This window comes from Populus alba, chromosome 13 (assembly GCF_005239225.2).
Source record: "Populus alba chromosome 13, ASM523922v2, whole genome shotgun sequence".
In the NCBI taxonomy this organism is placed as follows: domain Eukaryota; kingdom Viridiplantae; phylum Streptophyta; class Magnoliopsida; order Malpighiales; family Salicaceae; genus Populus; species Populus alba.
Genome location: NC_133296.1, coordinates 3,744,323 through 3,883,389, shown reverse-complemented (window position 1 = coordinate 3,883,389; position 139,067 = coordinate 3,744,323). Strand labels below are relative to the sequence as shown.

Below are 139,067 nucleotides of genomic sequence, written 5' to 3'. Positions count from 1 at the left end.
CATTATTAATAATAAAAATAAATGATCCCACAATCGGCTTTACATGAGACTAGAATGATTTAAAATTCAAGTCACAACAAGTCTAAGTTATGAGTTGAGAGGATCATTAAGAGGATTGACTTGAGCTGATTTTATTGTATTTTATTTTTAAAAGTTCAAAACTACATTATTTTGACTAATTTTTTAAAAAATATTAATGGATTTTGATCAGGTTTTATAGCAGGTCAAACTCAAGGATTTGATCATGTCAAATCAAGTTAATCCTTTATTTTTTTTTTAACTTGAACCGGTCTAAACCATGGGTTGGTTAGGTCCTGAATTAACTCATTACAACTAGAGTTATTATACTATCATTAATTTCAACACTTAATATAAATTAAAGTAAAAATATCTAATTATTTTTAAAATATTTAAGTTTGGCAATAATATATATTAATAGTAAAATATTTTTTTTCTATTTTATTATATCTTATTCATTATTGATGTATAAATAATCACTCAAATTTATACACAACTATTAAATATATTTTATTTTCATTTTGTCAATCTTTTTTTATCGTCACTGTGCTTCTCTTTTGTCTTGAAACAATAAGAAACTCGTATCCAGACAACGTTAAAAGGTTGCCTTTATTAGGGTAACATCAAGAGAGGGGGAAAATGGGCCAAAGCCTCTGGGAATATAGGTATAAGTGTATAAATAATGGGCCAGATGGTGGGCCTGGGCTCAAAAAACCTTTTTAAGCCCTCTCTGCCTACCCTGCGCCAGCTGCAATGCCCTTGTTTGTCACCCTAGCTAGATTCTTTTGCCCCTCGAATCGTCTTCAAGGTTTTATAGCTCGTAATGTTAGATGGAGAATGACAGATACTCTGTACCTTTTCAGATGTAATTATGCTTAGTTTGGCTGATAAATACATACCTTTTATATTACATTCAAATTTTAAAAAGATGATAATACAATATTTTTTTATGAATGTACTGATAAAAACTTTGAGTCTACTTAAATTCTAATGGCAAAAAAATTAGTTTGAATGCGTAAAAACAGGTGTGAAGATATCTATTATGCACACCGAAATAGATAAAGTTTTACATGTATGAAAATGTCTCGTTTTATATAGGGCTTGGATTCTTAGTGAATACTAGGCATACGCTTGTGCTAGGGTTTGTATTTTTTTTATTGTAATAACATAATATTTAGGTGATGTAAACACGATTTAAAGAATAAGAGCAATTAATAATTCACGTTATAACACCATTGAGATTAATAATATTGTTTTACTTTAATTAAATAATAAAAGAAACTACAATGATATTAAGTAGAATTTTTTTTATATATAAAAAAGATCATGATATCTTGTAAAACAAAAAACAATGGGACCATGAAATTGAATAAAAAAAGGATAAAAATTAGGTTGAGTCAACAAACATTGAAGAACATAAAAAACTATACAAAAGGATCTAAAATAATAAAAAAATTATAATTAAAAATAATGAGGGTGAAAATTGAAATAAAAAATAAATTTGAGGGAAACTATTTTTTTTGTAGGGTTAAATTAAGAAGAAAAATAACTAAAACAAGAGGGGGAAAAATAAAATAATGATAATTTTTTTAAAAAAAATAACACAAACATAGACTTGGTTTGAAAAGTGAGATTAAAAACCAATAAATATTTTTATAAGAGAGTTAAGGGAAAACAAAAATCCAGAGAATAACAATCAAATAAAAAAAAAGAAATATATGAAAAATTAAAATTGAAATACTAAATAAAAAACAAAGAGCACTTATACAAAAGGGAAAACGATGGGAAAAAAACTAAAATAAAAAAGGATACAAATTTTTATTTGGAGGGTTAAATTCAAGAGAAAAATAACTCCAAAAAAAAATAAGGACCAAATTGAAAACACTAACACAAAATAAACCTGGATTGAAAGTGAAATTGAAAAAAAAACTTATATAAAAGGGTCAAGTAAAAAAATTAAAAAAATAAGGATCAAATTGAAAAGCATAATATGTTACAAATTGGAATCGAAGAACTAAATTGAAAAGAAACAAAACTCTTATTAAAGAGCCAATGACAAAAATTAAAAAAAAAATAAAAAAAAAGGGATCAAATTACAAATACCAAAAAACCAAAGAAGAGCAATCAACAATTTATAAGGGAGAGAAAAAAAGAAGAAGAAAAAAAAGAGAAAGGTACATTAGCAACAAACCACCCACCATTAATAACACTCGTCACACTAGCTAAAAGAGGATGCATTGGTACATTTAATTACATGGTAGATGTTTAGATTTAATCATGTGAAGGTGTCGCAAGCGTCGTCTAAAGTGTGCGAGTGCTGATGACAAGTACAACGTATATGCCAATAATTTTTTAAAAATATAACATTATTTTATTATGGTAAAATACAATAATATCCTAGATAAAAAATTAAAAAATAACAAAATAATCACTATGAAAAGATATAAACCTTTAATTGTTTTGATTTAAAGGGCATTTTAGTTATTTGACTGTAATTTAAAATAGAAAAAAACTAAAAATACCACTGGACTAAAGTCATATAATTATTTTTTTTACTCTAAAGGCAATTTGATATTTTTATGATTTATATAAAATAAAAGACCCTAATAACTTTATAAGAAAGGCCATTTGTGATTTGGATTAGGAGAAAATTAGTAATTTTATTATTATAATCTACTAAAATGTTTTTAGGGCTACAATAAAAACACGGTGGAAACCTTTTTACTATTTTAGTGTATTTGTTATATATCCGTATAAACTACACACTGTTTTTTTTAACGATTAAAATATTTTTTACTATGTTTTATTTTATTTAACTTTAGGCCAAGAATATTCACTCATTTCTTAATTTTCTAAATTAAAATATGAATATAATCAACAATTAAAAACATTTATTAAATTTATTTTAATATAGCAGATGATGTAAGAGATGTTTTTTTTTTTAATATTGGAATAAAAGAATGGTTCCTAATTGACAAGTAATTTCTTTTAAAAATACATCTTATTATTAAATAATAAAAAAAGATTTTATTCAAGTTTTAAACTTATCATATGCACCTGTAAAGTTATATTTATTTTTGAAAAAAAATCCATTTAAAATTTGAGCCATAATTTTGGAAAGAAACTTAAAACCAATAAATAATAAGATCAAAACATTGAGAATCCAATGATATCTCATGAAGATATTTCTTGGTCAACGAGGCAATGGCCATCGAAAGAACAAAAGGCACCCTTCGATGCAAGCAAAAACCCATTGCATCCAACGGGCGAGACCTGATCCACGTGTCAAGAGGAAAAGCGAAGGAGGAAGATCGAGATACGAAGCAAAGGGTCATTGTTATTTGTTAGAAACATGTAGTACAGAAGTCCACGTGGAGGACGAGTGTGTGGGGACCACGAAGAAGTGGACGTGTCAGCTGTTTAGTGAACCGTGGATTACGGGATATTTTTGTGTACGGACAAGCATGGGAGGGAAGCTTTTGTATGAGTGACAAAAGACAAGATATATTTGGTGGAAGTGGGCTCCGCCAATCACATCTTAGTGGTCGGTTGGTCAGGTTATGTCTCCTCCAGTGACACAAGCCAGGGACTTTTTTTTTTTAATAATTGATTTCGGTCCACACAAGAAAATTGAGAAATCTAGCTAAAAAGTATAAAATTTAAAAAAAATGTTATTTTTTTATCTTTTAAGTATAAAATTATTTTTTTTCTAAAATAAATAAATAAAATAATTTCTAGCAATAAATAAATAAAAAAAACTGAAAATAAATTTTAATAACATTTTTAAAATTTTTTGAAACTAATAGAAAACTAACACATATGCCGCTCTTTTTTAAATTTAAAGTTTTGTAGAGTGTTTGAAAGATATATTTATACACCAAATCAATATATTCCGGTTTAAAAAGATTCTGAATATGTCAAATAAACTTTATAATATAAAAAAACATAAATTTTAATTTAATTATTGAATAAAGTTGAAATTTTATAAGCACAATTTATATTACCTCCTGTCACTATTTATATTTTATGTAAGGAAAACATGTTTTAGACAAAAATGATTTTGCACATAAGAATAATTTGTGATTAAAACTAATAAAAATTAAAATATGCAATTAATAAACCTCCCTGTTTAAAGATAGTACTACTATCATTGTTGGGTTTTAGGTTTTTTAAAATACATGAATGATTATGATATTTTAAAAAACCTTCAAAGTCTTATTAATCTAATTAAACAACATACGGTTGTTTAGGGTTTTTTACAAAGATTACTTGGAGATTAATTCTTCTTTCTAGGGTTTGATCAACTCTTTAAAGTTAGATTATTATAAATTACAAGTCGTCTAATTATTCAATCTTTAACAGTAAAGCACACGAATTACCATATAAAAAATCTCTTCAACTCTTTTAAAAGAGAGGATTGTTATGCTTTTAAGTGCTAACTTCCTTTGTTTTTTTTTCATTGCCATTAGATTACTTTATTAATAAAATATTATTTATTGAAATACCACTATGCGTTTTTTTTTTATCAATTTCACCCTTTAATAATTCAATTTTTTTCTTTATTTTTTTTTTAATTTTATTTTTTAATATTAGGTTGTTTAGGGAATTGTGCTTCATTATTTTTTTTTTTGGGTCATATATTTGTCTAATGAATTTAGTTTTTTCCCCTCCATTTTAACCTTTAAAATTATATTAGTCAGAAGTGTAATTTTATAATTTGTTTTTTACTTTCTTTCTATGGATTTATCTTAATCTTATAACCCAGGTTATGAGTTTAACAAGTTAATCTAAATTAACTTAGGTTGGTTTTTTGGGTCATTTTTTTCTAATTGATTTTTTTTTTTCAATTTCATCCTTTAAAATTGAGTTGGTTGGAAATTAGGTTTTGTAATATTTTTTATTTGGATTCTATGGTATTATCCTGATCTCATGAACCGGGTCACGAGTTTGGTAGGTTAATCTGAGTTGATTTTGTTTTGTTTTTAATGGTTTTTTTAATTGAATATTTTTAATTGGACATCATAATTGTTTTCAATTTTTTTTCTATGAGGTTATCATAATATCATGATCTGAATCACAGGTTTGGAAGATTAACTTAGGTTAACTTAGTTCAATTTTTTATTCTTTTTTAATTGAATATTTATTTTTTTTCAATTTCTCCATCAAACAAATTAATTTTTTTAAAAATTTTATCCTTCAATATTAAGTTTTTTAAGAATTGAGCTTCATAATGTTTTTCAATTTGTTTTTTGTAGAGTTATCTTAGTCTCATAAAGTGACATCAATCTTATGACCCAAATCACAAGTTTAATAGGTTAGTCGAGGTTGACTTCAGTTATTTTTTTGTCCCTTTTCTAACTAATTTTTTTTTTATTTCATCATTCAAAAATATTGAGTTAGTTGAAAATTGAACTTCATAATATTTTTCAATTGTATTTCTATAAGGTTATCCCAATCTCATGACTTGGATTGCAGGTTTGACAGGTTAACTTGAGTTGACACATATAGTTTTTTTTTTCTTTTTCTAATTTTATGATCTAGGTAAAAATTTTAAATTTAGAAGATGGAATTTAAAAAAAAGAAAAAAAAAAGGGGTTTGACCTAGTGGGTCAACCTTGAAACCTTTCGACCTAGCCATTTTAAATTAACTTGTATAGGAGTTGCTCCGATGTGACCCCATTGATTTGACGTGTCCAAAGATAATCCAAATGACCGCTAAAAAATGTAATTTTATTTTAATTTTTTTAAGATGATATTTTTTTTTTAATATTAAGATGATGACATATTGAATCAATTCAGCTTCATTGTTTAACCTGCTAAACCCGTGATTTAGATCATTAACTCTACTGGGTTTAACAATTTTTTTTAAACTATTTTCTATTTGATAACACGATAACAAAACTATATGCTAATAAAATTAAGTATTAACCAAATATCAGAATATTTGTTTGAGATGCAGTAATCTCATATAAAGCAACCAAAATAAACTATAAAAATCAATTCAAAATTAATATAATATTAAATGATGTAATTAAAAGAAACTTTTAAAAAAACTCAATTAAAAAATAATTAAAAGATAAAATTTTTTTTTGAAAAAAATGGAGGCAGCTCATTCAATGGTCATACATATGAACAACATGTATATCATTTCTCATTTTGATACCCATACTCATCAAATTTTCTTAGGTTGATCTTTACTCTTTTTTTCTCAAAACAGGATGTCCACTTTTATTTTTTTGTAATGTTTCTCTTATATTTTCATCTCAAGTCGCCATGCATGAGATAATATTCAGAAAAATTGTTTAAAAGCTTAAAAAATAAAAAATAATTCAAAAAGGGCATATAATTAGTTTTCGTGAATTACTTACCGGTCATCAATTAGTGGGCAAGTTAAAGTTTACTTAGAGACTTTTGGAATGATATTGATACATTTTAGACTATGGGACTAGAATTGAAAGTTACTGAATTATATTACACTTTAGTTCTTAACTTATAAAATTTATTTACAATCAAGTTATACTTGGTTAATTATCTTTATTTAATTTATTACTAATTATTCTTCACGCGTGTGATTTATTAGATTTCTAATATATTTTTCCAAATATAAATTAATATCCTTATTAAAGATGATTAAATAAATTGAATATTTAACTTGTTATTGATTCAATAAATTGATTAATTTATATTTAAATATTAAGTGTAGCATCTATCTATGTGTCAAGATCTTTTAAATATTTTAAAAATCATATGTAGTTTGATTTAGTCTTTCAATAAGTGGTTTCTTAATGTAAATATTATACTTTTATTTAGAATGTTTCGAGTATGATATTTGAACATGGAGTGTGTTTGCACTTGTCAATTCATATTTGTTTTTAATACCATAGTCATTGATGTTTTAAATAAAATTTGAAAGTTTTTTAATATCTAATTCTACATTGCATAAGAATTTCATATCAATATTATTTGAGAACATAAAAAAATATATTTTTTAATTCATTTAAAGAGATAAATTCTTTCTTAATCACTCAAATACTTTCATATTATTTATATTATACTAAATATCTTTTATTTGTTACTTTTGTAATGTATAGTCAAGATCAAAATATAATTTTTTTATATAAAATAATTTAGTTACTTCAAGTCTAAATATCTCTTAAATAATAGCCATTTAAATCTTTTTATAGATAAAAACAACTTCTTTATATTGAATCCTCATTCATGGCCAATGATATACAGGGTTTAAAGGATATTTAATAAGCTGCATGGATAAATATTTTTGCTCACCTAGATGTTACGCTAGCGTTTTCTCATCATAGTTTTTTAGGATAAATTAATAGGAGTCTTTCAGACCATTGCGTTTAACAAGGAATGTAGGAATTTGGGTATGAGACCTTTTTTGATTTATAGATTGTTGGTTTTTGCACAAATATTTCTACACTGACCTGGAGATGTTGTGGGCATCAATCTATTTAAATATGCCAAATAAATTTACTCTAATAAAAAAAGGCTTAGCCTATTGAGAAGGAAGTTACGGGAATGGAATACCAGATTTTTTCATCTCATGGCTTCTCATTTTTGATAGGAAAAAATACATTGATTATATAGTTGTCATTGACACTAAGTTCTTGGACTCATTGGGTATTGAATCCAAGGCAGCAAACCTTCACAGCAACCTGTTCAACAGTAACTTCAGGCCAAGGCCATACATGGAGGTGTAGGGTTTAAGGCTATTAATAATGTTTTTTTTTTTTTTTTGTTAGAGATGGAAGTGACATCGGAGGAAATCCAATGGTTACGTGGAGTTGTAAAGGATCCAACGCTACTGGGCCAGATGGATTTGATTTAATTTATATAAAAAGGCATGGCCGATTATTGGAGACGAAATGTTTTGACTAGTTTTATAATTTTTTAAAGAGAGCAAGATGCCAAAAGATACTAACAATGCGTACATTACTTTAATCCTGAAGGTTAAAGGGGCTTGTAAGTTCACAGACTTTAGACCTATTAGACTTGTAAACGAGATATAAAATCATTGCCAAGATCTTGGCATTGAGAATTATGCATTTTATTGATCAGGGGATTAGTGATTGTCAATCTGTTTTTATTTTAGGAAGACAAATTCTTGACAATTGATTTTCAAAAAGATCTTGACTCAGCTTCTTGGGATTTTACACGTGAAGCTATGGGTTTTATGGGTTTTGGAGGCAGATGGATTTCCTGGATTAGAGAACACATATCAAGGGGATCTTTTATCTCCATTTCTATTTAATATAGTCGTTGAAGGTTTAACAGTTTCTATGCGGAGTTCAGATTTCTTCTCACCAATCAATACTACGTACTTCCATATGTGAATGATACGATGATTTTTTGTCCAAGTGATGTTGGAGCTCTTAAGAATGTTAAGGTAATCCTTAACTGGTTCTGATTATGCTTAGGTTTGAAAGATAACTTTCACCAAAAGTCTTTTGATTAGTGTAAATATTGGTTTATATTTTTTTTAATTAATATAAATGTGTGCTCACCTCGATTAATTTCACGGGTCCTAAAATTAAGGGCCATAAAAACCTCCAGTGACCATCATATTAGCAACCTCATATGACTCTAACTTGAAACTACATGGGTAACAAAACCTCTTGATCCCAAAATCTTACTACTAGTCCACCTACTAAATGATTTATTGTTATTGTTATTATTTGCAAATATCCAACAAAATCATGTTTTATTTTATAAAATTAATTGATAGTTGATTTTAATATAAAAAAGTCTTTTTTTCTCGACAGTAGCCTTTTGATATCGATGAGCAAACCATATTGATATATGATATTTTCTAAATAATTGTCAATCAGTGCACTGTGCATATATCTTAATTCAAGTGAATGAAGTATGAAATGGTTGATATTCTCATAACACTATAATCATTTTCCCTTCGTGGGTGTGTGTGTGTAGCAAAACATACCAAGTTAAAATTAAAGGTTGGTTATGAAAGAGAAGTGTATTAACTAAGCTCTACAGATCTTTATATAGACCCATGCATAGACATAAATCATGCATTTAAAATCAGGATTTTAGGATCCAAAAATAATTAAAAAAAAAAAGATTTAAGGAAATTTTCAAAGTCTTTTTTTATCAAGGAACAAAATCTATCTACATGTTCAAATCAATGATCTCCCCGCTATCGTTTATCCCTACGCAAAAGTTCACAGCTCATTACACATTGAAGGAGTGCAGCTTATCGAAGAAGATACAAAATTTACAGTGAAACAGAAATGGGAAAAAAAAAAAAAAATAGAGAGAACTGCTAAAACCTTAATTATTTACATATATAAGAACACAGCAAATGTGCAAGCAAGAAAAAAGATTAATATATCTCTATTTTTTTTTATTTTTTATTTTATGAATTGATGATAAAGGAAAGACTCTAACATGAGATCTCATCCTTGTAGCTCATTCAAGAATACAATTCCGAGCTACAAACTCGTTCCCTATCTCTTTCTTTAGTCTGCCTGAAGACCTAATTACAGTATATTTATGGACTAGCTAAACTGATGCAAGATCGATGATATTTTACTTACAAATATCAGCCATGTATTCAATTTAGAAACCCTTTTCCACCCCCAGACAGATAGAGGTAGAGAGATTAGAAAACGAAGGGGAAGCAATCCAACCAAAGAAATTGCTTAAGATCATACGAGTGGTGGATCGGCAATTAATTGACTCGAGGGAAATGCTCATACATTGAATCCCTAACAATGTGATGGATAGTGAACTATATCATGCAAACAAATTAATCAAGTTCTATGGCACCCTGGCTAGCAGAATTGATAGCATATAATCTTACCTAACATTTCTCAAAAAACAAAAAAACAAAAGAAGCTTACCTAACTCGATGATATATGATTATACATAAACTTTGACATTATCCTATAGTTTGTGGAGTAGTAATTAATGCATGCTACTCCACAAAATCTTTAACTACTCGAGAAGAAACATGATCTAGAGACGTCGGCCGCAAAACAGTAGAATGATCAGTGGTTTCTACACAAGAAATGCAAACAACTCCCCTTTAAATTACGAGAACATTGCCCCCTGCCTGCATTTATTAATGATGGAGCAATCCTGCAAAGCTGTGATCCTAAATATAGTACTCCCAAGAAGACAATTTTTAAATGTATAAACACTCGTATATTGTTAATCAAGTTCCAATGCATGTCGGCCCAGGTGGATTCCGAAATAGCCACTCAAGATTTAAATTCCACCATTTCTTCATGTGGGCTTATGTATTGAATTACTTAGTAGATTATTGCAGCATGTGTGCTTTTAGCTGCCACCAGCATTACAAAAGATGAATCCAAGGTTTTGTCTTTTTGCTTAAATATAGATCCGTTTAGATTTTCTTTAAATGGATACATACCATTTTATCCAGCTAGTTGATCATTTTACTGTTCGCAGTACATGCTCGTGAACTCCTACACCTCTCTAAAATATGTTCTGTCCTCTGCACTAACAATTTCTATTAAAACTAAAGGAAATATTTCGTCTTTGTTTGAGATATATAGAAAATACATCAAACAATATTGTCTTCTACTTCAAGTTGGCAATGCCTCTCCTTCAATATTCATCACCAGATGTCATTAAAATCTTAGGTTTCTTATTAATTAAGTTGTCTAGCGGGGGAGTGGAAAATATTTATATGCATATGATACTTGGATAGGGATAGAAAAGGTAGAGAAAAATCCCAACTCCCTCCAAAGATTAGGGGTGAAATTGTAAGTTAAAGAAGAGACTTGAGAGCAATTTTAATTAACAAGTACTTAGATTGCTTGTTTAGGTACATGTGAATTTTTGAACACAGGTATAACAACACTTGCTTCCATGATTTCGGCTAGCTGCTAGTCTAGTGGGAGTATCAGTATATGATTTATTACCACTACTGCCGCTGCTGATACTACAAGGTCATTACCATGCAGCTGTCCCTTAAAGAGCAAAGCAACTGGTACCCACAAATCTCAACATATCCTCTTAGAAATATAAGCAAAGTTCATTTTATAACTGATCTTCTCTTTATAGTAAAAAGAAGGAGCAGAAAATATACCCCATATAGCTAAAAGCTGCTGGTGAATGAACCCACACATATACAGCCTCAATATCGATCCAAGCTTCAACTCCAGGTCCATTGATTCTTTAATTTTGACCACTAACCTGCACTGGAACCAGCTGCTGCTGCTTCTGCGGCAGCTGCTGATTGTGGTGTTGCTGTGACCTTTGGTTTGGGCCTTTTTCTCTTCTTCTCATAGCTAACTCCTCTTGCTTTAGCTTGAAAATCCCTAACCTCCCTTAAGTAAATCCTCACTGCTTTTGCACCAAATGGGTTTCCTTCGGGCCTCCCTCCATGCTCCTCGTAGGCAGCTCTGAGCCTTCCAATGAGTGCATCAAGGCTTCCCCATGCTTGCCGGAGGGGGCAAGGGCATGGTGCGGGCGGATTAGGGAGGCCAAAGAAAGGACAGGTTTGGTTATGGACTTTGGTTTTGCCAAATTGGTCTAGGTACCTTAAAAATTCAAGAACATGGGCTCCGCTGCACATAGGGAGTGATAAAGGAGGCCTGTGGTTTCTAAGGTACTGGCAGAAAGTGTTCCAGTCCCTTCTCTTTTGGTTCTCATAGCGACTTGGAGTGGAAGATGGGGAAGTGGTTGTGGCCAAAGTTGTGGTGGTGGTGGTGGGGGTGGTGGGGGTGGTGATTACAGGGCTTGAATAGGTGGGGTTTGTTGATGGGGAAGCTAAATCCATGTAGATGAAGATCTAGATTAGGGTTTTATTGCTTTCTTTATCGGGATCTTGAAAGGAGCTGATTTTGAAGACACTGTAGGTTGTCCTGCTTCTAGCAGTTTTCCTTCCTCTTGTTTTGCCTCTCTTCGTTGCTTGCTTGTACGGGAAGGTGAGTGAACCCTATTGGAGAGAAGGAGACACAGAGAGTGAAATCACTTCCTTATTTTAGGTGAAAACTGGGCGATACTGTTTCCATTCTTCTAGATGAAAAAAAGGGTGGAAGAAGCTTTGGTTTATGCTCTTTGCAGCTATAAGATTAACTTCTCAAGGTGTTGGTGATGCGAGAATTAAACGAAGCTCGAAAGGGATGAGCCAAGAATCTGCATGGTTTTTATGAGAGGGGGGGAGAGGTGAGGCATTTTCTGTTTTGAATAATCTGAAGGCGAGAATTAAGAAACTGTAGTAAACAACTGGAAGGGGAAAAAAAAATTGAAAGATTCTGGTTGCAGAGAGAGTGAGTGCAGTCAGCAAGAAAGGTTGAAAGACTGCAGTTATTGGGTACAGAGAAAACTTCTGAGTTATGCTTAAAAGAGAGGAGAAGATCAGATCAACAGATTTTCTATCAAGGAAAAGGGCAAGCAACTCAAGTTAAACTGTAGATAAAGTTAGAAAAAGAGGAAAGAAAGAGAGAGTCAAACAATTTCATTGGCTCAGATGAAGACTGCCCTGCCCTCCCCCCTAGCTGGTAATTAAAAGCAAGGGACATGACAAGAGAGAGAGAGAGAGAGAGAGAGAGAGGGTCTTCGCTTGCTTTGCCATAACAGGACAGGTTTGGCAGTGAGCAGTGGCGGATGGTGACAACCATAGAGTCAGTACACAAAAATATGCTATTACTATTAACATCAATGCGTCACTGTCTTCTCCAAGCGCGTGCCATACAAAACCAGTCCTCTTCCCTTGTATAAAGATTGATGATAGCAGCAGAAAAAAGTTCATGGAGGAAGACGAGGAATCTTCACAGCAATTGCTCAGCCACTCACGTCCAAATTCATCCTCTGCTACCTCAAATCTCCATGAAATCATGCTGTTCTTGCAGATGGCTCCTCTCTTCGTTCCTGGACACAACATTCTAGTCGTTAATTGGTTGTCAACAGTTCGATCGTGTGTTGGTGTATCCTCTTTTCAAAGGGGAAAAGGAATAATAATAAAAAAAAGTGTGTCGTTGCGAGTGTATGGCAATTTGGAGTAGGGATCAAGTGTTGTGAGATCATTATGTTGGATGGCTCTAATTCTTTTTTCTTTTATATATATATATATATATATATATATATAATGGGTCTTATTCTTTGCTTTCGTATGTTTGTGTCAATGCGTGTGGAGTATGTCTAATAAACTAAAAGATGGAGGAAAACATGATAGCATTTTCACTGTAGGGTGCGTGAACTATCCACTCACACGTTTATTTTTTTATTTTTTCTTTTCTATTCAGAACTTGAATTTTTGTCATACTTTAATTACTGTACTTTATTTCTTTGTAATTTTATTTTCAAGAGTTTATTAGCGTGTTTTTATATATTTTTTTTGCATGAACTTGCCCATGTGAAGTATCCCCAAATATTCCAACATTAAATTAAAAACATATATATAAGAAAAAAAAAATCAATACAATTTCATTTATAAGAAAAAAAATCAAATGCTATCAAAATTAACCTCTAAAATATACAAAGTAAAACTTATAAAACTAAAAGTATAGTACAAGTAGAATATTTGCATTTGCTTATCGTTAGGAAAATAAATGTTCCATTTTAATATTTAATTAGTATTTATAATTTTTTTTGCCATTCCTCAGTAACTTTTTTTATAATATATAATACTAGCTTTTTTTTTTTCTCAAACATTAAAAATTAACGTGGAATCCTCCGGACCCAGGTAATAACTATCATTGTCATGTATATACATCATATATATCTTAAATATTTTTTTAATATTATAACAATGATTGTTTTTTAAAATAATTTTTGTTCATAAATATATTTAAATAATATTTAAAAAATTATTTGTAATATTAATATATTAAAATAAATTAAAAATATAAATAATTAATTTTTTTAAAAAATTAATTTTCTTAAACCCTACGGCGAGCCGCGGAAGCGACTTGTAAAGAGTCTAAAGACAAGGAAGATATGTCGGCAAAATTTTAACGGAAGAACACGTGTTATTAGGCTAGAAAAAACCGAAATTTGGGGGCACTTTTGGCTATTAAAGGACTGTAAATTAATGGGTGTTACTGGGCAAGAAATATTAGAAACAAACACGTTGTTTATTTTATTTTTATTTAAAAAAAAAAAACAATAGAGGTAAATGATATATTGTCTCTCCAATTAAAAAAGAAAAGAAATAAAGTCAAGTGTGCAGGCCATCTTTCTAGGACCATGGATACCTAGGCATTTTCTTTTAGGCTAGGTATGCCTGATTTTGTTTTTTTTTTTTTTAATAGCTCTTAGTATTTTTATTTCTTTTAGTTTTTTAATATTACAATAAAATTTTCTTTAAATAAATTTATTAAAATGATGTTTAAAGAAGCTGTAGTTTTGAAGAAGGTTAAGAGTTTTTATGGTAATATCAATAATTATTTATTAATAATTACGTGTTATTTTAACAAGCATAAGTTTTTTTTTAAAATACAATTAAAAAGCAAGGCCTCAAATAAAAAAAATCTTTTTCAAAATAAAAAAAAATAAACGAATAAGAAAATGACTTTCTTAATTAAGAAGATATATCTCCCCTCACTTATTCAAATCATTAGGATTTTCATGAGCATATTATTTTTTATTTAATAAGTCATTTTCTAATAAAAAAAAACATGTTGTTCTTAAAATAAGAAATATATATAAATAAGAGAAGACACTTTTCACCAAAAGAACTACATCTTTCTTCATTATTTCTTAATTCTTATGAATATCTACCACAAAACTTTTATATAATTAAACAAGAACAGGTTTCGAAAAACAACAAGTGACAGCTTGCGAACCTTTTCACTGGTTGGAAACTAAAAGGGTGACAGGCACCTGGGCGTATGGCTGGTGGGGTAAGCTCAAATTGTAGCTACTTGCTAGCTAGGTAGCTAGGTATGGTAGTATTTTCCTAATCCTAGATATCTTTTCGGTGTCTGGCTTCCTGTAAGAGATCTTCACAGGCACTTAGACCTAGCTTTCTTTTATCATGGGTATTTTGACGAGGATGTGTAAAGATGATGTGCCTTCACACACATTGTCTTCTTCCCTTTTCTTTTCATATGCAAATTATTGGAGGAGGAACAGCTATACGTGAGTAAATCTGCAATAACAAAGATTCCAACGCTGCAACAGGCGCTAAGATGCTGGGGGCACGACTGTTACCTCAATCATTAACAATCTTCAAGCTGTTCCTCCCCCCACCCAGGCCATGGAGATGTAATTCATAAGAGATATGATACTGTTTCTTTTTGTACTTTTAGATTATTGTTTTTTTATGTTTTTATATTGTTTTGAGAGGTGAATAATAAGAATAAAATGTGTTTTTAAATAAAAAACTATTATCACAATACCCCGAACTGCACGCCGCCTCGTGAACAACCGGCAAACAATATCTGTGGGTAAATACATGGTGTACACATTACACCTGATTGGGGGATGATCACGGACATGGATGATATGGGGCATGTCTGCTGCAGGTTCATTTCCCTCCTTTACTTTAGCTTTTGGACTGATGCAGCTTGAAATTCTACAGGAGAAGCTGAATCATGCATAAATGTAGTAGCATGCCGTGAGATAACATGATCCAGATTTCGAGGAATCTGCTCAATGATGTATTGATAGTTGTCAATTGAAGACTAAATACACTGATATAATATTTAACTTCGTTTAGTAAACTGTCTATATTCAAGGAAAAAAAACCAATATTATTAAAGATATAAAAAAAAAATTACAACACACATGAAGAAGGAGAATCATTTTACTCAAACCCAACTCTCATTGCTCTCATACACTATTGCATATGACAGTAGGGCTGGTGTCCTTGACAGCCACTTTTCTTTCTCGCTCTCTCTCATTCTTAATTACTTTGCTCTCAAATAATATCTCTATTTGTAAGTATTAATAGTAAGGCAAGATATCATAAATTATGGCACAAATAATAACAACATGTAGGTTGTACTATTTTTATTAATGATTGGTGCAATTATCAATATAATCTTTTAACAATGATAATCCTCTTATAATCCTCTTATAAAATAGAAAAGCAAATAATGTTGTTCATATTAAATGACAACATCCCAACACCAGATTCATCAAATTGGCCACAGCTACTAGTGAGAAAGAAAAAGGTGAAGATAATCAACAATTAGAGGCACCTTGTGATTAGAACCTTCTTTGCATCTATAATTCTTCGTTCCACATCTTGAAGAAGGTTTGTCATTTTTTGAACTTCAGACGCATTATTTGACCCTGGGAGTGTTGCAGCCATTCACCAGAATCTGGGGTGCGTGCTCAGTAAACATTCTACTATCAAATTGCAAAACAATTAGCACAAGAGCAATTACATTCTACTTAAAGTTTTATAATAACTATTGTTTCTAAAAATATGTTCTTTTTAGACCTTATATTTTAAAAATATAGAAATTCAATTTAAAATTATTTCAGTGATATTTTTATATTTATTTTTATTTTTTAATCAAATATATTTTTTATTTCAGGACATTAAACAAACACAAGATAAAAAAACAACCCAACAATTACATAATTAAGAGTTCCATTAAGTGGTCTTACGTTCAAATATCTAAAAAGGCTGAAATAAGATCTATTAAAAGGAAATTCATTGTGTAACTGATCAAGACTCGTTGGTTCTTGGATACCAAAAAAAAAAATAATAATAATAATAATAACGCCAAGATATTATTTTACATTTAAGTAAAATTATTTAGTAACAATATATATTTGGGTACATTATCAAAATAATTACAATAAGTAGGGTTGGTTTAAGTGTTGTGTGTATTTGAGATAGCTTTTATGGTTGTGAATTGAAAAAATTAAGTTTAAAAAAAGTGTGGTTAGCTGAGGTTAATTAAATTTAGATATGTGTTTGGTAAAAATTATGGTTAAAGTTTATGTGCAATAAAAAACATGTATAACATGTTTGGTAGTTGTGTGATTGCAGTTGCTTTTCAAAGTTTTTTTTATTTGAAAATGCATTAGAATAATGAATTTTTATTTTTAAAAAGCTATTTTAAATATCAGAGCATTAAAATGATCCAAAAACCCATTTTTTTTTTTTTTTTAAATTTGAAGCAAATAAAAAAATAAATTTTTTTTTTTTTTTTTTCAAAAGCGTTTTTGAAACGCAAAAATAAACAGTGTTTTACGAAACTCAATTAAAAAAAAACATGTAAAAACTGCTTCATGAAAGCTGCTGTTTCAAACTTAATTTTTTGGTAAATTTCACAATATAAAACACAGTTTTTACGGTTAGTTTTTTTTTATAACAGGTCCATGACTTTTTGTTATTGACCCTTTTTTTTTAATTTTATTAGTTAATATTAAATTTTTATTAATTTTTATCATATAATATTGAGTTTATTGTGAATTAATTTTTATATTTTTATCATATGATAAAATAAATAAATAAACAATTCAATTTAGTGGAGTCCATAACTAGCATCATTATTATTGCTACTAAACATACAATCTTATTGCTACTAAACTTAAATTATCTGTATAAAATTCTCAAAATCAAAGTTTACTAACCCTAAAGGTATAAAATTACATTAAGTTTGAAATTAAACTTATAAAACCAAATTCATGCGTGGCGATGGTTGGCATCTCCATCCGGGGGCGTTTGGCATTGCGGTTTAAAAAGTGCTTTTTAAAAAAATTAAAAATTTTTTTTTGCTTTAAAAATAATATGTTTTTGATGTTTTCAAATCATTTTTGATGTGCTGATCTCAAAAATAATTTTTAAAAAATAAAATAACATTATTGACATGCTTTTTTTGAGTATGAAAAACACTTTAAAAAATAACATCAACCACACTTCCTAAATACGCTCACAACTATGATCTCTAGCCGCAAATTAATACTGTAAGAGGCCTGGCTTTTAAAAGTTTTGAGCAGCATTTACTGAAGGGTGTTTCATCATTATAATTAGGCCATTGCATCATTTGCTGGTTTTGCTAGCTCCAAGCCTCGGAAACTTCTAATAAAATGGGCCAAGATTGCGCAATTTTTACTGGGTGTGGTTCATCATAACCTAAAGGATAAATTATTTTTCTAGCTCCTATATATTCAACTAGTTTATTAGGTGCTACTTTATGGGTTAAATTAAATTTTTTTTGGATGTGATAAAAATATTTAGGCTATAAAAAAATATTTGGTATTTTATTATTATTATTATTATTATTAAACTTAATCTAATGGGTCAACTTAAAACCTTTCGACCTAACAATTTGATAATTTAGGTTTAAAATTAATTGGTGTGAGAGTTTTTTAATGTGATCTAATCAATTTAATGAGTCAAAAAATAACTTAGATAATTAGGTAAAAAATATGATTTGGTTTGAAGAAACTCAAGGTGACATCATTAATTTTATCTTAATATTAAGACATTAACATATTGAATTGTATCGGGCTTGTGGATTAACCCCCATAAACCCATAACCCGGATTATGGACTCCATAGGTTTAACAATTTTATTTTTTAAAATTATTTTTTACTTAATAATAAAATAATAAAAATAAAAACTTGTAAAATCAAGTACTAATCAATTACTGAGATATTTGTTTGAGACTGCGATAATCTCATAAAAAGTAAACCAAAATAAAATTATAAAGATTAATTCAAAATCAACCAAATACTGAAGGATGAAATTGAAAAAAAAAAAAGGATTCAATCAAAAGAGAGAGAAAAAATTAGAAGATAGAATTTTTTTTTTAAAAAAAAAAAGAAAAGGAAAAAAACAAGGGCTTGACTTGGCGAGTCAACCTTGAAACCTTTCGACCCAGCAATTTAAAATTAACTCGTGTAGAAATTGCTCCTCGAAGTGACCCCGTTGATTTGACAGATCCAAGATAACTCAGATGACTGGTAAAAAATATAGTTTGTTTTCAATTTTTTTAAGATGATAATTTTTTTTTAATATTAAAATGATGACATATTGAATCGACTCAACTTCATTGTCTAACCTATCAAACTCGTGATCTTAGATTATTGACTCTATTAGGTTTAACAATTTTTCTTTAATATTTTCTGCTTGATGATATGATAACAAAAATATATGCTCATCAAATTGAGCACCAATTAAATATTAATATATTTGTTTGAGATGTCATAACCTCCTCATATAAACCAACCAAAATAAATTATAAAAATTAATTCAAAATAAATATAATATTAAAAGATTTAATTAAAAGAAATTAAAAAAAAAAACTGGAAGTAATTTTTTTTTTTTTGAGAAAAAATGGAGGCAGCTCATTCATTGTTCATACATATGAACAGTATGTATATAATTTCTCATTTCGATTCCCATACTCATGAAATTTTCTTAGGTTAATCTTTACTGTTTTTCCCAAAACAGAATGTCATTTTTTTTTTTTTTTAATGTTCCTCTTCTATTTTCATCTCAAGTCGCCATGCATGAGGTAATATTCAGCAAAATTGTTTAAAAGCTTAAAAAAATAATTCAAAAAAAGGGCATATAATTAGTTTTCGTGAATTATTTAGGAATGATATTGATACATTTTAGACTACGGGACTGAAATTGAAAGTTACTTAATTTAGAAGGGTGAGTATGAAGTTTACCCTGAAATTATTAATCTGGCTTTTATCGTGCATATGTTAATGGAAGACACAGCTGTAAAAGGGTAGCCTATAACCTTCAACTTCGAGCAAGGAACTAATCTGATTCATTTGGGGTGATAATTATTTTTTTTAACGTTTTTTTTTTAATATATTAAAATAATATTTTTTTTTATTTGAAAAAAAAATATTTTTAACATATAACATTAAAAAACATATAAAAAATAATTGAAGAAAGATTTTGTATTAAAATAGAACTCTTCTCTTTTACTGTGACTGTACACAAAACAAAGACTACAGCCATTTATATTGTTATTATTGCATCAGAATCCTATAATTAAAGCTTGATTTGCTCACAAGCAAGGAAACAAATAACAACCAAATCAATCTACATTAATTGACAGTGGCAGCAACTTTATTCTGCAGATTCTTGTCCTTGATTTTCTTGGTTCCCTGAACCGGCTTGATTTTCTTGGATTAGCTTTCCTTTCACAATAAACAATATTTATTTATTTTTTAAATTTTTTTTTTTAAAAAAAACACTATTTACAACATAATTTCAAACTGGAATATAAAACCTAGCTAGAAGTAGATTCGAGCCAATAAATAAATAAGCTTGATCATTAATTACTATTAACTTAGCAGCTAAGAAGAGTGCAGTACTGTTGTTAAAAAAAGCGTAATACCAAAGTATTAACTCATTTTTTAAGAGTTATTTAATAAATTAAATATTTGAATTGAGGTAATTTTTTTTTTATTAATGTGGGTATTTAAGCTAATTTATGTGCGTATTTTAACTAATTTTATAGATTTTAAAAGTAATAACTATATAAATTTTTAATAGCTTTGAAGGTACTCTAACCTGTAATTATTTGAAAAATAAAACTCAAAATCTGATTAATGAATTCTCATTAGGATTTTAATTGAAGTAATTCTTTTATATATATATATATATATATATATATGAGTAATGATTTTGGTGTGCAATTTCTTTTAATTTTTTTTAATCCAGTAGCTATCTAACTTATAATACAATTTTTTAAACTTAATGGACGTGATGTGAGTTTTTGTTTCAATGATTCAAAGTTATTTTGGTGTGATGGTTCGAGTAGACAGCTTTGATATCTCTTTCCTTTTTAGAAGACCTGTCGTTTACTCTTTGTAATTTTCTCGCCATCCCTTACCTACGGTTCCTGGCATTTTGAATATTTTTTTATCTTTATTTTATATATAAAAAATAAAATTGCGATCTGACAAAAAGAAGATCGTGTCTCTTTATTTTTATTATATTATTGTTGTTGTTGTTACGTGTAAAGCAGTTTCTATTATTTAGCTTAATTAATAAAGTGATATAGTTTTTTTTCTCCAAGATGACATGACATGCACTATACATAATTAATAAACTGCCATTTTATCAATAACATTAGCTCTTAGCATTACTCATAATTAAGCAATTAGAAGTTAAGACTTAATTAAGAATTCATTTTTTTACAAATGCTAAGATTGAATTTGTTTACAAGAATATTTGAGGATGTAGTTGGCAATTACTTTTCATTTTAAAATATATTAAAATAATTTTTTTTTATTTTTTAAAAATTTATTTTTAATATTAATACTTCAAAATAATATGAAAATATCAAAAACATATTAATTTTTTAAAAAATAATTTTTTTTAAAATACTTTTCATCCACAACTCCAAACACTACTGCAGATCACATGTTAGAGGCAGTCGAAGTGTGTCTGATATCATTGTTGTTGTGATAATTAGATTAATTCCATGTTCAATAGGTATTTAGCTCAATTCCTCATTTTTTTAATATTAACAATTAAGAATTAATGTATATCGACTTTAAAAAAAAAACCAAAAAAATTAGGATTTGGGATTGCCGATATATAATTTAAAGTAGGTTGTTAGGAAGAGTGTGGTGGGATTTCAGGGGAGAGCTATATATTTCATGTTAAATAACTATTTTAATCTAAAATTAAGTTGTTAAGTGAGGTTTTAAAATATAATTTATATAATTATTTAATATACCTCATTAAGTGAAAGTATTTTGAGTTTCAAACTTGTATGAACCCATATTATCTTATGCTTTATTTTTATCAATTAAAATAGAGGTGTTGGAATTCAAACTCATGATCGATTGTTCTACAAGGCTCAGATACCATTTTAAACAACCATCTCAACCCAATAGCTTAAGTTGCTAGGTGAGGCTCTAAGATATGATTTATATTATTCTCTAACATACCTCTTCAAGTTAAAACCATTTTCAACTTAAAACTTGCATTGTTAGGTGAGGCCCCAATTATTTTCTAACACACATTTTCAAGAAAAAGCTCTTTGGGTTTGAAATTTATACGTATTTACATTACCTTGTGCTTATGCTTAATTTTTATCAAATGAAATGAAAATAATGAAATTCAAACTCATGACTGCTCGATTAATAAGATTCTAATACCATATAAAAGAATTATCTCAACAAAAAACTTAAACGGTTAGATGAGATTCTAATATATAATTTATACAATTCTCTAACATCTTATTTGTCCAGCTAAAAACTTATTAAACCTTTTAAAAAATTAGAAAATAATGGGAGGTTACAATTAGAGAGATTATTAGATATTTTTGATATAATATTCTCTCACTAACGTACAAGTGAAATCCATAGATAGTTAGTATAATAAATCTTATATTTATTTGTGTGCTCTATCGAGCCTCTTGTTGAACTAAAAAATAAAAAAGATATGCTTTCATAAAAGATTATTAAGTATTTCCGATATAGTGATCCCCTATTCATATAAAAATAAAACTCATAAACAATTATTATGGTGAATCATACATCTATATGAATGAAAGATTAATGTATAAAAAATACCTTATAATTTATCTATGTTAATTTTATAATCATAAACAGTTATTAAGGTGAATCATATATTTATGTGAATAATTACCATATAGTTTTTCTATGTTAATTGTGTTGGCTGTAGATATCTGAAATTCTTGGCAGCAATGCTCGACGAGAAGTACTATATCGTCCAAGAAAGATGTGATGCTACCTTTTAAAATATGTCTTGCACAATTAAATTTTAAGTTTTTAAACCCGTTTAATTTTTAAAATATTTTTTATTTGAAAAAATTTTATTAAAATAATATATATTTTTATTTTTTAAAATTAGCATATTAAATAAAAAAAATTAAAAACATAATAAATAAATAAATTAAATCTTTTAAAATATATTTTTAAAATGTAAAAACAAATATACTATTTATCTCAACCTTTTGCAAACATATGGTATCATAATTGTTTATGCAACCAAATCCTAATAATTGAAAAAAGATTTATTTTTGTTAGAGAATAATATAAATTATATCCTGGAATTTCACCTAAAAGCTTAAGACATTGGGTTAAGATGATTCTTTGATATAGTATCAGAGCCTAGATGATCAAGTAGTCACGAGTTCGAATCTCACAATCTCTATTTATTTGATAAAAAAATTAAGTATAAGATAATGTAAGTCCATACAAGTTTCAAGTTTAATAAACTTTCACTTGAATCTCAACCCATTAATTATAAGATTTAAATCTGATAGAAAACTCTAAATCTCAAGGTAATATAGACCCATGTAAGTTTTAAATTCAAAAGACATTCATTTAAGGGGTATGTTAGAAAATATTATAAATTATATTTTAAAACTCCATCTAAAAACTTAAATTATTAAGTTAAGATGATTTTTTAACCATGCAAAAATAAAAACTCATGATCTTGATAAGAATTATAAGAATGTAAACTTCTTGTCACTTGATTTTGAATTACACAATATAGAAACCAAATCCTTCAATCTCAATCCATTGATTATAAGATTTAAACCTGATAGAAAATTCTAAATCTTAAACCGTTAGACTATTACAAAAAGGGATGGAAAATAATATTAATTAAGACCTTTTTTTGTGTGTATAAATATCTAACTGGGCTCGATTATAATCGCTGTGGCTAAATAAATAAATAAATAAAAAGAATAATATATCCCTTCCCAGATAAAAGAGCATACTCTTACCATACAAAAAGGCAAGCGTATATACTTCCATTTCGAGTAACAAACACATCTCCTGCATCGGAATCTACAGGCTACAAAGAGGATTGCATGGCTGCTATGGAGGTGACACATTATTGGCTCCCTTTGCTAGCTACTGGAATCGAGAACACATGAAAACGTAACTCATGCACATGACAGATTAAATAATTGCTAGATGTTTTGCATTGAATTGTTCCATTATATATGTAATGTTTTTTTTTTCTTTTTCTAATATTTTTATCGATAGGTTCAATAATTAGAAATTAGAAATCCCATGTGTTTTTTATTAGAGAACCATCTCAACCTAAAAACTTAAACTATTAGGTAATGTTTTATTATATGATTTATATTATTTTTTAATATATCTCCTCAAGTTAAAATCTTTTGAACCTGAAACTTGCACACACCAATATTACCTTATACTTGATTTTTATCAAAAAAAAAAAATAATAAAATTTAAACTTGTGATCACTTAATTATCTAGGCTCTGATACATATCAAAGAACCATCTTAATTTGAAAACTTAAGTTATTAGATAAGATCGCATGATATGTTATATATTATTATCTAATATTTTTATCATAATAACTCTAAAAAAAAATCCTGTAAGACTTTTCTATATTTTTCTTATAATCATGGTTAAACATTTAAACATTATTCTTCATAATCATAGTTATATGGACTATAGAATATACTGGAAAGTTATAAAATGAATTCTCAAGAAATAAATTATTACTTGCCGAGTGAATTGAGAGAAAACTACCGAAACTTTCAAAAAGCTACAAAATAAATCGAACGCATTGTTACTATGTGGATATTTATTGAAAGTTATTTGTAGAGATGTTTAAGATTTCAAAAGTATTTCCCTTTCATTATTTTCTCCACATGACACATACTCAAATATTTTTTTTTCTTTCTCGATTTTGCTACTAATGTTTTAATACTTTGCTCTTCTTTGCTAAAATCAATTTAATTTCCCTTCCATTTCACCCTTTATTCGTCAAAATATCAATACTAAAATAAGAGAGAGTTTTTTTTTTTTTTTTTTTTTAAAGTTACATATTTATATATATTTCTAATTGAGAAATGGTATACCTACAAGCAAATTACAAAAATATCCCTTACTTACCACTTGATATGTCTATTTATATAGATTTTTTTACGATTTGTTTGCAAACGTAACATTTTCCTTACATATTTTTTAATCTAAAATCTTCATCAAGTAATTGTTTGGTCAATTTTGATTATTTTTTTACTCAAAATGAAAGATAAAATTGTAAATTACGTAACTTAACCTCTCTAAACACAATGTCTGTGTACTGTCAAATTAATTATGACTTTTTAACAACCTCAAACACCAAAGTTAAAGTACTGGCTCTAGATTTCTTCAATTGTATAATAAACAAAAGAAACAAACCTAGGCTCTTTTTAGGCTTTCTAATTCGAAAAATTGGCTTGGTTAATTCAATTTGGCTTTCGAAATATGAAACGAACCAATTTTTTTTTTTTAAATTTCGAAATAGTTAAATATTTTTTCGGTTTGATATCCCAGATTAATTTTTTCAATTAATTTTATAGTTAATTCGGTTATTTTACTCACCACCTGTATTTTAGCTAGCAACCTCAGATGATTGTAAGATAACATAGATATGCTCTTAGAAAGCACAAGCTGTAGGCAGAGATCGCTTTTGGACTTGATAAATTCATAAGTTTATTACACACTATTTAACCACAAAAAGACTCGATTCAAAGACAAATATTTAACTATTCAGCCCCATGAACATCTTCACTGAACAACAACCTGTGGCAAGCAATTTCCTCCACTAGATGCCATTATCCTCTTGCACCTCCCCTGTCAAAGCTTGCTGCAATATTAAAACGAGCAGAGCTTGCAATTTTCAGCTTTTGAATAACCATTAAGCAATAGAAATGGAGAGCAGTGTGACATCGAGAGTACCTTAAAGCATGAGAGAGTGTACTGCACATCACTTGCTGAAATCTGGTGGTGAAGGGCAACCCTAATGCTGAAAGTGGTAAAAAATATGAGAGAACAACTCAACATTAGATTCATGGACCATAACCATAAATTTTTTTTTTCCTTTTGGATTCGAGGAAACCCACCCCAAAGAAAGCGCATTTTGTGAGCCAGATAGCGAATAAAACCCCGGCTGTCCTTTTACAAAAAGATACACTTCCTGACTCGAACTTGAGACCTTAAAATTTGCTATGGCTGCTGGTATAAATAACGGCTGTGAATTTGTGCGATGCAACACTAAATGAAAAGTGTGGTCTTTGTTCTATTTTGTTCTTTTGCTAGATTCATGGATATATTTAGGGTTCAAACGCACCTGATTGGACTCTCTTGCATTATAAGTATACCATGCTGTTCCAAGTTCTTGCACAGCTTTTCTGCTGCGCCCTCTACTACGTCGAAATATACCTGGTCAAACAAAATTATAAATGTACACTGTAAATGTACCAGAGGTGTTCTCATATTCGTGCAAAATCTTGTTGAAACTTTGAAAAAAATACTCGATAAAACAAAGGGAAGCCATAGAAAGAAACAACTTTCCAATCCAAGCTGAAGTGAAGAACTGTGGCTTGCACATTTGAGAACTTTTGCAATAAGGTACTTACAATATTGGTTTCCACAGCAGCAACATTCACTCTTAGTCCTTTAATTCGATTCAGCCCCTCTAATGAAGTTAAGTTAAAAAGACATTCAGTAACTCTATATTGCAACGCAATGGAAGGGAAAGGTCAGAAACAATGGCATTTACCTGCTAGCATCTTAGCTTTCTTGTGATCATCCTCGAGCTTTGAAACATTCTCTTGTACAGCAACTAAAGCAGCAGCACAAAGGACACCGACCTGTCTCATTCCACCTCCCAGGGTTTTTCTGAGGATTCTAGCCTAAAGAGAACACATGCAAATAAAAGAGTTTGAGACGATTTCTGCCAGAAAACAGAGTAGCTGGTGTTTTTCCTCAGTGTAGATCTCCATCCCTACCTTGGCAACAAAGCTTTTGGAACCGACAATAACAGAGCCAACTGGTGCACCTAAACCTTTTGACAGACACACCTGGTTCAAAATTTTGAGATTAATGGAGCAGAATTCTTTAATTGAACATGTATCATTTGAGAAAGAAAGTGACTCTTAGTTTCTTGGCCACATAATCATACCGAAACTGAATCTGCATCCTGTACAAGCCTACTAACAGGAACTCCAAGTGCCTGAGATATCAATATTTTAGAATCAGATACTGAAAACTTTAGCTTGCATATGCTCTTGCCTAGCATGAAGAAAACAATGGAGCATTTGCTTTATCTCAATCAACAGATGGATGATAGAGCCATGCGTGGTCCAACTTACTACAGTATTCATAAATGAGCATATTGAAAATTCTTTGACTCACAACTGAAGCATTAAAAATGCGAGCCCCGTCAATGTGAAGCTTCAAACCATGCTTTTTAGCCAATGCTCCTACTCTGTCAGTATATTCTACAGACAAGCATCTACCACCGCAGCTGCATTGATTAGAAAGCATCCCATAAAACATAACAGTTGAACTAAATAAGTCGAAGGTGCCAAAAAAAAAACGATAAATCACTTTCCAATGATACCGATATTTCGGAAAATTAGATAATAAGAAAGAAGACAATCCATATATACAATTGAATCATCTTCTATGTAATAGTAATATGTTGTAGAGGTAAATTATCCTTGCAAATCATCCAAGACAACTCTGAATTCCTAGGTGCAGAATCATTATGAGCATAAAACAGAACATGACAAGTTATTGTAATTATCATACATATTCACACTTCTGAGAGGGTTGCAAGATGATATAATATTCACTGTTAATGAATTAACATTTACGAAAGAAGCATGTATATGTATCATAACCTTGATACATAGAATTGTCAAGAGTAAAATCATCTTCCTGCTTAAAAAAGAAAAGGATGATAAATATCTCAGCAGTGGATATGCTAGCCAGTATCAACTCAGTTGAACAAAAATTCCAAATCTGAGTCAATATAGAAGCAACAACAGAGAACATGAATTCACCAGGACAATCCTGATGCTCCATTAAGTTTCATAGTCACATAATTATTTTTTACTGTCCTTTAAAATTTCCTTCAAATCCAATTCTAGATGAGTAATTCTCTGTTAAAATTCAAAGTCCACCCAGTTGCACTATATGAAACATTTATTGTTTAACATTCGTAGAGGTTACCAACATCAGTTGCAGATGGCAAACCTACTTGTCAGAAGCATCCCACCTCGCCTAAGACTAACAAAGCAAAAGGAAAGTGAAAAAATAAAATAAAAAAACTTTATCAAACCAAATCTATCAACTGTCCCTCCCAGAAAATTACAGGAAGGTGAAGTTCACTCCATTTTTTAATTCAAAATTAGGAGATGTGCATCTTCTATCTGCAATGAAACTATCACTGAGCTCCTTAACAATGGCAGACAACCAAGGGAGAAATCAAAGTGGCCCTCACATGCAAGGTGATAACAATAAAATACATTCAAGGAACATGCCAACATTAAAATATGAACTCAGCTTCCCAAGCCACAAAAGATTAGTATAATAGAATAACCAGGCCCTCTGAAACAAGTAGGATAAACCATTGTGCAACATAAAAAATACTCACCTGGTGTGTGAATTCTCCAAACAGATGAGTCTAGTAGTTGGATATACAATCTCCCCTCTTGGATCTCTGATTGCAGCTTCAATTAAATCAATATCCATCGTTCCATCCTCATTATTCTTCACAGTTCGAGGATGAACACCTCCAATTGTTGAGATGCCTCCATTCTCATAAATATGGATATGAGACTTATTTCCAAGTATCACCTCGCTTCCCCTAATGCTACAATGCACAAGCACACTAATAAGGTTACTCATGGTGCCTGATGGAACAAATAGAGCCGCCTCCTTGCCCATGATTTTCGCCATTTCTGTCTCTAACCGCAACGCACTCGGGTCGTGACCGAAAACATCATCATCAACCTCAGCATTTGCCATGGCAGCTCTCATTGCTTCAGTTGGTTTGGTGACACTGTCAGACCGGAGATCCACCGTTCTTGTCACCATTCTTGCTAAGAAGTACAATGTTAGATAAAAAAATATATCAGTCTATGCTACGAGATTCATATCTTCACATACATCTACAAAAATGTGAATTCATGACTTCAAATGAATAATTCCAGACAGATTAATTCTCACAGTGTCGACTAACCATTTTGGTTGATCCACGAAAATATCCTTGTAATCGTTAACAAAGTTTGAAAATATAGAGCAATGCTTGAAATTATCTATTGTGAAGGAAAGTTAAAATAACCACAAGACTGCTGGGTTTTAACCCCCTCGTAACCAAAAATAAGGTAACCACAAAACTCACAAGTCATGACAACTTTTACCCCAACAGTCATTTTTACAAGTAACAACGTAGAAATTTATTTAATACAGAACCGAAGTTAAAGATCTCGTCAGAAACCAAATTCAACTAAACTTGATCCTTAATTGAAGTTGGATTTGTCCTAGTCACTGGTAATATTGTTGAGACGCCCTGGTCAAAGCAAAAACTGTGAGGGCTCAGCACAGCGAGTCCAAAGCATCTTGAACCAGTCTTGAGGGAAACTGGAGAAATGTTTTAGCTAAAACCGACGAAAGAATTTTTTTTTATTATTAATATAAGTTACGTGCTAGTTTATATGTATTTCGATTAATTTTACAGACCCTAAATTAACGATTATATAAGTTTTTAAAAACCATTAGACTTGTAGAATTTAAACCAATAATTTTTAAAAAATATATCTAAAATCTAACTAATTTAGCTACATTTCTTCAGAGTTAACGGGAAAGAATTTGATAAAGGCAAAGGGAGAGAGAGATGGACTACCCGTGCAACTTCCTATTCTTTTCTGTTCTTAACCTCTACAAATTTTGAACCTTTAAACTTGATATCAAGAAAGTTTCTCAATTGGACTGACTACCCCCTTCCTTAAATTCTGCACAGATGCATGAAACATGAGAATTTCAACAGAAAGTAGTTGTATTATACAGTCTAAGCAGTATATTTGCATATATAAATTCAGAGAAGCCAACTCTAAGCTGCATGTCAACATGAACAGACCAAAAGCTACAGCAAAAGGCACTTAATTACCAGCAAATCAACCCGATGATCTTTCAGCTATCACACTCTGCAGCACAAAAGTTGAGCCCAAAAGGAACACTTTCATTTAGCCCACAATCCGTGACGTTTTATAGCTCCAAGAAACCATCAAAAGTCGTGTAAGTCATCTTTAAATATATATATATATATATGTAATTCAACAAGATTCCAAGAAACCCACCTCATCCGCCGGCCACTTTCAGCCTGTTTGTTTGTTAATGTTGTGAAGTCTTTTTTTTAATTTTTTTTTTTTTGTTAGTGATACATTATAAATATTATTTTATTTTTTAAAAAAATATTTTTAACATCAACACATCAAAATAATCTAAAAATATAAAATAATAATTTAAAACAAATAAAAAAATTATTTTTTATAATCAAATTTTTAAAAATTCAATGCTCTAATATTAAATAAATCCTCCACTTTCTTATACTTGGATAAATTGTGTAATTAATATAGAAAAAAAATAAATGGTAAAGTAACACATGATAATTTTTTTTAATGAAATAACACGGTTTAAGGATGCCACCATTTATAAGCATGACATTTCAATAATATCATGTTTTAAATCGCAATATTAATTATAATTTTATCATAGTTCTGAAATGCGTAATATTATTATAATATCGCGTTTCAAAACCACAACATATAATTAAATATTACAAGGTTTTGAATAACAATATTTATTAACAAACTAATTTTTCATTTGACTAAGGCGTCCACATGACCTATATAATATGAGTTTTTAAATATTAAAAACAATAATTTGATGAAGTATAATGGTTTTTATTAAACAAATGATTAAAAAAATATCATGATAACATGTTGTCTATCTAATTCGCTTCAATAAAATGACATCATATATGTTGGATTATTTTCAAATACTCTACTAGCACACCACCTAACATTAAATGATATCAATTTAATTGCATTTTTTAAAGTTAAAGTTACACAATATAAATAAATATAATTGCAAAAGAACATCGCAATACTTGTATCCGAATGGTAGATAAAGTGTAACTTTCATAATCTAGATGGTCATAAATGACAATCGAGGTAACTAGGGTCTGCCCTCATAAAGATGTTCCCATGACCGTAACTGTTATTCAATAAAAAAAACCTTTTAAATCATTTGTGTTAACACCAAACATTTAAAGTCTAGATAGTATTTCTCACTTCATACATGTAGAAGTAGTAAATATCCCCCAACTTGTTTGATCCCCATCATGCATGCAAGACATAGATGTTTGTACAAATATACCAAGATAACATATCCCCAACTATATGTGGGGATGATGTCAAAATCCTTCAGGAGTGTCAGGTGAATTAAAGGCGTATATCTCTTTGTTAGTCATTGAATAACATACTATCAAACAAATAAAGTACATATGCTCTGGAATACCTTTATAACACATTAAAATTATCACAATAATTCACACAAACTTAATAAATAGTCAACATATTAGATTTATAATTTATTTCACACCTCTGTAAAACCTCCTTGTTAGCATCAGCTGGTGGTGTCACAAACATCCCTTCAATCCACTTAAGACGTATGCTACTCCTTCAATTTAGAAGATGGTGTCAATTCAAATGATCGCTCATATAACACAATCCTATTATGAACACCAAAAGATGTGATAGTTCGTCCATCAATAGGCAGTCTAAGCAAAACCACCAAGTCCTATAACGTTGGTGTCATATCTTAATGCCAAAAATGAAAAATGTATGTCTCACAGCTCTAATTAGAATTACTTTTTTCATCAACAATTACAAAAGCTAAAAGGAATAGCCTATTATTTACATAAAAAAACAATTATAATCAATAACTTCTTATCATATCACCGATACAAATTTATACTATCAATATTGATGAGTGGTTTATAGTATTTGTAACTTTCAATATAAGATTCAAATAATCAAAATACAAGTACAAAAATTACTATACTATTATCAATATTTTCTTTGTATGCCCAATAATTAATTGTTTCAGGATATGATATTTTTTTTACCAACAATAACTAAGGTAATTTTTCATAAGATTCTTATGTGAATCAAAAAGATATTTCAAGACCTTTTGTTTTGTAACCCATGCTTTGTCATATGAAATTTTATATTTGTAATGCAATTCTATTTCATCTTGTATGCTTAAAACTATCATTAAAAGCATATTCATTACAAGGATTAATATAGCATTAAAAATAAAATTTACATTGAAGCTAATGATGCTAATTTTGCAACAAAAAAAAAACAATACTCTTTAAATATATATAATGTAATTCAACAAAATTCCAAGAAACCCACCCAACCCGCCAGCCACTATATATGAAACAAACCCTCCACTTTCCTCAGAGATGATCATATAATTAAAAAAAGAATAGATCACCTTGAAAGTCTTTTACAAATTGCAAAAATCTAGATCACCTTGAAAGTCTTTTAAAAATTGCAAAAATCCCGAACAAGAATCCAAAAAACAAACCTAACCCAATAGAAAAGACAAGAAATCTTTTATCCAGTAGAGAATGCCAGGATACCAGCATAGACAGGGACATGCATGGTTGAACAAATATAAAATAAATTTATTTCTAACATAATTGTAGAATAAATTTATATGATTCTCCCTTCTGACAGTAACATGATGATACTTTTAACTGGTGGAATGCATGCATATAATCCAGCAAAACGACAGTTAATTAAGGTAGCTTCTTGTGTGTTTCTTCTTGTAAATTGCGTTTGATTTTGCCTTGAATAGTTTAAATAATCATATCACACAACCTAATCCTTTTATCTAGAATTATCATATGAACTGGATTCATATATATTAGTAACTTCTTGACTGGTTGATGTAACAGAAGTTGCATCCTCGTCGAACTAATTTATGTATAATAATTCTAATGGTTAAAGTATTAAAAAATCAATTTAATTTGATAACTATTATTCTAGTATATTCTTTTAAATAAAAGTTATTAGGGCTTGAAACTTATATAAACTCATATTACTTATGTTTAATTTTTATCAAATAAATAAAAATGGTAAGATTTGAACTCGTAACCGCTTGGTCATCAAGACTCTGATACCATATTAAAGAACTATCTCAACCTAATAACTTAAACTATTATATAAAATCTCAAGATATAATTTATATTATTCTCTAATATAAATAAACATGCTTTCTAATTCATTCAGTTTTTACTTTTATTTTTCAAGTCAGAATAAATCTCTCTTGTATTCTTTAGACTTAATATAGATAATATGTCTTTCACTAAACTGAAAGAAATTTTAAAAAATTATTAAATTTAATTTGGAAGTTGAATCCGTACAAGTTAGGTAAATCAATCCAAAATTTAATTTAATTTAAAAGGTTATCATGACATTGTTTTTTTTTTTAAAAAAAAAAAACTTAGTTTTAACTAAATCGGACGTTTTTTTAGAACTAACCACTACAACGAGGGTCGGTACTCAAATCATGTTTAATATAAGTGGTTTCTATCGATGTAAAAAATTAATTTAGAAATTAACATAATAAAATAAAAATGTAAATGTTAATTAGTGGGCCAATTTTAATTTGGGACTTAGTAATTGACAATCTCCCTTAAGAAGATCTGGGCCTGTTGTTACTATTGAGCTATAATTAGTGTATAACCCCGTTTAGGATAAACCTGTTTTTTAAAAAAAAAAATTAAAAAATTTAAATGATTTTATTTTAAGTTGTTTGGATGTGTTGATATAAAAAATAAATTTTAAAAAATAAAAAATATAAAATATATTTTTAAATAAAATTTTTTAAAAAATAACATCTACTATACTTAAAAAAAAAAAAAAAAAAACCACAATAATTTACTTAACCGTCGTCGTCGTCATCTTTTCAAATGTTGGAATTATGATTTTAATTAGCGACAATCGGACCCGAGCTCATAACTTCATTTTCTTACATGGGATTGCGATGTAATTGGCCCATCTAGATATCATCAAGCCAGGCTTTAAAGGTAAGAAAGCTTAGCCCAAAGTATGTATATTTAAGACCACGATTGAAACTGTTTTTTTTTTTTTTAAAAAAAAAAAATTAGATTTTTTTTAAAAAAATTAATTGTTTAAATATTTTAATTTTCCAATGTCAAGATAATTTTTTTAAAATAAAAATATATATTATTTTAATATATTTTCAAATAAAAAAATACATAGAAAAACAACAATTATTATAATTAATCACACCCTCATGGTACAATACAAAAAGATTTTGAATGCCAAATGTTGTGTTTGGGATTGTGGTTTAAAGTGCTTTTTATATAGAAATGTATTAAAATAAAATTATTTTTGATATTAGTACATTAAAATAATTTGAAAATATAATTTTATTTATTTATTTTTTTAAAAAAATAAATAAAATTTAAAGACAAAATTTACACCGCGTTCTCATTTCTCCAACACACCCGAAAAGTGATTGCTCCTTGTCACGAAAAAAGCAGCCAAGACATGGGATTTATACTTTGAAGAGATTCGAGGTTTAAATCATAATAAATAAATGATAGAAAGGAATTAAAGACAACGAGAGAGGCTACCCATTATCTAAAAACAAAAACAAATTGACATAGATCCCCCAAAAAAGGAACATGAGATCCAAGAATAGTTTGGATTCTATTACTTTTTAAGGCCCAAAAGAGATCCAAGAGTCTGGAAAAGTGATACCCCACCAACATCATCAAACGCACTCAAGAACAGTGTACATATAAAAAAAATAAACATCATTTTATAGTTATCCTGTCAGTATTTTTAATTAACTGTTCTATTTTTTTATAAAAAATCGTTTATCCTCCAGCAGGAAGAGAGGTTCAATTTACACTTCCTTGACATATAAAAAAGGTGGCCAAAAATTGGATATGCCAAAGCCCAAAAGTGCATTGGATGAGCGGATATGGAAGCTACTGAAACGAGCCGAGTAACGTTGGATTGCTGGTCTTCAAGGTGTAATGCTCTTGGAAATAAATAAAAATATTATATTTTTTAAAATTTATTTTTTTATATTAATGACTCAAAAACACATAAAATAATAATAATAATAATAATAATTTGAAGCTAAAATATAAAGACTCCTGACACCAATCCAAACACCACCTGACCCATTGATTAGTTTTCATTATGATAGAAGAGGCCATTTACTAATATGGCTAAATGCATCAAAATAAAAGAGAGAAGTCCTTTCCGTGCGAGTGGAATTTGTTTGGAACAAAAACACTTTTAAATATCAAATCCAACATTCTTAAAACTTTTTGATAATGCATGGACCTTCAATATTTAGAAATCCCAAATGGTAAAATTCAAAAATTCTTGAAGCAAAGCTGATGACATAAGAAACAACTGTAATAAGACGTAGCTCCAGGCCACCATTGTTGAAGCTTGTCACATATTACAGCCGAAGTATCTGCCTTTACGTGGAAACTCGTCCCTCACCAACTTCTAAATTGTGGCAAGAACATTTAGAAGAAATCTCAACCAATGGGACACAAGTACACAAGTATGATAAGCTCAAGCCAATGGCGCACAAAACCTATCTGACAAACTCGAACAGACCAGGGTCCATGGCCCTCAGCTACTATTTCTTGATTCATTACAAAATCTCTCATCCATTAATTGAATACTCAACACAGGAGAAGTGAGCACAGCATATATCCTTCATTAAAATAAAGGGTTCCTCAGCCTAATAATAGCTACACCGAACAGAAAATGCAATCAGATTAGTTCTTTACCTGTTCTTTTGGTCATTCAAAACAGAACGAAATGATGGCTTCCATCTCCAGTTCTGGTAAAAAACACGAAAGACAGGAAACTCCCCAACATCCCTGATTAACCACTACAACAATAATCATATCATTATCAGGCAGCAACATGAGAGATTAACCTTGGAACCATGCTTCATTCATTCACAGAAATTATTGAAGAATAGAGGAGTATTTTCATGGGTTCTTCAGTAGTTTCTCTCCCTTGATGAACAATTAGGACACTTTCCCCATCTAATTCTGAACTCGCCTATTCAGAGCTAGTAAGATCCACAACAATGACAGGCAATTTTCCTTCACCCTTCATTTGATTTACTTTATCATCTCCGCCACTGGAAACCTGCATCACATCAGCAGTGGCAAAGCCATCAACTCTTTCTTGTATACTCTCTCCTTCAATGGCAGCTGAGCTGTCCTTCATAACTTCTGTAATCATAACAGCATCACCAGCATCCACGCCAACAGAATCATCATTCACCTTATTCTCCACTGCAACGCCAACTTTAGATATAATATCTCCTCTGTTTATTGAGTCCCCTGTTGGAACTGGAACTCCATTTTGGTTATTTATATCTGAACCAGAGGGACAAGCACCTGAAGCTGCTTCATGGCCGCTACCTTGTACAAGTGTTGTCTGCACCTCATCAGAAGGCACATTGTTGGTAAAGCTTGTATCTGTGGCCCGTGTACAGTGCACCTTCTCTGAATCAACATCCATTTGCTGATCTGAAACTTTTTCATCAGATGAACCAACTGGCAAAGAACTTCCAAGTTCATCTGAAGGCATAGGCTCAGAAGGCACATTGTTGGTCAAGCTTGTATCTGTGGCCCGTGCACTGTGCACCTTCTCTGAATCAATATCCATTTGCTGATCTGAAACTTTTTCATCAGATGAACCTACTGGCAAAGAACTTCCAAGTTCATCGGAAGGCATAGGCTCAGACGGTTCAGTGTTCAGTATAGCAGCTTGCTTTGCTGTGGCTTGGGCCAACTCAAGGGCACGATTCTTTGCAGCAATTTCTTCTTGTTGTATGGCTAGTGCTCTGTAATTAATTATGAGCTGTTGTATCCTTTCTAGCTCAGCAACAAGATCTCCATATCTCCTTTGCAAAGTTTGCTCTAGCTCCTTTTGCTTCTGAACTTCCTCCCAAAGACCATTGATCCTGTGTGATGCTGCTAATTGCTCTTGCCTCTGCAAAGCTTGAAAGCACTCCAGTTCTGTTCCAGCAGTGTCCATCTGCTTTAAGGTCACCTCAATTGGAGGCAAAAGTTGCCTTTCTGCCCGTATCTGATCATTCAAAAATCAGCAATTTAGTAACCTAAGAATTGTGATCTTGACAAGCTCTACAGGTGAATGGGAAAAACATAAGATCATACTAGAGATCAGTATTCTTGGGTTCTAAAGTCAGTAAATCTACAGATCTCACTACAAAGTTGCCTGGGATTGGCTTTCAGCCTTTCCTGTGCAGCTTAGGTGAAAGGTGGAAAAGGCCCCTACCTCCTTTTGTCTCACTAATTGTATAACATAGCATTAGAGAGCCATGCCCATATTTTGTGCTCACAGCTAACAGACAATTCTCCTTTAATAGGTTTCAATCGCTAACATTTAATTACTTGTATACAGAAAAAACATAGGAAAAAATACCAAAAACTGAGAAGAAAAAAAGCATGATATTGCAGGAAGTTATATTGCATTGGATATCTTAATACAGTAAGCATTAGAGAGCCATGGCCACATTTTGTGCTTAAAGCTAACAAACGAATCTCCTTCAATTGGTTCTAATAGCTATTATTTTATTTCTTATATCCAGAATAGAAAGAGAATAATATGAAAAACAGAAAAATGAAAGCACGATATCACAGGAAGATATATTGCATAGAGATCTTAATTCAGAGATTGGTGCTTCTGAATTTGATGGAGTTGATTATAAAGCAACTGCCAAATAAATTCTTTTGAACCTTTGGACCTCCAACAAAATAATCAAATAATCTCGCAGCAATTTATGTGGCACCATCAAAGGGCTATAGCTATATTCTACAACAAAGATAAAATGCACCACTCTTTTAATGTGCTCTTTGAGATCACCAAATCCAGTGACCATAAATTCATTAAACATCAATTTGGACAATAGAAACCATGCGGATACTGAGAACTGAAAAAAGGTTGTGAAAACTCAAACAAACAGAAACAAATACTAATTAACACAGTAATTTACTAATTAAATGGGAAAAAACGTTCATATAATTTGCCACGAGTGAGAAAATCAATGACAAGTTGCATGTCAAAAGGAAAGAAAATAACAGCCAAAGGAGTGGCAGTAACATAAAGCACGCCTACAGTCCAAACAAAGAGCCAGTTGTTGTACCAAATCATACCTGATAACCTTGAGTGAGAACATTGACCTTCTTCTCAAGCCGTAATGCCTTCTCCCTTTCAGCCTCTAACCTTGTTTTCACAATCTCAAATTCATTCTGCAATGCCATGAGTTTCTCCATGTTTCCAGCAACACTGGAGAGACCATAAGCATTGCGAGTAGGGAAGTACATGAGGTCATTTATGCATGTTTTGTGTGCTTCAATAAATTCATCAAGGGATTCATCTTCATGTCCCATAGCTACACGTATGTACTGAGCTTCCACTTTTATCAAATTATCAGCCTGCATAGAAGAATGTGATCGTCAGTCAGTGAGCAAATGGACAATCACTCTTCACTACAAATGCTTGTAAGGTCCTCAATGACAATACATTTTTCAATATCACAAATACAAGAGCAAAGGAACATCCAGAAAACTAGCCAATATGCATTTATTGAATACATATCCAACACAAATTGTAAATTATTGCCTTGTATGCTGTATCTCAAGATGGAAAAAAAATGACTACCAAGATAAAAACAATGAGAGAACATAAATTAAAATCAGGAAATATATGGGTTTAAAGATACATGGCAAATCCATCTGCATTGACAAGCAAGTAGAAATGCCCGTCCATTCACTCATGGTAAATGACATGCAAGTAGAATGCCCATGCATTCACTCATGGTAAATAGGTTGTAACATGTATGCCCATGCATTCACCCGTGGTAAGTAGGTTGTGGCCACATAGGTGTTACAAAACTCATGAGAGTGAATTGTTAACATTTTCTGGCACATTGTCTCCAAGGAAGGAATAATGATATCACAAAAGATAGAAGTGTAAACTATGATGTACACAGCATAAAGTGAGTTCAAAAAATACTTATGCAAAAACAATTTGATAGCTGAGTTTTTACCCTAAATCTTTAAATCGGGAAGAACATGTTCAGAATTCGGTGAAGTTAGAATAGAAATTAAATTAAGAGGTAGAAGGTGCAAAATAAAGCTTCTATGTTCCTAATGTACATATCTTCCATCAGACTTCAAAATTATAGGAACCACCATGTTGGGGAATCATGAGAAATGCAACGTTGAAATAATGGAAGATGCATGAAAAAATTTGAATGCAATGGGAGAACCACAATATATCATCCAAGAAGGTAATTAATTTGAAAGGTGAGTCATCCTGTAACATGATGGCCAGCTGCAATACCCATTCCCAAGGTGAATAGCAAAACAACTACATCACAGGGATTAGTATAAAGTTGGAATCAAAATAAATGCACAGATACAAGGTAACAGCACGTATTTAGAATTGTATCTTCTCATCAATCATCTGCCACAAGGTCACTCATTTCCTAATCTTCAGCTTCTGTTGAGCGTCTATGTCACTCAAGGTCAAATAATAGAAAATGAGACAAGATCTTCCACAATTTAGTATGTCAAAAAGGCATGGCTTCTTGGCAGACAAAATTTGAAAGGAAAAACGATATGATTTCAGTTAAGAATGTAGTTCAAAATGAGGCTTTCCATTACTGCAATATAGGGAAGAAAAAATAGCCACGTACTGACATTGACTACGACTGAATGTTACCCATGCTTGTAACATTTATAAATTAGTCAAATCCTGCTAAGTTGAAATTCTGATACTTATTAATGAATTTAAAATGTGTGTGTGTGTGTGTGTGTGGGTGGGTGGGTGGGTGTAGAAAGTGTAATCCTTACGCTAAACAAAGGGAGAAACTGCCATGGACACCAAAAGTAACTTGGAAGGTTTTCCTTGATATAATTATCTTCAAAGAGTCAAAAGGTATAGGAAATATGAATTCGGAACATTAAAATGTGGTATTCATGCAGCTACATACAAGACAGACACAACACGTGCTGAACAAAAGTAAATGTTTGACAAGGAGCTAAGTCCATAATCAACTACATTAAGCACAAGCACATAAGGTCATATGCACACAAACAAACAAAAATAAAGACATTCGAAGCATGACCACAGAAAGAATAATAAAATTATGAAAAGGAAGAATATGTAATTTAGCAATGACACAATAAACATATACTTGTTTCAGCTCATCTTCTTCAAAGTCCTCTATCATAGGGATAGAAGCAGCAGATCTTTTTGAAGCGTGCTTGGAGCCTTTCTTTTTCTCCTTGCTTGGCTTCTCTTCAAGTGGATACTTTGCATTATCATGTTCTAGTAAGGCTAAAAGCTCCTTTCTTATCATTTCGTCAGCCTGTTCAATTGATGTAGGAGGAACAAAGGAACTCTTATCCCCATCAGCTCTCAGCAAAGAATCTCTAATTAATTCCAATGATGCCAGAGGAGGCCGAGGGAGTTCCCTTTGCAGTACTTTTGATCTCTTCCTAAGTAATGCCTGCAGCCGGGCTTCTTCCGCAGCTTTTTCCCTCGCTATTCTATCAGACATATCCTCTTCAATCTTCTCCTCTGGTTCTTCATTGTCTTCTGGAGGTGGTTGGATGACTATCTGGTATTCATTCTTGGGCTGTGGAAGATTACCAAGACCAGAACGCAGATTCCTTCTCAGATCAGCCTGTCTTCGTTGCTCAAGTTTTTCACTATCATGTATATCCATATCTTCATTTATATGGAGTTCATCCCTAATGGGGGTTCCTTTTGGGGTGATCCCAAAAGAATCCCTTGATGGTGTCATACCAATTCTGGGAGTCAGACCAACACCGCCAGGAGTTGCAGAAGGAGTCAGCATTGGGTTTGGTGTCTGAATCTCCCGTTTCTTAGGGGTAACTCCAGAAAAATCTGAAGGGTGCAAATCAGGATTCTCTCCTCCTAATAATGGTGTTTGTGACTCCCTCAACCGTGCTAGGTTTTCAGCTTCCATCATTATAGCATCACCTTTACCAGCAGGAGTTCTTTGAGGGGTCCGTAGAGGTGTCATTCCTTGCCGTGGTGTTTGGGCATAGTTTGCTAAAAGAGCACGTGTTGCACCGCTCCCTTCCATGAGTTCCTCGCTTCCTGCAAGAAGATCACTAGCATACCCCATCTTCGCAATGTCCTCCAATTCATGATCTGAAATCTGTGGTGCAGGAAGCATCAATTTTGACCTCTTCCTAACCGTTTCTGGATCATTCAGCTTGTTTGCTTGTAGAATAGCTGATGGGGCATCTTGCCTTTCAGCAATTTTATTCTTTGCAGCATCCTGCTTTCTTAACTGTGCTTCAATATCCATCCTTTTTTTCCCTTCAATTTCTTCAATAGTGGTCGGGAACTTAGGCTGTTCCACAGGTCTATCTTCATCAGCAACATCATAAAATCCAGGAGGAGGTTTCTTCTCAAAGGGAATTTCAGAATTATAGTCTATCCCCTTCCTTTTCCTTCTCCGATGCCTATTATCAATACCAGCAGCCTTCAGTTCCCTCCTTTTCTGCAAGGAAGCAAGCCGCCTCGCTTCTTCAAGCTGTTTCTCCCTAGCCTTTCTTTTAGCCTTTTTACCTTTAGTATTTGCTAACCTAGCTCGTGCTTCCGAAAGCATCTCCTTCTCATCCTCATCCATATCAACAGGATCCGGACGTGCAGGCTTAGATTCTGGGTTCGGATCAATCTCACCAGGACGCAATTTCCGTGGATCATCACCAGGATCATAGTTGTCATCCTTAACACAAGCTGCATCAAGCAGCTTCTCGTAACGCTCAAGGCATTGTGAAGGAGTACGTCCAACAATCGGGGCAATCGTCCTCCACTGCGTGGGCATGAGCTTAGCAAGATGAAGCAATTTCTCATCCTCTTCTCTAGTCCACTCGGTCTGCAAAAATCCCAACATAAAAAAAAAGATAAAAAATTCACTGTCTTGCATTTATCAATAAAACCACTACAGTTTTCATAATCCATAAATCACTGCAACAGGTAAAAATGTGTTTTTTTCCTAATTTTCTCACAAAACCAATCAAAATTCTAGAGACCCACTCAAACATTTATCAAAAAAAGGACTAGACTATCATTGTCCAAAAAATTAAAAAAAAAAAAAACGATCTTTTACTAAATAATCACTCAAAAAACCCTAAAAAATAAATCCTAGTTAACCATTTATTAATAAAAACACTTACACTGTCACTATCCATCCAAAAAATAAAACGATAATTTATCTTAAAAAAAAAAATCAAACCCAGGTACCAAAATCCAAGAAGGGTAAAAATAAATAAAGAAAAGGTAAAGTAGGACAAATACATACCTTTTTAATGGAAGGATCAAGCCACTCATACCAACGAGCTTTACATTGCTTAGCAGATTTACGAACAAGAAGAGAAGAAATACGAGCCCATTGGTTTTTTCCATATTTCATAACAGCCGCTTTTAGAATTTCATCCTCCGTGTTCTTCCATACTCCACCTTTTATCATGATCCTCATCTTGCTTGCCTTTTCTTTTGAATCCCACTAAGCTCTCTTTTAAAATTTCTATAAAAAAGAAGCGGAAGCAGAAGATTTAGGGTCTCTGTGTTTCTCTTTCTGGTCACTCTGGCAAGCAAGCTAGCAAAGCATGAGATATGAGACTTTGCGCAGAAATCTTTTTTTTTTTTTCCTGATTGATAATGAATGAATCTGAGCTGAAGAAGTTTATAATTTATTGGGCCATCCAATTTCGTAGCTTGTTGTATCGGACTTTGAGCGTTTTCTGCTGTACCTTTGGGCTTGCCCATTTTCTTAGATATTTCGATACGTATGATAATAATACCCACAGGCAAAGGCACTCGGTTATGCCCAGCAAGTCAAATGCGTCTAACAGATTGACCTGTCAACACGCAGCGATTTTAAAAAGTTTTTCTTAAAAAATACTATTATTTTGATTTTGTTTGATATAAATTAAGCTGTCGATTCTATAATAACCCTATATAAAAAAAAGGTTTCTTATAAGATACATTTATACATCAATAATGCGGAATCCGTAGGACATGTTTGGTATTGGAGTCAAAACACTATTTGTTTAAAATTTAAAAAAAAAAAAAAAAAATTAATTTTTGAAGTGTTTTTTAATCTAATATGAAAAATAAATTATAAAAAATTATTTTAATATATTTTTTAATAAAAAACACTTGAAACGCAAAACTGTTTTGCCCGTAAACTAAGCTAAATCTGAGTTGTGTGGATTCTATGGAATTTCGGTTTGTAAATGCGGTCCACTAAGAGCACATTTTGGTGGAGCTGTTTCTGCACTAACCACACTTGTAAATAAAAACCGAATCAAATACATAACCACGCTATTTTAACCAAAAATTTATTTCTGTATTGCTCTTCCATTTTTACAAGGTTCCTCATTTCGTTTGACAACTGAATAAACTGGGAAAAAACAAGATACAGGATTAAGGATTTCTGCATGCCCCTTCAACCTCTTGACCGATTCTTTACCGATAATATGATGCCAGGATGTAGAGAATGACTGATGTGGCAGTGGTGATTAGCAGTTCCTACAGGTGAAAACATATTATTATATTGGAGCAGACATCATAGCGTTCAACAGATAGAAATATAGACAGAGAAACACCATCGGAACCAGTTGAGCATGTGTCCAAGAACTAAATAATAATTGCCTGTTTCACACATGAAGCAGGTAAAGCAGTGTTGTTATTCTATCCAGCACACAGGCCAAAGAAAAACTGCAATGAGATCACTTTATCAACACAGTAGTGCATGCTGAAATCTAGGGGATTTTGCAAAATCAAATAGCAAATGCAAATAAACTAGGTTTGCTAGCACATATGCACACATGTGAGAACTAATTGCCATTCCCAGTTTACAAAAGAACCTTAAGAAACTGATCCCCAGATATATTTTTGCCACAAAAAATATCCATACGAAGAACCCTGTTATTCAGGACAATATGTCAAGGTCGCTACCTGATTATTGTAAAGAAAAACAGGTATGTAACTGCCAGCCATCTCAATCAAATTCAAAATACCAGTGTAAGCCTGCAAGGTATCAGCCAATGGTTATCAATGAACAATAATCTAAAAACCAAACTACGATTCTAATGTAGAGAAATCAGAGAGGCAAACATAATCCTGTCCAATGGTTTGCAGAAGTCCTTTCCTAAAGATCTTAAGGGAAAAGGAACAGGAAGTAAACTAAGCATGATTTAACTGGTGATGGTCGAGCCATGAACATTTTCAAAAATTGATTGGACAGAAGCAAGGATTTAGAGGAGGGACAAATATAAAAGGTCTTCTTTAATGGTTTTACAGAATCTTCATCAAATACTTTGAAGCATATAACCCCCTCCCCCCACTATTAGTATTATATACATACCAGGGGACTTATGGATTTAGTATTATTAAGTGAGAGCCTTGCACTATTGAGGGACAGAAAAGTTTTGGAACATTTCTCTTTTCAATCATAAGAAACTCAGGATTGACTACTTTTATTTGAATGTGTGTTGCATAGCATCCCAATTAGTTCTCCAAGAACTTAGCTCAGGGAACATTTGCATATTAAAGCCACAGACATGTGAACTTATTGACAACCTTTCCAAAACCACGCCAAAAAGTAGGGAAGAGTATAATACCAAGGAAGCAAAAGCAACAGAGCCAAACACTAGTGCGAGGGAACGAAGAATCCGTTTTCCCAAGCGCAGTGTTCGTCCCTCGTCTTCACCTTCTTCCTGCAGCCAAAAACATCTCAGGTGTTGGAAAAACTTATTCAGGCATGTCAAAATTATTGAAAGTGCCTCCACATCTAATGTCCCACGAGACGGAAGGATGCTACTATTATAAATTTCACTCACTGTATATGTTTGTGAAACAGGAGGTTCAAAGGCTTTCAACTTCTCAAAAATTCGATATACAAATGCAAAAGCCAAAAACTGAAGAGGTTTATATTCAGCACTGCGTTTGATAAGAATCCAAGCTGTCTGCAGAAAGACAAGCACAACTTGAGAATGGAATCCAACAAAGAACAAAGAAAGCATCCTTGTTATTAAAGACCTAAAAAGTATTCATATACGACAAGCTAACACCTACAACACAACAATTCTTCCTGATGGATTGATCAGAATTTCTAGTGCAAACATTAGCCACTTAACTAGGCCCTCTGTTATTGACATTTTTGGTACACCCAAGACCCAGCATTAGCATGATAAATTTTCATGGACATTTTCTACTCATATATAAAGAGAAAAAGGAACAAAGAAAAGAGCATGTCTCTGAGGGTTGCAGAAAAAACCTGAGAGTAACATGAGTTCATTTATATTGCAGAAGGGGTTCAAAGAGCTATAAACCCTCAACATCATGAAAACTTAAATTGACTGAATCAATCACACCAAAAACAAATGTCATTATATGAATTGCAAGTTCATAAAACTAAGCTCGGAGATAAAACAAATAGACAGTAGAATCAACAACCTATAAGTTATGACAGTGCCCACCAACTTCCAAATTGCTGGCATGGATAAATGAAACTAATGACTTCCTTGCCCAAGCATATCACAGGCACTCACAAAATGCAGAGAATTTTCACAAAAGAACATCAATTAATTACTTACAAATGCAACAGATATTGCCAGGTTGATGCGCATGTCATTTTCACTGGACTTGGAAAACCTGAAACATATCGAAGTCTTAAAAGTACTGCTGAAGGAGCGAATATAACATGCATGGAAAAAGAAAAAGGAACTATTCTGAGATATCTACATAATTCATCAAAGCAAAGTAAATCAGTCCGCATCCTCAGTGGAAATTGCAAAGAAAAACTAAAAGATAAAAACAAATGGCACATAACTTCTATAAAATATACAAAATGCCATCCCAATAAGTTTATGTGTATTGCTGAGCAAGGCATTTCCCATTATCTGACAGAGAAGCAGTCCTTACACCTTCACTTTTGAAAGATCTCACCTCTCCAGGCAGCCATAGTATAACTATGATATAGGTAACTTATTATATCATTTTCTCCCTAAGGTTTATCTATGGGTGCTAGCAGAATCATAAACAACAAATAAAGGCAATACAGGACATAAAGATTTAAAGTACACAGCACCACATAAGTCAATTCTGCACCAGATTCTATTTAAAATACTGATATGGAGCAATCACAAGACCTTGGTCCCCATGGTACAATCGGCTGCTTATCAGCATATTTTATGTCCTTTGAGACCTGCATTTTAAAAATATATACAAGGATACTAGGATAATCAATATGATAACAAAATGGATCCTAGAAATGAACATCAGAACATCAATGAAACATCTTTAAAATAAAGGTATCTAAAAAATATCTATGAAATTTTCAAAAATGTTTTGCACAAAGGCATGTAATCAAGAATACAGCTTTGCTACTTGATCTTGTTAGTCCTGATATTCTAATTATGAATTCTATACACCCTTGTGGACGCCAATATGGGTGGGAATAGGTGAAGACAGCCACCAGAAGTTGCAAAGCAAAATGTTGCACTACACAAGGTTCTTGATATATCCCAAGTTAGTTATGTGGTTAAGAAGAGATTGCCAAACCATTTCAAAGCTGACATGGTAACTGATAAACTTTTCACTCAGTAAAAAGAAAAGCAATCATGAACTTTAGTGTAAGAAACGCCTCTTTTGGGTTTCTTCCATGAATGTGTAGATTAAACTAGATAGCTTGTGTACTTATTAGGAGCATATTAAGTTCTTCTCGTTGTTTTTTACATGGTCATTAAAGCTGATAATTTTTTTATACTCGGTTACTTATATTATATCAAGTCATTAGAAAAATTAAGTGTATATATATCTAGAAACCCACACACAATAAATTTCATTCAATTTTCCCTGGACAGAAGAACAAGGAAACCACCACAAATATCATATAATATTTCATGTTTAATTGATCAATTCAAAAAGGTTCTAAAAGAATATCAAATCATGAACCATACCTTGAATGAACCATAAGTCACACCCTTCTTCCGATTACTTAACTGAGCCATCATCAATTTATCATATGCCTTCTCTAGCTGAAAGTCATGTATGGTAAAACCACAAGACAAGAACCCCAACATAAGACAAATTCCTCATTATAAAGACATATGCTAGTACAAAACAGTTATCAACAGAATATTTTTTCTTTAGAGTGAGATAAAGTAGTAGCATACCTGAGCAGCAGCTACTTCATCACCCTCTATGTGGGCCTCTTTGCGCTTTTTTGCATACGCTGCCTTGACCATATCAAACCCCTCGATGGGATTCACACCAAGAACCTGAAACACCCAAACCCAAAAATAATTCAAACAAAAAGCACCACACCACCATACACAACAATTTCATAACATCAAATCCTTACTGCAAAACCGAGAATTATCAAAGATTACCTCATATGGGTTTAAGTCATTATCTGACCTAGAGCCTCCTGCTGCGGACGCAGAAGCATAAATAAAACATTTATGTTGCCTTTCAACTCTAGGAAATCTGATAAAATTAAAACACAATGCTACCATTATTATATACCCCAATGCAATTAAACCAATAAGCAAAAACAAAGATGGCATGCATATACTTATACACAACTGAATTTATTAATTTTCATTTAAGACTGGGTCTTAAAATAAGAAAACCAATTAAACTCAAACTTTGGTATAGTTTCTTTTTGTAAAATTTTCTCAGCAACCAAACAGTTCATGAACCTCTGTACCCATTAAGAATCACTGCATAAACTAAGCTCCAAGCAAAAGGTTTAGCTCCTTTATATAAAACATACTAATATTTGTGACATTTCAATAAGAATCTCTGTTTGGTTACTGAGATTATGCAAAGATCGGGATTTTAACGATAATTCATAGTTACCTGAGAAAAGAAGGGAGGGCTTTTAAAACTGAGCTTTTGAGAGTGTAATTCCTCTTGGAAATTTGGCGTTTTGGGAAGTTAAGGACATTTGAGACCGCCAAAGCCATTGATTTCAATGTGGAAGGGAATTGTGGAATTTGAGTTTTAGGGTTTTTTCAAGGGTTTTTGAATTGGAGTGTAGTAGTTTTACAGGTTTATCCGTTAGTGCCTGTTTGTTGGTGTCCAATAGGGGAATTCAATTTCAATTCCTGGGAATCCCTTTTCTAATTTCTTTCCCCTTCTTTTGAGTAATTTACAAATCTCTCCCATGAGGCTTTGGAAGACTCCAAGGCTGTAGTTGTTTTTACGGTTTGCTGTGCGTTTTTAAAAGTTATGAAAATAAATTTTAAATTAAATTTTTTATATATTTTTTAATTATTTTAATATACTGATATTTAAAAAATATTATTTTAATATTTTTAAATAAAAAATAATTTTAAAATTAATTATTACTACAATATGAAATATTACCTTAAATCTCAACACACACGTATTCTCGAGCTTTTTAATAAGCTCTATGAATTTTTTTTTTATAGCTTTTATGCATTTTTCTTAATTTTGATGTTGATACAAAGGGTTTTTTGAGTTGGTAATATCAATTTACAAATCGGTTTTAGTTTTAATTGAAAAATCAAATTGTTGCATAAGTATTATTCTTAAATGAAGTTAGTATAAATTCGTTACTATTGAAGATATTCAACTAATAAAATCAATGTTCAAATATATAAATTAAAAAAAAAAAAACTATAGGAATGCAAGAGTAATTGACTAGTTTACTCTTGAACCGAATACTTTTCTTATTAACTTTTTCAATAAATAATAGTGCAATTGATGTTAGTGTCTGTTTTCTCCATGATAAGTGTGATTCAAATCTCTAATTTGCAACAAACAAAATTAAAATTTCATGTTTTTTCCGGTTATAATTATATATATAAGATAAGGTGTTAGTAGTACATTAAATAACCTCAAAGGATTAGATAGTTCAAAAGATTTGATTTTTTATTATTTTTTGGATTCAAACTTTGAGGTTGGCATAACAGAAGTTTGTTTTGTTTTTGTGTGTGAAAATATTTTTTAAAAAAATATAATTTTTATTTGCTTTAAATTAATTTTTTAAATATTTTTATATCATTCTGATACTGATATTCAAAATACATTTTTAAAAATAAAAAAATATATATTATTTTAATACATTTCAAAACAAAAAACATCTTAGAAAGCAATCAATATCACAATGTTAAACAAACTCTTAATATACCAGGTTATGTAGGAAGTATACTTTTAAAATTGTTTATAAAAGAATTTAGTCTTGCTTAACAAATAAATTGATTAGAAATTAATTTTATTATATACTTTTTTATAAAAAAAAAAAAAAAAAAAAAAGCATACTACATGGATTGTTAGGACTGTTAAATTTCTTTATAAAATAAACATGGCAATTAAATTGTTACCATAATTTATAATAGGTGATGGTGGGTATCTGAAATAACACGAGTGGGCTAGCAAGCATTAGGTACTTGTTTGTTGATTAGTGATGCAACATTTTTTATTTTAAAAATAATTATTTATTTAGAACATTCTAATAGCTAACCATTCTAGTTATAGATTAAAAATGACTAGAGTTTTATCTTTTCTTTTTTATTTCTTTCTTTCTCCCCTTTTCTTCATTCTTACCAAGCCTCTTTCTTCTTTTTCCTTACCAAACCAAGACATCTCTGGCATTTTACATGATTGCAATTTTCATTAGCATGATTGCAACACACATAATTCCTCAGTAAGCACTAATATGTGCACAAACAAATTTTTATATGCATGCAAACAACATATTCCTATGACAATTGCAACACTACTCTCCATGACTGCAATGTCTCATAACCCTACCCTTCATGCTTATAATGGCTAGCCACCATTATCATTGATGAAATGACAAAACATTACGGTAAAAAAAACAAACATATCCATCAATAACATGTATAACACAATAAACTTTCTAAAAAACTATGATTATTAGCATCTTTATCAATGCTTAACATGGCATACAAACTCACACCAATACTATATGAAAACATTTTCCTTTATCATGAGGTAAGTTTAGAGATTGGATGTATAAATACACCCGATCATCAGGTAAGAAAGCAAGTGATATCTAGTCCATACAAGTTATAGGCTCTAAATTTTGGAAACATGGGCTAAAACAATCTCTTTCATGCTATAATTTTTCCTTTATACATTTCTCCATTCACATGCACACTCATATGCTTGCTAGCTTATCTATTAAAGGGTATTTCAACAAGAGACTTGTTTTATGGGATGGGTCATGAATTCATGGTCAAACCTAGTCACCCTGTCGATCCATGACATAACCATGAAAAACCTCATTCATGCCTTAAATTATTAATGTTAGCCCATCCTGTGAATATTTGTAATAACTATAAAAAAAATTTAACACAACCTAATATAACTAACCCACTCAGGTCTAAAAAAATTGAATGGATCGGGATTTATAATTTATGACATATTAAAAGTTAGGTTGGATACAATTATGAGTATAAACTCGACCTATTTATATCCATAAACACTCTTACTCAAGAAAATTTTATTATTTTTTATTTGGATGTTTATGAATATAGTTGGGTCAGTTAGGGGTTTGGATTTAGGGTGATATATAATGTAATACAGCACCCCTTAAAATAACAATAATATATGATTTTTATTTTTTTACACAATGTAATATATAATGTAGCATGCAATGATATTGTAGTGTCGATATATCATTTTTTTTATATACACGGGGTCTCTTAAAGTTTGCTCTTTTTTTTTGTATTGCCTCTAATTTTTTTTAAAAAAATTATATTTTACATTATGAAATTTACAAGTTCATAGTATTTTATATCATCATGTTGACATGCCAAAAACATCAACAAAAAATATTGAATTTTTTTTATAGGATTGTTATTTTATTCATTTAATGACTAAAACCTTGCAATATTAATATTACAACTTGTCATCAAATATATAATTACTACTTTTTCATCAAACTTATATTAGAATTTTGCCAAAAAATTTTTTTAAAAAAAAAAAAAGCCAAAATTTCATTATAGTATTTTGTCGAACACTTATCTCTTACATAACCCTACCAAATTAAACCCCATAATTCTCACCATGTTCTGCCCAATCTTGACTATAAAAAGTTAGTTCTTCGGCTTGGTATGACCCAAAGTCTAGATAACACCATACTAGTGCAGTTTCTTGTCCTCGATCATAGACCCATATGTCCATTTTAAATCTCTCGTTAGCTTGCAGACACACAATCATTGATTTCAAACTAAATCACCTTAAACCTAGTATTTTGAATTAGTTTGAAAAATGAACCAATTTACCTAAGAAAGAAGCCATGTTCTGCAGTTAATCTCAGTCTCTCACACTTAGAGAACCATTCAGCAATTGTCTTACAACTTCAAACACTAACAAGGAAAACCATATTGTTCTTATCTCTACATAATTTGTTTATGATGTTACTGGACTTTGAGGATGGGCTTTTATCTATTGGTAAACTATTTAGGCATGGAAAAAAATAAAAAAGTTGGCTTATAAGCGTGAAAACATTGTTTTTAAGGTATTTATTTGTATCACGGATAAACAATATTTTTATGATAAAACTAAGGCCTCTAAACTTCTAAAAAAATATAAGAAAGAAAAGGAAATGAAATATGTTTTTTGTATATTTTTTTCTTTGTGTAGTAACATGTTTATATAAACTTTGAAATATTATAATGAATCATTAAATTCGCTAATACAAGTATATAACTGTTAATAAAAATAATTATATTTTGGATTAAACTGAATAACTGCTATTCAGTTTTATCCTAACAGTTATAAATGTCAAATCTAATTATAAAAATTAAAAGAAATAAACTAAAAAAAATTAATATCAAGTGTCATCTTTTTTTATATTATAAATATTCATATTATTAAAAAGCCTACTAAAAAGCCCATCCATCATGACTTTCACTCAATTTACCACATAATAAAAACTCTTACTTACAAATACTTAGAAGAGAGTGTTTCTTTATAATATAGAACATAAATATTTTTTTTTATATTCATTTACAAACTACATCAACATTATCAAGTAAATCTTGTGGCATTAGTAAAAACCATCATAAAATGAAGTTAGCTTTCTACCTTTGTTATTTAAAAAAAAAAAATTAAGATCTTATAGTTGAGTTTTCTCAGTGGTATGGTGAAATTTTCTAGGTTAGAAAAAATTACAAGAAAATTTTTTTGGTATGGAATTTGATCTTTTGTGTGTTACAATTTAAGGCTTTTGATTGAAAAAAAAAAATATATATATATATAATGAAGAGAGTGAATGGAATGGCATGAAGGAAAGAATATTGAAAAGGAGAGAGAATGTCGTCTTTGATTTGAGGAGAGAGTATGCAATCTCTTATATGTGCGAAATTATGATATATTATAAGTGTAATTTAGTGATTTAATTTTGATTTGAAAATTTTTATTGATTATCAAATAGTAAAATTTATATTAGTAAAACTGTTAAATTTTATAATAATTGATTGTGGTGTAAAATGCAATTTTAAAAAAATAAAAATAAACAAACAATAGAACAACCAATGTAATAAACCATTTTTGTTTTAACAATAAAGTATTATCTCATGCCAGCTTTCTAGAGCAGAAGTTAATTAATCAACCTCTCTAGTTCAATTATAAACAAGTTATTTTTTTCATTTTTTTCAGTTAACATTAAGTCAGTCATTCATATTTTTAATTTATTTTATTATCTTTTATCAGGTAATCTCATTTTTATGAGCAAGTCGTAAGATTTGGTTAACTTGCTTAAATTTACTTTGATTATTTTTTTTTTTCTCTTTTTTTGTTAATTGTTTTTTTCCCCTGTATCATCTTTTTTCATTGGAGTTAGTTCAGAACTGAGCCTCATAATTTATTTATTTATCTTTTATAGAGTTATTCTGACTTTATAACCCCAGAATATGGTTTGGTTAGTTGATCCAAGTTGGCTTAAATTGTTTTTTTATTTTTTTTTTTTTTAAATTGATTTGGCTTGGAATTGGGCTCCAAAAATTTTTTTTGTTACGTTTATATGGGATTATCTCATTCTTATAACTCGCGTTGTAGGTTTGATAATTTTTTCAACTTGAGTTTTCTTTTTAAATTCTTTTTTTTTTAAATGGAGTCCTTTTTTAATTCCCGTTAGTAAATATTTTTTTAGTTGAAATTGTTTTTTCATTCTTAGATAAGCTGGAAAATGTATTTTAGATATCATTTTAATAAATTCAATTTAATAAAACACACTGTTAAGAGGTTAGATCCTAGAAAACTTTTGAAAGGAATCTTTTCAAAAGATTGTCAAAAGTTTTTTTGTGCATGCCAATTTTTTTTTTTTAATTTGTTTGATTTATTGTGGTTGCATACTTTTTATATTATAAATGAATAAAGCTTTGCTTATTAAATTCAGTGGGGTCATAGATCTTAATTACCTTTTTTAAGGTCTGAGGGTATTATGATTAAGACAATTACATCCATACGATGCCATAATAGCAGTGGTGAAGGGAGGGGTTATAAAAATTAAATACGATATTAATAAGGTACCCAATAAAATCACACCCCGTGACTTGTGTTCCTAATTATTTATATTTTCTATATAATTAAAACATATAGTCAGCCCTCTTCATTATCAAAATATAAAGCTGATGTGAGCGATATTATAATAAGATCATGCAAAATTATTAAACTTCGAGACCTCGGATCACAAACAGCAGACCATGACAGGTAACATCCACGTTAAGATGATTATATTTTTATTTTTATTTTAATTGTGATTGTCCAGATTAGCTTATATGTATCTCAACTAATTCTCTGAGGCCCTAAAGTTAACGATCAGTTAAATTTCTAATAATCCTGAAGTTTGTGGCATCCAAATTTATGATTTTTAAAAAACAAATCTAAAATCTAATATATATGTAGGTATTTGGATCAACTTGTTTGGATATACTTCAACTAATATTATGAACTCTGAAATTAAATGATTATATATTTTTTTTTTATACGTAGGTGTCCGGGCTTTGCACGCACCACGACTAATCCTACGGCTCACTGAACATCCTGCAAACCCAGTAAACATGTAAGGCACCGCAGGGGTGACAGGCGTGCACGATAAGGTTTGAACCCAGGATGCAGAGGAAGAGAACAAGTCCTTTCAACCACTGAACCAAGAATTCAAGTGCGAAATGATTATATTTTTAATTGTTCTCCTCATGTGATGTGCTAACTTAGTACACAAAACCACCTGGTATCTTGGTCGCCCATCGTTTAAAATTTTTATTTTAGTGGACACAAAGCAAGAACTAAGCACTTGTTTAGAATTAAACCATGGCAGTTCTGTGATATTCTTAAATTTAATTGGAACAAATAAAACAATGCAACGATGGGTTAGCAGACGATATTAAATTAGCCCCATGGGGAATCTACTTCAATCAGGTTTGTCCATCGTGCAGCATGATGTCATGTTGTTGTATATGCTATACAATTTAATTTTTTTATTTTTTTTTGGAGATAATGTATAATTTTTATAGCAATTATTGTTTATGTAAGGCTATAAATTATTTTTATATTAGTACATCAAAACAATTTAAAAACATAAAAAAAATTAAATAAAAAAATTTTAAATTTTAAAAAAATATAGTTTCAATGATGTTCCCTGATTATTCCACAAAATGTCCACGTTGTACATAGTTCACAAGATGACAATTAACTAATAAACAACACACACTCACGTATCATAGTACCTTCTAAAAAATAATCCTTAAAAAATTCATACTAATTAATCCACAAATTGTCCACATCGTACATAGTTCACAGTATTAGCTTTCTAACTTATTATATAATTTTATTGTTTTTGGAAACTAATTATAATTGGAATGAATAAAAAAAATGCATAAACAGAAATTTTATGAATGTTTTTTTTTAATATTATAACTATTAAATAAAGAAAAAATATGATAAATCATAATTTAATTTTTATTTTTGATTACTTATGTTTAATAATATAGTCAAAAACTCTTTAAAAGACTCTAAACAAATTGAAAAAAAATAGATATTATTCTCTTTTTTTCTTCTCATATTAGTAGAACAAATATATAAACTAATAACTAACTTTCTAATAAAAATATGTAATAAAATTCCTATTATAGCTATAAAGTTAATGAAAAGTATAATTTAGCTAAATCAAATGTTTCAACAATATATATATATATATATATATATATATTATAAATGAATAATTATAAAAATATATATTATTTTGATGTATTTCTAAATAAAAATAATTTTTACTACATTCTTAAATAAAATATAAATTTTAATAGAGGATGAGATTTAAAAATGAATCCGAATTATTTAATTGTGTAGTTCAAGATCTATCAAGTCTTTAGAGTTTAGATGACTAAAAAAAATTAAAATAAATATTTATTAATTTAATTTTAATACCTATGACTTGTAAATTTTGATTATATTAAGAGCTTTATAAACCCTAGGTGGCATATTATTAAACACTTGTTTGGTATTGTGGTGGTAGTTATATTTTAAAATATTTTTTTAATTGAAAATATATTAAAATAATATATTTTTTATTTTTAAAAAAATTATTTTTAAACATTAATATTTTAAAATAATATGAAAAAAAATAAAAAAGAATTTAAAATAAAAAAAAATTTTAAAATACAAAAATATACATATGTAAATCTGCACACAAAGAGACTCCATCACGTCAAGGATGTCATAGTTTCATATATAAATAAAGAAGCGTGATGAATCATGATTCTAGAGGCATGCGCCAGCTGTGCTAATTAACTACAGGAAGGCGTGGTCGTGGATCCTAACTAAACTGGAGGCATGATCGATGCAAAGAAGATATTTCATTTGCAGGTTATAATTCATGATGCAAGAAAGAAAAAAAAAACACCTCTAAATATTAAAGTAAAAATGGTGCAAGTTTGCTCTAATTATGTAAGCAATGACGTGTGTAGGCCGGCTCGGTGGTTAAAATGTTTTTTTTGTTTTTTTTTTTTTTTAAAAAAAAAATTAGCATTATTGGTTAAATTTTTTAGTGAAATAGAGCAATTTTAAAAAAATATATAGTAAAATGACACAGTTTTAATATATCTCAATTCTAAAATAACTAGAAACCTAGTTTCCTTTCTTCTCCTCCCAGTAAAAAAAGACCCCCCCCTCTCTCTCTAAAACCAATGGCCAGCCCCCCTTCTCACTCTAAAAAAAACCTGTCTATAAAAATTGGTTTTCTCCATAAAATAACTAGAAACCGCATCTAAAATCACCACCCTAGCTGCCACCACTACTTCCCCACCACCACGCCGTCTCTATTTTCAGTTAGAAGAAGCAAGATAAATATCTTATATTGCTAATAATTTTAAGGGTTTTATATTTAAATTGTGATTAATATAGTTGTGATTAAATTATTATTTAGGTTTAGTTTGAAATTAGGGTTTATTGATTTTTTGATAAACTAGTTATGAATGAAGTCAATTAAGGTTAATTTCATGCAATTGAGTATGAAAATAATAGGAATTAAGTTGGATTTTAATTAAATTTGCATTGCATTGAATGTTTGGATAAGTTATCAAATTTAGAGATTTTGTAAAAAAAAAAAAAAAATTAAAAAGGTGATTATGAAGACCTATATAGGAAAAAAGATCAACCTTAATGGATAGACTTGTCACCAAGTCCTTGAATTCACTCTAAAAACCGCGAGACACATATAAGTTGAGATCTTTTGGTGAAATATGTCATCCATCTGCTACTGATTCATCAAATAAAGATTTGCTTTCTGCAAATAGATAGTGAAAGAATCATCACCCTGGCGAAGGTCTTGGAAGAAACCATGAAGTTATATAATTCTAGAGTTTGACAAAGAGGCAAATGCTTGTTCAAAAGTGTGCCAAACACAGTATAAAGTCTGACAATCAACAACAAGATACAACATCTCCATGGAAAGGGAAGAGAGGAGTGCACTTAAAATAAGTTGATCTTTTTGTTTCCAAAAAAAAGTTAACCTAAATAAAAGAACCTTCAACATTAGCTACTTGAGGCGAAGGACATGAAAAAGAGCCACCAACAAAGTGGAAATCACCTTGACCGAGAAGATATAGTTTCGTATGCATTCGTCAATAAAGATAATTAGTGTTTGTGAGTTTCAAGAAAATTACTTGTTGAGTGTAGGAAAGAGGTGTGATAGCTGCAAAACAATGATTGGTGGGAACATCAATAACAGTATAGGGAATGAGAGAATCATTGGTTAGTGTAGAAGAGAAGAAAAAAGACAACACTGATGCATAAGCCATGGATAAGGAAAAGATATTTGTGGTAAGGCCTATGTTGATTGAATTCATAAGGAAAAGAAGAAAGAGTATTAATATGTTTAAGCTTTGATATCGAATTGAAATAGTAATAGAGTTAAATCAATTAGTTTGTCGTCCTTTTCTATATATATTTGTAAGGCAATATAATATAGTAAGGTTAGATAGTACAACACAAGATTAAATCTATACACTATACATGGTAAGTATAATTGCTATAATATGCACTCTATAATTCGACTTTTCCTATAATACATTGTAACTTTTTAATGAACCTAAAAGGAAAAACCTTTAAAAGCTAGCTGAATGGGTATTTGTTTCATATAAATCAATTTCATCTTCTCCTCCCATGGGTAATATATTGCAACTTTTATAAGTGTTTTCAAACATGTTAAAGATTGTCAACTAATTTCAACAAAAGAAATAAATCAATAAGAAATAAGAAAATAAACATTTATAAAATGCAATAATGCATGTGTAATTAGTCTAAATCTAATCAGCTTTGGGAAATTTTTATGTTGCTCTGAAAGTGATCTATTTTTTTCTTTTAATTTAAGCCTTCTAAGAAAATAGAATGATTAAGATCTTGATAGCTAACATTTACTTAATTAAATATTAAAACTTAGTTATTTTGAGTTAATAGGCACCTTTTAAAATATATTTTTAAGTTTATGATAAAAAATATGGAAAATAAAAAAGAAATTAAAATCAATCCTAAAACAAACAATTTTTTATAACATGGTTATGTATTCTCATGCTAAGATTTTTTGTCAAATCATTGCAAGGCAATTTAAAAATTTTAGATTGTTTTCTAGGAGCAAGAGTCTTTTCTTGGATCTTAATAGATGTGTTGTTGAGTGTGTGTATTGAGAATTTAATAATGATTAATGTAAGGAGGTTTAAATACTTGTGTATGAAAAAAAATAAAAATAAAAAAAAGAAGAAGAAAAGTTCAATGATAAGTTTAGAGAGTATTTGGAAACTTGATTGTATCCGTGTTTTTTAAAAAAATAATTTTTTGTATGTTTTTTATTGTTTTGATGTGCTGATTTTTAAAAAAAAATAAATAAAAAAATATCATTTTAATATATTTTGACACGAAAAGCATTTTAAAAAATAATTACAACTACACTCCATGAAATACCCTAATCTTTGAGATATTGTAATTTTGACAAAGGCCTAATGGTTTTAAAAAGACCACAATAGATGATTTGGAGGCAGAGTTATTCATTTGATTATATTTGGACATATATTTTGAATTGAAGTGATTTGGACAACACGTGACATATTTTTATTGGTCCAAAAAAAATCAGTCGCCTCTAATCACAATACTAATTGACTAATGGAAAGAAAAAGAAAAGAAATTAAGAAATATAATAAAAATAAATAAGAAGAAAGGAAAACTAACATAAAAACTGCCATTAAGAATGACTATTTTCTGAAAAATATAGAAAATATTAATAAATAATTTTTTAATTTATTTTTCATAATATAATTAAATATTAAAAAATATTTTTTTTCTACAAACAGACAAATCCTTAAAAAGTAATATTCTAAGCTTAAAAAACGTGGTGAATCTTAAGTAGCAGCGAAAGGTGCGAAACTACTCAACCGAATATTCCCCAAACTATTCTTTCTAGTTTCTTCCCTATAAAAAAACATAGCAGAGGAGTACGCAGCCAAAATTAAGAGTAAAACCATCTCACGAAACCTCCTTCATTCCTTGAGGAAAATGTGTGATGATACCTTAAAGAGTAACTACCAATTCTGTGAAGAGATCGGCCGAGGAAGATTTGGCACGATCTCTCGTTGTTTTTCACCCATCAAGAACGAATTCTTTGCCTGCAAATCTATCGACAAGAACCTCCTTAATGATCCAACTGACCGTGAGTGTCTTCAAAACGAAGCAAAGATTATGTCCCGCTTGTCTCCCCATCCAAACATTGTCCAACTCTTCGATGTCTACGATACTGAAGATTCTCTTGACATGGTATTAGAGCTTTGCCAGCAGTCTACTCTTTATGATCGCTTAATGAAGAGTAGTGATGATGGGTTAAGCGAAGGCAGGTGTGCGTCGATAATGAAACAGTTATTGACTGCAATAGCGCATTGCCATAGATTTGGTATTGTGCACAGAGATATTAAGCCGGATAACATATTGTTTGATGAGATGAACCGGGTCAAGTTGGCGGATTTTGGGTCCGCTGATTGGGTTGGGGAGGAGGGGACGTTGAGTGGGGTGGTGGGTACCCCGTATTATGTGGCGCCGGAGGTGGTGATGGGGAGAGATTATAATGAGAAAGTTGATGTGTGGAGTGCTGGTGTCGTCTTGTATGTTTTGTTAGCTGGATTTCCGCCGTTTTATGGGGAGACTGTTGAGGAGATTTTTCAGGCTGTCGTTAGAGGGAATTTGAGGTTTCCTACTAAGGTTTTTAGAAATGTTTCCCCGGAAGCTAAGGATCTGTTGAGGAAGATGATTTGTAGAGACGGTTCTAGGAGATTTTCAGCTGAGCAAGCTCTATGTAAGCTCTTAATTATTATTATTTTAATTTTTTTTTAATTTTGGTAATCTTTTTGTGGATTTAAAGTGGGATTTCTTTTGATTAATGAGTTTATGAGTTAAAATACTGAAATAGTTTTTATATTCTTGCAACAGTTTTCCTATTTATAAACAGGGTTTAAGACCTTTTTTTTTAACATAATCCTCTATTTTTATGTCTGTGAATCATTACTCTTGCTCTGATGCTTTTGATAAATTGAGATTTGTTTTCTTTTGATCACAGAATTAATCAGCTAAAATGCTGAGAAGAGTTTTGTTTTTAACAATTTTGTAATGAATCAAACAGAAAATTTAGCCTTTTCTTGAGTTTGAATCACTGTTTTGATGTATGTGAATCATTAGTCTCACTCTGTCGTGCTCCGTTTGAAATGCAGGGCACCCATGGATCTTGAGTGGAGGAGAGGCAGTCTCAATGGACTAATCTGCCCTTGTAAAATCCAATAAAATACCTCTCAAAGCAAGGATTGCTCAGAGCTTATCACTGTGTAGTGAGTGTGTACATACAACTGCCTATCAAGCCCACAAGATGCTAACTTTGCCTTGTGCAGCACAAAACCCTAAGGTGAATACTTCCAGAATTTCAGTTTTTTCCAAGCCAGAGATGGAGGATAGAGGCTGAGAGAGATGGACAAAACAAACAGTCACCTGACGTTACTCATGAGGCTCTGATGCAGAGGACTGTGGCCTTGTTTTTTCTTTTTTTGCCTTTGTTTATACTATGAACAGAGAGGCTGTAGATAGTTAAGAAGAAAAAGGTTGAGAATCCCGTCTTTCCCCGCCTTTGCTTGTTTTGAGAATTCAAGGAAGTGAGAAAGCTAAAGGAAGATTGTACTATTACTGCTTTAATGTGATATATGCCTGCTTACCTTTATACTCAGTTTTGTTGTGAATGAATCGTGTTCTTGTAATGTGTTAAATGTTTCGGAATCTGAGTGTTCATCTTTTGTGTTGATTTTGATGGAGGCATATTTCAAAGATATGCTATGGTAGATGCGCCCCGCCATTACTGCATGCGGAACAAAGTGATTCTATAGAACAAGAATAAGAATATGAATTCTTATGAACAATTGGAGTATTTTAAAATTTCATAACTAATCTTATTAATCTTTAATTTCAGGGTTTTGAATTGAATAATTAATTAATTTAAATGTAAACTGATCTGAATATTCATGATTATAAAAAAGAATCTGTCTTGGTTCTCAAGTTCATGCTAGCCAGCTGGGTGTTCTTGGCATTGTGAAGTCAAAGATTTCTTCCTCTTTCCCATTTATCGGCTCGAAGGATGGGATTTAAGTTGTGCAATTGTCAAAGCTTATAGAACAAAGCATATTTTATGCAGTAAAAGCCTAGAAATTGAGAGAATAAGACGTGTACCAAATCCACCTGCACTTGATTGAGCATTGAAAATTGACAATGGCTTCGTGGCGGCATCTAGTTAATGTATAGTTTTCTCTACAAGGGCATGTTTGGTTCGCTCATAATTGAGAGCAGAATTAAAATCTCCTTCCAGAGCATTTTCAATATCATATTGTCCCTCGAGTAATGATTGTAATTGAACAAGAAACAAGATGATCTTATTTTAAGTCAAATAAAAAAAAAAACTCTATTCTGCTACAAATATATTTATGAAATAAAGAGGAAATTTAGTTTTAATTAAAATCAAAATGTGATTTTTTTTTTCATTTGGAAGTGGATCCCATTTCTTGGCTGACCAAACAGTGCTCAAGATCAGAAAACTGTAAGTAATCCTCCACAAGTTACATTAATTGCTTGATAACAACTCCTCAATTATGATTGATAACATCTAATTTAAAATGACATAAAGCATGAGCTCACTGGGGGGAAAAAACGAGTCTTCATCCACAATAATAGTTTTTTGAAATGTAATAATATTAATTTTTTAATGTGTTTGTTTTTTAAAATTATATTAAAATAATATTTTATTTATTTTTAAAAAATTATTCTTAACATTATCCTATAAAAAAATTAATTTCACACAAAAACTAATAATGTTTTTTTTGAAACAATGTATGTACCTAAATTCAATAACTTTTATTTATAGCTATGTTTGGAAACATGGTTTTCAATAAATTTAATTTTTATATATATTTTTTAGATTGTTTTGATGTTTTGATTTAAAAAATAATTTTTAAAAAATAAAAAAATATTATTTTGATGTATTTTAAAAAGCAACCGTAACTATATTTAAAAAAAAAACCAATATATTAGATGGATTAATTCAGGAGTTATCTAGACCGAGGTCAAAATTACCCCATAAAACAGTTAAATATTGCATTGCTGAACCCTAAAACTGAATTTAATATTTTAGGGCCTGCCGAAGCTGCGAAGATCCGAAATAATCAAGAAAATAAAAGTAAGAATATAAATAGAGATATACTTTTTAGCAGATGGGAAAGGTGATGAGCAGGAAGCAGGAAGGTGATAAACTTAAGGTGGACAGGGATCAGGTGTGAATGCGTCTTTGATAGCTTATCATGGTTCTTAGTTTTGGGAGTCTTTAGAATTCGCATAGGACAAAACAAGTAAAAGCAGGAGAGGGAAACGAGGTGTCCTTTTAACCTTTTCTTCTTCTTCTTCCTTCCCCTTGCGTGTAAAGCAATCACTCAACATCAATGGTCTTTTGTTAGGTATGATAAAAGATATGTAGCGTCTAAAATGATAAGTTATCTACACTTCTAGAGATGAGGCTTCTTCACGTAATCAAACGGTTGGGTTAATTAGGTCCGGTGCTTCTTTGGGATTAGATTAATTTTTTAATATAAAAAAGTAATTAGATGTTAATATAATTTTTTTAAAATTAAAATATACAAGAATTAATATGATGTTAAAAACCAAAAAAAATATAGTTTGAATTAGAAAATTACGATAACATCTTTTTTAAATATTTAAACTATAATATATTAAATCTAATCGGATCAATTCGAGTTATCCTGTCAAATTCATTACTTAGATCATGAGATCATAGTAACTCTATAAAAAGCAAATAAAAAAAATGTTAAACTCAATTCTCAGCCAACACGATGTTTAATGATGAAACTAAAAACAAAATTTAATTAAAAAAATAAATCGAGTTAACTCAGGTTAACCTGTCAAACATGAGTCATGAGATTGGTATAACCCAATGGAAAGCAAATTGAAACAAAATATGAAACTTAATTTTCAAGCAACTTAATATTGAATGATGAAATTGAAAGAAAAAATTAATTAAAAAATAAACAAAAAAATAACTTAAATCAACACAACTAACCACCAAAATTCGTGATATATGTCATGAGATTAAGATAACTCAATTGGAATAAATTATGAAGCTTTATACCCAATATACTCAATGCTGAAAAATGAATTTTGATTTTATGCTGAATTTTTTTATTCTTAGTATTTTTTTCTTGTTGAGTTTTTATTTTATTTTCAAAATCCAAAGAAAAAAAAAAAAAACATAAATCTTATTTACAAGTTATAAAAATCTTGAACACATAAAATCAAAACTCTCATGAAAAAACACATTAAAAAATCATGCTTGTGGAAAAATACATAAATTAAATAAAGTATAGTTCATCAATAAATCAATATTCTAATCCTTCATTGATGAAACAAAAATAATATTAATTTAAAAAAAATTAATTTTTTTAGAAATTTTTTAAAACATAATAAACAAACATATCAAAGTGACTATTAGTCTATTTAAAAATATGACAGGGATTGTTTTTTTTAAAAAAAAAAAATTTGTAGTAAGAAATATATTAAAATAATATTTTATTATTATTTTTAAAAATCTATTTTCAAAATCAACATATAAAAAAATTCAAAACACTAAGAAAATTAATTAGAAACTAAACATATTTAAAAACTTTAAAAGATATAGTTCCGTAGTCAAAAAGTGGTGCAATGCTGAACCTAAACTATGAAAATGGAAATTAAAGACAGCTAATCAGACACCTACTTCCCACGTGCGAGCTTAAACTAGGAGTTGGGAAGTTAGGCAGGACCTACCCATGCTGTCCAAAGTTAGTTTCTAGTTTTTTTAGCACGCGACAGCTTCCTCAGCCATCGTTTCGAACAGAAACCTCGGTGGCCAAGGAGCTTTACCAATGTCTCTTTCATTACTAATTTCTTGTCCAGGCATTTCAGCTTTCGTGAACACATTAACTCATTGCCACCTGGCAATTGCTATCTTGATGCTAAATAGAATGATTTTAGGTGATTATTTTCGGTATGGTTTAATTTTAAATTAAAAAAATAACTAAAATGAATTTTAATTTAAAAATTTAGATAAAAAAATCGATTCAAACACCTGACTGGAGCATGTTAATGGCAGCCTCCATGTGGGATTGCAGCACAAATGAAAATTAACTAAAATTCAAAAAAAAATTAAATTAATATTTTTATATTTTCTAATTATTTTAATGCGCTTAATTGCTTATATTAAAAAATAAAAAATATTATTTTAATAAAAAATATTTTTAAAAAACAATAACAAATATATTAAAATACTCTATGTAGTCAAGACTCAAGACAACATTTTCATGGTAGCCTCCATTTGGGAATTGCAATCCAAACAAAAATTTGCTAAAATTCAAAAAAAAAATTAAATTAATATTTTATATTTTTAAATTATTTTATGTAATATGATGATATTAAAAATAAATTTTAAAAAATAAAAAATAATGATTTTAATATATTTTTAATATAAAAATACTTTAAAAAACAACAAAATATATATATTAAAACACTCTATGTAGTCAAGACAGATTTCCGATTACGGCAACTCTACTAAGCATCTTTTAAATTTTTTTTTTAAATGGAGTCAATAATGGCATGATATGCAGTTATCATGCCATTCTCTGACCTTTTGTGCATGAGGCCACGTGGAATTTGCCACGGTGATGTTTTAGCAAGGATTCTCATTCAAGCCAAGCTTTCAACGCAAAGAAAGTTACTTTAGAAAACCGCTTTACAAACGTTTTTTTTTCTGTATTTCTTTACTATTAACAAAAAATAAAAAATCAATCAAAAACACTTTTTAGTTAAAAAGAATTTTGACTCGATTCTTCGAAAAATAAATTTATTTAGAGCGGAAAGTAATTCTAACAAATTATAAAAAAATTAAAGATATTTTTTACTTATTAATTATTAATTATATTAAATTTAATTTTAAATTTTTTATTGATTTATATATTTTTTTAATTTTATTCTTTAATTTTTTTAAAATTTGATTTTTATATCAAATTTTAATTTTAATTATTTTGATTGTTATTTATTTTTATATTATTTTTTTAATTAAAAATTTTATTTATTAGATTTGATCTTTATTATTTATTTTATTTAAAATAAATTATAAAATTAAATTTTTTAAAATTTTATCATCTTTATTTTTTTATTTGTCAGATTTGATTTTTATTTTATTATTATTATTTTTTTATTTGATTATTTTTAAAATTAATTTTTTTAATTATTTTAAATAAAATAAATAATAATAAAAATTTAAATTTTTTTAAAATTTTAATTCAATCGAAATTCTGAACAATATTAAGTATGTAAATGATATAAATGAGAAAAAATATTCTTTGCAGGTTAGGAGGAAGACAGGAGATAGGTGGAATAGCATATCAAGAAAAGTGACAAAGACCTTGTTGTCCTGTCCTGGACTGCCCTTGACCACATTGTGGTAAGTTATTTAGGCTTCCTTCCTTCCTTCTCTCGCGATCATCTCCTTGATGTACGGTGAAGTGATTCAGTTCGATTTGGAATTTGGAACACAAAGGGCACTTGTCCTTTTGTCGTTTTAACACTCTGCTTTCTGTCTTCCACTTCAATTTCTCCTTCTCTGTGTTCCTTTCCATGTGATTTGTCGGTTCCTTTCCATTCTTGAATCATATTTGTTACTTTTTTTTCTTACCGAGGACTAATCTATATATATATATATATATATATATATATATATATATATATATATTTTATGAAACATGAACCAAACCGACATGTCTACTTAGATAATTTTTTTATTTCTTTTTTAGCAACATAAATAAATACTTGAAAATCATGAGAACCAAAATAATAATAATCCCTTTATTGTCCTATACTTATAATCTAAGAGTAATTGTGCCCAAATTTAAAGGGATTAAAAAATAAATAGCGACATTTATTATCCGGCTCATTTTAAAATAATAAATATAATTAAAAAAAAATCTTAGATAAAGATATATTTTTTTTTCAAGACGGACGTAACTAGTTACTCCTCTAGCACTATAAAACTTTTTCAAATTTAACTATTGGATTTATAAATGATAAAAAAATATAAATTAATTATGTGAAAATGTGAATTGACACCAACTATTTTCTTTTTAATTAATATAGGTGTTTGGGTCAGTTTGTTTATATCTCGACTAATCTCACGGCCCCGAAATTAATAACCATGTAAATCTTCAGTAACCTTAAAATTTATGAGACTCAAACTGATGATTATTGGAGAGTAAAATTAAGACTTGATCAATTAAGCTACACTGACCAGAATTAGATTTTTTAAAACAATATGATATCAACTGAAATCCTACAACTTTAATTACTGTTAGAAAAAAGAATTGGCATGAGTTATAGAGTCAACGAGATAACATGCTCGCGCGTTGCCGCGGGCTTATAAAATAAATGCACTTTATAGTATTATAATTGTGAACTAGCGCTAGACAAGTAATAGAAACTAAAAGTATGATTGAGCAAATATTTCATGACAGAAAAAAAAATTGTGTTGGTGATCAAACTCTTAGAGATTGAACAAAATGATTTGTAGTAATCTACAGTATTTTATGAGGAAAGATACAGTACTTTTGGCATATGATTTAGCTTTTTTGTTAATAAAAAGTAAAAGAAATTACAAAGCTAAATTCTCTACCAATTTAATATTAAAAAAAAAACAACAAAGATAATTTTGGAAAGAATAAAACTCATGAGGAAAAACATTGTAGCAATTGACAATGTTTTGTGAAGAAAACTATAGTGCTTTCCCCAATAAAAAAATAAAAAAAAACCATTTATAGAAATATTGTAGCAATCCACGTGTTTTATGAGAAAAACTACAACACTTTCCTCATATGATTTAACTTTATTGTAATTATAATTCTTAACCAACTCAATATTCAAAAAACAAATGACAAAGATAATTTTGGAAAAAATCATATGCGAAAACATTGTAACAATTCACAGTGTTTTAAAAAAAAAATTACAAAGCTAAATTATTAATTAGCTCAATATTAAAAAAAAAATTAACAGAGACAATTTAAAAAAAAATAACAAAACAAACACCAAAAAAAGGGAAAAAAAAAACATGCTGGAAACATTATAGCAATTCACAGTGTTTTGTGATGAAAGCTACAGTGATTCCCCACATGATTTAGCCTTATTTGTAATGACTTGTAATTGTAATTCTCAAACAACTCAATATTAAAAAAAATAAAATTGACAAAATAACTTGTAAAAAAGTTATAAGAAAAAAAAAACCATGCGGAGAGAACACTGTAGCAATCCACAATGTTTTGTGAGGAAAGCTACAATAATTTCCCCGCATGATTAAGCTTTATTACAAAGTGAAATTCTAACCAACTCAATATTAAAATAAAATAAAATCGATGAAATAATTTTACAAAAACAATATTACAAAAAAAAAACACAAAAAGAAACTGAAAAAAAACCATGTGAGGAAAAATTGTATCAATTCATAGTATTTTGTGAGGAAAAACTTGTATTTACTTGTAATTGCAATTCTTAACCAACTTAATATTTAAAAAATAAAATTGACTAAGATAATTTAAAAAAAAAAACATAACAAAAACAGAAAAAAAAATCATGTAGAAAAAAACACTATAGCAATCCACAATAATTATTTAGGAAAGTTACAGTGTTTTCCTCACATATTGTAATGTGATTGTAATTTTTAACCAGTTTAATATTAAAAAATAAAATAAAAAAAGATAATTTTAGAGAAAATAATAATAAAAAACATGCAGATAAACACTGTAGCAATCAACAATTTTTTTTAAAAAATAACAAAACTAAATTTTCAATCAGCTTAATATTAAAAAAAATCGACAAATATAATTTTAAAAAATAAAAAAATAAAATAGAAAAACTATGTGGAAAAACACCGCAGCAATCCACAGTATTTTAAAGAAAAAATTACAAAGTAAAATTTTTAATCAAGTCAATATTTAAAAAGTAAAATAAAAAAAAGTAATTTTGGAAAAGAAAAGAAAAAAATAAATGCAAAAAGAAAAAGAAAAAATGGGAAAGTTGAAAAAAAAAAGTAATTTTGAAATAAAAAAAACAAAAATAAAAAAAGAAAAAAGAGAAAAGTTGTAAAAAATACAAAAAAGAAAAAGAAAAAGAGTGTACTTTAGATTACTGTTGTAATCCACAGTACATTGTGTGTGGGGAACAGTAATTTCCCCACACCATTTAGATAGTTTTATATTATAATATTCACACCGCCCAGCCGGCTTTGTAATCAAATGGGGGGCTTGAATTATTGGAGAGATATTTGGGGATGAAAATATATTAATTTGGAGGAATTAATTCAATTCATAACATATTATAAAATCCAATTTGAAAGTTAGACTCTAAGCCCGTTGGTCAAGCAGCCAGCCGACCCAAAACCAAAACCATGTGAAAAAAATGTTCAATCAGCAGACCTTGAATCTGACGTGGATTAGTGTGTACGGCTCACTTGGTTTGCTTGCAGGATATGATGGCTTTGCCCTAGAACAAGACTCCCTTGAGAACCTTTTTTTTTTCCCATCACTGATTTGTTTACCAGAGAAACTGGCAACTACACACAGCTTCATAGCCAGAAAGTCTTCTCTCCCGACCAACAACAGCTTCCAGTCCTTGAAAGGTTCTCTGCTCAAGTCCTCTTGCAAATTTTAGAGAGCTTGCCTCTGCAAAGTTTCAGATTTTACAGCTTTTACCAGTTTCATCCTCAATCCTCCTCGGCAAGAAATCTCCCGAGCATATATTTTTCACCCTCACACAAAAACACACCTCAATATATTTATTCCCAATATATCAGTATGTTTTCTAGGCAGAGCAGACATCACTTTTCTTGACCAATAGTTTTCTACTCGAACTTCTTCACCAATGCACCAATGTTTAGCATCAACCTCTCCATTAACGATACCACCCCTTGCTCATATTTTCCCAGGGACTCCTAATAGGAAATCTACTATCAGCTGATAAGTTCTATGTTATACTGACTTCTTTTGCAGAAACTCAACACTCAGGTGAAAGATTCCCTGCAAGCGATAGAGCAACCTCTCTCCATTCTCAGGTTTCAACCCAATTGAAATCTGAGAGTTTTGGTCAAAGACAAAGCAAACTAGAATTTCCATAGGACTGGTTCTTACTACAATACCATTGCTTCTCGACTCCCAATTAAAAAGCGGTTCTAGTTTTCAGTTACCACATACCTGAGAGGCTAGAGACGTATGGATAATTAGGTCCAGGAAATCTCTACTCACGAAGAAAAAAGGCCCATAAACAAAATCCCGGGTAATCTGTCTTTCATGGAACGAAATATGCATAATCGAAACCAGAGCAATCACGGAGAACGGCAAGCATTCAAATGTGGTAATAAAACTTCCAGTCATCATGCATCAGTATCCTCATCTTCAGCTAACATGTAACACCACAATGGGGAAGGGGATTTGAACGGAGCATGCACCAGGTCACGTCATCACAAGCATGCCGTGCAAAAAAGTGCCAAATTATCGGCAAGCCACGATATCTTTTAACCCATGATTCTAGCCAAGGGATTAGAATCATTCCTCCATGCAAAACGTTCGCAGTCTTCACTTGGAAATGAGAAAATAACTGGCCTTTTCAGAACCTCACAGCAAAAGAAGATGCACGCAATGACAACATAGAAAAGGGGGCACCTCTTCATTCTTTACGGAATACTAGACCACTCCATTTCCTTGTGTTTTGCTGCTTTCTTCAAATTCAATGGTGGTCTTGAGAATAAAACATAAAAAAAAGTTAAAACCAAGTCCATGTTGCTTGCCCAGAATCACGAGTATATTGTTTCGAACTTTCAACATGGTTCAGGGTCTCACAGATGTGCAGAACAATAAGAGCAACATGGAAATAATTCATAGCAGCAATTCTAGCAGCTATTAGTGTACAATCAAGAAGAGAAGGAAACCTCTGCCTTCTACCTTCAAATCCAACTTTATATAAGGAAAACAATCTGTTGCCTCAGTTTCTATCCCCCCCCCCTCTCCAATTTATACAATTTCAGCATATAATTATGAAATTAAATGGACCTTGAATTCCTGTCACAGCAATCTCAGCATGTTCATGATCCAACTAAAAGCTTGATCTCTAAGTGGGAATCCAATAGTCATACTTTAGTGCCAAGGAAGGGCTGCAAAACCAGACGCAAAACAGATAAGACAGCAATTATATGTAAAAATTAAAATACAGTAACATGCAAGCACATGTCAAATGCAACAAAGATAAAATACATGGAAGGCAGTTAACATGCTGTTTAATATCATCAAACTTTCAGCATAGCATACTCAGCACATGCAAGCCGAATAATTCGAACACTTCTGACTCTTACAGAATAATACAAACTTCAAGAGTTGAATCATTTTTTCCTACTTAGAAGCATTAATTTTTTTCTTGAAAGGCAGAAATTTTTTTATCCATGACTAAAGAATAAATTTCCCTGAAACTACCCAAATCCTCTTTCCTTGACCAATACCACAAACAAGCCACCTTAAGTACCTTTTTCCAACTCCAACTCTACAGTTGCTCCACCAGAACATCTGATAATTCTAAATGGTGGCACATTTATCTCGAATCAACTGGTGTACAGGTGAGAATTCAAATATTAACTGTACATTTATTCTTATTGAAGAAAAGAAGAATTACATTTACAAGTATCAGGATATCCACAAAAGTGTAGAGGACAAAAACTAGTATTCAAATTGTAAATGATGAACAATTTCTTAGGTTTCTTTTAAATCTTCTGGTACATGGGAAAATGGCTGGGATACTGCTTTTAAATACAAACCAAAGCTTTTCCCCTTCTAAAAGTTGTAAAGTTGTCCCAGATAAAAACTGTAATGGTATACACTCAAATCACTTTCAAAAGGATAACCATGAAAAATGGAAAGCTCTGCCAGAGCATAAAAAAGAATAACACTAATCACTTCTCCTCTTGACTATCTTGAACAAAATATTTGAACAAATAGATAGAACTACAAACTTGAAAGGGTACATCATCATACAATTAACATCGAGTACTCTAGTTGTCTATCTAAAAACTCCAATAGGAAAACAGCATTCATGTCTTTCTAAGTAATGCATTTACCTTGACTCCTGGCGGAGGGTTTCCAGGCTTAGCTGTAGTTGTGCTCCCAAAAAGACCACCTCCAGTTGAAGTGTTTCCAGCCTTAAACTTTGATTTCCTATCAGCAGGCTTTAATATTTGAAAAGAACACATCAAGGTGTCATCCACGCTCATCATAGCACCAGCATTATCAAACTCCCCACAGTAATTAGGTGCTGAAAATATAGTTACAAGTTGTCGGTTGGCGAAGAACTCATATCCATCCTCCACGACCTGCAACACACATTTGGAAAGAGCAAATTTCAGTAATAACTCAAAGTTTGCATAGAATGGACAACCAGACCCAATACCACAGTAGAGTTAAAAATTTATCAGGAAAGTTTTGGAGAATATTTTCTTGGGTCAATACCGCAGTGGCCAATTGGCTCAAAAGCCACTCCAAAAGTTAGTACAGCTCCCAAAAAGAAGTGAATAAATTCAACAAAGGATGGCTCTAGATTGTTTATTTGTAACAGCCCCACAAGTAATAGTGTAAAGGATATGAATTCAACTAGAAGCCTGCCTAAGAGAAAGTGAATTGCTGTGACAGGTCAAACCTGGTGGGCACGGCAAATAAGATCCAAATCCTGCTTCTGAAGAAACTCTGTCACCTTGTCAGGACCAAATGTATATGAAACTCCCCTGTCATTCATCCCCCAACCTTGAACATCTTTACTCGGATCTGACCAGAGAAGATCACAAAGCAAACCTGTGTCTGGGACATCAGTCGGGCGCTGTAAGCTTCGAATCTGATCCAAATGATTTAGTTCTGGAGACAAACCCCCATGCATGCAGAGAATCTTCTCATCAATTAGTGCAGCCACTGGTAGGCAATTAAAACAATCTGTGAACGTCTTCCATAGCCTAACATTAAACCTTCTCTTACACTCATCATAAAAACCATATATGCGGTTTATAGAAGCACATTCATGGTTTCCCCTCAAGAGGAAAAAGTTTTCTGGGTATTTTATCTTATAAGCAAGGAGAAGACATATTGTCTCCAGGCTTTGCTTGCCTCGATCCACATAGTCCCCCAAAAATAAGTAGTTTGCATGAGGAGGGAAACCACCATATTCAAATAGCCTTAGAAGATCAGAATATTGACCATGGATATCACCTGCATGTCACAAGCAGAGTTCATCAACAATTGAAAGTTCCTTAATAAGGGGGGAAATTCAGTGACACATTAAGATTATAATTCTTTCCTCTGTTAATATTAATTATCCTGATTGTTCTCAGCCAACCAGCTGACTCATCAAGTCCATTGTCTCATGCAAGCATATAACATATTTCAAATAAATGACTTAGAAACCACACAAGAGTACAATATGCAAAAATCCAACACCAATGCATCATCGTCCAGCAAAAGTAAATGGGAGATTTGATCATTCATCAAGCACATAAACCATAGTAGAATGTTCTTAGTGTGGTACAAGCATAATGAGGTTAAAGTTACCATTGGGAAAGAGGTGAATTATTAAGTGGAGAAACATTAAGCCCCAGATTTGTGTTTTTGGAAAGTAAAATTTAATCTCTTAAGGAATATTTTTTCTTTTCATTCTCTCTCTTTCCTTTTGTCTCAAAAGACACCAAATTATCCCTCTCTTTCCACTAACAATTTACCCTTCAATTTATTAACACACCAAACATCTTAAAAAACTAATCTTTCCACTCTCAACAATTACTTCGCAAAATTTCCCCTTCAACTTTTAGCCTTGCACCAAATGAAATACCATCTATAGATAAGTAAAACGCCAACTCAAAGTCCAAAATGGTTTTAAACCCAGCTCTAGCCAATTAGATTAATAGAATTAAATCAATAAGTGTGCTGTCCCCAAAAAGAAATGGCAATAATTAGGAGTTACAACCAAGAAGTTTCATGTCAAAGTAACGGAGAGCGACAAAGACCAAGGCCTGTTAGTTCAATTTTGGGATGGGTAAATGAAACCTCAGGAGATGAAGAGCTACTCCATGGTAAAGCCAAGGCCCAGATGGCCAAAAAGAAATAATTAAGGCATTACAGAAATCACATGCACAGCAAATTCACAGTTTATGAATCGGAAATGCCATGCAGCTTTTTCTCTACATGCAAAATGTCTTTCAGAAGACACTTTAACAAAGAAACTAGAATGTATGGTTAAAAATATTACATAACAAAGAATAAGGGCTCATTTACTCAGCAAACATCGCTAAACATCGAACATGCTCATCAAGAGGGAGGGTGTGATGGTCGGTTTCATACACTGAAAACTCAAGTAATTGAAAAAATTACTTGATCGAAGGGATCAATATAAAGCATCATTCAAAATTCACTCAAATGGGAACTAACAACTACGTAGAGTAAAATACCATGCTACAAAAATAATTAGGAAATTATGTGAATTTTACAAGTAATTTCAACCTCATCTCTAATTAAGAAAAAGATGATTAGTGGTAAAATTCTTAGAAAGAAAATTATTATTTCCTAAAAAATAGACTTTTTTAGGATGAATCCCAAAATACAGATTAATCCCTTTTTTAATTATATTTTTATTCATGAATCCTATAAAAACATTAAAAAAAACATAAAATAAGCATCTCAAATTACTCATACACTATATAAGACTATATTAGTACTTTACTTTGACTATCAAAACTCTAAAAAGCTTAAAAATAAGTCAATAAAAAACATGAAGTATTAGAATCAGAAAATGATTAAATTAAACCAAAATATTAAATTGAATCCTAAGTTAGTATTTTATAGTTATTATTTGTTATTGTCTTACGATTATTTTTACTCTTTTGAACAAATGCTAGCAACATTAAAAAAAACGCAAGATTTATTGAAAATATAATTTACAAAATTTGAATTCATTTATCTATTGTTAATTTATAATCATGTCACATATAATTAATTGAAAAGAACTTTTCAAAAATAAAAAAGGTTCGTAATAACATAATGTTAAGTGAAAATCTTTCAGTGATTATCATTTTTAAGAGTTATATATATTTATCCTACCTATTAATTATTATTTTTTGCAAGATAATTCAATTCTATACTTTATTTTTATTTAATTACAATTATAAATTATATTTTATGACTAAAAAATTAAACAAATTAAATTAATTATAATCAACAAAATCATATAAAGTTATTTGAAAATCAAACATGTTTATTTAATAAACATTCAAATTTGACCATTGATAAATAATTCTAAACAATCTATTAAAAATTAGAAGAAGAAAAAAAACTACCATATATTAGTTAAATAATACCCGTGAAAGTGATAGGTATTGGTAATAAAAAGTATATGATTCACATTTTTATAGTATTAAGCCATTTACATTGATTATTACATGAACAATAGTTGGGAACAAATCTTAACAAGAGCATTAGACTTCTGCATCTAAAATCGAAAAGCAGATAGTGACCTTTCTTTGACATCTAAGAAACTATAAACCTCACAGGTATTCAATCGGTCATAAAATAAAAATACCAAAAGAATAGGACAGGAAATACTAATTAGCATTAAATAGCCATACTACCAATGATGCAGGTGTTTTAGGGCAAAACTGCCAAGTACTATGTAATAGCTAGTCTGCAATCAAAATCCTGAGCAAGTTCTGCCCCATGTTACCTAGAGAATAGTACATTATGGTATGCAGAACAAGTGCACAATTTGCTACCCACAAAAAATGGTACAAAGGGAGCAGGCTTAGTAGGGTCGTCATTTCAAGTCGTGGTTCATTTTTTATGGGTGCAGTAGACCCCCCCCCCAAAAAAAAAAAAAAAACAAAAAACAAAAAAAACCTTTGGTCTTCTCCAGGGTCAGCTGTATATAATTTTTCTTTAGGGGAAGAAATTGAAAAGACCAACCTAAATACGTAATATTTTAGATTTCCATCGAGAATAGATTTCTGCAAATCAGAATATTTCGTTTCTTATTCAAGTATTACTTTTATATTTAAACTCTAACCTGTGTAAATCCACTGTAAACTATTAAAAATATATAAAAAAAGATCCTTGGTATTCAAGATCAGGATAGCAATTCCAGGGGAGGGAACTAGTTAAGTAACTCTGGTCCTGCCATACAGTACTAATATGAAGCCCAAGGTCATGGAAGACAAACAGACAAGGTATACAAAACAACTCCATAACAATCGTTTCCCCCCAAAAAATACCTAAAAAGGATATGTTAACCCTTAACAGAACAGGAGATAAATTCATACAAGCATATACATTAGCACCAAATAGAAATAACAAAAGAACGCATGAATCCGCATTTCAAATAAAATTCATTAGATCAACCAACGTATTTTGGGAAAATGAATATCTTCATAAAGGATCTTCGAACACTTCACAACAAGAGAACACAAGCACGCAATTGTTCCACCAATCAATGAAGAGAGAACTTAGTGCACCCAACCAATCAGACATTGCAATGCCCGCATCACAGTTTTCATAATCATTCCTGCATGGCAAAATGTGATTTTGCCATCTACAAATATATAGAAAACGTGATGCATAACTTAGTTATGGGGGTAATAATTAGAAGGCCCTAAAATTTTGTTATTGTGACAAGAATTTGCATTTCACTGAAAAGAAATCATAATGCAAGCCAGCACTTACAAGTTCAGATTCTTGAAGTAACTTTTTTTTTCTTTCATACAGGGCTATAATATGCATTTACTGAACCTTAATCAACTATAATATGCATTTTGTCTGTAGTTCTTGATTCAACTGGATTACTCTCTAGACATATTGAGAACTCCTAATCTTGATAAGTTTATGAAATGTAAACTTCAGTTCACAATCTTGCCAAAGTATGTCAATAAGCATTTTAAATGCATCCAAAGCATGCACAAGCCAGTACGATCCATCTATCAATAAAAATCAAACAAAACAAACATAACAAAAAAGAAGTAATCCAACAAAGCCTCAAGTTGGGCTCACTTAAAGCACAAAAAATAGAAAAGAAAAGAAAAGAAAAGACAATGATGGGTTGCAAGCCACAAACTTGAGTGGACAAAATTAACTCACAAACTAAACAATCATAAAGCTCCCAGTTCACAACTCCAAAGTACCAAGTGCAATTGGCAAAATTTTCTCCAAAAATTATACAAGCATGAGAAGATAAAGTAGCCAGACATGTCATATCGAGTAAAGCCAACTTCGTCAGGGCAAAAGTAAGTTAGGATTTTTCTCAGTTGTGATACAATAAACCCCTACTAAATCAAAAATAAGTGGCAACCTTCAATTTCAGGTACCAGAAATCCAAACCAACTCTCCAAGGATTCATCAAAAGATAACCAAGAATCACCAAAAGGCACTTAAATGAAGCACTCCAGCCGATCCAAAACCACAAACTAGTAAACACCATATGGGGTTACCATAATTCTTGTAAATTTTGAACCTTTCATTTAAACAAAAACACAAGTCCCAAAACACACTCCAAAATAAGCTATAAAATCACACCAAGTACACAAAAGAATCCTACAAAATCAACAAAATGGAGTTCATCTAAGACGCTCCACATCTTACTAGGGTCAACAAAGACACAATCTTTGCTTCAAAAAACAATCGCGAATTCAAAAAAGAAAGGAAAAAACCATCCAAACCTTAGAAAATAAATAAATAAACAAGGTAAAGTGAGTATAGAAATGACAAAAAACTCAGACGGGATGCCAAAATAAAAACAAGGGACCTTCTAAATATACTCAAAAACACAAAACGAAAGTAAATTTAAAGAGAGAAAAATACCACAAATCTTGATGGATGCTTCAAGCTCCAGCAAATTAGGCTGTTGCAAGAAAATCTCTCTAGACACCACACAAAGTTGTCGGATCTCAGACTCTGATAACTGAACCTGCTTCCCGGGTTTGCCTCTAACCTCTAATAACCTCTTGATTATATCATCAAGAACTGCTTGCTCCATTTTTTTCTCAAAAAAGTAGTACTCTTTTCTCCAATTCTTGTAAAAATCAAGACTTTAACGGTAAGAAGTCAACGGGTATGATTCTTGAGAGATGGAGAGAGTGAATGAGGATGAGGAGGAGATGGAGGTGAAAGAGAGTGAAGGAATGATAGCATGATGGTCTTTTTGGAGATGAACAGAAATGACGCAGAAGGCTGTCGTTTTGTATAGGTTGGGGCAGAATTTGTGGATTTCTTTAGGGGCTGGGTTTGTTTCAAAGGAGAAAAAGTGGAAAATTCTTTTGTAGAGAGAAAGAGAGAGCAACTGAGCTGACCTAGACTGAAGAGAGAGAGGGAGAGGGCAAAAGAGAGTGGGCAGTGGATGTCGTGAGCATTTGCTAAGTGGAAAATTTCTTCTATTGAGATTGCAAAGAGTGTTTTTCATTTGCAAAGAGTTTTTCCTTTTCAATTGTTGTCTAGTTCACAGAGAGTCTGTTTTTATATTTTTAAAAGATTTATTTTTTTTATTTTAAATTAATATATTTTTAGTATTTTGTGCTAATAACAAAAAAAAAATTAATAAAAAAAATATTATTTTAATATATCTTCAACCTAAAAATACTTTGGAATTCAAAAAATTTACCATTTCTTTCGCGTGATCTCTAAATAATAAAAAATAAAATTAGAAAAATCTCAGCCAAAAAAATAAGAAATTGTTTCTTTGATTATGTTTTTTTTTCCTCCTTGATTATTAGGATTCAAAGCTCTAACTAGATCGTAAAAGGTAAAATTTCTATAAATATTTTCATTGTAAACCGAATGAATAACATTTGACTGAAAAGATAAGCTATTTTCCAATATGTAAGAACTTATTTGAAAGTGCTATTCAATTATAAAACTAGACAAAAATATTTTACTTTTTTAAAAATTAATAAAAATATTTTACTTGAAAAATGTGATACCCAACTTTTACAATATATATTTTTTCATAGCATCAATACTTTTATAAGCATTTACCTTAGATATACAACAAGCGTGCAAAATATTCATCCCGTCTATGAAAAAAAAAGAAGAAGAAATTGGCCGTGTGAATACTTGTTTTCTTTTCTTGATTTTCTTGGATTTTGGAAACAATACTTGAAAAATTATTAAATTTATATGAAGAGTTAAGTTGATGTGGGAAATGTGTTTATAAAAAGGTTTAGAAGGTATTTAAAAATATGATTGTAATTTTTAAAAAATATTTTTCATTCAAAAATATATTAAAATAATATATTTATTTATTTATAAAAAAATATTTTTAACATCAACATATTAAAGTGATATGAAAACACAAAAAAAAAATTAATTTCAAGTAAATAAAAAATAAATATTTTTTTTCTAAAATATTTTTTGAAATATAAAAACAAATAGGTTGATACGCAAATTAATTCAAAAAATAAATAAATAAATATATATAACAAAAAATATGGTGAAAAAAAAAAAACCCTCACGCCTGTTTACAAGTTAAGCTTGTCTTGTAAAAAAAATATATTGGTGACTGTAATATTATCAAACATGTTTTTTTATTTATTTATATATATTAACTTCATGTTGCCTAACACAACAGAAATTCCCACACCCAACACATGGCAGTCTCTTAGACTATTATGCGTGGGTGGCATTAATCACATTTTTTATTTTTTAGTTAATGAAGATCTTTTTTTTTTAATCATAATCTTCTATCTATAACGATTAATTAATTATAGATAATTGATTTGGAATTTCAGTCAGTTTTTAATTAATGAGGATTATTATTGTTCTTTTTTTTTTTTCCCTAATGTCTCATTAAATTTATGCTTTTCTCAAAAGCTACATATTGGATTGCAAGTTATTCAAAATGGTATGGAAGACATATTTTTAACTCTCAAGTAGAAATGAAGGACGTCTTCAAGGGCTTCTAGTCCTGAAAAAATTCACGGTTTTTTTTTCATAGATAATTTATTTTTAAAAGGTATTTTTTAAATATATTTTTAATATCCTAACATTAAAATCATAAAAATATTATTAATTTGATATTTTTTTCAGTGCAAATATATTTTTAAAAAACATTTAAAAACAAAAGTTGATGTCGTGCTGTTTATTATTACAGCTAGACTTATCAGTTAAAAATATTAATTTTTTATTTTATTTTTTAATATTTTTAAATTATTTTAATATCATAATCATTAAAAAAAATATCAAATTTAACTAATGGTGGGTCAAGTGGGGCCACTTAGAGTTACTGATGGGCCCATAAAGCTAGTGTCACATAGCACTCCAAGTTTTTGGTATCGGAAATCCAAGCACATAAACAAACAAAACACAGGTGTATGTCCAGTTTTTGGTCTTTGGTCGGAGAAAACCTTTGAAAATGATTGCCTGGCAACTTCTTGTTTGAGCCTTGAGGTCGTTCTGTCCTCTGTTTTAACAGCTTTCTAGTTTATTTATTTATGTTTTTTCTCCGTTGCATTTTGTTGCCAAAAGCTGAGGTATTTGTATTGTTTTTTATTTATTTTATTTTATTTTTATAGAAATGAGTATTTTTTAAAGTATTTTTTATTTTAAAATATATTAAAATAATTTATTTTATTATTTAAAATTTAATTTTGACATCAACAAATTATAGCAATTTAAAATTATAAAAAAAATTATTTAAAAAAATATCAAAAAAATTTAAATACATTTTTTAAAGACCAAAACCAATGCAATCTTAAGTTTATGATGTATTTATTAATAAAGTTAATTGAAGATAGATATACCTACCAGCTAACTCTTTGGAAAAAACAATTGCTATGCATTCAATTAGAATTGCTATTTTTAATTATCTAATGGGTGATCTAGAAGTAATAACTTGAGATTAAGAGATTTGTCCTGTAATCTTAGATTTGAGTTATGTGATTGCTAATATAATAGTTATTGGTGGCTTACATGATCATTAATTTCAGAACCTGTGAGAAGTCGAGTTGTACATAAATTGACCCGGTCACCTGTATTAATAAAAAAAATTAAAAAAGAAGAAGAAGAAATTGCTATCTTCATTTGCATGGAATCAGTCTCTCCATAGCTGTAGGTGCTATTTCTCAACATGTGATTTCATCATCTTTGTTACCTAACGAAATCAAATGGGTCTGGGAGACAAATAATCAAATCGAATTACTCTATAATGAGTCAAATTCACCTTTCATTTTTCCATCCATTCATAACTGCTAAGGTTATAATATTCTCAGCTTTTACTCCATGCGAAGAGTGCTCGGATCCTTTCCTTGGATATAATATTAGCTTGCCCGTGTGCTATTTTGAGAGTAAAATTTCATATTCTGGCCTAGGATCCTTAAGTGTCTGTTTTTATTCTGTGTTTGGAAACATGGTATAAATTGTATATTTTTAAATTTTAAATTTTTTTGTTAATTTTTTTTTTATATTTTAAAATTATTTTGATGTATTGGTATCAAAAATAATTTTAAAAAAAAATAAAAAAATATATATTATTTAAATGCATTTCTAAGCAAAAAAACACTTTAAATCGTAACTATTATTACAATCCCAAACAAACCTTAAACAATGATACAAGTCTACAAAGTTACAGTGCTCGTAATTTCACCTTTTATAATAGTGTTTAAGATTGTGGTATAATGTGTTTTTTAAAGTGTTATTTACTTGAAAATATATCAAAACGATATCTTTTTACATCAACACATCAAAATAATTAAAAATATCAATTTAAAACTTAATTTTTTTTTTTAAATACAGCCCAACCATACAAGCAAACATCTCTAGAATGAACTAGTCGTGGTGTATGCCTTTCACTGCATGATTAAACTAATTTTTATACAAAAAAAATAATGTTTTTGTATTGAAATTGATTTAAAAATGGCATAAATAACTAGTCATGATTAATGTGTAATGCTAATTAAGGTTAAGAAAATATTACTTATTTTTTGACAACATGCGCTACCCATAATTAAGGAGGAGACAATAAGAAATAAAATCATATGACTGAAACCTATTTTTGACCGTTGGGAGCCACCGCATGCACCACCCAAAGCACGTGGTGGCCCCAACATGTCAATAGTTTTTTAATTTTTAAAAATATTATTTCAATGTTAAATTACATTATCATTCTCAATCAAACATATAATTAACAAAAAAAAAAAAAACAGTGACTAAAAGACTCTAATACCCTTGACCCTAGTCATTTACGTTTCTTGGATTCAAGGGCGTGTATGTAATTTAATTATTTATAAAAAAATGAAAATCCTAAGATACCCAGCCCATGTTGTGCTAATTCTTTTATCCTCGGGTGTATTTTATTTTATTTTATTATAAATAAAAATATTAAATAAACAAAAATACCCTTAACCATATCTATAATGACAAATAAACCATAAGAAAATATAAAAACACCCCTAGCTACAAGACAAGTTTTTTTTTAGACCATAGACATCACTTCACTATTGTAATGAATAATGAATTATCCATGTTACTACAGGAAAACCCTTTCTTTTTAGTTATTTATTTGTATCAGTTATATTATTATTACTGTTATCATTACCATTAATATCATTGCTACTACTACTATCATCATTATCACCACTATTATTATTACCACCACCACCACCACCACCACCATTATTATTATTATAAAAAAATAAACTTGATTTGAAACCCATTATTATTATTATGAAAACCACCACCACTACAATCTTTGCGTCTTCTCCCTTGACAAAAAGAAATATTATCATTCAGCCATGCTCATATTTTGTTTCTTGATACTGACACACACAATCTAGATTCTATTTGTGAATAATTATGCTTGGTATTTTTTTCAGGACTATTTTTATTATATATTCTTATTACCTATTTAATATATTCCTATTATATCTATTTACCTATTTTATTTAACTAGAAGGCTACATCCAATACATTTAATTTATATAATATTTTTATATATTTGATTTTTTATTCCATTTTGCTTGAATAGAATTCAAATTTATATTCATTTAGAATTTATTTAAAAATATAATTTAGAATTTTTTAGAATTTAGAATGATTTACCACAACTACAACAACAACTACTACTATTATATATATAAAAAACATAAACTTGATTTGAAGGATAAAATTAAAAACTACAAAAAAATTTGACAAAAGAATAAAGAAAAAAAACAAGAAAAAAAAACAAAAAATGACCAAATTGATATTATTATTATTATTGAAAAAAAAAACAGGATATGAGGGATAAAATTGAAAACCATAGATACTTTGACAAAAGAGCAAAGAAAAAAAAAATAAAGAATCAAAAGTAGAAGGACTGAATTGAAAAACTTACATTTACAAATTAAAAGTGAAGGATTAAATTGAAAATAAATAAAATTTTAACAAAAAAAATACAAAAATCAAAACTAAAAAAACTGAATCTGAAACATTGATAACAATAAATATCAAAATTGATTTTTTAGGGTAGGAGAGGGAACAAACCATCCACCTTTAGATGCATGTGCCACCAATAAAGGAAGAAGACATGGAAGGGAACCAAATGAGACGGTGAAAACTCATTTTACACAACCAGGAGATAGTAAATGTATTGTCCAAAGTGCATAATGTCTTCCACATGCTAACACGTGCTAGACATAAGCCAATAATATTTTTACATTTAAAAATTATAAATTAAATGATAAATTATGTTATAATCCTCAATCAAACAAATAATTACAAAAAAAAAAGAGAAAAAGACACTGACACCCCTATTTCAATGGAATAATTTTTTTATCTTTAAAGTTATATGCGTAATCTTATTGTGTTTTTTTTTTTTTTTTTAAAAAGATAACAGCCACACTGCCTTATAATTTTATAATCCATTTTGTCTTTGTTTTCAAACATATTTTAAAAAAAAAAAAAACTGAGAAAATTTAAAAAATTAAAAAGGGGAATGAAATTCTTTAATCTATTCCGACAATTCTAGTTGCTCGTTCTCATATCCAAAACAAATATTTATTTTCTTTGTATAATTTATAACATGATATTATTGATTTTGTATGGATATTGTGAATATTCAAATCGTTGTTGTGTGAAAACATCAGGATACAAAGCTATCATGTATCTATTCATTTTGGGGAGTGTGATAAAATGGAATCAATACCCATGAAAGCAACAGGGTTGAAAGCATGAGATGATTTTTGTGCGTGGAGGTTTGATTTTTCTTGTCTTGTTTTATCTTTGTGAGCAGTTGCTTGATTTCATACATGGATGTGATTTTTTTGCTCGTTATTGATTGCAGTTTATAATCAAATAATGATTTTGAATATTTTTGTTTTAAAAGATACCATCATTTTTTTTTATAAAAATTATTATTTTATTTAAAAAATCAACTTTATTGGTGGCATGATATTACAGTCAGAAACGTGATCAGCCTGTATTTAAAAAAAATTAAATTTTTATTTATTAAAAATCAAATTTCTTTATGATTTTAGATCGATTTAATGTTTTAATTTTTTAAAAAATAAAAAATATATTATTTTAATATATTTTAAAATAAAAATAATTTAGACCACACCTACAACCACCTGCAAACATGCCTTAAAAATCCTATTAAATATCCTATCAATTGAACGTTGAAACTTTAATAAAAATAATAAAAAATAAATTTTTGATTTGTTCTGTGTAATTTATATTAAACCTAGGATTAGTAACAACCTTTGACAAGTTCTATTTCTATGGATATGATTTGAAGGGTGCTGGAAAACCTCTACCCCTGCCAGCGGAGTCATATTTGAGGTGACAATATTTGTTTTTATACACGTCCAAACATTATGAGGGAAGAGAAAGTTGTCTAAAAAACAGAGAGAAAAGGCTTTCAATCAGCAACATTTCAACCACAGAGATGATTTGGTGTTTTTAATAATGCCAAAAAAATATATAAGAATTCAAAAAGTTTATTTTAATTAATAAAAAAATAGCTAATTTTTAAGGTATCTATTCTTACTCCTCATTTTGCTTCACTTTAATGAAAATGAAAATAACCCTGAAAATCATGATAACAAAGATACCGTGAGAGATAGAGAGGACAAAAGAGGGTTGCTGAGAACTACCAAGGATATTCAGAGGTGGCGACGACGATGTGGATTCCTCTGATGTCACTGAGAATTTGGCAATGGTAGTGAATTGATGGGCGACGATACAGGACAGAGGGAAGAAATGGTATTCTCTCTCTCTCTCTTTTAATTTATTGAGAGTGTCCAGACCAGTTTACGCGCATCACAACTAATCCCACAGTTCACTGAACATCCTGCAAATCTAGTGGGTAAGTAAGACACTGCGAGGGTGACAAGCGTGCACAATAAAATTTAAACTCAGGTACAGAGAAAACAAACAAGCCCCTTACATCACTAGGTCAAGACCTCAAGTATAGAAATGGCTTTTAGTCTGACATGTATTCTATTTGTAAACTAGCTCTACCTCTTTTGCACGAATCTGAACAGCATTCCAGATTTCCACATTAGCTTCAATGGCAAAAGGAACTTCGAACACTACTTGATAACTTATCAAATTAATTTATGATGGCCTTGCCAACTTTGTGAAACTTGCCCGGTTTTCAGTAATTAGGAACATTGGACTGCTAGCATTTGGTAGGCTATAGATTTAGCATCAACACGCTAGCATCAATCCTCCTTAAAACAGCATTGATTTTCAAGGGCGGAGCCGGAGCTTTTTAAATGAGAGGATAAATTATAAACATATATTATATTATATTATATAAATTCATATTAAAAATCAATTTGATATAAATATACTAACTCATATAAAGTAAAATTAATTTAAAAATACTTTTAAAATAAGAAAACTCATATTATAATCGTTCTCTTTGAATTTTCATAATAACAAAATTCAGTTGAGTTACATAATAATTATAAATTTTTCATATAAAATTTATAGTAGAATATACATTAATTCATCAAAACTCATTTCACACTCTATTACCATGTAGCATGTTATACATAATGCATGGATGTAGATCAAGATTGATAGTCTAAATTTATCATAACAAATCATTTTAAAAAATAAAAAAATAGTTTTTTTATTAAGAAAAAACCAACCTGCACTGAATAAAAAATTAGGCTTGCATGCATGTATTAATTCTTCTCCAGCAAAACACAAATTGTCTAACAAAAAAAAAAAAGAAACAAATAAAATATGAATTATTTAATTATGTAAATATCAATCTTTACTCACAGATAACAATTGAAATGTTTGTTTTTTCATCTCGTAAAAAAATTTAGTTCCATGTCGTAACCAATTCAATTGAAAATGATATAATTTTTAATTAATTCAAAACAATTGAATCAATAACTATTGCTAAAAAACAATTTAAAATAATTAGGGTTTGTACTGTGACTCATTGAGATTAGTTAAAATTTATTATATTTTTAAAAATATTAATTTTTTATATATTAAAATTGTTTTGATAGGATAGTGTTAAAAATAATTTTTTTTAAAATAAAAAATAATATTTTAATTTATTTTAAAATAAAAAATAATTATTATTTTTAAAGATAAATTAGCTCTTAATTTTTAAGGTTTATCTAATTCTTATTTTTTTTTATTTACTTAGATTTTAAATATTTAGATAATGTTTGAGCGGTTAGTTTTTAAAATATTTTTTATTTAAAAATATATTAAAATAATATTTTTTTATTTTTAAAAATTATTTTTGATATCAGTACATTAAAATAATAAAAAATTTCAAAATTTTTTTAAATAAAAAAATAAATATAACTAAAATTAAACAAAACAGATTTTGTTTCTCAAGTTATTTAATTTTTTTCTCACCCCAACTTTTCACCCCACTAAAGTACACGCGTTTCGTTTGGAAGACCTGCAAATTTTCTTTCAGTTTCTGCCCTTTCCCGGAAAAAGAAAAAAAAAACATCAAAGCGACCCAGTTGGTGAAAAGAGCACATAGAGATGCGAAGAGGTGGTGGAGGACGAAGGGGCTCTGGGAACTACACGAACCCGTGCTTGACCATGCACCAACCATGGGCGTCATTGTTGGTCTATGGTATCAAACGTATTGAAGGCAGGTCGTGGACTGCTCCTATTAGAGGTAACAAAAAAATAAAAATATTTCACTCATAGAATTTATATTTGGTGCAAATTATGAAAACCCATTTGGTATTTTTATTGGTAGTGTGGTTATTGATAGGAAAGTTATGAGCTTTCGTAGTGTAAATATTGGTACCCAGTTCAAGTTTCGTGTTTTAAAAAATGGATAGTTTGTTTCTTTGGAGTTTGGTGTTATTTGCTTGATGGGGAAAGTAGGGAAGAAGAAGGGAAGGACTTGGGACTTTTTTTGGTTATTAGAAGGTTTTGCTTAAGGTTTGGAGTTGTGTTTATTTTTATTTTTATATTTTTTGCTTAAGGGTTTGAATGTCACTGAATATTGATAAGATAACAACTTTGAAAGCACTGTTTTGTTTTTATTTGGGCTGTGGTTTCTTTTTGTCTAAAATGGACACTTGAATGGTTGATTTTCATTTCAAATGGCAAACTTGAAAAGAAAGGTTTTTAGTGTTCAAGGGAAATTGAATGCCTCCATGGTGTTGGATGTTGGCTACATCTTTGGTTCAATTTTCGGAATGATGCTTCAATTACAAAAGGAAAACAAAGCAATATCTCCTTGTATCGTGCTTTCATCTTACAAAAGAGAAAACTCCAAGATGTACAAGAATACAAAAAAAAAAAAAAAAAGACAACATGGAAGACATATCTTAGTTTATCATGAAATGAAATGGTATTGGGTTGTGGTTCTCAGCATGAGTTGAATTTGACCTGGGTCCACACCAATGCACTTACACAACAGAAGTAGTTTTTGAACATCATCGAGGAAAATATCATGTTTCATTTGCTTGAGTAGCATAACCTACATATGCATTTGTCTTAGTAGATAGCTCAGAAGTTTGGTCAAGTTTGTCAATGTGAGGCTATAGAAGAGTTATCGATGAGAAAAGTGAAATCAATCTCTGACAAGATGCCTTCTTATTGCTGTAGTTGCCTTTAGTGCAGATCTTCTCAATCTCCCCATCAATTGTTTCGATAAGGAATACTTTAAGATTCCTTTTGTATTTTTATTTTGTCATGGAAATGAATTAGTTTGTACTATTTAATTAGAGGACAATCGAGGCACTGTTTGATAATTTGGTTCTATGATATTGATATACAATCATTTAATTTCAATGCTGGAAAGGAATGATTTCTTGTAATTGAAACGTTTTTGTATCACATGTCATAGCAGACAATCATAAACAAATTTAAAGTTGAAATCCAGGAATTGTCTTGGGCTTAACTATGGAACTCATCAACCACAGTTATATGACATGTTAGGAGGAAGTCCAGTAGGCACTCCATCTATTTCAGCTTTATGATTTTTTTCCCCTTCTTGTTGAAGATGTTATTAAGCGCACAAAAACTTGTATTTTGAAGGTTGCCTTTGGATTCATGCTGCAAGTAAAGTTCCGGAGGAAGATACAATCAAAGCAATGGAAGATTTCTATAGAGAAATTTATGCAGTGAATGGCATCACTGACATAAAGTTTCCAGAACATTATCCTGTTTCAAGACTTTTAGGTATCTGGGCATCGGTGCTTTTGATGTCATGTATTTCTATTTACTTCTCAAGTCTTGACATCTAGTTCGATGCTTTCTTTCCCTCTTAACGAGCTCTGTAGATTCATGAAATGATTAGTTTTGGATTTATTGACACCACATCGAGTCATTGTTTGTTTTCAGAATTGTTGGTTCTCTATACTTTTTAATGAGAAAGGAAGTGGTAAGTTAGTCAAGTATTGCTTAAGATCATGCAGTAGGCATACATTTCGCGTGTCCCCATCTCATGCTTGAGTGAGCAACCTGTGTGACCATTTTCACTAACGGGGTTATTGGTATTTAGCATGGGCATTTCTACACATGGCTAGAGATCCTGGCCAGCCTTGAGTGTTGAAAATGCACCACACTGAATTAATTTCCACCTTAACTTGCTGGATTTGCGGCCCTAAGTAGAACTTGATCCTGGTTTATTATGAATAATTTTTGTGTATGACACCATATGCACCCATAACACTTGGAGTGATCAACACCCTCATGGATTTGTTGAAAATGCTCCTGCACTTGTGAATGATCAACACAAGCAGCCTTGTACACATAGGGTAACTAATTGTCAAATCGTATAAGCAAAATATCTTTACAAATGACCATCTGGGGCAGATATTATTGTAGTCTGCTGTCTTATATCAATCATCAGTCTTTACTCAATATCGACATACTGTAGGTTTGTGCTAAATTTCTTTTTTTTTTTTTTCAATTCTAAAATCATTTCTCCATAAAATATTAAAGAGAACTGTGTTTACTAACTAATATTTCTAAAATAGAACGCAAGGGCTTCAAGCCTTCAATGGGGTTATCTTTAAAGTAATGAATGACAGAGATAGAACAACAAGGAACCAAGCAGGGCCTAGTTTTCCAAAATGGACAGGAGAATTCAGAAAACAATTTATAGCAGTTTTCTAGTCCTGCTTTGTAGATTTCTTTTCCCCTGAAACTGTAGAGTTCTCCACAAATAAACATGACTGATGTTTATCCTGAGCTGGAGTTTGAGGCCTTAGCTTATTTTCTGTAGTTTTAGATTTTGAAATGTGAGAACCAGTGAGCATGTTCGACTGTTGCTTCCTATGTTGTTTCTTGAGTTCAAAATTTTGACAATATAGGATGTCTTTTTATATTATAGGGTGTGTTGATGTGGTTGGCTGTGTTAGATGTGATGAGCTAGCAAGCTGGGAGGCAGTACCTGAAGGGGTAGGCAACCGTTTCTGACCTTTTTGTCCCTGGACATACATCATCAATGATTCTGTAGATTGTGCTGACTAATCTAGATGACTTTTACTGCTACAGGTGAGACTAGAAGGACAAACAGATTTTTGCTGGCTTTGTGAACAGCCAAAGGTATGATTCTGTGAATGTTTATTTGAAAGTGTGCTTAATGTGCTGATCATTTTCCCTCAATGGATGCAGAAATTGCTAGTTCCTTTTGAGATGCGAGGCTATCAACGTGTTTATAACTTGGAAAAGAAGGTATATGTGGTACATTGAAGTTAATGCATTGACCTCTGCTTTAATATGCGAACATATCTGTGCTTCACAGATATACGAGGCTGCTGTTAGAGGTCTTGTCAGTGTTGAAGGTCCAATGCCAGTAAAATTTCCCCTTCCAGATCCTCAAGATCCCTTTTCCTTAAAACCAGGCTCTATTTCTGAAGGGTTCTCTGAAACTGAAGCATCCGGAGTGGAGAAGTCAGAGAGTCTCAGTGCAGCAATTGCTGGTGCACGAGCAGCAGCTACACAGTTCAACAAGAAAGATTAAAACCTTCTAACTATTACCATGAAAATTGCTATTCCAACTCCACAAGCATGGTCAACCTGACAGCAAATCATTGGAAGAAGATAAAATGCCACAGAGCTACTCATGTGGACGTTCTGATGAGGAATCCTCAGTTCCAAGCCACACAGAGCAACACAACCCATTCAGTACTACGAAAGCAGTTGTCGCAGTCAAACCGGTGAAGATTTGAAATAGATTCCTGGAGCTTCAACTAAGGGTTTTTGTCGACTTATCAGTGGTGATCTTTTTTTAATTCTGTTCTGTTGTTGCCTGCTTTAGTAATTTTCCAGATTCAACCATGTATGAGAGGGATATGCCTGGACAAGCTCATGCTCTTATTGCAATTTAATATACTAAGAAAATCTTGGCAGTTTCAAGTCTGATTTCAGTATCTGATGTCTTTGATCCAAATACAAGTTCAATTCTGGCTGAGATCCCATGTCTGGTTGTGCGTTACTGCCATAAATAAGCACCGGATGCACGTCTTCATCTCCCAGTTCATATCAGCACGACAGGATTTTCTAATTGTTTGAAAGGATTCTCCATTTTAGATATGTTCTACGACATAGCGCTTATTGTAAATAGGCTATAGACTGTTGATCACTAGAAGTGGGATAAAATTACTGTTTTGTGACGAGTCTGATCTCTTGCCTTCCTAGATTTTTGCCGCAGCTGTAAGAGGGCTGGAACAATCGTGATTTCTGCTCGGAATGAGCTCTGTATATCCAACCTCCTATACAAGTGGCAGACAGAAAAAGTTGTGCTAATTTATTTCGCGAGCTCTACAACTAATTTAGTCTCAGTCTCGGTGGTTAGAAATCATCAGATGTCCCGTCGTTATATGCTTTAGTAAGTAATTCTTCTACAACGAATTTAATCAAGCTAACCCTTTTACTGGACGGGCACAGTAGTTTTCTTCTTTTTTTTTCCAAAGTCTTCTTCCACCATCTGCCTACATATTGTTAGCAATTGTTAAACCTTCAAAGTCTTGTTCCATCATCTGCCTGCCTTGTATAAATAGCAGACAAACACAACTGGGTTTCTTCACAGCATACACCCTCTCTACCCATCCATCGCCACATATAACAATGCAGGTTCTTTCTTCCATATTGTTAGCAATTTTGCTGCTTTTCGGAGCTTTTGGACCCGGTGCAAGAACCTGCTATGCCGTCCAACATCTCAATAAAATGGAGCACATTTAAGAGTGTGGTTCGGTTATTTTTTAAAATATTTTTTATTTAAAAATATATTAAAATAATATTTTTTTATTTTTTAAAAATTATTTTTAGAATTAGTATATCAAAATTATAAAAAAACAAAATAAAAAAATTAATTTTTTTTATACAAAAAAAAATTAAAAACACAGTTAAACCGTGTTTTTAAATGATCAAAGAGCGTGTTTGACAGTGTAGTAGCGGTTGCTTTTCAAATAGCTTTTCGTGCCGAAATACATGCCAATGATGTTTTTTTTATTTTTTAAAAATCATTTTTGATATCAGCACATCAAAACGATCCAAAAAGTACAAACCAAACTCAATTTTAGCAAAAAAAAAAAAAAAAAAAAAATTTGAATTTAAGCAAAACAGCGTTGGAACGCAATTCCAGTGTTACAGGGAAAGTCTCAAAAGGTTAGGTAGAAGAAATGGTGGCAAGGTATCGCAATTTCGCAGCTTGCAGGTTTTTTCCTGCCAAGTGTTATATGGAAAGCCTTTGAGCGGTCGTACTCACACAATGGCTATCTGTCTTATCTTTATAGTTTAATTCACCAGTTGCTTTACGCTGAGGATCACTGCCCAAAGGCTATATATATCTGCTTTCCATATAACACTTTCCAGGAAAACACCTGCAAGCTGCGAAGTTGTGATTCCCATGTCTAGCTGTCTTTGACCTGCAGCAAAACCTCTACCAAACCCCTTGAAATCAGAGCGCGAACTGAAAAGAAGTGCCACTTGAAATTAAATTAGAGTTAATTGGAGGGTTTCATGCACCAGCAGCCACACATATAAAATGGCATGTCGAGTAGTATTCCATGGATATTAACAAGCAACAATGGGCGGCATAGTTTATCTGCTTTCTTTCATTTTGATCCATGAGCTGGTTCTATCATCTCATATCAGTAACACCGGCAAAGCCTCTGCATGGGAAGCTCCTCCGTCTTGGTCTTCCCCTGGTGTGATTTCATCAAATGAAATCTCTTATTACAAGTTGAAGGGGGTGTCTAGAAGGACAATTCCATCACCTCCACCTCCAATGGTTCATGCTCCTACTCATTACAAAAGTCCTCCACCACGACCGCCGCCGCCGCCGCCTCCTCCACCACGACGACGACCACGCAGACGACCACCAGCACCTCCACCACCACCACCGCCACCACCATGTTGATGCTAGATATCATTCTTCAAAAGATTGTGTAGCATCCATCGATCATTCACATGCATTTAGTAAGTTTCAAGCTTCAAGGGATTTTTGCTTTCCTTTAGCGTTATCCGGCAATATATATATATATATATAATGTCATTTGTATAATACATGTAAGCCGTGGATATCAGATGTAAAAGTACTGAAAGTGCCTTAACAACTAAGGCCAACGGTTGTGTAACTTCCAAGGATATTGTTTATTTGATTGTCTCTATATTTATTGATTTATTTATTAAGACTTATTATCAAGAATTATTAGGATTGGATTTCTAATTATTTAGTTTACTTACCAAGGCCCATGGTGCGGGCTGAAATTCATTTTTTTTAAATTAAAAAAATATTTAGATTATAAAAAACTATTTAAGATATGCAACATGTAAACTTTAAAATCTTTACCTAATTTATATTTAAAATTTAAAATTAAACTGTATAAAAATCATTTAATCAATTTAATAATTATAAAGATAATATAAATATTGGAAAAAAAAAGTGTTTTGGTTTTAAAAAATAAAAATATATTTTTTGATATTAAGAGTTCTGCATCTACACGACAATTATGATTAACCTGCCAAATCAAGTATGAATTTACCTTTTTCATTTTCTAAATGACAAGACAGGCTTCTAGTTATATGTTGGACCGAAATAAAGCACAAAACAAGAATATTATCATTAATTCAGGGTAACAAATGTTAAAAAGTGGGTGAGACCCGAGCTGAGTTTCCCTCTTGAAATACTAGATATTAAACCCTGGCTCAACAGGTCGATTCAAGATCCGATCAATCTCATAATTAGACCAGTTCAGGTTTAATAAAAGACCGGTCGAAACAATAATTTAGAAAAACTCGATCGACTTGGCGGGTCAACCCATGACTCGGGTGACCCAGGTGAATCCAGACTAGACCCGGTGTTTTTTTTTTAAATGTAGGATTTGAAACCCAGTAGTATATATACTTTATGTTCTAAAAAAAAATTATGCTTTTTCAATGAGGGATTTGAAGCCCTTTTATATATGTACTTTATGTTTCCAAGAAAAAAAATTATGTTTTTTTGATGTGGGATTTGAAATCTATAAGTATATATACTCTATGTTCACAAGAAAAAAGTTAAGTATTTTCAATGTAGGATAATTTTTTTTTGATTTAAATATTTTAACTTAAAAGGATAACATAATATTTTTTTAATGTGAGATATATATATATATATATATTCTATGTTCCCAAGAAAAGCATTATGTTTTTTTTCAATGTGGGATAAAAATACTTTTGGTTTAAATACTTCAGCTTAGAAGCTTAACATAATATATTTTTTAATGTGGAATAATTTTTTTTTTAAAAATATTCTTTTAAACTTCATTATTTACAATATATATAGTCTAAATTTACTAAATTGTTTTTTAATTTTTTTATATAAAATATAAAATATTTATTTTTAGTATATATCCTTTAGCACATCAATCTACAACATTAAGCGGAAATGTCAGCTATTCATGTATTTTTTTTAAAATTTAAAAAATATATATATTTTATTAAAAATTAAGTTTTTTATATGTTTTGGATTATTTTTAAAAATAAAAATTTTATTTTAATATAAAAAATATTTTAAAAAATAACTATAATCTTAATCAGGCACTAAATAAAATAAAATATTATCAAATTTCCAAACCTTATTTCTCCCAGAATAAACAGCACCAACTGATCACCATTCAGAATAAACAGCAGAAGCAACCGCCATCCCAGTGACAGGTACTGCGCCATAGCTGAGATTATGTTCTCATGCCCGGGGATTGCCATGCTCTTATTCTCAGCCATGTTCCGTAAATATTGTAATTTGGTTATTGTAAATAAAAATATAGCATAATAATATTCAATATAAAAACAAATTACAGATTTATAAATGGAAAACGCTAGATACTGGTAAATGTAAATTTTTTTAATAGATATAATTTTCCAATTTAATTTTTTTTGACGAAAGTGTTGATTTTATGTATTCAAGCTTTTTTGATTTTGAAATAGATTTTTTTCTCTTTTAATTTTCCAATTTAATTTAATCTATAGCCGCTTGACCAAAAAGAAAGGAAACTCATTTTTCCATTAAGATCTTCATGAACATATATAAACATTGAAAGTTCATCTTCAAATTACGAAGTTACATTTCCTCGAAGACCCCATTGAATATGCGAATCTCAAACAACAACCAATCAAGAGAAATTCAAGAGGCTCAACTAAAAACTGGTACAGTAGTTGAAGAGATTTTCTCTTTTCAATGAAACTCATCAAAATATGCATGAAAGTTACGAGAGCATAAGGTCTTCCAATTTGGTAAAGTCCCCCATGTTTGCAGAAGCGTAGCTGATTTGGTTACAAGACTTGTTTGATTCTGCGTTTTAAAAATATTTTTAAAAATTTAAATATTTTTATATTAATTTTAAATTAATATATTTTTAATATTTTTAAATTATTTTTTTATATATTAATGTTTTCCACCCAAAATAAAAGAAAAACACTTTTCTAGAAACTAAGTCAAATTTTTCTTTGACTGGAAAATGTTTTCTGTTGACCAACTTTTCTAATGACAAACAAATACATGAACATTTGAAAAGTGATTTTCCGGAAACCACTTTTCGAAAAACAAACACAGTCTAGGTCATTGCTATTTACTCTAAGGATTAAGATTTGAATTTTATAATCTTAAAGGGTAGCTTAACTAGTCAGGTTTTGGATTTGCTCTCTAATGATCATGAGTTCGAATCCTCTCAGGGCCACTGAAGGTTTACATAGTCTTTAATTTCAGGGCCCATGTGATTAGTTAAGGTACGCGCAAGTTAGCCTGATATCCACGTTAATAAATAAATAAATACATAATTGAATTTTGTAACATAATCTGTGTGATAATAACCCTTTGTACAGTTGGCCTGGGGGTGCAAACGAATCACATGTGTAAGTTCTAGATTTTAATCGGTGAATGTGTATCTGCTTCGTTGGCACACGCTCTTGTAAAACACAAATAGTGTTTTTTTCTTGTTTGAGTATCGCTATTACTACCTTAAAAAGAACAAAGAAATTGAAACGTGTAATAAAAGGAAAGAGGCATTCGCTTGTGATAAATTATTCAAGACAGGATAGCAAGGAAATTAAACAGCTGAGAATTAATACAGAAACGAAACATTAGGAGATCAAGCCTAGTTGAGAACCAGAAATCACAAGAACGCCTCTAAGAAAATGGAGGAAAGACGATTTAGATCGATCTTAAGATAAGCCCCCGGGTGGTGGTGGTGATGGTGGTGCGGCTTGACTGTACAATGTGTTGTGATGAGGAGCGCCTGGATATCCCCCACCTACGGTAACATCCCTCTTCTCAAACGCGCGTAATCCCATTCTTGAATGCTCCATTTTATTGACATATCGGACGGCATAGCAAGTTCTTGCACCGGGTCCAAAAGCTCCGAAAAACAGCATAATAGCTAACAATATGTAAGAAAGAACCTTCATTGTTATGTGGCGATGGATGGGTAGAGAGGGTGTATGCTGTGAAGAAACCCAGTTGTGTTTGTCTGCTATTTATACAAGGCATGCAGATGATGGAAGAAGACTTTGAAGGTGTAACAACAAGTGTGTGTGTGTAGAAACTGACTTCTTTTGGTCTTTCAAAGACGTGTTATTTAGTTTGGCCAATTTTTCATGGAGTACAAGTACAAACTCTTGGAGTTGACTAGCAAGTTGTCAAATTGCTCTTTGTACTGGCTTGCTAATTTCTTTGTTGATATGTTTGTAGAAATGAATTTAATTACCTGAAAATTAAGCAAATATAACTGATTACACATTTAATTCTAATAAAATACATGATTTTTAATTTAAAATGCTCATATAAAATAATAAAATAGTACTTCCCACAGTTTCCTGCGTTTTGATGAAGAGTTTATACCATTTGCATTATTTTTTTTAATAAGAGAACTTTTGTTCACACAACCACTTCACTGTAAACCATACATTTCTTGTAAATATTATATTATCGTCATACAAACATGAAACCATATTTAAGAACCTGATTAGCCACACATATTAGATAGTACTAGTTACATGACCCGTGCAATGTCAGAAGTTAATGTTTTTTACATAAAAAATATTAAAATAAAAAATAAGATTTAAAAGTATTAAGTCTTTCTGCAAAGTTATACCCAAGAGCCTTGGGTTTGGCTGTAACGTCTGATCCAAGAATATTATTTATAATATTAATAATAACATTAAACTTGCATGACCTAAGTTTAAGTGGGTGTGGCTGCAATACCAGACCCAATAGCCTTGGATATGCGTCTGGTTGTAAGATCATGTTATAAAAATATGATAATTAAATAAATTTATTAAAAAAAAATCAATAGAAAGAAAAAAGCTAATGAAGAAAAAGAAAGAAAATTAGCTTATCTTTTTCATAAGCTAAAATTTAGTCTATATCTATAATCGACATGTCAGTTGGAATTAAGGTATTGAAAAACATATATATATATATATATATAGAAACTGACTTCTTTTGGTCTTTGAAAGACGTGTTATTTAGTTTGGCCAATTTTTCATGGAGTGCAGGTCCTGTTATTGTCAAAAAAAGCATTGGCTGGAATTAATGTTGAAATAGCCTTAGTATTGAGAAAGTGACTTCATGAGTTAAACAACTTGTATCCACTCAATTTTGGACGTCCTCTATGAGCTGAGATTTTCCCAATTGTAGACAGCTACATCCCCGGAGGAAGATGCCGCTAAATGACAAACAGGCACGATAAATGTTGCTACGTACAAAAACTGTATCCTCCTTTGAGTCTTAATTCTAAATTATGGGTTTGAAAGCACTTTTTTTAATTTGAATATTAAGACTTTGAATTGATTTTATCACAATTTTCGTAAATTGAATATTAAGGTTTACACGGCAAGCAAAAAGAGTAAACTGAACGGCGGTCGAAAACCGACCTGCGTGTGGACTTTGAGCTGAACATGTTTATATTTGGGACAATCTCTATTAATACGAAGGCAAAGCAGGGCTCGCAATATATGGGCCTCTAGCCCTTCTTTCGGCTTCATTGATGGGCTTATTTGAATATTAAGTTAAGAAGATACTAGATTTTAATCAGTGAATGTATATCTCCTTCGTTGGCAGTTGGCACTCACTCTTGTAAAACATAAATACATCTTTTTTTCGTTCGAGTATCGCTATTACTTCCTTAAAAAGAACAAAGAAATTGAAACGTGTAATAAAAGGAAAGAGGCATTTGCTTATGATAAATTATTCAAGACAGGATATCAAGGAAATTAAACAGCTGAGAATTAATACAGAAACGAAACATTAGGAGATCAAACCTAGTAAAGAACTAGAAATCACAAGAACCCCTCTAAGAAAATGAAGGAAAGACGATTTAGGTCGATCTTAATATATGGCTCGAGGTGGTGGTGGACGGTGTTGTGGTGGTGGAAGGCGTGGTGGTGGTCCGAGTTGACCGCGCCATCTGTGTTGTGAGTAGGAGGAGATACTTGAGGTGGAAATATTCTCCTCTTCTCAAACGCACGCAATCCGATTCTTGAATGCTCCATTTTATTGAGATATCGGACGGCATAGCAGGTTCTTGCACCGGGTCCAAAAGCTCCGAAAAGCAGCAAAATTGCTATATGGAAGAAAGAACCTGCATTGTTATATGTGGCGATGGATGGTAGAGAGTGTGTATGCTGTGAAGAAACCCAGTTGTGTTTGTCTGCTATTTATACAAGGCAGATGATGGAAGAAGACTTTGAAGGTGTAACAACAAGTCCTCGACCAACGGCATTCCTTTTTATTTGTTGGTGAGAAGTTAATTTGCTTTATTTTTTTAATATGAGAATTTTTGTTCACACAACCACTTCACTGTAAACCATACATTTTTTGTAAAATATTATATTATCGTCATACAAACATGAAACCACACATTTTAGATACTACTAGTTACATGACCCACGTATCTGGCGGGTTAATTTTTTTTACATAAAAAATATTTTAAAAAAATTAAGATTTAAAAGTGTTAGATCTTTCTGCAAAGCTATACCCAAGAGTCTTGGATTTGGTTGTAACGTCTGATCCAAGAGTAATATTTATAATATTAATAATAACATTAAACTTGCATGACCCAAGTTTAAGTGGGTCTGGCTGCAATACCAGACCCAATAGCCTTGGATGCGGGTCTGGCTGTAAGGTCGTGTCATAAAAGTGTGATAATTAAATAAATTAATTAAAAAGAAAAAAACCAATAGAAAGAAAAAAGCTAATGAAGGAAAAGAAAAAAAAACTGAATTAACTGGGTTAACCATTTAAATCAGGTTAACTCATCAAACCTTGGATTCGTGTCATGAAAGTTTGATAACAAAATAGAAAAAAAAAATTGACAAGTTAACCCGGAATTAACTGGGCTAACTCGTCAAACCAGGTTACCCATCAAACCCGGGATCCGTGTCATGAAAGTTTGATAACTAAATAGAAAAAAATTGAACATTAACAAACTAAATTAAATGAAAACAATTAATTAAAAAGGAAAAAAAAAACAAAGGACATCAGCCTTTTACTAATGAGGAAAAAGAAAAAAAAATCTGAATCAACTGGGTTAACCCGTCAAACCTGAGATTCGTGTCATGAAAGTGTGATAACTAAATAGAAAAAAGATTTCATATTAATGAACTAAATTAAAAAAAAAAAAAAGATTAATTAGAAAGGAAAAACAAAGAGAAAAAAAACCTACAGGAAGAAAAAACCTAATGAAGAAAAAGAAAAAGAATCTGAATCAATTAGGTTAACCCTTCAAACCCGGGATTCGTGTCATGAAAGTCTAATAATTAAACAGAAAAAAAATTTAATATTAAAAAACTATATAAAAAAAAAACTAACAGCATCAACTTTTTCACTGTGAACTGCATGGTGCAGTCCACAATAAAAGACTTAAAAAGAAAAAAAAAAAAAACAAAGGCACACACCACAAGTTAATTTTTTTTTCTTGCATAAAAATATAAAAAATAGCTAAGATCTAAGAGTGTTTGGTTTTACTGTGCACTGCACAGTGAAACATTGATGCATAAAACCTTCTAACTATTACCATGAAAATTGCTATTCCAACTCCACAAGCATGGTCAACCTGACAGCAAATCATTGGAAGAAGATAAAATACCACAGAGCTACTCATGTGGACGTTCTGATGAGGAATCCTCAGTTCCGAGCCACACAGAGCAACACAATCCCATTCAGTACCACGAAAGCAGTTGTCGCAGTCAAATCGGTGAAGATTTGAAATAGATTCCTGGAGCTTCAACTAATGGTTTTTGTCGACTTATCAGTGGTGATCTTTTTTTAATTCTGTTCTGTTGTTGCCTGCTTTAGTATGAGAGGGATATGCCTGGACAAGCTCATGCTCTTATTGCAATTTAATAGACTAAGAAAATCTTGGCAGTTTCAAGTCTGATTTCAGTATCTGATGTCTTTGATCCAAATACAAGTTCAATTCCGGCTGAGATCCCATGCCTGGTTGTGCGTTACTGCCATAAATAAGCACCGGATGCATGCACGTCTTCATCTCCCAGTTCATATCAGCATGATATTCTAATTTGTTTGAAAGGATTCTCCATTTTAGATATGTTCTACGACATAGCGCTTACTGTAAATAGGCTAGACTGTTGATCACTAGAAGTGGGATAAAATTGCTGTTTTGTGTCGAGTCTGATCTCTTGCCTTCCTAGATTTTTTCCGCAGCTGTAAGAGGGCTGGAACAATCGTGATTTCTGCTGGAATGAGCTCTGTATGTCCAACCTCCTATACAAGTGGCTGACAGAAAAAAGTTGTGCTGTATTGTGGGATTTCATATGCAGTTGGAAGTCTCAGGCACGGTGGCTAGTGGCTGCTTTGCGTTCTCTTATGGCTGCATGCTAATTTAGTTCTCGAGCTCTCCTTATTTTCTTCTGTTCTTGTGTGTCTCCACACTGTTTTGGGGCCTCCTTTTAGAGGTGGTGTTTACTTCATGGTTCACTGCAATCGTATATCTTACATTCATTACTCAGATGTCAATAATGTCATTTGTATTTGCAAACTCATAGGATGCAGAAACTTGACAGATTTGAAATTGCCATAATTATCTCTTTCTCTCACCCATGGATTGGGCCGTTTGGGAGTGTGAGAAAACCACAATATTTAAGCGATTTAGATCGATCTTAATTTCCGTTTCCACGCCGCATTTTGTTGGGAATCTCTCACTTGCGGGAATTGTCCTCTTCTCGGTGTGTTTGGTATTGAGGTTATTATTATAATTATAATTTTAAAAAAATTATTTTTATAACAAATATTTTTAGTTAAGGTTAGTTTGAAAAAATATATATTTAGTTAAAACTGTGGTTGAAATTGAGGTTGAATAAAAAATAATTTAATGTGTTTGGTTAAAAAAATACTTTTCAAATTGAGGTTATAAAATAATTAAAATATATATATATATATATATATATATATTAATATTAATGATTTTTTATTTAAATACAGTAGATTTAACTACTATTATTATATCATGAAATAAATAATATTGATATCAAATATTTTTTTATTATTCCATTAAACTATGTGCAATGTCATCACATACAAAATCTATTCAATAAGGACTATATTTTCCATGATTTTTTAAGTGCGCAACAACAAAAACTGATTTTTTTAAATTTATATAGTGTTATTGAATAATAAAAATTGTGATATCTTTATTATTGAAATTGCGATCAAATTCCATAAATGCTACGTCATCATGCGATATCTTTCTAATTTATATAGTGTTATTAAATAATATTAAATATTAATTTTTCGAGTAAAACATAATTTTTTTTTTAAAAAATTTACAATTTCATTACGTACAAGTCATTCGACAAGAACTACAGTTTTCATGATTTTTTGAGTGTGCTATAAAATTAAATAAAATATTATCAGGAATAAAATTGAGATTACAGTACGAGTAAATTTAATTCATTTTAAACTAATTTTTTTTTTAAAATATTGTTCACGTTCATGTAAACAATGCAAGTGAAATCAATTAACTATATTGGTTTTTCAGGAAAAAAAACTAAACTTTTCACATTGGTTTTCAAAAAAAAAAAAACTGTTCACGTGAATAGTGCGACAGTTAAGCATGGCTCCATTGTTCACTAAAAATACCCACGAGCAGCATCAAATGCTGCTTCTCCAAATCTTGCGGCACAACAACGAAAGTTAGTGGGTTCTACCAAGCACAATTTTTTTTTTTTTTACTTTACCAAACACTGATATATGTTGCTGCGGGTGAACCTTACCTGTAATTACTTTACCAAATAGCCTCTCAAACGAACGGAATCTTAATCTTTCATCTACCTCGATATGAAAGTCTATTAATTTGACAAAGTCAATTGATCAATTCTTAATCAATCATATCTGAATATATATCAAAGTTTTTTAAAAAAAATATCAAAGAAATCAATTAAAAACATGGTTAGAAATCATCAGATGTCCCTTCGTTATATGCTTTAGTCTAAGTAATTCTTCTACAACGAATTTAATCAAGCTAACCCTTCATTGGACGGGCACGGTAGTTTTTCTTCTTTTTTTTTCAAAGTATTCTTCCATCATCTGCCTGCATATTGTTAGCAATTTTTTTTTTTTTTTTTTGGATTTGAGAAAACCCTACTCCTCATAAAGCGCACTTTATAAATCTAGGTAAGCGAGTAAAACTTCAAATATCCTAGGCTCTTACAAAAAATACACGTTTTGACTTGAACTCAAGACCTGCTGTTCAGATTTCAAATCCTTTAACACCAAGCCACGCCAGCATTGTTAGCAATTGTTAAACCTTCAAAGTCTTCTTCCACCATCTGCCTGCCTTGTATAAATAGCAGACAAACACAACTGGGTTTCTTCACAGCATACACACTCTCTACCCATCCATCGCCACATATAACAATGCAGGTTCTTTCTTCCATATTGTTAGCAATTTTGCTGCTTTTCGGAGCTTTTGGACCCGGTGCAAGAACTTGCCATGCCGTCCGATATGTCAATAAAATGGAGCATTCAAGAATCGGATTACGTGCGTTTGAGAAGAGGAGAATTCCCAAATATCGGGTATTTTCTCCTGATCCCAACAGATCACCGCGCAGCGGTGATCTTCCACCACAAGAACGTCCACCAACGCGTCCACCACAACAACGTCCACCACCACCTGGAACCATATATTAAGATCGATCTAAATCGTCTTTCCTCCCTATTCTTAGAGGGGTTCTTGCGATTTCTAGTTCTCAACTAGGTTTGATCTCCTAATGTTTCGTTTCTGTATTAATTCTCAGCTGTTTAATTTCCTTGCTATCCTATGTATCTTGAATAATTTATCATAAGCAAATGCCTCTTTCCTTTTATTACACGTTTCAATTTCTTGTTCTTTTTAAGGTAGTAATAGCGATGCTCAAACAAGAAAAAAAACTATTTATGTTTTACAAGAGTGAGTACCGAAGAAACAGATATACATTCACTGATTAAAATCTAAAACTTACACAAGTGATTCGTTTGCACCACCAGGCCAACTGTACAGAGGGTTATTATCAAACAGATTATGTTACAAAATTCAAATCTTTTTATTATTATTATTATTAACATGATATTTACATCAGTTTGCGCGAACCTTAACTAATCACATAATTCTAAAATTAATGATAATATAAATCTTCAGTGACCCTAAACAAGTTCAAACTCATGACTATTAAAAAACAAATTTAAAATCTAACTGATTGAATTAACCCTCAAGATTATAAAATTCAAATCTTAATCCTCATAAAAAATAGCAATGACCTAGATCCTTGCTAATTTCACCACTCTCTTTTATTTTCCAGGTATTTGTTGCATCACATGTGATGTATCAATTCCGAACGTGGAAACTTCTCACCAACAAATTAAAAGGAATGCCGTTGGTCGAGGACTTGGTGTTACACCTTCAAAGTCTTCTGCCTGCCTTGTATAGATAGCAGACAAACACAACTGGGTTTCTTCATAGCATACACACTCTCTACCCATCCATCGCCACATATAACAATGCAGGTTCTTTCTTCCATATTGTTAGCAATTTTGCTGCTTTTCGGAGCTTTTGGACCCGGTGCAAGAACTTGCTATGCCGTCCGATATGTCAATAAAATGGAGCATTCAAGAATCGGATTACGTGCGTTTGAGAAGAGGAGAATTCCCGCGCATCGGGTATCTCCTCCTGATCCCAACAGAATGCGCAGTCAATTCGTACCACCACAACGTCCACCACAACAACGTCCACCACCACCTAGAACCATATATTAAGATCGATCTAAATCGTCTTTCCTCCATTTTCTTAGAGGGGTTCTTGTGATTTCTAGTTCTTTACTAGGTTTGATCTCCTAATGTTTCGTTTCTGTATTAATTCTCAGCTGTTTAATTTCCTTGCTATCCTGTCTTGAATAATTTATCATAAGCAAATGCCTCTTTCCTTTTATTACACGTTTCAATTTCTTTGTTCTTTTTAAGGAAGTAATAGCGATACTCAAACGAAAAAAAGATCTATTTATGTTTTACAAGAGTGAGTGCCAACTGCCAACGAAGAAGATATACATTCACTGATTAAAATCTAGAACTGTACAGAGAGTTATTATCAAACAGATCATGTTACAAATGCAAATCTTAATCCTTAGGGAAAATAGCCATGCTAAAACAAAGAAATCTCATCAAGAGAAGATACGCTATAATCTCTATCCATTTTAGGTTGATGTTCGTAAAAGGTTAATTTAGTAGCTTCAATTTTGTTTTGTCTACTACAAGAAAAGGAAGAACGATTCTGGTTTCCAAGCTATATATTTAATGGCAGTGAACTCCCTAGCTATTTGTGGAAGGACAAAGAAACTGTAATATTTGGAAAAACAGAGTAACATTAAAGTTGAAAATTGGAAAGCTGGAGGAGCGAAAATTCAACCATATAAAGGCTAGTTCGTTAGTTTTTAGAGGCTACCGTGCATGAAAAACAGGTTTTTTATGCTTTTTATTTTCAGCATTTTAAACGCAAAAAATACATGGATCCCATGCACAATAAATCAAGTTTATTTTTTACCAAACAGCTGCTGATTATGTTTTATGCAAAACGCAGCCACAACTGCGTAGACAAACATACTCTAATTGTTTGTGACAAAGTCTTCCATATTTTATATATAAATAGGATTGGTACGTGCACAAATAATATAATCCTTTTAATCACAAAATAGGTAGCAATGGAGGCTCGTTTTTATATGCTTGCAATTGTGTTGCTCTTCGCAATGTTTCTTGAAACCGCAAGAACTTGTTGAGGAAGGGATACTGCCATCTCTTTCTACAAAACGAGGCATTTAAAAATTACAATTTATTTGATAAATAACTTTTTTAAAATTCACATTAAAAATAAAAATAACAAATAATTTATTATAGATTTGATAGCAATACATATAAAAAATAAAACAGACTTTTCTGCATTTTGTTCTTTCTTTCTTCCAGGTATTGCACAAAAATCAAGCAAGGAAAAGGATAGAGGGAAGAGAAGAAAAGGAAGAAAAAAGGATGTTTGAGCTAAGTCGTTTTTCCACCTCAAGCCGCCATGGGAAGGATGGACCAAAAGCATTAAATCCAGCCAACGCTCTTTCTGACAATAATAATTTCTTGCATAACGCGTCTTTGAAATACCAAAAGGATATATATATATATATTAAATGTATTCAGATTTTACAAGGACATTCTATAAGCCCAGTTTTATAAAAGGATTAGCTCGTTATAACTAAATATGATCAAAAAATTATTTAAATTAGACTTAGAAAATATTTTCTAAGAGGGCTAACTATGAACCAAAAGATCTTTAAATTAGACTTAGAAAATATTTTCCAAAGTTAGTTTTGTTATTTTCCTTCTTTTCTAGTTTTTTTAGGATTTTTATAGTTTTTATTTATTTTCAGGTTTTCTAATTTTTTTTAAAAAACATATTTAATAATAAAATTCTAAAGTAAATAGAATTGTGCATGTATTATTTGTATTTGTTGTATCGCATGTGATGTATCAATCTGAATGTGGAAATTAACTTCTCACCAACAAATTAAAAGGAATGACGTTGGTCGAGGACTTGTTGTTACACCTTCAAAGTCTTCTTCCATCATCTGCCTGCCTTGTATAGATAGCAGACAAACACAACTGGGTTTCTTCATAGCATACACACTCTCTACCCATCCATCGCCACATAACAATGGATGGACATGTCAATAAAAAAATTCATTTTAAAAGTGTGGTAGTGATTGTTTTTTAAAATATTTTTTATTTAAAAATATATTAAAATAATTTTTTAAAAAAATTATTTTTAAAATCTGTTGTTACCCAATTTCGGACCCCTACGTGCTGGAGAGGGTGTATACCTCTTTTGAACAGAGTATAGGAGTTTAGCTCATGTTCGCTAAAAGAATTTTGACGTACACCTTTAATAGGTCCTAGGGATCATTGTTCTTAGAGCAGATTCTCAGTCAGATTTGGATGCTCAACATTGTCGGATCAAGAACCTTTTTGACCAACTAGAGTACTGCCAGATTTTGTTTCTCTAAAACGATTTTACCTCACTTCGACTCCTTCATCAAAGATGTAGTCCTGGACGCGTAGATAAATTTGGGCTTTCGAATCGCTTGATTTCAATATCAGAAGCTCAAAATATTCATGTTTGAATATCTAACGTGAAGGCTGAGAATTCTGCCGCGAGAAGGATATTGACACGAGTCTGCACTAAAAGAACTCTATTTTTGGCCTAGTTTTTGAGATTTTTGTTCTTATTTCATACTCTCAGTCATATCAGGATTCTCGGCATTCGTCAGTTTTTGAGTTAGACCTAGAGATCCCTTTTTGACCCACTAGATTACTGTCAGTTCCTGTTCCGTAAAAAGATTTTATCTCACTTCGACGCCTTCATCAAAGTTGTAGTCCTAGATGCGTAGAATAATTTGAGCTTTTGAATCACTTGATTCTGATATCAGAGGCTCTAGATGTTCCCGTTTGAATATCTAACGTGAAGGCAGATAATTCTGCCGCGAGAAGGATATTGACCCAAGTCTGCACTCAAAAAAAAAAAAACTTTATTGTTGGCCTAGTTTTTGTGTTTTTTATTCTTAGTTCATACTCTCAGTCATATCAGGATTCCCGGTATTCGTCAGTTTTGAGTTTAGACCTGGAGATCCCTTTTGACCAACCACATTACTGCTAGATTCTGTTCTGTAAAAAGATTTTATCTGACTTCGACTCCTTTATCAAAGTTGTAGTCCTAGATGCGCAGAATAATTTTGGCTTTTGAATCACTTGATTCTGATATCAGAAGCTCAAGATATTCCCATTTGAACATCTAACGTGAAGGTAGAAAATTCTGCCGCGGGAAGGATATAGCCCAAGTTCATGGGGCTGATTCGAAGGATTTTTTTGGGACCAAGGACTAAACCGAAAAGTTTTAAAATGAGGGATTGAATTGAAGAAGGATATGGAAAGCTGGAGAGGGAGGATGGATCATCATAAATGATAGGATTTTTTCCACACCAATAAGGAAAATGAGACCTTGCAGCTGCACCATCCAGCTGATTTTCTTTCCTTTTTCGCTGCAAATTCCTGCTGTTTTTCCTTTATCATCATGTCTGATTTTGGGAGCTGCAACCACGTTTTTTCTGGCCTCATTTCAAAGGGAGCAGCTGGCCCTATGAAAGGAAAGAAAACAGCCACACCCACCTCTAAAACTAGAAAGAAATCAGACGTAAAGAACCAACATAAAGTCAGAATATTGCAGCTTCCTTTTGCGTTTTTTTTACTGCAAATCAGTAGGGATTTACGTCCTAGGATTAATGCATTGAATCCTTCTTAAATGGAGACATTTTAGACTATATATAAGCCCCTCTAATGACCTAACGGGGGCAAGAAAAGAGAGAGCAAAAAAACATAGCATAAAGAGAGCAGAAACATAAAAGAAAAAACGCAAGAGAGGCAGAGTAAAAAAACGCAGAATAAAGGGAGTTTCTTGTTTGCGTTCTGGTAGCACCGTGAGGGAAGAAAAGAAGAAAAGACAAGACGAAGAGGGAACTTTGCTGCTAAAGCTGGACAGCAACGTTTTGCTTGGTTTTATTTCATCCTTTGCAGAAAAGAAAACAGTGAGACCTGCAGGTAAGTCTTAACTTTCTTCTCCTTTGCTGCCTTTAAATCTGTTGCACCTTTTTCTTTTCTCTTTGCTTTGCTTTGCACATTCGGTTTTTTTTACTATGTACACAATGAACGCTTGCCTTGTTTTGTTCCTGCCGTGGTTTTGAGTTTTTGATGAGTGACTATGTTAAGAGGGCTAGCTTTTGGTGTTCCGTTTTTTTTCTTTCTTTAGCTGTTTCAGATTTAAGGAACCGGGGAAGGGGGCTGTTGTTTCTTCATCATCAGCTCCTTTCTCTGTTCGGTTTTTTTTTCTGCTTCTTGAGAGATTAGCCGGCCATGGTTTTGTTTTTCCTATATACGAATAAAGCATGCTTTCCCAGTTTCTGTTTTGTTTCTCTCTGTTGGCGTTGTGAAATGAATAAGGCAGTTTGTTTTTAAGGTGAGGAAATAATGGGGTTGTGAGGCACGGACATATGGGTTTGATTTCAAAATTTCAGTTCTAAAACTGTGGCTCCCTCATACATACGGGTTTATTCCTTTCCAGTTACAAAAATTTAAGTTGATTTGGCTTTGATGGGTTTTTGTTACGAATTGTTTCAAGCTTCTTGTAATTCTTATAATATGTATGATGGCTTGCTATTTTCCATTTTGATGTTTACGTCTAATTGTGATGTTTGCGTTTCGACAAAAATATAAAAAATGTTTTCTTGTGTGTTGCATACGGCCAATACCCTAACATGTTTTGAATTCCTTTTTTATGTATGTATAAAAAAATATTTGAAGTTTCAACAAAGGTGTTTTCGCATGGATTTCGTAAACATAACAAAAAAATTATTTTCTTGCATTTCTGGATTTTACAACATGTTTGTAAAACTCCAAAGGGTATTGGCCAATATTTCAAAAAAATATAAAAATCCTATTTTGGGGGGAATTAATCTATTATTCACCGCTAATGTTTGGATAAAGAAATCTTTAAAGAACGAATATCCAAAATATTATTGGGAGTAATAAATCCGCACACATTCGTGAAAGAAGCCTTGATTATAATCGAAAACATTTCAAAAATTTTCTTACTCCACGGTTTACGAGCCGTGAGAGTATAAAATATAAAAAAATATAGGTTTTTTGTAGCGTCCTAGATTTCTAAATTTTTTTTTCCCCTTTCCTTGCGATTTACGAGTCGCAAACTCTTGAAATACTAAAGGGAAAAATGAGCTTTCAAAGCACATGGAATCTCCTTGGATTTCTATCCAAATAAATTTTATTTGAATCAAACCTAGGAAAATTGATGGGATTAGAAAACACCAACACCATAGCAATTATAGAGCAAACCAAACACCAAGCAGCTTACCTTAGGTAGGGCGTACTAGGGGTGCTAATACCTTCCCTTTACGCAACCAGTCCCTTGCCTTAAAATCTCTGAAAGACCAGTTAGGGTTCTTAGTGACCATAAAACTAGGTGGCGACTCCTTTATACAAAAACAAAAAAAACCTGAAATTCAATCGATTGGTCGCCGCGCTCCGCCGTGAGGGTGCGACAAAATCAATATATCAAAATAATAAAAATAATATAAAAAATTAAAAACACGGCTGAACCGTGTTTTTAAATGATCTTATAATATTTTAAAAGAGAGTGTTTGGGAGTGTGGTAGCTGTTGCTTTTCAAATAGCTTTTCGTGCCGAAAAGCATGCCAATAATGTTTTTTTATTTTTTAAAAATTATTTTTGATATCAGCACATCAAAACGATCTAGAAAGTACAAACCGAACTCAATTTTAGCAAAAAAAAAAAAAAAAGTTTGAATTTTTTTGAAAAGCAGGTCACACCTCAATCCCAAACAGCCAAGTCTCAAAAGGTTAGGTAGAAATGCCGGCAAGGTATCGCAATTTCGCAGCTTGCGGGTGTTTTCCTGCCAAGTGTTATATGGAAGGCCTTTGAGCGGTCGTACTCACACAATGGCTATCTGTCTTATCTCTATAGTTTAATTCACCTGTTGCTTTACACTGAGGATCACTGCCCAAAGGCTATATCTGCTTTCCATATAACACTTTCCAGGAAAACACCTGCAAGCTGCGAAGTTGTGATTCCCATGTCTAGCTGTCTTTGACTTGCAGCAAAATCTCTACCAAACCCCTTGAAATCAGAGCGCTAACTGTAAAGTAGTGCGACTTGAAATTAAATTAGTGTTAATTGGAGGGTTTCATGCACCAGCAGCCACACATATAAAATGGCATGTCGAGTAGTATTCCATGGATAACAAGCAACAATGGGCGGCATCGCTTATTTGCTTTCTTTCATTTTGATCCATGAGCTTCTTCTATCATCTCATATCAGTAACACCGGCGAAGCCTCTGCATGGGAAGCTCCTCCGTCTTGGTCTTCCCCTGATGTGATCTCATCAAATGAAATCTCTTATTACAAGTTGAAGGGTGTGTCTAGAAGGACAATTCCATCACCTCCACCTCCAATGGTTCATGCTCCTACTCATTACAAAAGTCCTCCACCACGACCGCCGCCGCCGCCGCCTCCTCCCCCACGACGACGACGACCACGAAGACGACCACCACCACCACCACCACCACCATGTTGATGCTAGATATCACTCTTCAAAAGATTGTGTAGCATCCATCGATCATTCACATGGATTTAGTAAGTTTCAAGCTTCAAGGGATTTTTGCTTTCCTTTAGTGTCTCTGATGGTATCCGGCAATATATATATATAATGTCATTTGTATAATACATGTAAGCCGTGGATATCAGATGTATAAGTACTGAAAGTGCCTTAACAACTAAGGCCAACTGTTGTGTAACTTCCAAGGATATTGTTTATTTGATTATCTCTATATCTATTGATTTATTTATTAAGACTTATTATCTAGAATTATTAGGATTGGATTTCTAATTATTTAGTTTACTTACCAAGGCCCATGGTGGGGGCTGAAATTCATTTTTTTTTAATTTAAAAAAAATATTTAGATTATAAAAAACTATTTAAGATATGCAACATGTAAACTTTAAAATCTTTATCTAATTTATATTTAAAATTTAAAATTAAACTGTATAAAAATCATTCAATCAATTTAATAATTATAAAGATAATATAAATATTGGATAAAAAAAAAGTGTTTTGGTTTTAAAAAATAAAAATATATTTTTTAATATTAAGAGTTCTGCATGTACACGACATTTATGATTAACCTGCCAAATCAAGTATGAATTTACCTTTTTCATTTTCTAAATGACAAGACAGGCTTCTAGTATGTAGGACCGAAGTAAAGCACAAAGCAAGAATAATATTATTAATTCAGGGTAACAAATGTTAAAAAGAGGGTGAGACCTGAGCTGAGTTTCACTCTTAAATCCTGGATATTAAACCCGATCTGGACTGAAAGGTCAATCCAAGATTCGGTTCACCTCATAGTTAGACTAGTCTAGGTTTAATAAAAAATCAGTTGAGACAACAACTTAGAAAAACCCGGTCAATTTGGTGGGTCAACCCATGACTCGGGTGACCCAGGTGAATCCGGATAAGACCTAGGTTTTTTTTTTTTTTTTAAATGTAGGAATTGAAATCCAGTAGTATATATATTTTATGTTATTAAGAAAAAAAGTTACGTTTTTTTAATGCAGGATTTAAAGTTCTTTTGTATGTATACTTTATGTTTCAAGGAAAAAAAATTATGTTTTTTTGATATGAAATTTGAAACCTATAAGTATATATAATCTATGTTCCCAAGAAAAAAGTTAAGTTTTTTCAATTTAGGATAATTTTTTTTTTTGGTTTAAATACTTTAACTTAAAAGGATAACATAATATCTTTTTAATATGAGATTTGAAACCCTTTTGTATATATATTTCTATGTTTTCAAAAAAAAATATTATATTTTTTAATGTAGAATTTAAAACTCATTAATATATATATTCTATATTCCTAAGAAAAACATTATGTTTTTTCAATGTGGGATTTGAAATCCATTAGTATATATACTATATATTCTAAGAAAAAAAATGTTTTTTCAATACGGGATAAAAATGTTTTTGATTTAAATACTTCAACTTAAAAGCTTAACATAATATATTTTTATTGTGGGATAATTTTTTAAAAAATATTATTTTAAATTTTATTATTTATAATATGTATAGCCTAAATTTATTGGATTTTTTCATATAAAATATTAAAATTTTAAATATTATTTTTAATTTTTTTAAGTTGATCCATAAAATCAGAAATCCAATCTCTTAACCGAGTGAATTCCCCACCCAGGTTTAATAAGTATGCTCGAAATCATTTCATCATTTTGTTCATCATCAGTTTGCCACCCTTCTCAACTTCTTGTTCAGCGTTTTTTCTGCCTTGCTGCGTTCCTTTAGCACAGCAATCTACAACATTAAGCGGAACGTGAGCTATCCTATATATATTTTTTATTTAAAATTATTTTTTTTATATATATTTTAGATTATTTTGATGCTCTAATCTTAAAAATAATTTTAAAAAATAAAAATATTATTTTAATATATTTTAGCATGAAATTTTTTTAAAAAATATTGTAATTTGGTTATTGTAAATAAAAATATAGTATAATAATAATAAATATAAAATAAATTATAGATTTATTAATGGAAAACGCTAGATACTGGTAAATGTAAATTTTTTTAATAGATATAATTTTCCAGTTTAATTTTTTTGATGAAAGTTTTGATTTTATGTATTCAAGCTTTTTTGATTTTGAAATAGATTTTTCCAATTTAATTTAATCTATAGCCGCTTGACCAAAAAGAAAGGAAACTCATTTTTCCATTAAGATCTTCATGAACATATATAAACATTGAAAGTTCATCTTCAAATTACGAAGTTACATTTCCTCGAAGACCCCATTGAATATGCGAATCTCAAACAACAACCAATCAAGAGAAATTCAAGAGGCTCAACTAAAAACTGGTACAGTAGTTGAAGAGATTTTCTCTTTTCAATGAAACTCATCAAAATATGCATGAAAGTTACGAGAGCATAAGGTCTTCCAATTTGGTAAAGTCCCCCATGTTTGCACATGCGTAGTTCCTGTGGATATAAAGCCTATTTATTTTCATGTTTTAAAAATATTTTTAAAATTTTTTGATTTTTTTTAAATTAATTTTAAATTAATATATTTTTAATATTTTTAAATGATTTTAATATGATGATATTAAAAATAATTTTTTAAAAAATAAAAAATATATTTTTTAACATAAAAAATTATTTTAAAAAAAATAACAACCGCACTAATAACTAAAAGCTTCTGTTTTTTCAAGAGTTTGCTGAGTTGACAGTTTCCAACCTCGCATCAATCGCAGTCATCAGTCTTGAAGCCGCCTGTTTCAGCACTCCATCATCAACGAGACCAACCCCATCGCATTTTGATTAGAAAAAACCACCAAAGACCAACGCCTAATCGCCCATGCCAAGCTCTTCCTACACAATTAAGCTTTTGAACAATCGCTACTTTCTCTGTGTGTGTGTGTGTGTGTGTACAGTCTTTTATAGCATTTGTAGGGTCATGGATCCCGTGTCCTGAATTCGTTTTTCTTCTTCTTGTGAATTAACTTGTCAAGTAGCCTCTCTCTCTCTCTCTCTCTCTCTCTATATATATATATATATATATATATATATATCAGCCAAGTTGCAGAGAGGGACAAAGACCAGCGTGCTGCTACAGCAGCGCACACACAAAATGGCCCATTGGAGACCTATGAGATCCCATCTTAGTATTTCACCAACGTTGTTTGAGAACCACTACACTGCCCACAGATTTGCTTCAACAAATGAATTAATGATTGTAAACAAAGTAGCTTTCCTGACAACTAAAAAAAAATGTGTGTGTGTGTGTGTGTGTGTGTGAGAGAGAGAGAGAGAGAGAGAGGGAGAGAGGGAGAGAGATTTCTGAAATTTCAGCCCATTATTGATCACATATATTAACCCCTGACAATTTGAACTGGCAATATAAAATGTAAAAACATACATACTGCCTTGCAGTTTTGGTTGCAAATTAATTAAGCTGGAACTCTCATACCCTTTTATGTTGCTGAATCTTCCTCCATTGATCTAATAACGACGACCATGAAACAGGCGTGGGTTTCTTAATTTCTAAAATTTTACTGTACTCAACTATATAGAGAAAAAACTTTATAACCCTTTACTATAAGAAAATTTTAGACAAACCACTTATATATTTTGAAAACCAATAATTCATAAAATTCACTTCTATCAAAAATAGTTTTCAGGGTTGTTTATGTATATTAAAAAAAGTTATAATTAGTAAAAGCCTAATTAAATTGAAAGTTCCAAACTAAATAGAAAAACATTAATCCAAAAATAACAAGAAAAAATAAATAAATAAATTTCCAAAATAGTAGGTTCCTAGCCTAATTTAGTTTAATCCATCGGTTAAATCCAAATTTATAATTGAACTACACATATTGGGCTTGTCTAGAACTCCTCACAACCTATAAAGTTTTAACGATTAAAAAAGTGATACGATAAAAATAATGATGCCAAGAATGATGAAAAAATTACCGACGTCAGACTAAACTTGTGTATCTTGAATAACGACCAGCGCTTTCAATATTGTTGGGCATTGGAAACAAATATTTTTCCTGGAATATGTTGAAGTCATTGATGTCGATAGCAAAATTAGTATAATCTGACATTATCTTCTTCTTCTTGTTTTAATTATTTTATTTTATTTTATTTTATTAATGAGTTATAAAGTCTTGACTGCTCTACAATTTCTTCTTTATCTTAATTCAACCACTAGAACGACAATGACAGTACTGAGTGGTCAGGTTTCACTATATAGTGATTCAATCGAGTTATGAAGAAAGGATTATTGATCAGTACGTTGGTCTCTGAAACAAGAAGGTTGCTTCATATATATCCGATGGGTGCAATTTCTTGTTTGCTCAAGTTTATCTTCATCTACGCTTTGGTTTACTCGCATGTTTTAGGGATGGCTTTCGGTGCTATTCCTTCTAACAATGGCACTGGTTACAAGTTGAAGAGATTGCAAATAAATATGGCATTACGACGACCATCAGCTCCTCCACCACCTCAGCCTGCTCCAAGGCGTGGACCGGTGCTCTGAAATTTAAACGCCTATCAAGTTCATTCGTGTAAGATTATATCCTCAAGAATAAGGTTGTACAGGCCGTAGATACAAGTTCATCCTCTCATTCGGTTTGACTTGTGGCAGCTCCTTTGGTCCAATGGTGGAGTTTTGGAGGCCACAAACTGGTGGCCCATGCTTTCCGGACGATCAGAAAGTTACCAAAAGTGATGCTGGCAAGTGGCGGGTGACTCAAGGCGGTCGACACGCCTATATATATATATATACATGTTCATCCTGTTCTTGTTTCTTTCTTTATTCTTTTCTTTTAAGTCTAGAAAATCTATCAATACATCATTGCATATTACACGTTTTATCAATTATATTTCAATTAATTGCAACTTTTAATTTGTTATTACCCTTTTATTAACTATTTTTATAACAATTAACAATCACGCATCTAACATATAATCAATAGTTTCAGTGTAAATTCAAATAAAATATACATAAAGTACTCTTTTAAGGGGAGTAGGAGATTTTCTCACAATATCAAGCGCCTCTTTAATATTTTTAAAATCATTCTTCTTAACATTGAAGACATTTTATATTATGTTTTTTTAATTTTTAGATAATCACCATAATTTTATGATATATTAAGAGAGTTATTTTAATTTACCTTATCTAATAATCCCTCTGCTAATTAATTTCATTCAAACGGTCATTTTCACAACAGATGAGTAATATTTTTCATATAAATTGATGGCAATATCCCTTTAGATCAATAGTGGATACCCCTTTCAATATATATATATAAATGATGCAATATATAAGTATATATAGACAAATTTCTCCATGATATTATAAAGCCATTATTATACCAAACACTGAATTACTATCACTCTATGTTTTTAAATTGTGTCCGCTGGACAAGGTAACTTATAAGTCAACTTCCAAACCATTTCACAGCTGACAAGTTGACTTCAAAGGCTTTGAAACAATAAATAGAGGTAAGTAGTAAGTATTTCATGAATGTTATGAAGCAATGAAAGTTCATTTCATGAATATCCATGAACCTGTTCATCTTAGCAGTTTCTGCACCCACGGAAAAATCTTGTTATGGCAGGGATATCGGCGTCCATTTCTACAAAATGGAGCTTTCATGAACGGTGTTGCATCGTATCCCAGAGTGGTTAATGGTTATAATGAACTTAGGAGGAGAGGAACTGCTCCCGTAACTCAGATCGATCTCTGCTCCGGTGGCCAACAAGCGACATGGTATATGGGAACACCACCAAAGTCACCTCCTGGAGTCATGCATTAAAACCAGCTTATGTCATCTTTTTTTTTTTATATATAATTTCCTCTCCATTCTGTAATGTTTTTAATGTAAGTTGTAAATAATTTGCTCTTGAATCTGTAAGTAATAAGATAAGCTGATTCCTTTCTACTAGCAGCAATTGATGTTCTTTAGGAATTTCATTGGATAGGATATACAGCAAGGAAATTAAACAGCTGAGAATTAATACAGAAACGAAACATTAGGAGATCAAGCCTAGTTGAGAACTAGAAATCACAAGAACCCCTCTAAGAAAATGGAGGAAAGACGATTTAGATCCATCTTAAGATATGGCTCCAGGTGGTGGTGTGGCTTGACTGTTCATTGTGTTGGGATCAGGAGCTGGATTTCCCACACGTGCGGGAATTGTCCTCTTCTCAAACGCATGCAATCCGATTCTTGAATGCTCCATTTTATTGAGATATCGGACGGCATAGCAAGTTCTTGCACCGGTTCCAAAAGCTCCGAAAAGCAGCATAATTGCTAACAATATGTAAGAAAGAACCTGCATTGTTATGTGGCCATGGATGGATACAGAGTGCGTATGCTGTGAAGAAACCCAGTTGTGTTTGTCTGCTATTTATACAAGACAGGGAGAAGACTTTGAAGGTGTAACAACAAGTCCTCGACCAACGACGTTCCTTTTAATTTGTTGGTGAGAAGTTAATTTCCACATTCAGATTGATACATCACATGTGATACAACAAATACAAATAATACATACACAATTCTATTTACTTTAGAATTTTATTATCAAATACTTTTTTAAAAAAACTAAAAAACCTGAAAATAAATAAAAAAAACTATAAAAATCCTCAAAAAACTAGAAAAGAAGGAAAACAAAAAACTAACTTGAAAAATATTTTTTAAATCTATAGTTAGCCCTCTTAGAAGATATTTTCTAATTCTAATTTAAATAATTTTTTGACCATATTTAGTTATAACGAGCTAATCCTTTCATAAAACTGGGCTGATAGAATGTCCTTGTAAAATTTGAATACATTTAATATATATATATTCTTTTGGTCTTTCAAAGACGCGTTATGCAAGAAATTATTATTGTCAAAAAGAGCGTTGGCTGGAATTAATGCTGAAATAGCCTTTTGAAGTCATCCCTCCAATGGCAGGTACAAACTATTGGATTGAGTAGCAAATTGCTCTTTGTATTGGCTTGCCATTTTCTTTGTTGATATGTTTGTAGAAATGAATTTAATTATCTAAAAATTAAGTAAATATAACTAAATAAATATTAAATTTTATTAAAATACATGATTGAATATAATTTTAATTTCAAATACTCATATAAAATAATAAAATAATATTTTTCACTGTTCTCGAGTCTTTGATAAACAAGGTTTATACCTAATATTTTAGTTTTTTTTGGTCTTTCAAAGACGTGTTATTTAGTTTGGCCAATTTTTCATGGAGTGCAGGTCCTGTTATTGTCAAAACAAAGCGTTGGCTGGAATTAATGCTGAAATATTTTTTTGTGATTGGCTGTTAAAAAGAATATTTATGATACTTGCTGTTGTAACCCAATTTTGGATTCACCAAGTTTTTCTTGAATGTTATTTTATTTCTATTATTATTTATAAAAATCCAAAAAAAAAAAAAAAATTTAAATTTCAAAAGAATATTTTTTTCTCGAGTCAACCGCATCTTTCCATCAAAACCGAGTTCACCGGGTCAAACCATGTCGACCAGGATGAAAAATGAGTTTCAGGTCATTTTGGGTCAAAACTGTTATTTTGTGGTCAAAACCCGGTTCATCGGGTTGATACCCACTGAAAGTTTTTTATGTTTCGACATAATTTTCGGTAATTAAAATTGATTTTTAGCGGTTGAGTCGGGCTTTTTCTAATACTGATTTGAGTTTTTAATTTTACCTATATAAATATTTATTATTATATATAATAAAACAAAAATTTTTTTGTCATATTAGGCATGTTAGGCAATGTTAGGCAGGGACGTTTTTTCTTACAATTAGGCAACAATTTAGGCAGAAATCAACTCTTATGTTACTGTTCACTGGCTATAAATAGCCGGTGACAATCGCTGAAAAAGAAAAAGGAGGAGACCCGAAAGAGGAGAAAAGAAAAAAAGGGGGGGAAGAGAAGAGAAGGGAGAGACAGAGAGAAGAAAGCAGAAGAGAAGGGAGAGAGAGCGAAGAAGAAGAAGAAGCAGAGAAGAGAGTAAAACAGAGGAGAGTGAGAGAGGAAAACAGCACCGCCGGCCACCGCGAACAGCCAGTTCCGCCGCCGCCACCCCTGCCACATCAGTTGCTGCCAATATCATCACCGCTCTAGGTAGCCTTTCCCGTCGTTTTTTTTTGTTCAGCTTCATCTGCATGCAGAACGTTTACGTTCTGCAGCAGATGAAGATTAATTACAGCACAGTAACTCGCTAATTAATTCACGGTTACTGTGCATTTGCACAGTAACCCGCAGATTAATTCTCTGGTTACTGTGCACACAGTAACCCGGTTACTATGTGCACAGTAACTAGCCCATTCTTTGGGCCAGGTTCGGCCCAGCCCATATATTTGGGCCTGATCCGGCCCATTTCAAAGAAAAAAATAAAAAATATTTTTTTCAGCATTTTATTTTTCCATGTAATTTTTATGTCATTTTGATTAATATTTGGTGGTATTTTTTTTTATGTTGTTAAAAATACAAAAATCTGATTTTCAAATACCCCGTTTTCGTCAAAAAACTTCCAAAAATACAAAAAAATTGAAAAAAGAGAAAAAAATATTTTTGTGCATACGGCCAAGTGTCTCAAAGCTAAAAAATTCATATTGTATTTTTCATACACCAAAAAAATATTTTAGCATGCATTTTGGCTTTAATAACCAGTTTATTAAAGTCAAGAGAATATTGACCAATATTTCAAAAACAACAAAAATTTTATTTTGTTTGTCTCTTAGTATCCGGGGTATGAATTTACACGTAATGCATATTCCGGATATTTAATTCTTTTTTTTTTGGACAATAGAACCTGGGGTATGACATTACACGTAATGCATATTTTGGACAATAGGAAGCCACAACATGACTTAGATTTTATTAGACAAAACAATGCAGCCTACCTTAGGTAGGGTGTAGTTGGGGTGCTAACACCTTCCCTTTACGCAACCAGTCTCCGTACCTGATCTCTAAAGACCAGTAAGGGTTCCTAGTAACCAGAATACTAGGTGGCGACTCCCAGTCCATATTTTCACATGTAGAGACAAGAATTCCTTGTCTCTCCTTATTTGCCAGGAATAAATATTCCGATGTTTTTTCCTTGAGGGTGGACGATCGCTGCGCCGCCGCACACGTGCGACACTTGCAAGGATGCAAATAAATTATAACCTTGTATTTTACATATTAAGCAATAAAGATTGTATTTGAGATAACAATTAGAGTTTTTTGAACTCAACAACGTTATGATTAATTTGTAGAAGTATCAACTATTTTAGAATTGTGCCAATGATATGGATAATTAAGAAATTAAAATATTTCAGCATAAGTGATTTTATTCATCTAACTTTTTTAGAACCTCATTAAAATTTCACCTCTCCTGTAGTATAACTCCAGCCCGCCCTTTGTTTATCTGCGTGTGAATCAAAAAATAAAAGCAAGTGGTGAAAATAAGATCTAGACCTGTTTGATTGCTGGAAAATAGTTTTTTTTTTTAGAAAGTGAATTATGGGAAAGTGAATTTCAAGAAAATAAATTATTTTTTGATGTTTAGTATTGTAATGAAAAATAAGTTGGAAAACACTTTTTAGTGTTTGGTTATGTCATGGAAAATAAGCTGGAAAATAACTTATTAATATTTTATTTTTCTCAAGTTTATTAAAATAGTGAGGAACAAATCTTAAAAATTAAAAAGTTGAATGAGAATGAAATTGAAAAAAAAAATATAATTTCATAAATTATCTCAAATAAAATAAATAATAATCAAAATAATAGAGATCAAATATAAAAAATATAAAAAATTAAAATAATAATAATAATTAACATTTCATAAATTATTTCAAATCAAATAAGTAACAATCAAAAGAATGAGGATCAAATTTGATAGATAAAAAATTTCAATTAAAAAATGATAAGGGAAAAGCAAATAATAATTATAAAAATGAGGAATAAAGTTAATATAAAAATTAAATTCTAAAAGATGAAATTGAAAAATAAATATTCAAAACAATATATATATATATATATATATATAGCAATCAAAAGTTTGAGGACCAAATTTGATATAATCATCAAATAATATGACATTTCTAATTTTTTCACAACTTTCAAAAAGTGTTTTCCGCTCAAAATAAAAGAAAAACACTTTCCTGGAAACAAACCAAATTTTTTTTTTTACTGGAAAGTGTTTTCTGTTGACCAACTTTTCTAATAACAAACAAATGAACGTTTGGAAAATAATTTTTCAGAAACCACTTTCCGGAAAACAAACACAACCTAGGTGATTAGTACTTAAAAGTGCATGTTTATCAAGGTTTTATATCATCATTTTGCACTTAAAATATCAATAACTCCTTAACTAAAGCATGTTTTATAATAACAAATCTAATACTATGAAATACCCTAATATATGGTAAATGTTCATATTAAATGCAGGTCTATCACATAAATCAAAGTATTGATTGATGAATTCAACTACTGAAATTTGTGAAGATAAAGAGAGGGTGAAACTTGGAAAAGAGATGTTGGTGTAGTCCAAACTGGAATACTGTTCGGTAATTGGATCATATCTCGAGTTCTAGATGTCCAAATGACCTCAAAGTTTTACATAAATTCAGTAAGACATAGGCCTACAACTTTCATTTGGACATCAAGATCTAAGAAGGCCGTTTTCAAGTCCAAATTATAGTAACAACGGAGAAGTCCGAATCTGTCCTGCAGCCCAGACACTATTCAGTGTTCAGCCCATATCTTGAGTTCTAGAAGTCCAAATGACCTCATCTTTTTTTTCCTGGAAAGTTAAGAGAATTTCCTAGAACTTTCATTGGATCTGGACCCAGTTCTGATGCTAGAATTTTGTTTTTATTAAGACAAGAAGATAAGAATTTTCTCCAAGTCAAAAGTTGGCCACCCACTCAACAATTAGTCATCAAATCAATAATTTCGAATTTTGGCCTATAAAAGGAGGCATTTGCCATGTATTTAGGGGCTTGGTTGTTCAGATCAAGTTCATGCTCTTTATTTCTCTCTTTATATTTTTTTTTTGTAATTCTTAAGTTTTGCTTTCATTAATATCTTGTTTATGCTTTTCATTTCCTTTCCTTTCCTTAGTTAACTTGTATCTTATTTATGTTCTTGTTTTATTTATTTATGTTTCTCTTCTTCATTATGTTTAGCTAAGTTTATTATGTCAAGGTGAAAAGGTTACACTAATGATGTAAGAACAAGTATGGTATAAACTCAACATGAACCTTAATATTTAATATTAACATGTCTTATCTTTTTATCTTACTAATTCTTAATACCTTGCTTGTTAAATGGTTAATCTAGATTTGTGTTGTATAATACTTGGTACAACAAATGTCTGGCACTCTCATAGCCCAACTGTATGATATTACCTACACATGGGCTATGAAATGTACTTGATTTGTTGTTAACATCAATTAACATCATAAATTCCTGATAATATTTAAAAGTTTGATGTTATGTAAATGAGATAATTAATATGATCATGTTAATAATTTATAATGAGCTATTAATGACAAATCATCTGATTGGAACCTCCCTCGTGTGTGGTTTTCAAATTGAGTAATAAGAGTTTATACTATACTTGTTTAAAATACCATTGGTGGATCCTTTAACCTTGACATTTATTTTTTATCATTGTTTAATCCTTCCATTAATCTTTCATCTCAAAGTTCTCATTAATTTCTTCATCTTCTTCTTTTATTATTATTATTATTATTATTATTATTATTATTATTATTATTATTATTACTACTACTACTACTACTACTACTACTACTACTATTATTATTATTATTACTATTACTACTACTATTACTATTATTATTATTATTATTATTATTTACATTCTGTTTATATTATATAATATATCTCTTTGATCTTTTCATAAACTCAGTGTATAGGCTAGAAACCTGTGACCCGATCTTTTAGATCATTCTCAGGTGTAACAACGCCACATACTAAGTATTACTATTACTATTACTAGTATTATTACTATTATTGCTATTATTGTTATTATTATTGTTATTGTTGTTATTATTATTATTGTTGTTGTTGTTGTTATTGTTGTTATTGTATTATTGTTATTTATAATTTGTACAATTAACCTCTCTGTGGTTCGACCCCGGTCTTGCCAGGTTATTTATTACTTCGACATTCCTGCACTTGGGAGAAGACATCAATTTTTCGGTCGTGTCACTAGGTCATTGCTATTTACTCTAAGGATTAAGATTTGAATTTTATAATCTTGAGGGGTAGCTCAACTAGTCAGGCTTTGGATTTACTCTCTAATGATCACGAGTTTGAATCCCCTTAGGGCCACTGAAGGTTTACATGGTCATTAATTTTAGGGCTCATCTGATTAGTTAAGGTACACGCAGGCTGGCCTGGACACCCACATTAATAAATAAATAAAAATTGAATTTTGTAACATAATTTGTTTGATAATAACCCTTTGTACAGTTGGCCTGGGGGTGCGAACGAATCACATGTGTAAGTTCTAGATTTTAATCGGTGAATGTGTATCTGCTTCGTTGGCACACACTCTTGTAAAACATAAATAGTTTTTTTTTTGTCTGAGTATCACAATTACTACCTTAAAAAAAACAAAGAAATTGAAACGTGAAAGAAAAGGAAAGAGGTATTCGCTTATGATAAATTATTCAAGATAGGATAGCAAGGAAATTAAACAGCTGAGAATTAATACAGAAACGAAACATTAGGAGATCAAGCCTAGTTGAGAACCAAAAATCACAAGAACCCTATAAGAAAATGGAGGAAAGATGATTTAGATCCATCTTAATTGTTGTAACCCATTTTTGGCCCCCCATAAAAAAATAAAATAAATAGCCAAAGAAGGTTAGAAAAATAACAGGAGGCAGAAGCGCTTAGAAAATGGTCGGAAAATTGGTCAAGGAGGTTAAAAAATACAAAGATTGGATTTTTGACAGTATATTCTTGAAGGATGAGAGCCCTGTTGAGAAGGAAAATTTGAATTTTGAGGAGAAAAGCCCAAGTTTGGATGTTTATGGACTTAATTGGAGTTTTAATTGATTTTATAGGGGATTTGATTGCAAGAAAAATTGTTTTTTAAGTCAATTTGGGCTTTAATTGAAAGAAATTTAAGTTCTGGGGTCAAAATATATTTTTTAGGAATTTTTTAGGTTAAATCAGGGGCTTAATTGCATATATATTGAAGTTTAATGGTCATTTAGGGACTTAATTAAGAAAATCCGAAACCAGGGACCAAATTGAAAGATGCGCGTAAATGGAGGGGCTGCAATTATTCGGTTCAAGGGCCTACTTGAAGAAATTGAAAGTTTATTAATCAATTGAGGGCTTAATTGCATAAATCAGAGGCCAAGGACTAAAGTGAAAAACGCGGCCAACAAGAGGGGCGGAGACTGAATTTCGTAGGGACACAATTGAAATGAACAAAGGATGATTGAGGGCTGATTTGAAAATTAGCACATTTAAATGAAACGGCGTGTTTTCTCCAAAACGACGCCGTTTCATATATATATATATATATATATAAGGAAAAGACCGGAACGGTGTTGTTTTGAACGACACTGTTCCTCTTTCTTCTTCCCCCCCGAATGAGCAGTAGGGGGAGAAGAAAACCTTTGTTTTTAAATCTTCCCGCCTCTCTCTCCTCGCCCCCACCGAAGCCCCACACCTTTAGACCACCGAACGAAGTCACTGGCCGACCAGCCGCCACGTGATTTGCTCCCAAGGCGCACTAGCAAAAGGAACAGCTCTTTTCCCCCCTATAAATAGAGAGTAAATCGAAGAGAGAAGGGACCTGAGGAGAGAGGGAGAAGTGAGAAAGAACGAACGAAAAAGAGGGGAGAGCAGGAACAAACCGAAAACAAAGAATCGGAAACCGAAAACAGAGGGGAACAACCGAGAAGGAGAGGACCACTGAGAACGAAAAAAACAGGGGAAAGGGGAGGAGGAAGAAATCTCTCGCTGCCGTTAGGAACAACAGCAACACCGCCTGAAGCCGCTGTCCGCGAGCCACGCCACCGTAGCACCACCAGCGACCGCCTCCTCCATGCCAGGTACATTTTCTTCCCCCTTGCTTTCGCTTTCATTGCAGGCGTTACCTCCTGCATGCAGAGTCGTTCTGCATGCATGAGGCGGGGTTCCCCCCGCTGGGCCATAGGTTACTGGGCCAGCCCGATGCTGGCCCAGCCTTGCAAGTCTGGGCCGGTCCTGACCCAGACTGTAAAAGCATTTTTTATGGGCCGAGGTCGGCCCGACCCTTTTTTTTGGGCTGAGCCTGGCCCATTTATTTGGGCTGGCCCAGCCCCATAATATAATATATTATATATTATAAATTATAATATATATATATGTGTGTGTGTGTGTGTGTATTATATTAAAAAAATAATAATTTTTTTTTTTTGAAAAATATTGTTGATTTTCCTGCATATTTTTGTCAAATTAGCTTAATGTTGGTTTGTATTTTTATACCGTAAAGATACAAAACCACTGTTAAAAAATACCCGGTTTTCGTCAAAACATCAAAGATTTTCAGAATAAAAAATGTTTTTGCTTTCAAAAAAATTATAAAAAGTCCCTAAAAATATTGTCGATTTTTTCTGCATATTTTTATTAAAGTGGATTAATATTGGGTTGTATTTTTATATTGTAAGGATACAAACCCAGTATTAAAATACCCGGTTTTCGTCAAAAAAAAAAGTTTATTAAAAAAAATGTTTTGTTTTCATGCATACGGCCTAGTCTCTCCAATATATATATAAATATTATAACATCGTATTTTCACACAACAAAGAAAATTTCAAAACAATATATGTATTAGCATGTATTTTGGCTTTAATAACCAGTTTATTCAAGCCATGAGAACTAGGCCAATATTTCAAAAATTCCAAAAAAATTATTGTGTTTTCTTTTAGTATTTGGGGTTACGATCTTATACGTAAGACGTATTCCAATTATTAAATTCTTTTGTTAACGTTAGAATTACCCATTAAGATAAGGATCTCCTTACCGAGGAGGACTTTTCTTGAACCATACCTTAGATTTTATCAGACAATAAAACAATGCAGCTTACCTTAGGTAGGGCATATTTGGGGTGCTAATACCTTTCCTTTACGCAACCAGTTCCCGTACCTGATCTCTAAGACCAGTTAGAGTTCCTAGTGACCAAAATACTAGGTGGCGACTTCCATTCCATTTTCCACCAATAAACAACAAGAATTTCTTGTATCCCCATATTTGCCAAATAGATATAGATAAATTTACATTTTAGATTTAAAATGAGAAGAACATGTAATTTTCACCGTGACGCCGCACACGTGTGACATTAATATTTGGCTCCAGGTGGTGGTGGTAGATGTGATGGTGGTACTAATTGACCGTGCAGTGTGTCGCGAGCAGGAGGAGGTACCCAAGGTGGAATTCTCCTCTTCTCAAACGCACGCAATTCGATTCTTGAATGCTCCATTTTATTGATATATCGGACGGCATAGCATGTTCTTGCACCGGGTCCAAAAGCTCCAAAAAGCAGCAAAATTGCTAACAATATGCAAGAAAGAACCTGCATTGTTATATGTGGCGATGGATGGATAGAGAGTGTATGCTGTGAAGAAACCCAGTTGTGTTTGTCTGCTATTTATACAAGACAGGTAGAAGACTTTGAAGGTGTAACAACAAGTCCGGTTCCTTTTAATTTGTTGGTGAGAAGTTAATTTCCACATTGAGATTGATACATCACATGTGATACAACAAATACAAATAATACATACATAATTCTATTTACTTTAGAATTTTATTATCAAATATTTTTTAAAAAAACTCAAAAACCTGAAATAAAGAAATAACTATAAAAATCCTAAAAAAACTAGAAAAAGAAGGAAAATAACAAAACTAACTTGAAAAATAGTTTTTAAGCCTAATTTAAAGATCTTTTGGTTCATAGTTAGCCCTCTTATAAAATTGGATTGATAGGTAAAATTTAAATATGATTTAATAGTCAAATAAAAATACATGTTATGCATGTGTGTGTTTATATATGTGTGTGTGTGTGTATTCTTTTGGTCTTTCAAAGACGCGTTATTTCCTCAGGTCAGGTCCGTGGATGGCAAGAAATAATTATTGTCAAAAAAAGCGTTGGCTGGAATTAATGCTGAAATAGCCTTAGTATTGGAATTCCCATGTATTGAGAAAGTGACTTCGTGAGCAAAATCTCTACCAAACCCCTTGAAATTAATTAGTGTTAATTGGAGGGTTTCATGCACCAGCTGCCACACATATAAAATGGCATGTCGAGTAGTATTCCATGAATAACAAGCAACAATGGGCGGCATAGCTTATTTGCTTTCTTTCATTTTGATCCATGAGCTGCTTCTATCATCTCATATCAGTAACACCGGCAAAGCCTCTGCATGGGAAGCTCCTCCGTCTTGGTCTTCCCCTGATGTGATTTCATCAAATGAAATCTCTTATTATAAGTTGAAGGGGGTGCCTAGAAGGACAGTTCCATCACCTCCACCTCCAATGGTTCATGCTCCTACTCATGTCAAAAGTCCTCCACCAAGACCACCACTACCACCACCACCACGATCACAACCGCGACCACCACCATTATCAAGTCCACCACCACCACCATGTTGATGCTAGATATCATTCTTCAAAAGATTGTGTAGCATCCATCGATCATTCACATGAATTTAGTAAGTTCTTTCCTTTAGTGTCTATGATGGTATCCGGCAAAATATATATATATATATATATATATATATATATATATATATATATATATATATATATATATATAATGTCATTTGTATAATATATGTAAGCCGTGGATATCAGATGTAAAAGTGCTGAAAGTGCCTTAACAACTAAGGTTGTGTAATTTCCAAGGATATTGTTTATTTGATTGTCTCTATATCTATTGATTTATTTATTAAGACTTATTATCTAGAATTATTAGGATTGGATTTCTAATTATTTAGTTTACTTACCAAGGCCCATGGTGGGGGCTGAAATTTATTTTTTTAAAACTTAAAAAAAAATTTAGATTATAAAAAAACTATTTAAGATATGCAACATGTAAACTTTAAAATCTTTATCTAATTTATATTTAAAATTTAAAATTAAACTGTATAAAAATCATTCACTCAATTTAAAATATATATATATAGAAACTGACTTCTTTTGGTCTTTCAAAGACGTGTTATATGGGAAGTGAATTCGTTTACAAGTTGATCCTCTACCGTTAAAGTTACCGATAGATTGCATCTTAGTATTGAGAAAGTGACTTCATGAGTTAAACAACTTGTATCCACTCAATTTTGGACGTCTTTTTTTCCTTTTCTTTTTCTGGGATAGATGTTAAAGTTGAAAATTCAAACAAGCCCAGAAATTAAATTTGTAACACAGGCAACAACTAGAGTCCCAATGCTAAGTCATGGGTTAACATCCCAGAATGCTAGTTACGCTGCTGATGCCTCCAGCAAAATTCTGGACAAATTAGAAGACAATTACATCCCCGAAGGAAAGATGCCGCTAAATGGAAAACAGGCACAAGAAATGCTACATGACCAAGTTATTTGAAAATTTAATTAACTCTTTTTTTAAGAGGACAAAGCTCCATATTGTGAGTTATATGTGTTAAACACAAGATATTAAAATCTTTTTCATAAGCTAAAATTTAGTCTATATCTATAATCGACATGTCAGTTGGAATTAAGGTATTGAAAAACATATATATATATATAGAAACTGACTCCTTTTGGTCTTTGAAAGACGTGTTATTTAGTTTGGCCAATTTTTCATGGAGTGCAGGTCCTATTATTGTCAAAAAAAGCATTGGCTGGAATTAATGCTGAAATAGCCTTAGTATTGGAATTCCCTTAGTATTGAGAAAGTGACTTCATGAGTTAAACAACTTGTATCCACTCAATTTTGGACGTCCTCTATGAGCTGAGATTTTCCCAATTGAAGATAGCTACATCCCCGGAGGAATGATGCCGCTAAATGATTTTGTGTGGACTAGAAATAACTACATTTGGGACAGTCTCTATTAATACGAAGGCAAAGCAGGGCTCCAATATATGGGCCTCTAGCCCTTCTTTCGGCTTCATTTATGGGCTTATTAATATGTTTAGACTCTAAGATCTTTTAAACATATTTAGTGAAGGTATTTTGCTGGGAAAAGAAAAATGAACTCGGATAGCAGGCTCTTTTTTTTTTCTTTTGATGTTTTGATGAAAATTGGATATTTTAATACTGGGTTTGTATCCTTATGGTATAAAAAACAACCCAATATTAATCCACCTTAATAAAAATATCTAGGAAAAATCAACAATATTTTTAAGGACTTTTTTAGAATTTTTTGAAAGCAAAAACATTTTTTATTTTTGAAAATCTTTGATGTTTTGAAGAAAACCGGGTATTTTAGTACTGGATTTGTATCTTTACGGTGTGTAGCAAATTGCTCTTTGTATTGGTTTTGCAATTTCTTTGTTGATATTTTTGTAGAAATTAATTTAATTACCTAAAAATTAAACAAATAAATAAAAACTGGATAAATATTTAATTTATTAAAATAAATAACTGAATATAATTTTAATTTAAAATACTCATATAAAATAATAAAATAATATATTTCACAGTTCCTAGTCTTGATAATCAAGGTTTATGTCAATATTTTAGTTTTTTTTTTCAACAAGAGAATTTTATGCCCTATATAATTTTAATTTTTTCATAGTATCTTTGCTTTTTATTTGTCTAGTATTACCCCATGTCATTGGTCATTCGATAACATGAACTCTAAATGTAATCATGTTAGAATTGGCTTGATATGTACTATTTCACCAAAGAATCCAATCACAACTTGGTCACCACATTTAAAACTTGATCTAGTTTGAAAAAATAATTAAAACCCTGTCATTTCAAATCTTTGCCTAACTCAATCAGGCTAAGTGTTAAATAACAAAATATAAAAGGAAAAATTAAAAAAAAAAGATGGTTTTTAGAGCAAAATGACAAGAAAACACTATATTAGATCAACTCCCACCAATCTAATTTAACATGTTAAATGTGTGGTCAGGATTATTGTATAGTTATAATGAGTTAGCCTAATTTAGCTAGTTATCTCTTCCATTTTCTTTAGCTTCTTTTCTTTTTGGTTGGATTTTCATTTAGTTTAGGTGAGATGAAGATTAGTTATATTAGAATCATGGATCAAATTAAAAAAAAAAAAGAATTTATTAAAAAACAATGGCCAAATAAAAAAAAAAAAACCTTTATCATTTCCTTTTATCGGTGAGACTTTATTGGGCTTATGTGTGATGAAGTTTGGAATCAAATTAAAAAGTTATGAAAAATTAAAGATTAAATAAAAAATTTAATAGTTATCAAGCAACCAATACTAAATAAGAAAAATTGCTGAGGAACCGAATTAAGAAAAATAAATAGCGTATGTAAGAAGACCATCATATTTGAGCGACACGTGCAGCTCTCTCCAGACCCGACAGTGTCCTTATTTAATGTTGCCATAATTGTCTTGTCATCCCTCCTTCCCCTGACAGCTTGTCTGTTGGTGGAAAAACGACTTGGCTCAGGTATCCTTTTTTCTTCTTTTTCTTCTTTTCCCTCTATTGTTTTTCTTCCTTGATTTTTGTGCAATACCTGGAAGAAGGAAAAAACACTACTGTGGCCGTCCCCACGGTCCCATGTATTAACCATGGTCTTAATTGATTTCTTTTATATATTTTTATTTTTATTTTTGATTGATCACATATTCAGGTATGATTGATTAAGAATCGGTCAATTGACTTTGTCAAATTAATAAACTTTCATCACGGGGTAGATAAAAGATTAAAACCCATTTGAAAACGCGGTCAAACCATATTTTTTTAAAATTTTTAGACTGTTTTGATATTTTAATTTTAAAAATAATTTTTAAAAAATAAAAAATAATATTATTTTGATATATTTTTAAGTAAAAAGTACTTTAAACCCTAACCGCTATCATAATTTCAAACATGCTTTTAAGAGGAATACATTGTTCCCTCAAAATTAATTTTTTTTTGTATAAAATGACTTTTTTATGTTTTTATATCATTTTGATATGCTGATGTCAAAAATAATTTTTTTAAAAAAAAATATTATTTTAATGCATTTCTAAACAAAAATCACTTTGAACTGCCACCACTACCACAATTTTAAACAGGCCCTCAAAGATCAAAAACGTGGTTGAAATCGTGTTCCCTCAAATTTCAAAAAAAAAATTGCTAAAAATTATTATTTTTTATGTTCTCAGATCGTTTTGATGTGTTAATCTTAAAAATAAATTTTAAAAAATAAAAAAATATTATTTTAATATATTTCTAAATAGAAAACACTTTAAATCATAACCGCTATTATAATCTCAAACAACCCCCTTAGAAGTGTCAAAACTTTAAATAGAAATGCTGGCAAGGTATCACATAGCCAGGATCAGCCAAGAGGAGGCAGGAATGATCATTAACTCCGGTGCTCCCTTTGAATCAATTGACTGTATAATCCATGTAAAATGAAAAGGTGCACATTTTTGCGAACGTGGGATATCAATTGATAGAGTGATCTCCTCCAACTAGTGCAGTATAATCCTTTTGGTACGGGATCAAACTAATTAAAAATATATTGGAAATTAGAAATGATTGTCATTAATGCAATGACAATTATATTCAAAGTCATCCCATTACATTCAAAACTAGATAGAAAAGAAAATTATTACTAAACTTTCAACAACAACAACAATAATAAGAAAATACACAGGCATCGGGCAACACAAATTCTCAGTCATAGTGTTGGAGAGTCCATGTATCTAATTTCTTGGGTCCACCAGACAATCCTGCCTCCATCTACAAAATCGAATTGAAATCCAGGTGGGTAAAAGGATTATCTCCGTGTTTCTTCCTCAATTGGTTGTTATACGTTTCATGGAAATAAAAACTAAAGTCATTAAATTCAATTCAAGAAAATAATAACTCACAAAAGAAAATAGTTGAACGAACATGTTATAAAGTGTTGAGCACTGTTGTCGATGAACTATTGCACCTCCTTTTGGCGGTTTTCACTCCGCACATGCATCTCCACAAAAAGCTCCATTGGGGTCGGCTCACATCCAAGAGTTGTAGCCGGTAATAAAAAATGTTACATGTTAAATATATTTATAAATAACAACAAATTAATTAAAGATAGATGTGATTAAAATTAATCATACCATCCGCTTCGCATGCGAGACGAAATGAACATAGACATCGTTATGAGTGGTAACCAAGCCATGAATTTGCCGGCTTTGATTCCCTGCATTGGAATGTGAGTGTCATGTGAAACACTCGGATGTCATGTGCTGAATATATTCTGTCTATGTACCCTTTGGAATGTATGGCAGCTTGAAATCCTTTTAACCGTCACGTCATTCCAGTTTGGTAAAACGTTTTCTCTAACATATTTTTTATCTTTTTTTTTTGCCTCATAACAAAAATCACACAACCTACATGATGCAAATGCATTCTATATGAGTTGCCGGCAACTGAAATTTCAATATTTAAAATAAAAAATAATTATTGTATTGTTTTCGTTGTTATCTAACTGCAGCGTGATTCTCTCAAACCTTATCGCAACATTATCATTTTCTCTATCCCACTCAAATTTACCATTGCATTAACATTTTATAAAAAAATAAATCAATAATCTAAATAAAGGAAATGAATTTACAAAAAAAAAATTAGTTAAAATTTTAAGTTAACACTAATCTTAAATCTTGTAAACCATGCATCGATATGAGATTTCCAATCAGGATGTTTGAAAACCTGACTGCATTGAAATAATAGAATCTTCATCAACGATTAAACATTGATGTTATTACCCAAGTAGCCTTAATATTTGTGAACCTGAAGATCAATAAAATTAATAAAATATTAGTTGTTCATAAATTGTTTAACATAAACCAACTCAAAGCAAAACAAATTTACATTGAAAGGTCGTCCTTCCAATGAGCCTCGTACTTACAGGTGAATCGATTCCATTATAAAGGGACACCGCCTTTACGTTATGGAACCGCACTCGAAGAGGTAGCATTGGGAGTCGAAACTGGTGCCTTTTCTTGGACAACAATAACACATAATTGTCATCATGGCTACTATAAAAACTAACCACGATCATGTGCTCAAATCACTTGATCACAGATTTTCTGATAGTGAATATTATTCTAAGATTTAAAGTTTTTTTTCCTGACCTAACAATTAAGATCTCATTAACCCAATAAGCTAGGAAGAAGCATGCATGAAACTAACATTTTATTAAGACAAAAAACAATTTATATAATAAACCTATTAACTTATTGTTCTGTATGCTTGTTGATTGTTGGATTTCTTTTACGAGTCATTAACTCAACTATTTAGCATATTTTGAATTTAATAAATAGAAAAATAAATGTGAAGTTTCTAATTAATATGCTTCTTTTTTTTTTACCTTTCCTCTCCATTTGTCTTCCTCTTTAGCTGGCTCTTTGGTTTTTAGTAGCTTTTTTTTTTTTCCTTTAGTTTCTTGGCCACCATTCAAATTTTAAAGAATGATATAAAGCCCATCAGTCCAGATATTTATACTGGCCTGAAGAAATTCTAAAGAAATTACTTTGGTTTTTTAGCATATTGATGTTAATGCTTGTGTTGTTTTTACTTAAATAAAAAAACAGATATAAACCTATAATACAGATAATTATATTTTATAGTGATATACAAGGTATGATGAACTTTTTATATTATATTCAGTTTATAAAGAAAAGAAAGAACAAAATACAGAAAAGTCTGTTTTATTTTTTATATAAATTGCTATCAAACCTATAATAAATTATTTGTTATTTTTATTTTTAATGTGAATTTTAAAAAATTTATCTATCCAATAAATTGTAATTTTTGAATGCCTCGTTTTATATAAATGGATGGCAGTATCCCTGCCTCGACAAGTTCTTACGGTTTCAAGAAACATTGCGAAGAACACCAAGGCTTGTAGTTCAGCGGTGGTAAGGGCTTTCTTGCCTCTGCATCCTGGGTTCAAGCCTCAACATGTACGTCAGCCACCCTCGTAGTGCCTTACATGCTCACTGGGTTTGCAGGATGTTTAGTGGGCCGTGAAATTAGTTGTGGTGTGCGCAAGCTGCCCGAACACCTATATAAATAATAATAATAAAAAAAGAAACATTGCGAAGAGCAACACAATTGCAAGCATATAAAAACGAGCCTCCATTGCTACCTATTTTGTGATTAAAAGGATTATATTATTTGTGCACGAACCAATCCTATTTATATAGAAAACATGATATATATATATATATATATATATATATATATATATATATATATATATATATATATATATGAATTTCAATTTCTTAAATGCAACTAGGGAACGAGCAAAATTTCTTGATATTTGAGTGCAATCTCCTTTAATTACTTAACAATCTAACGAAGTCAAGTAGTTGTACCTATCAAACTCATCGAGTTTATTTTGTTGGTGAAAGTTTTGTCAACGACGCATGGGCCTATGGACCAGACACAATTACATTTGGACCAAATCTCTGTTAATATGAAGGGATAGTAGGGTTCGCACTATATGGGCCCTTCTTTCGGCCTCATTTATGGGCTTATTTGAGTATGTTTATGCTCTAAGATCTTTTAAATATATGTATAATGATGGTATTTTGCGGGGAAAAGAAAAATGAACTCAAACAGAAGGTATTTTTTTTTTAGATTATCGTGGATGTCCGGACTAGTTTGTGCGTTTCGACTAATTTTATAAATTCTAAAGTTAATGACCATGTAAGTCTTCAGTGACTATCATATGAGCAATTTAGAGATAGCAGAGAGAAGGCATTTTAAATATATGTATAATGGGAATATATGGAATCAAACTAAAAATAAATTGGAATTAGAAATGACTGTCAATGCAATGACAATTATTACTGAACTTTCAACAACAAACAACAATAAGAAGATACACAGGCAACGGGGCAATGCATATGAAAATTTTAACGGCACGACTGACAATACAATGACATCGGCGGTGGTGGTGAAAATTTGTGGCCCTCATTCCTGGGAGGAGTGCCATAATGATGGAGTGGGCTGGGAATCGGAGAAGATGGTTTCGGTGTCCCGAGTCTTCTTTCTGGAGAAATGCTCAGTGGAAGCAATTTTAACAGTGCCCGACTGACGATCACTATCGAGAGCGAGCATGATTTTGATGCCTATGCTTAGTTTATATATTTGGAACAGCACAGCAAGAATTATTATAAGAAAAAACCAGAAAGAAAAGCTTTCATTCTAATAATAAACTATCGCCACTATAACATATTGATGGAACCCTAGAAATGTTCATTTATATCAGTTGCACAATTAATGAAAGAAGAGGATAAAGTGCTTTCATACATTTCAATTTTTCCGCTGTATCATATTTGTCATTTCCTCTCATGTTTTCCGGTGGGTATGCTACCTTGAGTTTTCGAGGAAGATCCCAGTTCCTACCGGACGTTGTTTCCAATGCTGCCTGCTGATCAGCCGTATCAGAGGCCTGAACCTTGTGCATGGCACTAGTGGGAGGGGCCGGATAGCATTACTAGTCCGTGAAGTAACATGAACACTATCAAGTTTGAAATTTTGTTCATTTGGGAATTGATATAGAGATTAAAACCTACTCTTCGGACTTATTTATGCAATCTTGGTGCGTGAATCAATAATTTATCTATTAATATGAGCCTAAATACTTAAAGTAAACCATTCTTGGTAGTTGAATGGCTGCAAAAATTCAACATTGCAGCCGACACAGAGCAGGAAGTTTCCTGGAAATGATGGTTGAATTTTCGCTCCTCCAGCTTTCCAATTTTCAACTTTAATGTTACTCTGTTTTTCCAAATATTACAGTCTCTTTTGTCCTTCCACAAATAGCTAGGGAGTTCACTGCCATTAAATATATAGCTTGGAAACCAGAATCGTTCTTTCTTTTCTTGTAGTAGAGAAAACAAAATTGAAGCTACTAAATTAACCTTTTACAAACATCAACCTAAAATGGATAGAGATTATAGCGTATCTTCTCTTGATGAGATTTCTTTGGTTTAGCATGACTATTTTCTCTAAGGATTAAGATTTGCATTTGTAACATGATCTGTTTGATAATAACTCTATGTACAGTTGGCCTGGTGATGCAAACGAATCACATGTGGAAGTTCTAGATTTCAATCAGTGAATGTATATCTCCTTCGTTGGCAGTTGGCACTCACTCTTGTAAAACATAAATAGATCTTTTTTTCGTTTGAGTATCGCTATTACTTCCTTAAAAAGAACAAGGAAATTGAAACGTGTAATAAAAGGAAAGAGGCATATGCTTATGATAAATTATTCAAGACAGGATAGCAAGGAAATTAAACAGCTGAGAATTAATACAGAAACGAAACAGATCAAATCTAGTAAAGAACTAGAAATCACAAGAACCCCTCTAAGAAAATGGAGGAAAGACGATTTAGATCGATCTTAATATATGGTTCTAGGTGGTGGAGGACGTTGTTGTGGTGGACGTTGTGGTGGTACGAATTGACTGCGCATTCTGTTGGGATCAGGAGGAGATACCCGATGCGCGGGAATTCTCCTCTTCTCTAACGCACGCAATCCCATTCTTGAATGCTCCATTTTATTGACATGTCGGACGGCAAAGCAGGTTCTTGCACCGGGTCCAAAAGCTCCGAAAAGCAGCAAAATTGCTAACAATATGGAAGAAAGAACCTGCATTGTTATGTGGCGATGGATGGATAGAGAGTGTGTAGGCTGTGAAGAAACCCAGTTGTGTTTGTCTGCTATTTATACAAGACAGGTAGAAGACTTTGAAGGTGTAACATTTCCGGTTCCTTTAGTCGACCAACGGCGTTCCTTTTAGTTGGTGAGATGTTTTCACATTCGGATGGAAACATGACCTGTGATACAACAAATATAAATAATACATAATTCTATTTACTTTAGAATGTTATTACCAAATATTTTAAAAAAAATCTAGAAAACCTGAAAATATAAAAAAAAATATTTTAGATAATGAACACAACTTATCATCATATAAAATTTAGCCTAAACTACTTGACCTGATGATCATATTGTGACATCCAGTTCATCGAGGAACCAAAACTTATTACAATTCTTGTTATATAAGATCAAATTAACATCCAACTGAGATTTTTGTATGTAAATGTTATAAAAATTAAAAAACGTCTTTTGGAAATTTAATTAACTTTTCTTTTTTAAGAGGACAAAGCTCCATATTGTGAGTTACATGTGTTAAACACAAGATATTAAATCTTTTACATAAGCTAAAATTTATATACACAGAAACTGACTTCTTTTGGTCTTTCAAAGACGCGTTATTTAGCATGGCATATTTTTAAAGGAGCCCAGGTCCGTGGGTGGTAAGAAATTATCATTGTCAAAAAAAAGCGCTGGCTGGAAAAGCTGAAATAGCCAACCCAACGTGCCTTATTTGAAGTCATCCCTTCAAACTATTGTAGTTGACTAGCAAGTTGTCAAATTGCTCTTTGTACTGGCTAGCCAATTTCTTTGTTGATATGTTTGTAGAAATGAATTTAATTACCTGAAAATTAAGCAAATATAACTGATTACACATTTAATTCTATTAAAAACATGATTTAGTATAAATTTAATTTAAAATGCTCATATAAAATAATAAAATAGTACTTCCCACAGTTTCCTGCGTTTTGATGAAGAGTTTATACCATTTGCTTTATTTTTTTTAATAAGAGAACTTTTGTTCACACAACCACTTCACTGTAAACCATACATTTCTACATTTCTTGTAAATATTATATTATCGTCATACAAACATGAAACCATATTTAAAAACCTGATTAGCCACACATTTTAGATAGTAACTAGACACATGACCCGCGCGATGCCGCGGGTCATTTTTTTATATATAAAAATATTAAAAAAAAAAACAAAAATTTAAAAATCTTAGGTTTTTTTGCAAGGTCATACCCAAGAATCTTGTGTTTGGCTGCAACGCCTGACCTAAAAGTAATATTTATAATATTAATAATAAAATTAAACTTGCATGACTTAAGTTTAAGTGAGCTTGACTGCAACACCGGACTCAAGAATATTGGATGTGGGTCTGACTATAAGGTCGTGTTATAAAAGTGTGATAATTAAATAGACTAATTAAAAAAAAAAATCAACAGGAAGGAAAAAACTATGAACAAAAAGAAAAAAATGAATTAATTGGGTTAACCCTTCAAACCAGGTTATCCCGTAAAACCTGGGATTCGCGTCATGAAAGTTTGATAACTAAATAGAAAAAAAAATGACGGGTTTACCCAGAATTATCTAGGTTAACCCATCAAACCAAGTTAACCCGTCAAGCCTAGGATACGTGGCATGAAGGTATGAAAGTTTGATAATTAAATAGGAAGAAAATTAACTTTAACAAACTAAACTAAATGAAAAAAATAATTCGTCAAATCAGGTCAACCCATCAAACCCGAGATCCGTATCATGAAAATCTGATAACTAAATAAAAAAAATTTAATATTAACAAACTAAATCAAACAAAAAAAATTCATTAAAAAAATTAAAAAGAAAAAAAACAGCTAATATTGTAGTAATCCATATATATATTTTTTTAAAAAAAGCTACAAAGCTAAGTTTTCAACCAGATCAATATAAAAAAACGACAAAGATTATTATTATTTTTTTAAAAGTCAATTTTGGGTAAAATAAATGAAAAAAAAACATGTAAAAAAAAGGAAACAAAAGCGGAAAAAAAAAACACGTGGGGAAAGCTACAGTGTTTTAAAGAAATAAAAAAAAAAACTAAATTTTCAACCAGCTCAATAGTAAAAAAATAAAATCAATAAAAATAATTCTGAAAAAAAAATATGTAAAAATTGACAATTTTGGAAAAAATAAAAACAAATAAAAAAAACAAAAAAAAAACATGTGAGGAAAGCTAAAGTTAGATTATCATTTAGCTCAATATTAAGAAAATAAATTCGATAAATATAATTTTTTAAAAAAATATATGGGGAAACACTGTAGCAAAACAAAAACTATGTATGAGAAACACTGTAGCAATCCATATTATTTAAAAAAAAACTATAAAGCTAAATTCTTAACCAACTTATTATAAAAAAAAAATAAAGTCTACAAAGATCATTTTGAAAAAAAAAATAATAATAATGTATGAGAATATTATAGCAATTCACAATGTTTTAAAGAAAAAAACTACATAGTTAAAATTTCTACCAGCTCAATATTTAAAAAAATTAGTAAAGATAATTTTGAAAAAAAAATTAAAAAAAAAAAAAAACAAAGACAAAGAAGTCAATTTTGGATAAAAAAAAAGAAACAAAAGCAAAAAAAAAAAAAATTCTACAGTGAAAAAAAACTGCTACAGGAAAAAAAGAAAAAAAAAACAAAGCTGCTACAGTGCCGCGGGTCATTTTTTTTGTATAAAAAATTAATATTTAAAAGTGTTAGGTCTTTCTGCAAAGCTATACCCAAGAATTTTGAGTTTGGCTGCAACACCTGACCTAAAAGTAATATTTATAATATTAATAATAACATTAAACTTGCATGACCAAAGTTTAAGTGGGGGTGGCTGCAATACCAGATCCAATAGTGTTGGATGTAGGTCTGGCTGCAAGGTCGTGTAATATAAGTGTGATAATTAAATATATTGATTAAAAAGAAAAAAACCAATAGAAAAAAAAAACTAATGAAGAAAAAGAAAAAAAATGAATTAACTGGATTAACTTGTCAAATTTGGAATTCGCATCATGAAATTTTTCGTCTCGCAAATAATCCCGTGCGGCAGCCTAGTCCCGCTAGACTCAGCCTTCCCTCACCAATCCCACTCGTGTTTGCCCGGGTTTACCTAAAGTTAACTGGGTTAACCCATCAAACCAAGTTAACCCGTCAAGCCAGGATACATGTTATGAAAGTCTGATAATTAAATAGAAAAAATTTAATACCAACAAACTAAATCAAACAAAAAAAATTCATTAAAAAAACAAAAAAAATTAAAAACGAAAAAAAATAAGAGTTAAATAATATAATATAATATAATAATAATATATTAATAATGAGTAAAGTGAGGCGTTAAAAAAAAAACACTTTCATTCATTGATGCTTAGGAATAATATAATATAATAATAATATATTAATAATGAGTATAGTGAGGCGTGAAAGAAAAAAAAAACACACTTTCATTCTTCATTCACTGATGCTTAGGAATAATA

General features: G+C 31.1%; 7 protein-coding genes across 10 annotated transcripts; 2 read left to right on the top strand and 5 right to left on the bottom strand.

The window, feature by feature from the left end:
- Positions 1 to 10,812: 10,812 nt before the first annotated feature.
- Positions 10,813 to 12,507, bottom strand: LOC118044060 (protein LIGHT-DEPENDENT SHORT HYPOCOTYLS 1-like). The gene has a single exon (XM_035052216.2). The coding sequence runs from the start codon at positions 11,801 to 11,803 to the stop codon at positions 11,213 to 11,215; it is 591 nt and encodes a 196-aa protein (XP_034908107.1). The 5' UTR covers positions 11,804 to 12,507; the 3' UTR covers positions 10,813 to 11,212.
- Positions 12,508 to 25,312: 12,805 nt separating this feature from the next.
- Positions 25,313 to 29,921, bottom strand: LOC118044062 (low-specificity L-threonine aldolase 1). 3 transcript variants are annotated; one of them, XM_035052218.2, is made up of 10 exons: positions 29,861 to 29,921; positions 28,346 to 28,793; positions 27,100 to 27,211; positions 26,867 to 26,917; positions 26,694 to 26,765; positions 26,465 to 26,597; positions 26,322 to 26,380; positions 26,033 to 26,124; positions 25,642 to 25,708; positions 25,313 to 25,549 (listed from the first exon to the last, which is right to left on the bottom strand). In XM_035052218.2, exons 2-10 carry the CDS (start codon positions 28,786 to 28,788, stop codon positions 25,508 to 25,510), a joined length of 1,071 nt encoding a protein of 356 aa, XP_034908109.1. In that variant the 5' UTR covers positions 28,789 to 28,793; positions 29,861 to 29,921; the 3' UTR covers positions 25,313 to 25,507. The 3 variants fall into 3 exon arrangements, with proteins under 3 accessions (XP_034908109.1, XP_034908111.1, XP_034908110.1); XM_035052220.2 differs by having other exon boundaries at positions 28,346 to 28,789; positions 29,861 to 29,916; XM_035052219.2 differs by lacking the exon at positions 29,861 to 29,921 and adding an exon at positions 29,597 to 29,713.
- A 5,600-nt stretch (positions 29,922 to 35,521) lies between these two features.
- LOC118044077 (cell division cycle 5-like protein) lies at positions 35,522 to 42,580 on the bottom strand. Of its 2 annotated transcripts, XR_012167733.1 has the most exons (5): positions 42,214 to 42,580; positions 40,069 to 41,787; positions 38,021 to 38,302; positions 35,767 to 36,932; positions 35,522 to 35,614 (listed from the first exon to the last, which is right to left on the bottom strand). XR_012167733.1 is itself a non-coding variant. In XM_035052238.2 (4 exons), the coding sequence occupies exons 1-4, from the start codon at positions 42,388 to 42,390 to the stop codon at positions 35,895 to 35,897; spliced, it is 3,216 nt and encodes a 1,071-aa protein (XP_034908129.1). In that variant the 5' UTR covers positions 42,391 to 42,580; the 3' UTR covers positions 35,522 to 35,894. The 2 variants fall into 2 exon arrangements, 1 of the variants encoding a protein (XP_034908129.1); XM_035052238.2 differs by having other exon boundaries at positions 35,522 to 36,932.
- Positions 42,581 to 43,203: 623 nt separating this feature from the next.
- Positions 43,204 to 48,029, bottom strand: LOC118044079 (protein CHLOROPLAST J-LIKE DOMAIN 1, chloroplastic). The gene is made up of 10 exons (XM_035052239.2): positions 47,784 to 48,029; positions 47,312 to 47,408; positions 47,096 to 47,200; positions 46,880 to 46,957; positions 46,070 to 46,125; positions 45,515 to 45,572; positions 44,759 to 44,884; positions 44,540 to 44,635; positions 43,875 to 43,946; positions 43,204 to 43,445 (listed from the first exon to the last, which is right to left on the bottom strand). Exons 1-10 carry the CDS (start codon positions 47,888 to 47,890, stop codon positions 43,383 to 43,385), a joined length of 858 nt encoding a protein of 285 aa, XP_034908130.1. The 5' UTR covers positions 47,891 to 48,029; the 3' UTR covers positions 43,204 to 43,382.
- Positions 48,030 to 58,905: 10,876 nt separating this feature from the next.
- On the top strand, positions 58,906 to 60,666 carry LOC118044080 (phosphoenolpyruvate carboxylase kinase 2). The gene is made up of 2 exons (XM_035052240.2): positions 58,906 to 59,757; positions 60,170 to 60,666. The coding sequence occupies exons 1-2, from the start codon at positions 58,968 to 58,970 to the stop codon at positions 60,214 to 60,216; spliced, it is 837 nt and encodes a 278-aa protein (XP_034908131.1). The 5' UTR covers positions 58,906 to 58,967; the 3' UTR covers positions 60,217 to 60,666.
- Positions 60,667 to 69,853: 9,187 nt separating this feature from the next.
- LOC118044081 (serine/threonine-protein phosphatase PP1) lies at positions 69,854 to 77,503 on the bottom strand. The gene is made up of 4 exons (XM_035052241.2): positions 76,937 to 77,503; positions 71,754 to 72,313; positions 71,179 to 71,430; positions 69,854 to 70,224 (listed from the first exon to the last, which is right to left on the bottom strand). Exons 1-4 carry the CDS (start codon positions 77,109 to 77,111, stop codon positions 70,201 to 70,203), a joined length of 1,011 nt encoding a protein of 336 aa, XP_034908132.1. The 5' UTR covers positions 77,112 to 77,503; the 3' UTR covers positions 69,854 to 70,200.
- An 8,441-nt stretch (positions 77,504 to 85,944) lies between these two features.
- On the top strand, positions 85,945 to 89,920 carry LOC118044064 (uncharacterized). Its single transcript, XM_035052221.2, has 6 exons — positions 85,945 to 86,210; positions 87,587 to 87,730; positions 88,887 to 88,954; positions 89,051 to 89,101; positions 89,171 to 89,230; positions 89,301 to 89,920. The coding sequence occupies exons 1-6, from the start codon at positions 86,072 to 86,074 to the stop codon at positions 89,517 to 89,519; spliced, it is 681 nt and encodes a 226-aa protein (XP_034908112.1). The 5' UTR covers positions 85,945 to 86,071; the 3' UTR covers positions 89,520 to 89,920.
- Positions 89,921 to 139,067: the final 49,147 nt, after the last annotated feature.

What these genes read in the sequence shown, in the direction of transcription:
- LOC118044060 (XM_035052216.2), bottom strand. Translation starts at nt 11,803, where the DNA reads ATGGATTTAGCTTCCCCATCAACAAACCCCACCTATTCAAGCCCTGTA.
- LOC118044062 (XM_035052218.2), bottom strand. Translation starts at nt 28,788, where the DNA reads ATGGTGACAAGAACGGTGGATCTCCGGTCTGACAGTGTCACCAAACCA. An exon ending in GCATTTTTAATGCTTCAGTT is followed by an intron (nt 26,918 to 27,099) that starts GTGAGTCAAAGA and finishes TTGATATCTCAG; the next exon opens with GCACTTGGAGTTCCTGTTAG. An exon ending in ACACTCTCTCATGCTTTAAG is followed by an intron (nt 25,550 to 25,641) that starts GTACTCTCGATG and finishes TTAATATTGCAG; the next exon opens with CAAGCTTTGACAGGGGAGGT.
- LOC118044077 (XM_035052238.2), bottom strand. Translation starts at nt 42,390, where the DNA reads ATGAGGATCATGATAAAAGGTGGAGTATGGAAGAACACGGAGGATGAA. An exon ending in AAGAAGATGAGCTGAAACAA is followed by an intron (nt 38,303 to 40,068) that starts GTATATGTTTAT and finishes TCTTCTATGCAG; the next exon opens with GCTGATAATTTGATAAAAGT. An exon ending in TTCTCACTCAAGGTTATCAG is followed by an intron (nt 36,933 to 38,020) that starts GTATGATTTGGT and finishes TTGAATGATCAG; the next exon opens with ATACGGGCAGAAAGGCAACT.
- LOC118044079 (XM_035052239.2), bottom strand. Translation starts at nt 47,890, where the DNA reads ATGGCTTTGGCGGTCTCAAATGTCCTTAACTTCCCAAAACGCCAAATT. An exon ending in GCCCTCCCTTCTTTTCTCAG is followed by an intron (nt 47,409 to 47,783) that starts GTAACTATGAAT and finishes TAATTTTATCAG; the next exon opens with ATTTCCTAGAGTTGAAAGGC. An exon ending in ATGAAGTAGCTGCTGCTCAG is followed by an intron (nt 46,958 to 47,095) that starts GTATGCTACTAC and finishes CATGACTTTCAG; the next exon opens with CTAGAGAAGGCATATGATAA.
- LOC118044080 (XM_035052240.2), top strand. Translation starts at nt 58,968, where the DNA reads ATGTGTGATGATACCTTAAAGAGTAACTACCAATTCTGTGAAGAGATC. An exon ending in TTCAGCTGAGCAAGCTCTAT is followed by an intron (nt 59,758 to 60,169) that starts GTAAGCTCTTAA and finishes TTTGAAATGCAG; the next exon opens with GGCACCCATGGATCTTGAGT.
- LOC118044081 (XM_035052241.2), bottom strand. Translation starts at nt 77,111, where the DNA reads ATGGAGCAAGCAGTTCTTGATGATATAATCAAGAGGTTATTAGAGGTT. An exon ending in AGCATCCATCAAGATTTGTG is followed by an intron (nt 72,314 to 76,936) that starts GTATTTTTCTCT and finishes TGTGACATGCAG; the next exon opens with GTGATATCCATGGTCAATAT. An exon ending in ACCCTCCGCCAGGAGTCAAG is followed by an intron (nt 70,225 to 71,178) that starts GTAAATGCATTA and finishes CTGGTTTTGCAG; the next exon opens with CCCTTCCTTGGCACTAAAGT.
- LOC118044064 (XM_035052221.2), top strand. Translation starts at nt 86,072, where the DNA reads ATGCGAAGAGGTGGTGGAGGACGAAGGGGCTCTGGGAACTACACGAAC. An exon ending in GTGGACTGCTCCTATTAGAG is followed by an intron (nt 86,211 to 87,586) that starts GTAACAAAAAAA and finishes TGTATTTTGAAG; the next exon opens with GTTGCCTTTGGATTCATGCT. An exon ending in GGCTTTGTGAACAGCCAAAG is followed by an intron (nt 89,102 to 89,170) that starts GTATGATTCTGT and finishes CAATGGATGCAG; the next exon opens with AAATTGCTAGTTCCTTTTGA.